The sequence below is a fragment of the Crinia signifera genome, chromosome 2 (assembly GCF_055691185.1).
Source record: "Crinia signifera chromosome 2, ASM5569118v1, whole genome shotgun sequence".
Classification (NCBI taxonomy): domain Eukaryota; kingdom Metazoa; phylum Chordata; class Amphibia; order Anura; family Myobatrachidae; genus Crinia; species Crinia signifera.
In genome coordinates this window covers 341,243,443-341,387,621 of record NC_139218.1, presented here as the reverse complement: position 1 = coordinate 341,387,621, position 144,179 = coordinate 341,243,443, and the positions used below count along the sequence as shown (strand labels likewise).

The window sequence follows — 144,179 nt, the reverse complement described above, 5'->3', positions numbered from 1 at the left end:
ACTGTCTGTTATATGTTATTATGTGATTAGGAGTGGTGTTATTTATTCAGTTTTCTTGTAGGTATTACAGATTATGAAAGGCTCCCTCTGCAGGTGTGGATTTAGGGGTCAGGTCGCCCCTAGGCACAACATTTTTGTCCAGAAGATACATGGGTAAGATAAGGCTCTCACACTTAGGATATCCAATTCAGTGTTGGTCTGCTTAACTGAGTGTCACCTCAAAGACAAAACACAACAAACGCACTCCTCATAGGTCCTTATTCGGGTCCGTTCGCAAGCGCACATTTGTTCGCACAGGGTGATGTTTTTTTGATTGCGGATGTGCATTTCTACGCATGTACATGCGCTGGGTGCATGCGCCCATGGCGAATAGAATGTTCCCTGGGTGCACGCACCCAACCTTTTGGCTGCTGGGCGGCCATATGTTAATGCTAATGCCATATGTTAACGCCCATATGTTAATGCTAATGCAGCTGTGACGGACATGCGGGGGGGGGGGGGGGGGCAGCTGACATCACTAGATGTCAGCTGACCGCCCTCTTCCCCCCCGGTGCGTACACGCGTATGTAACATTGCTCAGAGCAAGCTTACATATGCGTGCACCTTTCCCATCTTTGGATGGTTGGTGACCATGGAAAGATGCAGGAGGGTCCCAGTGGCCTGCGAATGGGTGTTGATGTACCCTATGGAGGCGTTTTTTATTACAAAATTAAACTATATTTGGGGCCTGACCAATTTAACCCTGTAACATAATTTGGTAGGCATTTGACCAATATCAGCAGGTGTGGAACTACATGACCCAGCATCACCAACAATTGCAATTTATGACCATTACATTTACATAAGTTGAACTTGCTGGGATATGTAGTTCCACAGCAGCACTATTGTTATGCAAACATTACAAGAGAGCATTACAGTTATAAAACATTGCAATGAAAATGTGTGAACACTTAACAGCTTGGAGTGGCGTTGGTGGCCTATCAGTGTCGGCAACATGGAGCCCAGGAAGGACCTCTGGTGGGATTATTCTTTTCAGTTGCTTCTCATATGATGTATATGTGACCGGTTGGGTGGTGCGTCCTCCAGTGCAGCTGGCCTCTTTAATTTCGGAGGCCATCTTGGCTTTGAGTAGCCTTTTGATGTCATTAAAGCGCTTTCTGACATTTCTTATGCATCTTTTGTGGCTGCTAACGGCATTGACTGCGCCAGTGATGGCCCTCTTCCGCTGCGCAGTGGTCCTGTTATTGTGCTTCCCCAGCAGCCTGTCAAATACGGGCACTATGGCGTGGACAAGGGCCGCATTTTCCTCGTAAGAGAAACGCACCTTATGGCCACTTTGGGTGCGGGCACTTTCTGGCTCCTCCTCAACCTCCTCTGCGCCCATGTCCCCCTCCTCCTCCAGGGCAACATCACCCTCCACCTCAGGCCAGTGACTAGGGTTGCCACCTCATCCCTTTAAAACTGGAGACATATTAATTACACAGGTTCTGTGGCTGTTTAAAAAAAAACAGTTGAAATTGAGTCTTGAAGTGAGCCAACAGGTTCTGTGGCTGTTTAAAAAAAAAACAGTTGAAATTGAGTCTTGAAGTGAGCCAGCCACAGAACCTGTGTAATTAATATGTCTCCAGTTTTAAAGGGATGAGGTGGCAAGCCAGGGCCAGTCAACCTCAGAGATGTGGCCCTCCTGCAGCTCCTCCTCGGACTGTGTGCTGAACAGGTCCTCCTGTGTGAGGGTATGAAATGGGGAGGCAAGAGGGTCCTCCACCTCCTCCTGCTGTGCCTGCTCCTCCGGGGTCTGCCCTGGCCCAGGCCTTGCTGTGGCCATGCTGGCTGGCACAATGCGGCCTCTCCCTCTCACACTGCTGGCTCTTAGTGTGCCTCTGCTGCCTCTCCCCCTGGCTCCTCTGGTGCAGCTGCTGCCTGTAACTAGCCCACTGCTGCCTCTGCCACCTGCACTCACTGTCACTCCTCTCCTATCCGTTCTCCTCACCTTACTACCTTTCAAAGGTCAAAATGGCGCCTGTGCCCCTTTATAAAGGGGGTGTGATGCATATTGTAGGGCACTTAGGTGGGCCAATAGGTTAGGGGGTTGTTTGGCATGCGGAGGCAGTGCTGTAATTCGCATTCTGGTTGGTCAGAAAATCTCACATGACCTGCGCTGGAAATCGCACATTACTGTGTTATAAATTTGCACCACATCGCATCTCTTCGCACCTCACCACACTTTTGTCACAAGGTGCGATTTTGAAATGTTACTAAAACTCACATCCTATTAAATGTCACCCAGGGTGTCTACCAGACGGAAACGGTAATCTATTAGACCACACTTAGGTTGACAGTCATTAGGTCGACCACGGAAGGTCGACATGGGCCAAGGTCGACAGGGTTAAAGGTCGACATGGGTCAAGGTCGACATGACTTAAGGTCGACATGGGCCAATGTCGACATGGTTTTAGGTCGACAGTCATTAGGTCGACATGAGTTTTTCACTGTTTTTTGAGCCGACATGTGCCAACAGGCGGTATTTCATGCCCTACCATCCACTAGGGCATGGTGGGAGAATAAAAAAGTGTGCCGAGCGCAGCGAGGCACCGTGCCCGAAGCATCGCGAGCAAAGCGAGCGATGCGAGGGGCTGCGGTTCAACTCCAAATGTGTCCATGTCGACTGTGTCAACATTCGGGTAAAAAAACAGTGAAAAACTCATGTCGACCTAATGACTGTCAACCTAAAACATGTCGACCTTGGCCCATGTCGACCTTAAGTCATGTCTGCCTTGACCCATGTCGACCTTTAACCCTGTCGACCTTGGCCCATCTCGACCTTCCGTGGTCGACCTAATGACTGTCGACCTAAGTGTGGTCTAACAGTTGTACCGTAACCTACCAGACATTCCAAGAATGTAAGTAAGTACGGCACTTGTGAGAGGCCTCAATGCATCAGTGAGTATTAGCCTGCCTTTCTAGTGGTGGAACAAAATAAACATGAATTTTGGGACATGTACTCCTCTCTGGGCTGCCCTGTACTTTTCTTATGTTTGAGTAATTATTTGTCCTGAGTCTGGCTGAAAAACATTCCCAGGAAGCCTTCATACAGGCAAAGTAGGTAGTCTAAACATCATTTATTACCACTCTGAGAATAAACCAGCAATGAGTGTCCTGGGAGGATGATTACATTACCTTGTTAACAAGCTAATAGAGAGGAACAATAGATCAGATAATTATCGACACTGCACTGCTGAGGGAATGGAAGATAAAGAGTCAATTTAATATATTTGAACTGTAAATTGCTGATAACACAGTGTGATATGTGTATAGTACCATTTTGTTTATTGTACTGGTCTCATTTAATTTAGTCATGGCAGCTGCTCAGCTAATTGCCCATCAATTAGCCACTGTGATGTGACAGAGCTCAATATGTCCCCACGCAGGCACGATTACTGGGCATCACAATATGCACGTCACACGCTTTGTGCATGCACTTCCTCTCATACAGGTAGTGTAAAGGCAATGGTGCGCACCAAGTCTCCCTTACAATTGGATGTTGATGCCAGTCTGGATCGAAGGACAATGTATGTCGTATTAACAACAGGCAATAATAGCTGCAATGATAAACATATGTAAGCTATAGACATAACTTCCTCTTAAATGGAAAATGTCATCTATTTATAACTAGTTTATTTTAGATTTAATGTAATTTATCAGAAAATTAACAGCTTGGTTAGCATTGCCCCGAGAAAGCGTACTAGGAAAGCACTTTGAAACTTCATTGCTCTTGATTTACTCATCCAGAGGAACCACCTGTTACAAATATTTAAAGGGGTCCAAATTATTTTTATGTATTATTTTTAAGGTGGCACAAGTTCCTCAGTGTTATGCAGGGACAATACAGAAGCAAAGAAAATGGCATAACCTTGTTTTATTGACTAATACTTTGTACTTCGGTGCAGCACAGTGTCAAAAATGATAAACTAGGGATGACACAAACAAAGGCATAGGCAACTAACAGTGACATTGAAGGCACTGGCTGCCGGGCTCCAGCTGTCAGAGGGGCACAAAGAAAGAAAAGGAGAACAGATTTCTTTTCACTCAATTCATAGAAATTTGCTCCAGTCATTGTTGACTTACAAACTCCATTTGCAGGACCTTGAGCTGAATAGTCTCTAAATGTGTGACAACAGATCAAAGTGTGCATATAGCGAGCTACAGCTCTGCTCTTGTGTCTGAAGGTGCCCATACCATGCTGCAGGGTCTCGCAGCAGTGCACAGACACCCGATACCCTCCGAGCTGCCCGGGACCTTCCGGATCACATATGTCCCTGCTCCCCGCCCATCTCAACGCCAGGAGGGATGTCCCAGGACGGGTGATCGGATGGCCAGCTGGTCCAACCACTTGCTCGGGTCCGATGCACATGGGACCGCGCATCGGACCCGATGGCATGTCATGGACAGCAGATTTGGTCCGATTTAACGGGCCAATTGGTCGCATTCGGCAGAAATCTGACCAAATCAGCTCAGTGTAAGGGGGCCTTAATATGATGAAACAAAGGAGAGCATAAGTTGTTTTAAGAAATTGCATTAATTATAATACCACTTTTAGGTTTTTTTTTTATTAAAGATTGGAGAGAGAGAGAGAGAGAGAGAGATACAATTTTGAGAGATAATGAACCAATTCAGTTCTAACTGTCATTTTTCAAACAGCCTGTAAAATGTAAGGCAGAAGCTGATTGGCCGGTACTTTATTTTTCACAATATATATCTCTCTGAGCATTGATTATTAAAACTGCGCTATTTATTATCATTTGCAGCCACTACCTGAAAATACAAATTCCTTGTTGCCACAATTAGCAAGGTGAGTACCTTTCTTTTTTCCGCACACAGTGGACTTTTAAGCAATTAACTTTTTTTATTGCTTACCGCGGTTATCAAAAGCACGCAAAAATGCGGTAAACCAGAATAAGGTGTGAGGTAAGCAAAGAGTGTTAACCTTGCTAAACCTCACTCCCAATTGAATTCATCCCCTAAAACTGTGGCAGGGCATGCTGGGATGTGTAGTATCACATCAGCTGGAGAGCTTCAGGTTTGCCAGGCCTACCAGCTGGGTCTGGGATAGGGATGCCAATCCCGGGGCATTTTTTCAATCCCGGGATTCGGGATTGAAAAATGCTCAATCCCGGGATTCCCGGGATCCCGGGATTGGCCTCCCTAATAAAAAAAAACGGGCAATCCCAGATGTCAATAGAAAGTGCTGCACCCCGCACATCATCCCCGTGCCCATATAATCTGCCTTGTCACTTACGGCGGCAGTGGCGGTGACAGCGCACAGGCAGCATCTATCTCCGGCGGGTGGGCGGAAGGCAGGGGGCATAACAGCGGGCGTCTGTCCGGGTCAGCACGACAGGCAGAGCAGCGGCCGGGCTGCGCAGCGTGACGTGATGTCAGGGGTCACGCTGCGCAGCCTGGGCGCCGTCGGCACAGCACACTGTCCCTCACAACTCCCGACAGCAGCACCGGGGGTAATGAACACTTTGAACAGTCAGCCGGGCAGCGTCTGAGCCATACTCTGGTGCTCAGCGCTGCCCGGCTTTAAGCGAAAACTAATGGGGTTGCTAATCCCGGAATCCCGGGATTGAAATCTTCAATCCCGGGATTCAAATCCCGGCGATTTTAGGCCAAAATCCCGGGATCCCGCCGATCCCGATCCCGGGATTGGCCTCCCTAGTCTGGGATGCTTAACAGCTTTATATATTGCTTACATTATAATAATGTATCTGCAATTCTATAGGGGAAAAGGGATACTGAATAAGAAATGCAGTTTTTCCTGTCACATGAAAAGTCCTCAGAGCACCTAGAGAGCGATTATCGATTGATGCTGTGTGCATGCAAAAACCGTCCATATGAAAACAACTATCGAAGGCTAGCTTTCCCTGGCTGCTCGCAGAATGATTGACACTCTGCGGCCGTTTGGGGGTGGTAACCCTGCGTTTTCTGTGAGTGCCCCAGGAAACACAGGCATTCCCCAGCCGTTGGGAGGGAGGGCCACTGACATCATCAGCCTCCCTCTCCCCACGGCCTTCGCAGCACTGAATAAGTCTAGATTTATTTAGAGCTTGCGAACAGGTGCACTGCAAACTTATTTGCAACCGTGCACATGGGTGAGGTTTCACTTGAGCAAGGTGGCATTTACCTGCTCGACTACTTCTTACTTACAGTATATGGCTGGGTGAACAACATGATACGACCCCTAGGTGGCAACCACAGAAATCTTTTTGGAACTCTACCACATACTGTAGGTCTCTCACCTGTTAAAGCGAACACATATATTCTAATGAGCAAAGCCAAATGCCTGTCATAGATGTAGATGTAGATCAGAATTGCTGGAAAACTGTTTCTCATCACCCAAAACACACTACTTTTGTCAATTGTCACTAAGGCTTGGCAGACATTTGACCACACCCCGAAGTGTGGTAAGCGGCGGCGGAATGCATCCTCCGACCTTTTCATACCCCCACTATCCACGTCGGATATAGTGTGACGAGCGCAGCGAGCCCGAAGTGTGGTGAGGGGACGCGGAATACATGTAAAGTAATACGCGTATGCTCGCCACGCTTCGGGCTCGGTGGCTCGCTGTGCTCGCCACACTATATACAATCAACTCCACGCCAACGTGGATAGTGGGGTATGAAAAGGTCGGAGGACGCGTTCTGCTGCGTTCGCCACGCTTCGGGGTGACGTGGAGAGTGGGGGTGTTTTAGGTGTTTTACCATATGAACTACTGAGATCGCATCTCACGCCACAAAAAAGGGCCATGCGATGCGATGCGATTTCACTCAGGGTGCAGTGAATAAATTAACTAAATTAACTACTGAGATCGCACCGCACATCGCATCGCACGCATCGCAAGGCACAAAAAGCCATGCGATGTGCGATGCGATTTCACTACGCAGAAGAGCCCACTAAGCAAATAGCTTAGTGGGCGTCCTGCTAGGAAACAAGTACCAAAAATATATATATTTTCCCATTACATGAAAAAAGGATTCGTGAAGAATTAGGCTCCTATTTGCCAGAAACAAGTCCTGCTGTATTAATACCGTGTGACAATAATCAGAATAACTTGTATACTCATATATGCAGTGTGGTAATTTGTAGTATAATCATGTAATCAGACCAGTTCACTGGTCTACCTTCGCTACTATTTGCAGCTAAGTACAGGTATAATGCACCAACCTGCTTATGACTAACTGCTGCCTGTACACTTAGGAGAGGTTCACAATGGGGGGATGCTCTAACATCGGCGCCCCCTTACCTCCGCCGGCTACCGCTCACATGATCTATCACATGCGATAATTATGGCAAAGGACAGCTCTTGCGTTAAGATCTGTCCTTTGCGGTGAGAGTCAGCAGGTCCCACCGGGACCTGGCGCCTCTCCCCTCCCTCCCTTACCCAGCACTGCTGCTGCTGCGCTAGGCTCTCCTCATCCCTGCACCCGGAAGAGGATCATAGTGCAGGGTGGAGGAGATCACAGGTCCGGGCAGCACAGCACTGTGCTGCCCAAACACAAGTGAGAGGGAGTCGGTGCGGGGGGGTCGGTGTGGGGCGTTGTTGGGTCGCGTTAGAAGCCCATAGGCTTCAATTCGGCATCGCCAGATTTTTCTGGCGATGCCCTCCGTCGCGGTAACCCGGAAAGGGGATGCTTCAAACATCCCAAAATACGGTAAAACCACGATAACAGGGTTTTTACCGCATTTTTAGTTTAGAGAAACTCCCCCCAATGTCCTCTAATAGGGAGCTGCAGCTGTTTCAGGATATCAATAACAGTACTAATATCAACTCATTACATAGAAACATAGAATTTGATGGCAGATAAGAACCACTTGGTCCATCTAGTCTGCCCCTTTTTTAAACATGTCGCTACCGAACAATTACCAGCACCTGTTATTGTGTGTTTTGTATTTCTTGCACATAACTAATGAGTCAGAGATTGGCACCTTCTGTGAAATACCAATCGGATCGGAGGTCGGACCTGCTACAACTCCAAGCTCTGACGCGACCCATTTCCCGGGAGCGCAAAATTGGATTGCATGTGATACATCACATCCCTTGGGACCGTATGTGATCCCGGCAGCTCAACGGGAATTGGCTGGCCATACACTGCTGCGCCTTCTTGCAGTGGTGTATGGCCACCCATAGTACATCTCCTAGATCCCATTCGCTGTAGGGACCTTTTCCAACATGCCCTGGGAATAGTATGCACAAAGCATGGCAATCGAAGCAATCCCCAGAAGGGTACAGTGCAGCCTAAATAAAACAAAATAATCTACAACAAACCTAGAATGAAGATAAAAAATGCTGTGGGGGTATCAAAAAAAACACCTGACGTCATATCCGGGTCTTCTCCATGAAGGAGATATAAATTCTAATTAGTTGCATAGAGCAGTGGTTCCAAAACTGTGTGCCATGGCACCCTGGGGTGCCGCAGGACCAGTTTAAATTATTAATGGTAAATGTAATAGGCAATACCAGTGCTTGGGGCTTTCAATTCTAAATATGTGGACAAACATAAGAAATCCTGTCCATTGCCATATGACTGAACCAACATATGACAAATAAACACAATTCTGATATTCTAGGGTGCTGCGATTCAAAAAGGTAGGGAACTACTGGAATAGAGACTTCGTACACATGAAAAGGGCCACCCGATTATGTATATGCTTACTATACTATCCCTTTAAACTGGCTCATTAATGAATGACATCAGTTCTGAGGCTCATTAAACCAGGTGAAATGGAGGTTGAAGTCAGCCTGCAATAGAACCTGTGTACGTCATGAATGAAAGATTAATAGATTAAAAGGATAATATGGAAGCCTAGTTATATACAAACATATGGGTATACTCAGAGGCATAACTCTGGGAGGCAATGGAGTCATCTGCTGCCGGGCTCCTGCTCCCAACGGGGGCACCTCTCCTCTCCTCAATATTGCTTCTGTGGATGAGTCCCTATCCTAGACCTGGCTCTCCACCTCTGATTCTGTCTCTCCAGCTGCTCTCTCCCACGGTGGCCTCTCTTTCTCTCACACTCCCAGGCCTGACGGTCGCCAAGGTGGCGGTGTGGGTTTTCTCCTCTCAGCCTCATGCACCCACAGTGTCATTCACCCTGAACCCTCTCTCCTTTTCTCCTCCTTTGAGTATCACTCTATCCGTCTATACTACCCCTACCACCTCCGTGTCGCTGCAATCTACCACCCCCTGGCCCTATCTCCCAATTTCTTGACAACTTCGCCGCCTGGCTTCCACACTTCCTCTCCTCTGACCTGCCATCTGTCATTCTTGGTGACTTTAACATCCCCTTGGATAACCCCGCTGATCCTGGCACCTCCAAACTCCTCTCTCTCTGCTCCTCTCTTGGCCTATCTCAGTGGACTACCTCTCCCACCCACATCCAAGGACACTCCCTCGATCTCGTCTTCTCTCGCTCTTGTTCCCTTACTGACTACACTATCTCGGCTTTTCCTCTTTCTGACCATCACCTCATCTCCTTCTCCCTCACTGCTTCTCTCTCTCCCACCCCCCCTCCCAAGCGCATTGTCTCACGGCATAACGTCAACACACTTGATGTTGCTGCCTTCTCAAACACGCTGTGTCCTCTTCTCGCCCCAATCGCCCTCATGTCCTGCCCGAACCTCGCCGCCTCCCTCTATAATGACACCCTATCTTCGGCATTGGACTCTGCCTGCCCTCCCTCCTCTATCCCCCTTCGATGCTCCAACCCCCAACCGTGGCAATTCCTTAAAAAGTGCTCTTGCACTGCTGAGCGCTTCTGGAAGAAATCTCGCTCCCTTGCGGATTATCTCCATTTCAAATTCATTCTTTCCTCCTTCAGCTCTGCCCTTGCTCTGGCCAAGGAATCCTACTTTAAGTCCCTCATCCTTTCCCAATCATCCAATCCCCGCAGGCTCTTCGCCACCTTCAACTCCTTGCTCTCCCCCCTCCTCCAGCTCTTCCGTCCTCCATCGTAGCCGCTGATTTTGCTACCTACTTTTCAACCAAAATCTCCTCTCTCAGGACTGCCATCACTGCTGCCTTGACCTCACCCTCTCCCTCCTCCCCTCCTACATCTCCACTCCCCTCCTTCCAACCCCTGTCCTCATTTTACCCCACCACTGCTGCTGAAGTCCACTCTATCCTTTAATCCGCTTCTCCCTCCACCTGCCCGCTCGATCCTATCCCCTCCAATATTATCCGTCATCTCAGTCCGTCAGTCTGCTCTCACCTGGCTCACCTCTTTAAGCTTTCCCTATCCTCTGGGATCTTCCCTTCCTCCTTCAAACACGCTCTTGTCTCCCCAATTCTCAAAAAAACAAATCTGGACCCCAACTCTCCATCCAACTACAGGCCCATCTCCCTCCTCCCTTTTGCCTCCAAGCTCCTAGAACGTCTGACCTATAATCGTCTCCTAAGCCACATTACTGCTAACTCCATTCTAGACCCCCTCCAATCCGGGTTCCGCCCTTTACATTCCACTGAAACTGCCCTGACAAAAGTCACTAACGATCTACTATCGGCTAAATCCAAAGGCCTCTTCTCTATCCTCATTCTGCTTGATTTGTCGGCTGCCTTTGACACTGTTGACCACCCTCTCCTGCTCAACACCCTCCGCTCCTTTGGCATCACTGGCACGGTCTTCTCCTGGTTCACCTCATACCTCTCCGATCGCTCCCTCTCCGTCTCCACTCCGAGCTCCTCCTCTCCTACTACCCCCCAGCCAGTCGGTGTTCCCCAAGGGTCAGTCCTTGGCCCTCTCCTCTTCTCCCTCTACACCACCTCTCTGGGCACCCTCATCAGCTCCTATGGTTTTCATTACCACCTTTATGCTGATGATACCCTAATCTATCTTTGCTCCCCCGACTTATCCCCATCACTCCTGTCCAAGGTCTCCGAATGCCTCACGGCCATCTCAGCCTGGATGACCCAACGCTTCCTGAAACTAAACATGGCTAAAACTGAACTTCTAATCTTCCATCCCCCGAACATCCCCTCTTCTCCCACTATCTCCATCAGCATTGGTGAAACCAAGATCACGTCCACCGACCAAACGCGCTGCCTCTGTGTCATCATTGACTCCTCCCTCTCTTTCACCCCCACATTCATGCTCTCTCACAGTCTTGCCGCTTTCACCTACGCAACATCTCACGCATCAGACCATTCCTCTCCACTGACGCGAGCAAAATTCTCATTCACTCTCTTGTCATCTCCCGCCTTGACTACTGCAACATCCTTCTCTCTGGGCTACCTCTCACCCGCCTCGCACCTCTCCAATCCATTCTTAACGCTGCTGCTAGGCTCGTCTTCCTCTCCCGCCGCTCTACCTCCACCTCCCCCCTCTGTCTATCTCTTCACTGGCTCCCCATTCCTGTCCGAGTTCTCTTTAAACTCCTCACCACCACCTACAAGGCTCTCTCCTCCTCCGCTGCTCCTTACCTCTCTTCACTGATCTCTATCCACACTCCCTCCCGTCCTCTTCGCTCCATCGCTGACCGCCGACTGACCTCTCACCTAATCACCTCCTCCCAATCCCGTGTCCAAGACTTCTCTCGCGCTGCCCCCCTGCACTGGAACAACCTCCCGCCACCCATCAGGCTTTCTGATTCCCTTACCTCCTTCAAGCGCTCCCTCAAAACCCACTTTTTTCGACTAGCCTATCCCTCCTCCTAACCTCTTTTGATCCTCCTATCCTGCCTCCGTTCCCCTCCGTTCCTACTTATCCTGTTGTTTTTCGTTCATCCACCCACCTATTTTTAGTATGTTAACTCTTATGAGTAGGGTCCTACTTCCTCATGTACTCACCCTACCCCTTTACCTCACCTGTGCTCCTGTCATGTTCTTCCCTTCCTCTACTTCATCTTCAGTCTCCTCGACAATTTCCACACCTACTTCTGAACTGATGCTGATTTTAGTTCTACCAGCTATACCCCTATTTATACTGTATTTTTCAACACACCCTGTACGTTACCTTGTAATTTGTTTTTTGTTTGCTATGTACGGCGCTGCGGACACTTTGCGGCGCCTTATAAATAAACGTACTACTATTGTGTAAATATTGTGTTTTATTCTGTAAATTTCTCCATTGTGAGACGAATAAAGGAATTCTATCTACTACTACTACTACTACTACTACTATCCTAGCAGGACAATGGACGTCACTTCTTTCTTTATTCCAAACATTGGGTGAGATTTAATAGGATTAGAGATTCAGAAAGTGAGAGATTTGGTAAGAAATCTCCAGTTTTTGTTAAAGCAGCAATCATTTACACATTAAAATCCAATTGGTGTTGCAGTGTAAATGATTGCAGTTTTAAAAAAACTGGAGATTTCTTACCAAATCTCTCACTTTCTGAATCTCTAATCCTATTAAATCTCACCCATAATTTTTGCCAATTGGCACACCCTGTGTTAAACCCCATGAACTGTTCCACTAGAAGCAGATACCTTAAACATACACACAGGCATATATACATTTATATATATATATATAAATATGTATATATATGTATATCTGCTTATGCCACTGGGTATACTTGCCACGCACGGCTAACTAATTGTCTGGTTAGAACTATTCTCTTGTAGTTCATGGTACTGTAGGATGATTATTCACAGCCTAATTAGTACTGAAAACAGTCTAGAGATCATACTTGCCTACTTGTCATATCAGGGATATTGTAACCTACGGGTGTGGGTGTGTCGTGCTTCATCCGAGAGTCATAGAAAATGACTTCCATCCAAATGCAGATGAGCCCCAGAGCAGTTAGTAAGCTCTACTGTACTTCTTGAAGAGAATACACTAATACATGTCGGGGGTTCTTCCTGTTTTATGTTTTATACAGTTATGGGTCATTGGGCCGACATACATTTGGTCAGTGACGTGCGGTGAGGTTAGTGTCAGGTGAGGCATGTGCTATTTGGGACAGTGACAGTGAGAAAGCGAGGACAGTGACAGTGAGGATAGTAACAGCAGGAGATGGGGAGAGTCACAGCAGGGGGTTGGGGACAGTGACAGCGAGGAGAGTAACAGCGGGGCATGGGGGAGAGTGACAGCGGGGAGTGACAGAGGAGGATGAGGGGGAGTGACAGCGGGGAGTGACAGTGGGGGATTGGGGTAGTGACAGTGGGGAGAGTTATAGCGGGAGAGTGACAGTGGGGGATGGGGGAGAGTTATAGCGGGGAGAGTGACAGCGGGGGAAGGGGGAGAGTGATATCGGGGAGAGTGACATTGGGGGAAGGGGGAGAGTGACAGTGAGGACAGTGATATCGGAGAGAGTGACCATGGGGGATGGGGGAGAGTAATAGCAGGGAGAGTGACAGTGGGGGATGGGGGAGAGTGACAGTGGGGGATGGGGGAGAGTGACAGTGGGGGGATATGGGAGAGTGACAGCAGGGGATGGGGAGAGTGATAGTGGGGGATGGGGGAGAGTGAGAGTGGGGGGATATGGGAGAGTGACAGCAGGGGATGGGGAGAGTGATAGTGGGGTGAGTGACAGTGGGGGATGGGGGGCAGTGGGGACATAGGGCTGAAGTATTACTTACTTTTAAAATCTACCAGCAGCATTGGCAGCCCAGTGACCAAGAGGAGGGGACACAGCCGGCCCAGGCTGCAGCATCAGGTGGAGGAAAGCCAGGCCTCCCGGCGGGGTCCAGAAATACAGCCGCTGCACACTGAACTGTATAAACATACAGTGCTGAGCTGCCGCGCCCCCCCCCCCCCCCCTGCTACTGGGGGAAAAGAGCACTGGGGGACTGGGGGAAAAGAGCTGACAGCTCACCTATAAACATACAGCGCTGAGCTGCCGCGCGCCCCCCCCTGCTACTGGGGGAAAAGAGCACTGGGGGACTGGGGGAAAAGAGCTGACAGCTCACCGTGCACCTGACCGGAGAGAGGGAGTTCAGCGCCGGGCTGCGGGCGGCCAAGTCCCGCGGCAAGGTGAGCACTACCCGCCGCTACCACCCCCACGATTATTAGAGCTGCAGCCCCGGCGGTGGCTGGTAGTGGCAACGGCAGTAGCGGTCCTCACTGCCTTTGCCCGCTACTCCTGCCAGCCCCGCTGCTGCGGCTGCCCCTACTCCCACTGCTACTCCTGCCTGCCCCCTGGTTAAATGTAATTTTACACAAAATCAGTGTGTGGGGATACGGGAGCCGACACTGCCACTACGCAGCTCAGGGGCAGCGGGTACAGGCTGTCAGTGAGTGACAGCCTGCTCCGCTGTCCTATCACATCTGTCTCAGTGACAGGGGCGTGCGTCCCTGTTACTGAGGCAGAGGAGTAGATGCCGCTTCCCCATTCAATTTCAATGGGCTTCTCCGCATCTTTTCTCCTCTGCTCGTTATTCCCGCCCCCCACTGCAGGGCAGTTTTCAATTGTCAGCGGGAGGCACAGCTCCCGCTGCCGCCCAGCCTTCCACAGTGTTCCATCTCACAACTATAAAAAAAAAAAATCAAATGAGATATTTATAACACAGCATATGTGTTATAAATATCATCATTTTTTTAATCAGTTATGAGACAGGGGAGGCTCTGCCTCCCCTGACTGCACGTCCCTGCATTTGGTCGACCACTAATGGTCGACAGGGCTCAGAACAACACAGACAAAAGGTAGACATGCCTAAGGTCAACAGGGTATAAAGGTCAACACAAGCATTAGGTCGACATGATGAAGGTTTTTCACATTTTTGTGTCCCTAATGTCAACACAGTCAACATGGTCACCGTATTGGAGCCCTGCGTCCCCTTGCATGGTTCGCTGTGCTCACCATGCTTCACACTATTATATTCTCCCTCCACGCCCTAGTCGTTGGTAGGACATGAAATATTGCCTGTTGGCACATGTCGCTTGTAAAAAAGGTGAAAAACCCATGTAGACCTTTTGACCCTGTCAACCTTCAGTGGTCGGCCCAATGTATGTCGACCTTAGTGGTGTCGAAGTAACAACCGTTTTCCGTTTTATGCGTGGTTCTATAAGAAATCTTATTTATGCATGTAGCCATAGGAGTTATTGGGCCTTATTCTGGTTAGGTCGGTGAAACGTACGTACGGCCTGTCACACCGTACGTTTTACGTACGCTCGCGGTGAGCGAAAGTCCGCCCACAGAACAGCCGCACACGGACAGTCACAAACACCGACAATGGGGAGTGGCGTACACTTGAGCGTACGCCACTGTGTACGGACAGATCTCCCTCTTAGCCACCGATACCTGGCATACATCAGAGCGTACGACAAAGTGCACAGACGGATCTCGTCCGTTTTCACACCGACACCTTCCGAATATCTGAGCGTCCGCCACATTGCAAGTACAAATTGAGTCTAAAAACATAATTGTTGCTCTTAGACGTGGTTTATGTGCCTTTTCCATAAATAAAAACTGGTATGTTTGTGTTACAGTGAAAAAGTTGACACATGTCGACTCCTGTGAATTCAGTGTCCTGCTTTTTAAAGTAGAAAAAAAAACACTTTCTGAATGGGTGTAGATGGTTATAAAATAACTACCTTGACATATATAACCAGGTATTAGAATGAATATTACCTAAAATTAAACCAACTTTTACATGTTGAGAAGTGTAGAAAGATAAGCTTCCAATGTGTTTGAGGCTGTGTGTGGCTTGCAGGTAGTGAAATAATGGTTTTCACTTAATAGCCTGCAGCATTGCTTATTACATTTTTTCGCACGGAGAGACCCGTCCGTGAGCGGTGCGAGGTCGCCGCACATGCGCATTGCGAAAGCTACTCATGCGCAGATGAAAAAAAAGGCCGATCCATCCGCCCGTATACGGTCCCACCGTACCAAACAGAATAAACCCCATTGTGCCTTATAGCCAATGCAGGGAAAGGCCACTGCTGATTCCACGCAAATGTCTATATCTCTGATATTTTTTTCCCCTCCAAAAAATGAACAGATGTATATTATGGGTTAGGTGAAATCAGTAAGATTGCTATAATAGGGAAATTGCTGCTCTTCAGGGAGTCTCCTGCAGAATGCAGTTACTAATTCAAAAGCATTGTTTCATCTGAATATATACAACTTGGAGATAAGAGGGTCATTTGAAGAATATTTTGAGATTGGTGCGGTACTCATCTGTGTATATGTGTGACGGTGTATTACCTGCATACATTGTGCAGTGTGCAGATTTGCTCTGTCAGGCATATTGGTGTGCAGTGTGTATGGCCATCTTATAAACTCTCAAAATCCCCTTTCAGATCAACCCGAATCCCACCCGGGTTGTTGCCAGGTCGACCCGGGTTGGCATTTGGTGTGAAAGGGACTTTCAAATTATAGCAACGTGTGTATAGGCGATCTAGCCTCTGGGAAGCACAAGGGAGATTCCCCTTTGACTATGCAATATGCCTTGAACTCCCCAGAGCCCAGAACCATACAATATTGACTATATTAACTTGAGATTTTGACTATTCTAGAACACTAGACTGTACATAATATAGTCAAAATTTAGCTGCCTGTAACGTAATTTTTCTTGCAATGCTGATCCCACGTGGGCGCACATCGGCATCGCAAGCTGTATACACACTGTGCGATTTGTGCAAACTTTTCTTCCGATTAAGACTATACAGTGCAGTCAAAATCGGAAGCTAAAATTGAACCATTTGTATTACCTTAAGAGGAAAGCTAATGTAATTATTGTAATTGAAATAAGCCGTATTCACTTCCCTGTACTTGTTGTTTTAAGGCACGGGTGTCAAACACAAGGCCCGTGGGCCAAATCCGGCCCGACAGACCTCGTCATGTGGCCCGCGCAGCCGCCGCCAGCCTTCGCATTTTATTCTCTTTTTTGAGAGGTTTTTTTTGCACTGTCGGCGGCCATGTTCCTGTGGTCTTTTAAGACGTCTGCGGCCACAGGATCATGGCCGCCTGCCTCCGCGGCTAGGTGGAGGAGGGCCCGTCAGCCTGTTCCCTCTTATCGATGCAGTGGCAGACGCTGGGTGGGGACGTCATGACGATGACGCCTCCCACCCACGCATCTGCAGAGAGGAAGAAAGGCAGGCCGAGTCGGGGGGGGCGCAGCAGGATAGGCCGCGGCGCAGAGAGTGGAATTGAAATTACTGGAGCCGCAGCAGCAGCAGTAGCAGCAGTAAAGGAGCCTGAGGGATAAAATACAGTAAGTTACATAAAAAAAAACAATATATCTGGTGGTGGTGTCATGGCATTACTTTTATATTATACAGGGGGAGCAGCCTGTGGTGTCATTATTATTGTACAGGGGGAGCAGCCTGTGGTGTCATGGCATTATGCCATGACACCACAGGCTGCTCCCCCTGTATAATAATAATGCCATGACACCACAGGCTGCTCCCCCTGTATAATATAAAAGTAATGCTATGACACCACAGGCTGCTCCCTCTGTATAATAATAATGCAATTACACCACAGGCTGCTCCCCCTGTATAATAAACTATTGTTATATTATACAGCGGAAGCAGCCTGTGCTGTCATTGCATTATTATTATACAGCGGGAGCAGCCTGTGGTGTCATTGCATTATTATTATTATACAGCGGCCCTTTGAGGGTGACCAAACTGCTGATGCGGCCCCCCGATGAATTTGAGTTTGACACCCCTGTTTTAAGGTGCTGTAAAAAACGTGTTTCATGATTGACACTCCATACTGGAATAGGTTTATAAAGCAAGCATAGACACTTTGCCTAATATATATATATATATATATATATATATATATATATATATATATATATATATATATATATAATATATCCCATATAAAAAACCTGCAGGTTTCACAATGACCTTTCAATCCATTGATTTGACAAATGTTATCGGAACAGATTGTATTTATTACGGAATGGTATACCATGCTGACGCAAAGTTCATATGTGATTTACAACTTCATTAAGTAGAGATATTACAAAATGATAACAGCTGGATAGAATTGCCTTAATTAAAATGGACATATATATGAATCCATGCCAAAGATATGTAAATTGTAGTGTGGTTGTTGATAGTTGCAAAGTCCGTAGAGAAACAATAACGTATTACCATCTCCTACAAATACTTACAGAACTCCACATTTGAATATTTAAATTGGACCAATCAGCTGACTTCAGAGAGCAACATTTGTTGTTATTAAAGCATATTTTTCCATTGCTGTTTCTCCGTTGTGTCATAGCAATAAACCGTATGTCCTTTAGGAATTTGGTTTTATCGTTGTCTCTTCCAGTTAATCTGTGCAGCATCAGTGGAAGTAATGTCACTGTCCTTTCAGTCCTTACTACTTGTACTTTTCTACTCAGTGGCGTAACTATAAATTTTGCTCCCCCCTGCCAAAATGTCCCTGTCCTTTCAGTCCTTACTACTTGTACTTTTCTACTCCTTTCATTACTGATCAGTTTTTTTCTTTACCTTAATTTAACCTGAATTAACAATACAATCTGTGAGTCCCAATATTGCCCATACAGGCTGAATGATATCGGCAGCCGATATCGTTCAGTGACGTCACCTGGACACGCTGAACAGGCAGAGCATTGATAACGATATTGAGTGTACACACTATGGGGTTTATTCTAGTTCATTCTTTCTGACAAAATCCTTCTTAGATGGACAAAACCATGTGCACTGCGGGTGGGGCAGATGTAACTTGTGCAGAGAGAATTAGATTTGGGTGGGGATTTTCTTCAAAGTGAGATCTATATTGCAGTGTAAAATAAAGCAGTCAGTATTTTCCCTGCTCAGAAACAAAATAACTCACCCAAATCTAATTCTATCTGCACATGTTACATCTGCCCCCCCTGCAGTGCACATGGTTTTGTCCATCTAAGAAGGATTTTGTCAGAAAGAATGAACTAGAATAACCCCCTATGTATGGGTCTTTAAAGCACATGCTTGGCAATTGGCTGTGCATAAGCTACGTGAGGGGCATACAAAGACCCCATTCCAGAAGAGAAGGTGGCACTGAAGATTATAGGCTGATGTTCTAAGCTACTTGGGTTCATGGTTTGGAATTCTGTTTGACATAACTGAATATTTAGCCTTTACTGAATTGCTGAGATAAAAAAATAACTGTTTCTGAATGATGAAAGGGCAGACTTTCCATAATATGCATTTAATCCTGGGCACCTATGATTTACACAGTTTCTGCAGATGATTAAATCCAGCTGAAATGAATTTAGCCAGCCACAGTACCTGTGTATATCATAGGTTTCCCGGATTAAAGGGATATTATGGCAAGCCTATGGTGTTTGGAGTTGCTGACGAACACATGTGACTGTGATATGTAGTCTGTGCAATACATACAATGGCCCTTATTCAGATCTGATCGCAGTACAAATTTGTTCTTAAAATGGGCAAAGCCATGTGCACTGCAGGTGGGGTAGATGTAACATATATAGAGAGAGTTAGATTTGTGTGAGTTATTTTGTTTCTGTGCAGGGTAAATACTGGCTGCATTATATTTACACTCAATTTAAATTTAATTTTCAACACACCCCACCCAAATTTAACTATCTCTGCACAATTTACGTCTGCCCCACCTGCAGTGCACATGGTTTTGCCCATTTTGAGAACAAATATTTACTGCGATCAGATCTGAATAAGGGCCAATGTGATAATTGACTGAGTTGAATAGGTGCCTGTTTTACATCACCTACAATGTAATACAGTAGCCAATCTGAAGGAAATTGTGTGTCTAAGGGGGATAATGGAGACTCGCTGACCTCCTGTGACATCACATGGGGGTAGGTACTTGTAAGATGTAGATAGTCTTTGCTGCACTGAGTCTATGTGAAAGGGGCCGTTTCACATGTATCTCATGCAAATGCTTCCTATTCTCCTGGAAGTTGTTGGAGACTCATGATGACTTGGGTAGTTCCCTGTAAGAGTGGTCGAATCTCCCGCATCCTGCCCGCTTCCACAAAGTGGGCAGAATGTCGAGAAAACATTGGCTATGTTGCCGAAGTTGACCAGCATGTTCAGCAGATGAGGGTCGTTAATGAAGCACAGGAACACGTATCATTAAAAACACACTAGATGTCAGAAGGGCTCATCTGAACGATATCTTAATTTCTCATCTAGTGTGTATTCCTGATGACAAGAGAACGTGATCTGGTTGCTCCATTCTAATGCTGGGCATACATCAAGGCGATTTGGTCCGATTGCGACCAATCGGCCCGTTAAATCGGACCAAATCGCCTCTCCCTGACATGTAGTCGGGTCTGATGTGCGGTCCCGTGCGCATCGGACCCGACTAGGTGGTCGGACCGGCTGGCCGTCCGACCACCCGTTCTGGGACGGGCGCTAAGCAGTGACGCATGCGATCCATCACAACGGATCACATGTGTCCCTGCCGCCGGAAGGTCCCGGCGGCTTGCAGTCCATTGGATGTCCGTACACTGCTGCGAGATGTCGCAGGCAGTGTATGGGCACCTTTAGAGATATGCAAGATCCACCCAGTGCCCATCTGTTCTCTGCACTGGACAGGAAAGATATGAAGATTTACAAGAATTTAGAACTAAGGGGCAGATTTATTAAGCTCGGTGAAGTGATAAAGTGTCCGGTTTTTATCACCGGCCAATCAGCTCCTAACTGTGAAGTTACAGGCTTGGTTTGAAAAATGACAGGTAGGAGTTGATTGGCCAGTGATAAAAAGCACTTTATCACTTCACCGAGCTTAATAAATCTACCCCTAAATGTGATATTTTTTAATTTGACTCACTTCCAAAAAGCTGCCAACACAACAGCAGTTTTTCACAAGCTGTGAATGTGAGCCGAGTGAGGAGCAGCCGTTGTATTTAATGCTGCATGCACGTTTTCCTACAGTGAATATGAAGCTAGGATAATGCTGCAGACACACTATGCGATAAGGGCAGCTAACAGGTTCCCTTGAGTTTGCTTTACCACTGACCATATGGCGTATGAAAATGTATCTTTATCATTCATACACACTGAACGATATGCACCCAGTCATAAATGACAAAGGAAAAATTGGACTGCATAGGGTGTTGGTAGGTTTTGTGGTCAATGCTTAATGTTGTGGCTGCTGGTCTCCAGGGAGGGAGGCCACCCTCGGGTAGACAATTTAAAAAAAAAAAGGGGGAGAACTGTTGCTGAATAAAGTATGAGTGAATGATAGTTACTAATTATACAGTAGGTGAAAATATCAGATGCTGTTTTAACCAAAAGGGTTTTATTTACTTCATAAGAAAAACAATGTCCAGGGCAAGGGTAGGGGGCTGAGATTTGTGTGGGGCAGGTTGGGATAGGGTAACGTGAATGGGGCACTATGGCTGGGATCAAAGTCACAAAAGTCTTGTCCGGTGATCATGCGACGTGTCGCGGGAGGCTGGCGTCCCATCCCACCTGCTGTACACGCTTACCTGTCTTCCTGCATCCCTCAGGGTGTCCTCTCTCAGCAGTCAGCGCTGTTCTCCCTTCCGGGTCCCCACAGCGCCTCAGGGCTCCTGCGATACCATTTGCTTTATGGCAGCGCCGAAGCCCTGGTAAAAATTTGGGGGCGTGACCTATTCACAGGAGGTGACCACGGCATACCTCTCGGCGGCCCTGGTCATCGCTAAGCAGGGCCAGCCCAACCTATACTAGGTAGTAGTGTCACTAGTAGTCAACATGGATCATAAAGTATGAACAAGTCAGTTCAAGAAAACAATCGTGAAAAACGCATGTGGACTTTTTCATGTGTCGACCATTGTCGTGTCAGCCGTGTGCTTGTGTCAACCTGTTAATGCCAACCTTTTGACCATGTCAACCAATAGTGGTCAGTCTATTGAATGTCAACCTAGACACTGTCCACCTAACAACCGGAAGCAGCTGCAGAGGGATGTGAGTCAAAAGGTCAGCGCTCCTCTGCACAGGGAACCAATCACATTCTGCAGTGCCTTGTGATTTGGAAATCACCTCCAATCTGTCATACTTTCCCTGAAGATACAAAAAAAAACTACTGTGCCTCACTTACCCACACTGTGTTCCTGTGTCCCATTAGTTGGGCTCCAAATTCCATAGAATTTGATATACATCCTTTTTATAGCAATACCCTTTATTTAGAAATGGTCATTGGCTATTACAGGGGTAGTCAACCTGTGGCTCTTGGGCCACATGTAGCTCTTTTCTTAATGAAATTTGGCTCCCGCACCTGCTGCACTGTAACTTGTCTCCTTTGACTGTGCGCTACTTTACTGTGTACTTGACCTGATGTTACATCACAGGAAACGCACAGCATCAGGAAGTGGGAACAGAGACCATGAAGGGGTGAGAGGCTGTGTGCGGAGGCTGGATGCCAGAGCGGGTGCTGAGGCCGGACGCCAGAGCCGGTGCTGAGGCTGGACGCCAGAGCCGGTGCTGAGGCTGGACGCCAGAGCCGGTGCTGAGGCTGGACGCCAGAGCCGGTGCTGAGGCTGGACGCCAGAGCCGGTGCTGAGGCTGGACGCCAGAGCCGGTGCTGAGGCCATCTACTTACTGTACCTTTTGTGAGTTGGTTTGTTCAACAGTAAAATCAAAACATCAATCTGTTCTTACAGACACATGTGAGGGAATTACTGTCAGTAGCTTTGGATACAAGCCAGAATAATAAAAAAAAAAGCTTAAATACAAGGATTGTCAAAAGTCCCACTAATAAAAAAATTACAGCAAAGTGAAATGTTAATAACATTTGTTATATTGGGAAGATTACGTGTGCATTTTCAATGTGCTAGTCTCATTTAAAAATGCGGCGTGGCCTTGTGGGAGCTAGGCCATTCCCATGTTCTGCACGCTAAGGCTCTTTGTCTTACCATAACATATTTTTGGGCTCATTGCCTCTGACAGGTTGGCCACCCCTGGGCTGTTACAACAACTGATGGTCTATAACCATCGGCTAGTAGATTTTCTATCGATGGTAAGTACTTGCACTACTTAATCAATAATGGCTTCAGATATTGCCCGAACATGGTGGTCCAATGGCTGAAGTCTGCACAGCACCCAGTCCTCAGGGCTAAACAATCAATGGTTTTCTGATGACGATGTAGAACTATCAATGGTGTAGTCATCACTACAGATCAGTGCTCAACAAATTTTTATGAATCATGGTGCCCAGTATTTATCTCAAGGTAACCCTAGATCAATGATGGCTAACCTTGACACTACAGCTGTTATTGAACTACACATCCCAGCATTCCCTGCATCAGTTTAGCATGGCGAAATAGCAAAACTGTAGCAGGGCATGCTGGGATGTGTAGTTCAACAACAGCTGGAGTGTCAAGGTTAGCCATCACTGCCCTAGATGATGGGCATCATTACCTTTATTTCATCTACCCATTGAAACATCACAAACATTGTCTGTAGCAGGGAGACACCATGTGGACAAATGTATGCATTACAACTAGTTCGGTTGACTTTTTAGAATTTTGACAAAAGGTCGGCTGTAAAAAAATACCTCTTTTTAACACACAATAATGAGAAAATTATGTGAACAATGCATAACAAATTGTATTATCTTAGTGAAATACTGTGTTTACACGTATGGGACATATTTACAGAGAAGCCCCATTGTCCCTGTGATTCATAACTTCAAAGCTCTATTATGTAAATGTTTTGTGGTAGCCAATAGTAGGCCTTTGTGTTACTTATGGCCTGTTTTGTTCTTTGATGCCTTTTAAATCTGTATGATTTTGCTCTGATGAATAAATTAAATGTACAAAAAAAACCATGTGAACTTTCATGACAGATTCTAATCTAATCTGCCGGCATTATGTTACAAATGCTCGTAGATTATTTGATCCCGAACATGAATTTAAGACAAGAGCAGACAAAGTGCAAGTACGTGCCTGTCTTCTGCTGATGGTGACTATTGTCCTGACACACAAAACAAATACTAGGGATAGGGATTTATCAAATGGGGCGGTTCTCAGAAACTGCTTTTGTGGCAGCTACAAGTGATACTAGTGCAGTATGAGGCCAGCTGTGAGGACAACTTGTCCAAGGATAGTCGTAGGTGTAGTGCAGATGTAGGGAACGTTTTCCAGAGACAGGACAAATAGAACTTTGAATGTATTCACCTGTTTAGCTGTTGGCATTGCACATTATGACCCTTATTCAGATCTGATCGCAGTACAAATTTGTTCTCAAAATGGGCAAAACCATGTGCACTGCAGGTGGGGCAGATGTAACATGTGCAGAGAGAGTTAGATTTGTGTGTTATTTTGTTTCTGCGCAGGGTAAATATTGGCTGCTTTATTTTTACACTGCAATTTAGCAGACATTACTATTAGGAAGTGCTCTCAGCCCAGTTATCATTTTATAGCAGTGGTAGAGACACAAAAGCAGAAGTAAAAGCGCCATGATTACTTTGTACAAAAGATATGGCTGCTAGTAAGACTGCACCTCAATAAACCATTTATCGGATCATGGAGAGGTTGAATAGTTGTGGCTTCAGGGTGCCCCAGAACGTTCAGCAAGAGCTAGGACTGTATCCTAAAGTTGATTCAGCTGTGTCACCAGGGCACCACCAGTGCAGAGCTTGCTCAGGACTTGCAAAGACTTTTGGAGGATGGCCTTGTGTCAAGAAGGGCAGCAAAGAAGCCATTTCCCTCCAGGAAAACATCAGGGACAGGCTGATATTCTGCAAAAGTTATGGACTGCTGAGGACTGGGGCAAAGTCATTTTTACCCCTTTTACACCCAAATCCCGGATCCGACCCAGCATTTGGAACACGGATCCAAGCCAGGTCGGATCTGGGATTTGCACTATTTACACTGCGGTGCCAACCCCAGCCCTCTTCCCCTCCTCCCTGCCTCCGTTGCTGTCTGCAGAGTACAGCAGCGGAGGCTGTGTGAGCCCCCCGCCCAACCTCCATGTTGACCGCAGGACACTGCAGTCCGGAGGTTGGGCTTCCCCCATTGCTGTAAACGGAAGCCCGGTCGGATGACCAGGTGTACCCATTTACACTGCCCTCTACCAAGGTCCTGCCTGAGTTGTACCCTGTAAAGGGACACGGGTTAACCCTTTTAACAACGGGGTATTTCTCTGATGAATCCTCTTTTGGATTGTTTGGTGCATTTGGAAAAAGCTTGTCTGGGCAAGCAAAAGGAGAGTTGTACCATCTGTCCTGTGTCATGCCAACAAGTAAAGCATCTTGAGAACATTCATATGAGAGGTTGAGAATATTGCCTAAAAACACAGCCATGTATAAAGAAAGGCACCAAAACATCTTCCAAGAGCAACTTCTCCTAACCATCTGAGAATTTAATCCAATGCATTTACTATGGTCATGCCACATGTATTCTCTTACACTGACCGTCCACCTTTGCCACTGCTCCGTTCTCTTTTGGCATGAATTAATCTCCATGCACCGAGCGGGAAACAAGCGGCTTTTCCACCTGCTGCCGCCTGCACCATCAGTGTACCTTAGAGGTAGGGAAAGCACATTAGGTTCACAGGCCACTATATCAACTCCAAAAGGAGTTGTAAGAATTGCAGTTACCAAGACTTTTACTGGTACTTATTTCCTAGCACGACCTCGCCACACTATATAGAATCGACTCCACGCCGACGTGGATAGTGGGGGTATGAAAAGGTCGGAGGACGCGTACCGCCGCGCCTCGCGGGCTCACTGCGCTCGCCATGCTTCGGGTTGCCATTCATCGTGGGGTGCCGTTAACAATGGGGGGGGGGGGGGGGGGGGGTCATTTGTCATGTCAAATACCCATAAGGGTGGGTATACAATGAAAAATCGGGTCCATTGGCCCATTTAACCTTGTTCCCTATGTAAAATCGCATCCATCGCATCGGTCGCAACGCATGCCTTAACTTAAGGCATGCGATGGATGCGATTTTTTAATTGTCGGGGAAAAGGCTAAAAATAGCCCTGAAATCGCGTCAGTCACGTCATCTATTCAATGCTGCATGACAGCATTGAAGGCAGTTTCCGACAAAACAGATCCAACTTTTTTTAAAGTCAGATCGGTTTTGTCGGAAAGGGACTGTCGAATTCTCTGCCTTTGCTCGACAATCTGCAGTAATTTTTGCCAAACCTCACACTTTTCCGACATTCGAGTTGCAGTTGAGAGTAGCAAAAATGGCCCAGGATTCCAACTGTTGGGATGTTCCGATAGTCGGAATCCCAGATTGAATACCCCCTACATCTCTGTACCCTATGGCTGCCTGTGCTTGTATAGCTAAACAGGCAAAGCCAGCAGTAGTGTGCAGAGCAGAGGGGAGATCGAAGACCCGGGCCCTCCATCCAGCCCAAGCAGTAAGAGCCTGCTACCCTCTCAGCAGCACAGCGTGTCCCTGCTGTACAAGGCAGTTCAGGGACTTCTAAAGTCATTTAACACTGTAACAGACCTAGTTGAAAAAAATTCACTGAGGCACCTGAATATCAGCCATTTCTCAAATGCCCGGAGTTACACCAACAGAGTAATACCCCTTTCACACCGGCCTATTTTCCCGGGTTGACCAACCTATTTTGCCGGGTATAAAAGCGTCCCGGAGCCAAAATCCCAGGTCCGATGTCCTGGGATTTCAACCCTGCTAGCAAGCTGGTTTGCTCCTGATACCTTCCAGGAATAAAGGCCAGTGTGAAAGCTACTCACCCGGCTTGCCTGTGCTGGAAGAGATCGCCGAAACTGGGGAAGCCACCGGGTCACTACCTGGGGACAGACCTGCTTTGTGTGCACCCCCTCCTGCCGCAGCTCAGTTTGAAGCTGAGGGCTGGGGCTTTCCAACAAGCCCCGCCCCGCTAGCCCTCTGGGAACCGGAGATACCGCCGGGCAAAGCCGAAACGTTTTCCACATAGGATAACATGGGACTCGCTAATTCCAACCCCCACCCGGGTCCGATTGCTGCCATTCCCCCCCCCCCAGCATAATACAAGCTCTGGGCCTTCGATCTGATACCAGGCTGGTCAATTGGTTTCGGAGATATTGCGGGTAAACCAATTTTTTTTCTGAAATATAATTTCATGGCTGTTCATGTTCTTTGAGAGCAGATTTCTCCGGAACCAACAGCCCAGTTTCATTGGTATTATTCGTAGCCCACTCGAAAGTTCTTCAATATGATACTGGTCTCGTGGAAATTGGTTCAGAAAAATGAAGCTGGTTAAATGATATAGCAGGTTAAAGGGGAGGGGAGGGGAGGGGTTCCCTCCCTCCCCCCCCCCCCCCCCCCCACCAGAAAATGCAGGGACTAGGCTGGTGTGAAAGAGACCAATCGCGGAATGTCCCTGCATGATCCCAGGACCGTATTCCCAGGTCAGTCCCTGCATTTTCTGGTGTGAAAGGGGTATTCAAGATATCCGTTAGGAGGGCAGGCCCATGTACAGCTTCAGCCTTTGTCACTGCAGTCATTTTCTTAACACACAGTAACTCTTCACTTCATACAACAATACACATACATCAAACCAGCATAACCTTTACTGTTACTTACTTCTCTTCTTAGGCAAACAAACTGACAGTATACTTGCTGTAACAAGAAAAAACCCAATGTAAACATTATTCAGAATGCATATTACAAAAGAATCAGATCAACTTACAAAGATGGCTGGATGAAGTCTGGCCCAAGGGTAGACTGAAGCGGTTTCACAGCAAAAACAAACTTATCAAGGAAACAGAGAGTTCACCCCGATTCCCCCTTGAGCCACCCAGGCGGCAAGGGTAGATATGATACACCGTATGTGGTCCTTGCAATGTGCACCACATGCGATCCAGTAGCTCTGATGTGATGCGCACGGGACTGTGCATCGCATAGAACTTCATGTCAAATACATGCAATTTAGATGCTTTTTATGCGCTTTATCACCGCAAAAAGAGTGACCAAATCGCATGTACAGATGGGGCGCCTCTCATTCTTGCCCAGGGATCGCCAGAATCTGTCCGCTGGCGGAGAAGTACTCCATCTGACTGGGACCGGCGTCCCAGTTACCCGTCGGCGCGGGGGGGGGGGGGGGGGGAGAATTCTTCCGCCATCCCCTGCAAAGATGACTCCCGCTCCATCTGTGCCTAACATATGTCAATGTTGATTAATATGATATATTTTATAGAGATTACATCTATGTGTTGTTATTGATACATTTTATATCTTATTATAGTGTGACAACTGCGCTCTCTTTTGTTTAAAATTAATTGTGGTCCATCTGTATATCGCCTTAGTGTATGGGCACCCCCAACTCCTCGCTCACACAAATGATTTGTCATGGAGATACCACACGAACTATGCATTACTCCATGGATAAATGAATATAAGATGGTATATTTGACATATGAAACCTTACCATGAGGAAGTGCCGGCAGCCCAGGCAGCTAACACCATCCTTTACATGACTGGGGCACACAAAAGCAGAAGTAACAAATCCATATATAGTAGCACATGTATAACAGGTTTTATATATCACACTACAAGCAAACAAAAACATCCTGCATTGCATTAACAAGGATCTTGTTCTACAAGTAAACACTCTCATAATGCATACTACAAAGGTAACCCAGAGGAACCCAGGCAATTAGCCTCTGGTCACATTAACTGTTCTCCATTTATTAACAATGTGTTGTTGCTTATTTTATTATTTCATTTTGCAGCGTTTTAAAACAAATCCACGCATTAACTGAACCAAAGGCCTAGGGATGGCAAAGCCTCATTAGTGCTCCGTTAGTATTTCATGCACCTCGTGATGCTAACAACAGTTAAGAGACCTCCATCGTCTCTCAATCCATTTAAATCGACAACTGTAGTGAATGCTACACAAGCGTGATTTAGCAGTACAGCTTTGATGATCAGTTGGTTAACAAATCTACCCCATGGCCTTCCATACCCGTTCACAATATATATTATATAATATAATATATAATTCAATACTAAGGTGGAATTGTAGCATTTGAAATAATGTATGTTCTCATTAATTAGCACATGCATGCTACTGAAATGATTTGGTGAATAACTAACAACGGGGAACCTACTAGCAACGGTACTTTAGGTTCGCCAGGGCTATCCTATTAGTCCAGATGACAGCATCCTTGCGAAGCCTAATCCCCGATAAGCAGATGCCGCAATAACATATGGGATCAGGAACTTATGTGACAAGGCCTTAACTAGCAGCATCTCAAGGCACTGAGGGGCAGATTTATTAAGCTCGGTGAAGTGATAAAGTGCCTGGTTTTTATCACCGGCCAATCAGCTTCGAACTGTGATGTTACAGGCTTGGTTTGAAAAATGGTACAGGTAGGAGCTGATTGGTTTTTATCACCGGCCAATCAGCTCCTACCTGTCATTTTTCAAACCAAGCCTGTAACTTCACAGTTCGGAGCTGATTGGCCGGTGATAAAAACCAGGTACTTTATCACTTCACCAAGTTTAATAAATCTACCCGAGAGGGGCTGTTTGACATGTCTGTAGAAATGATGAATCAGAACACATCTGTAAACAATAGAAAATATGTGACAGAAAGTGACCTATTAAAATTTTCCCCTCCAATGACAGCTTGAAGATTTTAAAATAAGGGGTCACATTCCTCACGTACCTCTACTGGCTCCAGAACTGGGTAATAATTTACAGTTCGGAAGAGTTTTCATTTATGATGCAACAAACATAAACCAATCAAATTTGACAAGAATATAATCCCATAATGCAACACCTCAAGCTCTCCTTATCAAAATCGTACCTGAAACACAGGATATCTATAAGGAAAGTATGGGAACCCAATATACATTATTATAGACCAGCACTGATAAACTCCACACTTCCCCATGAAAGTAATAAAGCCAATATACAGATACTTGGTAACAGAGTTTATTGTTACAGGATTAACAAAATAAAAGGCACATAACATTAATTTGGTGTCGACAAGGGTGAAAGGCCTTTATATCACCCACTTCCAGAGTAGATTGCTCTGCAGGTCTCTGGCAGACGGGCGAAGTGGTGCAATGACACCTGCAGCTCCTGGTCACCAGGGGCACATACAGCATTTAATGCGCTTGGGTATAGAGATTAATGCAAGAAATGTACCTGAGTAATATAACAAGGACATATCTCTTAGTCTTCTCAATATAACAGGTCCTCATTGGTGGTTTTGCAGGTTTGCAGTTCTTGAGATAATGGCAGTATATTTGCAAAGTTCCACTTCAGCGAATGGGATGGAGATGCATCAGTCCAAATCACGCTACGGAGATGGCATTTTATTCAGGAGCCGCGCCTGCCTTCCATGGCACACAACTCACACATTGCTCTGATTTGTTTTACTCTTTTACATTTCAAATATTAACAGTCTTCCACAATGGTTGGTTTAAAGCGGTTTGTAACCATAATAAAGAACATTTGCTCTATTCCAGATTCCAAAACACTTAAGGGACATCAGTTCTCTACAGTAGAATGATTTACCGTCGTATTTCGCATTGCACAAAAGCAGCACATGGCTTATATCATAAAATCGCTAGACCATGGAAAATTAAATGTTTATTTTGCACCAGACACTATTTAAAAGACGTTCAGATCAGATCTCCCATGTGCTGTAACCAGAACTGTGTTCCTGGTTCTACATCCTACCAACTTCCCCAACCTAGGAGTCATGGTCAGTATTTCTGTCCCCCGAGCACAGACACTTACAAAGTATTGCTATGGCTGACATTTTGCCTTTTGCTTCAACCATCAGATCATTTCTACATATGAAGAGTAAGAGGACTTGACATTGAAATTTGCTTGACTCCAAATTAATATAATCCAAGAGAATCTTTCATTGTAATCCAAACTATATACGGCAGCTGTTCCCAATGTTGTACTCAAATTGATGGCATTTACAATGATCTGAGCGGGTTTAGGTGTCCACCAGCTACACAGGAGTGCAAAATGGAAAGACTTAATTTTCCATGATAAAATATTATACTTAAACCTCTATATTTTTCATCATTTTATGAAATGGAAATGCATCGTTATAGTATTAAATAATTATATTCACCATTAAAACATAATATAGTATTGTAGTGTACAGATTTTTTCTTTTATTAAACTATTGTTTTTTTGTCTTGAGAGTTTTTAATGTCCTGGAGGGACCTAAGTGCCTCTATAGTATTAAAGTCAGTATATGAGCGCTCCTGAAATTAGGATGAGACATAAGACAGATAAAGGCAACCCGACGAGCACTTCATTAATCTTCCACTTGCCCAGTTGGTGGCACAGCAGTGTGAGGCTACAGTACTGTAGGGTGCATTACTACAGTGTTACAATATGACAAGAATTCTGAATGTTGCGTTACACCTGGCAAAACTTAAAATTGTGACGTCTCCCCTACGGACAGGTGCGTGGTTAAAAATAGCAGTTTCACATATAGAATGGGATTCATTTAAATGTAAAAGGGACATTTCACAGGAGTTACATAAATGGGTGTCACAATAATTATGTACTTTAGCTATAAAAAATGCATGGACCTATTTACTTACTCTTGGACAGAGATAGAGGTGGTATATTCAATGTTTTTTTTGAGCTGTCACAGTATTCAACTGGCTTTTGCAGCGACGGGGAGACGGCGTGTGTGGCCACTAGAACAGCGAGGCTCGCGGCTAAATGCATTAGCTGCAAGCCTTGCTGTTTGGGGGAATCCTCACCGGCCGCATTGAATACAGGCCGCATTGAATACAGGCCAAATGCCAACATTGCTCATTCTGTAATTTTTTAAACCAAGCCTGTAACAGGACAGTTATGAGCGGTTTGGTTGATAGTTTATCACTCTCCAAGGCTTAGCAAATAGATCCCAAACTAATTGGCAGAGGCTAGTTTGGATAATCAGTTTGTTTAGCGAATTATACATATAAATGTATACATGTAAAACTACTTTTTGTCACTTCAATTTTATGGACCAATATATTAGCAAATATTATTTTTGGCTACCACAATCATGTTCAGATAACTGGCGTTCAGATAATCCTCATTCTACTAGAACAACCAGACAGCCAATACGCTGGGGAAGATCCGTGCAAATTCAAATATACATTCTATATGGCTTAAAACCAAGAACAGACGGAGATCCGAACGGAGGAGGGAGGGAGCAGCAGTGTCTGCTGCTGCTGCTGTCACGGAGAAGGGGGGAGGGACACGAAGGGAGCAGCAGCAGAAGGGAATCCTGCCGCTGATCTCCGCTGACCTCTTGCTCAGCGCTGCGGAAAGCCGCTGGTTGCAGGAGCATGCTCCTGCGACCAGCGACCATTAGGGAGTGCACACGGGAGCATGCAGCTGGCGATTTATCGCCAGCAGCACTCAAAATCACTGGCAATATGGTCGCTCAGCGATCATATTTCCAGCGATTTCAGCCAATATCGCCCCGTGTGTACACACCTTAAGTGATTATCCTGGCAAAGAGTCCGACAATGATCATAATACAATGCAACTAATTCTTTGCTTATGTTATATTCTGGTTAGGATAGTACAATATATCACACAATTTATAAGGCACCAAATAGTACAAATAAAAGGCCAATTCCAACTGGGACAAAGAGAAGACATAACATTAGGTAATAAACAGCTCAAGGCATTAATTAAGGTAATAATCCTTACAGACCTTGCATGGTAACCTGAATATCTCTTTTTTTAGGCAACTGTGAAAATATAGATCTGGATTTAAAAATGTGTGTATGTCGGGGGCGGGGGGAGATTTTAAAAAATTTGTTTCGTAGCAAGGTCACTGCAAACTGTTTAAGTAAAAGATAGGCACAATAACTGTCCTGGACATCTATAAAAATGCCACTAAGTGCACTTTACCGATGAGTGACTGAAACCTACATCATTCCATTTGCGTACCATTAAAGAATATATATCCTTTAATGGTACAAGCGAGTTCGGTGTTCTTTTTTTTGCACATCATACAAATCAATCATACATTATAAAACACTCTGAACAATCACTTGAAAACTAAAATAAGAAGCATCTTTGGTGACACAATTTGAAGAAAGTAACTACAGTAACGTACAGATCTCGGTGCTGAATATAAACAGGCACACTGCACCGTTCAACATAAAGCAGTCTTTCCCTGTTGTTTTACTCCTTAGACACTTTGGGGGAAATTTACCTAAAGCTCCTAAAAATGAAAAGAGATAATGTTGCCCATAGCAACCAATCCAGTTCTATAGCATCCTAGAAAATGATAGGCAGAATTGGATAGGTTGCTATAGACATCAGCTCTTCATTTTTTAGAAACTTTAGTTAATAAACCCTTTGTTTCTTTTACTCAAGGTTTTATTTTTGGCTATTGTTGGGCACTAAATAGTTTCAAAAACATGCAGAAAGTCCTCAAAATCTGCATCACACCTCATTTACACCGCACATATTTATGCACTACTGATGTGTACTTCTATGGGATTTCAGGGCCATTAATGACTCATGGTTAATTGTACCATGAATATGATCATATATTAGCATTACCTTATCTGTTGTTAAACCAATTTATCTCAAAACTAGTATAGGATTTGACATTTAGGGGGGTATTCAATCCCGGGTCCCGACTGTCGATCCGTCCCGACAGCCGTGACTCTTGCCCGTTTTGCTCGACAGCATATCGCCAGGCGGGATTCAACATCCCGCTTGGCGATCGGCTAAAAGGGGCGTGTCCGCATAAACGGCCATGGATTGTCGATATTCGGCCGTGATCGCGACAATTCACGGCCGTTAACGACAAAAGGGGCCCGACAGCGTTTAAAGTCGGGCCCGTTCTGGCGATCTGCCTTTTCAATGCTGTCGGGCAAGACAGCATTGAATAGGCGCCCACCGCAATTTCCCCTGTTGAAAATAGCGGCGGGGATTGAATACCGCCCTTAATAGCAGATGTGTCAGAAAATTCTGAATCCGTGAAACCTTGAGTCTGCATTACGTTTATAATCTATAAAACCTAATATTTTACAGGCAGACATTACCGTGTGTAAGTCACATGGGTGAAACCTGCTTGTGCAGGGACTCCTTAATGTGTTAAGTGCTCTAGTTAAAGGATTATACAAACCGCTGCTCTATATGCCAATACCCTCTCCAGCAAACACGCTATTCAGAGGTAATGGAATAAAAGGGGGTAAACACTGTACTTAAAAGAAACCAGATTTTTTAAATCAATAAAAGAATCCGGGGTTAGCGGCTATAAGCAATAAACAATGGTGCTATTGTCGCTCTCCTACAGTGGGTGCAATGCATGCCACGAGCTGAAAGATACACAAGACAAAAATATGAAGACTGTGACTATTCTGATGGGTCCGAATAACAAAATATTCATATTGTCTAATGTATACGTACTACGTCACTGACGATGGGTCGGCAACATCCTCCATCATCTGTACGACAGAAGACATTGCAAGCAAGGCCCGTGCTGCGGAATGCACTTGGCAATGCCGGCTCCCCCGCCACAATGTTTCTGGTGAGATACATTGCGTAGCATGAGGCAGCATTACAATGAGTCCTGTGCGACATTGCCATTATATGAGTCCGGATACAATATTCTAATAGAGGCACCACATGCTTCACCTTCTCCAGAGCCAAATCTTCCCTATTTTAGAATGTGTGGAAAATTCATTGTGGGTCTCGAGATCAGTTAAAAGGTCAACAGTGTCTAGGTTGACAGTCAATAGGTTGACACAAGCAAAAATGTCGGCATGTCAAAGGTTAACACTTGAAAACGTCAACATGCGTTTCTAAAATTAGGGACATGTTCATGCTTTACCATCCCACGTGGGCTCTGACTGGACTCCACGCGAGGTAACGCTGTGCACTGATTTGGAGACCAAGTGATGAAATTGGTGAATTGAAACCATGTCAGTCTTTTCATAAGCCGACCTTTTACCTTGTACATGTCAAACTATTGACTGTTGACCCTTTATACCAGGGGTAGCCAACTCCAGTCCTGGAGAGCTACCAGCAGCGCATGTTTTCCAGGTCTCCTCACAGAATCACAAGTGAAGTATTTAGCTCCACCTGTGGATCTTTTAGAATGTGTCAGTCAGTAATGAGTGCACCTGTGTACCTGCGAGGTGAGCTTGAAAACGTGAACTGTTGGTAGCTCTCGAGGACTGGAGTTGGCTGCCCCTGCTTTATACCATAACTGTAGCTCTCATCCATTCAGCATAACAGTAACATACAGTATTACATCACTTGCCTTTATTTTTTATTGTTCCAGATTAGGCATGCCAATCCAAGGGCATATTTTAAATCCCGGGATTTGGGATTGAAAAATGCTCAATTCCCTTGATTCCCGGGATCCTGGAATTGGCCTCCCCCAAACCGTCCACCCCGCACATTTACTTACATGGTTGGGCGGTGTGGCCAGGAACAGGGCAGATGGCAGTGGTGCCACCTTTGACCACTTAGCACTGCCCGGCATTAGACTGTGCATGTGCAGTCTAAACCAGTGGTTCCCAACCCTGGTCCTCAAGTACCCCCAACAGTGCACGTTTTCCAGGTCACCCGGCAGGTGCACAGATTATTCAGGCACATTTTAAAAGATCCACAGGTGGAGCTAATTATAGCACTTGTGATTCTGTGTGGAGACCTGCAAAACGTGCACTGTTGGGGGTACTTGAAGACCAGGGTTGGGAACCACTGGTCTAAACCCAAAATCCCACAATTGGCAACTGAAATCCCGGCAATTTTAGAAACAAATCCCGGGATCCCGCTCCCGGGATTGGCCCTATTCCTGATCTCCTAATGGTTAATGTTTCCGCAATATATGGAACTTGGTTATCTTAGCAGCTCATTTCCAAAACCTACTCATATCAGCTTTTTAAAGAACCTGGACAATATTGCTTTAATTGTGACATGGATTTATATTAAAAATATCTCATAATGATAAGGACTTTGTAGCATGTTCCAATAGGAATGGTACACTGTGACCTTGTTTAAATATCTGCATTGCGATAGCTAGCTTAGGGTGTCAGCTACTGGAATATGCGTCCAATCACTGAGCCCAATTAGTCTAGTTTGCAGGGTATGCGGTCTTTAGTGCAGCACGGTATACATAATCAATATTTAGCTCTGCCATACACTGCAAACCTGTACATGGAGGAAATTGCTTACATGATACATTTGTTAATGTTGCTTTTGCGAACCTGCAAGTAAACCATAATGTAGTATCCCAAAGTGTTGAAGGGATAAAAGAAAGGGCTCAACAAAGGCCCATGTGATTGCATAGAACAATACCTGAAACAGTTACAAGTAAAAGCAATCAAAGTACTATAGATGATGTAAGAACTGACTCTTTCCATAGAGTGTAGAAAACAAAGTAAGAGGCACATAAAGTCATCCCTCCAATTGAAACGGAGAGGCCTCTTCTGGCATCTCTACAATAGGGTACGTACAGTATCGGGAGGAGAAAAGTCACTCCTATATATATTAGACTTCAATTCTCCTCCATTTATCACACAGCTGATTCTTATAGATCTGTCACGACACAGGCAGGTAATACCCACGGAGGTCACATGTCACCTGTGTCGCAGGAAGGGACTGCTGGAAGACTGTGGCAAGGATCTGGAGGTTATGTCGCTGGTTATATTTAGTGTTGAAATAGGATGCATAAAAACCAAACCTTAAGGTCAAGCAGAAAACATCAAGAGTATTTCATGAGCTGTGGAAGACTTGCAGATGTTTCATTAAAGTACTGTCATCGCTGATCCACTGGAGTAAAACATGAGCACAACTTTGATCACTTGGCCGCTTGGGATCTCTACAAATCATCCCCACTGGTCAGCTCTGCAGTTACAATTACCGTGGTAACTGTTCTTTGTCTCCTCCTCGCATTGGTGGGAGGACCTGCTTGTAGTTTTCCCCTGTACCGTGTCAGAGGATCCGCCAGCACCAGGCTGGCTCCTGCGGTTCATAACTTGTTTCTTGCATTCTTCCTCTGACACAAGAGTCTCAAAGACTGGGAAGCCACTGAGCAATAAGGCCTTTTATGTAATAAATCAATTCGTTTCTAGCAACACTGAAATGCCACGGACAGGTAAAGAGTGGATGGCACAATCTTCTTCAAAAGACTAACGATGACAGAAGGAAAATGATGGAAGCGTTCTTAATTAGGCTGCATTGATGGAACAGGTCAGGGGACAGAGCTCAGACAAGGAGCACCAGGGAGAGTCCCACCCTGCTGGCACTGAAATGGTAAACCTTAGAATTGTATTCTACGTAGGCCACACAGTGTATTGTAGACTGCGTGTTCATTGTCCATTAGTGCTTGAAGCCCTTACCGCTGTATGTGTGTGGATATGTGTTAGTGATTTGACCTGATGAGATCTGAAAGTTAGTGCTTGAATCACTTGGTTCTGTGTACTAAAAAAAAAAAACCTCCCTAAACACCCCTTTACCGAACTTTAAAAACAAATATATATACGTATATATATTTATAATCCGTATCCGCCCGTTCTGTACTGGGGCTTAGTTATTCTGCTCAGTCTTTGGGGCTGAGACATCCCGCTAACTAGTTCTAGGTCCAATGGCTGAGATCCATCATCTGCTGGCTGCCTGCGACTGTGGTGACATGATGACGTGTGATTGGAGAATCTGACTGTGGCCGTCTGTCCTTTGGCTGGCCATCTGTGTGAGCACTGAAGTTGCCATGTGTTCGGCTGGTGATCGCAGACCATTTGGGGAGGCAGAGGACATTGCATTGTGTTGGGTGACTGGGCCTGGAGAGCCTCTCGCATCACAACTGTCCTTGAGGTTTTCTGGAAGAAAAGAGGTTAGAAGAATATTTTACTATTGTCCTTTATTTATAAAGTGCTGACCAGTGCAAGAGCTGTACACAAAGGGTATCATGTAGGTAAAATTATCTATAAATTCAATAAAACATAGTAAATGATGGTCATTGAAGTGGGTTAATGGACAAGCTATTTGGTCTATTTAGGAAGTAGTACAGTTATATTGACAGGAACACCAGGGGCAGTATGTAATAGCCCATCAGGTCAGGAATTTTGGCAAGTTTGCCTGTATTTATAAAGTGGCAATCATTTACAAGTCCAAACTGACCTGGCAGGCTATTACATATTGGGCCTGATTCAGACCTGACCTCACAGCCACGCTCCAGTGAAAACCTGCCTTGCAAATAATGTGTACACTGTGCGAATGGACACAAGCGAGTGAAAATCTCCAAAACCCACTGTAACAGGCTTACCATCGAATTATTTTTACACTGGCCACCACACATCGCAGTCATGGTGTAGCCCAGGACTTACTCGGCAGCTGCGATAAATGCAGGCACATCCGGGCAGCTACCAACACCACCATCCTCCCCTAACAGGCTTCGGCACACCCCCAGCGGTTTTCACTCCCAAAAAAGGTCAGTCTCCACCCCCACAATCCCACTCCCTGTCAATCACCTTGAGAACTGCCAGGAACACACAGATAAGTGCCTCTCTCACTCTTGCAGGGTCTGCCAGGCCCTGTGCAACAGAGCTCCTCGCCGCCTCCCCCTCTTATCCCCATTGCCGCTCCCCCTCCAGCTGCCGAGAGACTGGGACGCACATGCGTGTGAGACGCACGCACATCAATGTCTGACGGAGTCCCTCTCCACCGGCTCTCGCCAGTGGGGAAGTTCTGGCGAGAGCCGAGAAACAATGAGAGGGGCTCATCTGTAAATAGTTGCAGGAGTTCATCGCAGGACGGCCTCACGAATGCGTACTGTGAACCGTACGCATGTGCAGTGTATCGATAATTGGCCTCTGTGCCAATTTGCAGCAGCGCGATCAGGCATGAGTCAGGCTCATTGTCCCCGGTCTAGTCTTTGAAGCCAGTACCTTGCCCATAGATGTTGGGTCACTAAAAGCAGGACCAGCCCCAATGTCCTCTACAGACAACATTTTGTAAGATCGGGATCAGAAATGAACACAGTCATGTTTAACTTTAGAACACAATCAAGTAGTCCCTAAGAATCATTAATACCCTTCCAATGCTCTGCATATAAAAGCCAGGGCTACACACTAGAACAGATAGCACCACTTATTGCTCCAGTCAGCCTAGGCTGCGACTGCTAGAGGTGAATCTGCACTAAAATAGCCACTTATCACTTTCCTGGGTATAAATAGATGCATCTTACATCAAGTGCTAAGATAATAAGGCACTTGTCACATATACACAATCAAAGGAGAGATTGTCTGGGCTGAACCCATATTTAGGAGCGTGGAGTCTGGTGGCACGAGAGACACGAGATGGATGTGGACATGACAAATAAGCATTTTGGTTTCATTGTGTAATTTATTTTATGTAACTAAAGGGACATTAGTGTAACATTTGGGTAAACGGTTACTTCTAGAGTCTGTGGTTAAAGGTTAGTGAAGGTCTCCTGAACTGCGCAGGGAAGCAAATTCTATAGAGTTAGAGCGCTAAAGCTCGACCCCATATGAATGAAGGGAGATTCACTCCATCTACAGATTGCAGTAAGGGAGCAGGGCAGTAAGGGATCAGAAGCTGTTTCAGATACCCTGGATCCTGCTCATGGCTTTAAAGGTCAGTAAGCAAATCTTGACATAGTTACATAGTAGGTGAGGCTGAATAAAGACTTGCGTCCATCTAGTTCAACCTATGTCTATAGTAGCTTATCCCTTGTTGTATAGTATGTTCTGATATTTTAAAGACAGATTTTGTTACTTATTCATACCCATGGATGTTTTTAACCAATAAATGTTTATCCAACCTTATTTTAAACATATTTATAGTGTCTGCCGACACCACTTCTCCAGGAAGAGAGTTCCAAAGTTTGACTGCTCTGACTGTAAAGAAATTTCAATAGCGATTAATTTAATCGCTATTGTATGCGCTAATTTCAGTACCTTTCAGATTATCTAACTGAACAAGTGAGAATTTATTTTTGAAAAGTGGTTTTTGGAACGCATACATTGCTTGTGCGAGTTAGCAGCCAAATTGACTAGACAAAGATTGGACAGATCAACCTTAAACAGATTACTGTTACAGTGTTTATTGCCAGGCCACTCAACAATGTATCCAATTTGTATCATTATGTATTCAAGACTGGATAGACATGTATAGGCCCAGTACAAGGACCACGTATCTCTGCTTATAACCTTCTATCTCGGTTTAACCAGCAAATGTGTTGAAGTGTCTGTTTAATATACCTACAAACTGTCCTTTAATATCTACGCTGTCACAAACTCGTTATTGAATTGTGCTTTGTGTTTTTCCTGACCCATCACGATTTGTGGGAGGGTCTTTTGAACTGGATTAGCATACCTCTCACTTTCTTTATACCCAAGTGCTTAATCGGAAAGCTCTGAATAAATCTGTGTTAAATGTACCGTTTTGTTTGTCAAATGTCTAGTGCTTCAATTTTATAAATAAATCTACGAATAAAGAAATCTTTTAAAATAAATAATTTATCCTAACCCATACATATTTAAATAGTGTGTCACGTACTATTCCAATTACCACACTGTGATTGGGTTTCCCATGTAGTCCTTTTCTTGTCTAAAATCCAAAGGATTATTTACTAATTTTTGTAATTTTTCCAACTAAGAGTGCCCCAACAAAGAGAGAGTCTTTCCCTTCTTCCTCCTAAACACAATCCAAAATTACCGGTATACTGATAGTTTAAATGGCTCCCAAGATAAATGAATTAACCCTAGAGTGAATGTGTGCGCGTGTACATGTGGTAGGGAATATAGATTGAAAGCTCCGCTGGGGTAGGGACTGAAGTGAATGTGCAAATATTCTCTGTACAGCGCTGCTGAATATGTGTGTGCTATATAAATAATTGGTAAAAAATAAAAGAATACCTTTGACATTAACGAATCAATCACTCGTTTGCTAAGACAGATATTTGTTATTTCAAACCGGTCACCAAAGGGAAGTATTAGGGCTGGGGGCAACATTAGAGATTTTTCTTAGTAAAACAGTGTGTGCGAATGTTAGCATGAAACCATTTGCATTTTCTGTATGTAAACCAAACATATTAGCACTCCAGCCTGCAGATATCACTTCTGCTACTGCCAAACATGGATGGGAGTTTGTTCAATGGCTAAAAATGATCCAGGGATCGATAGAATGCAGATTACGGAACGGTCATTTGCTAGTAAAAGGAATCCATTTCCATTGAGTTTAATTCCGCACCACATAAACACTGGATTCATCTGGCAACTGTGAGCAGAAGCAGTCATATGATTCGTTTACTGAGGTATTCATGATGTATAAACCTTATTATCATGACAAATGGCAGGAGACAACGATTTCAACTAATATATAATAAAGCGTCCTGGGTAAGCTGATAGTAGACATAACACAGCGATTGGACATTATTGACGCTGACACTTATGTAGACCTGGCATTACCTTTTATTTTGTAGCACTCACCAAGATAAACCTGGTTTTTCTTTTGCAGGGCAGTTACAGGACAGTCCTTGTGTGCCAGCAGCAACTGCTTTAGCTGTGCTACCTCGTTCCTCAGGAGCGTCACTTCATTCTGCAGGAGGAAACATGATGTGAGCATGGTAGAGCCATACCTGCTGGGTGGGATAGATACCCATTCCAGCACATCCGGTGCCATTGTTACTGACTTACGCTAAGCTGCACATTCTGAGAATTCAGTTCCTCTGCCTTTTTCTCCAAGGAGCACACCCAAACTTTACGCTTCTGGCGACAGCGGGATGCAGCGGCACGGTTTCTCTCTAGGAAGCGCTGGCGTCGCTCATCGGGGTCTTCATCTGTAGCTCTTCGTCGTCTACCCCCAGTACTTGGGGTGGGCTGCGCAGGAGATACCTGTGAAGGAAACAGAAACCTGATGATCCAACCATTTCCATTTACTGTTTCCAACTGAGGGGTAGATGTGTGAAGCAGTGATAAGGGAGGAGTAGTGATAAAGTGGCTGGTACTTTATCACCGGCCAATCAGCTCTCAACTGTTGAGTTACAGGCTGGGTTTAAAGATTGAGAGTCAGGAGCTGATTGGCCAGTTATAAAGTACCACTTCTCCTCCCTTGTCACTGCTTCATATAGCTACCTCCTTAGACTCTTACACATCTATATTATCACTCATCACGTCTCTCCCCAATCTTAATGCCGGATTATGGCTATTGTCATATTTTACAACTGACCTCATTTATTTCGGCCTGCTACAACACTACTGCTTGTGGTCCCTCCTACTATTGTCTCTAGTTGATTTGGGTAATCTACACGGGATATGGTCACTAGATCCACATGCATTGGGTCGACCACTGAAGGTTGACACGGTTTAGGTCAACACCTGAAATATGTGGACATGGCTAAGGTTGACAGGGTTGGAAGGTCGACACAGGCATTCGGTCAACAACTGTAAGATCGACAGTCAACAGGTCAACAAGAGTTTTGAGCCAACATGTGCCGACAGGCGGTATTTCCTGCCCTAGCCTCCACTACGGCGTGGTGGGAGAATATAATAGTGTGCCAAGTGCAGTGAGCCATGTGTGGGGACACTGTACAATTAGACGTTGTTGGTGACAACAACTCATGTGGACCTTCCCATTGTCGACCTAAACTCTGTCGACCTTCAGTGGTCGACCCAATGTATGTCAAACTTCATTGAGTCGACACTTGGACCCATACCCATTTACACACCGAGAGTATCTTTACCTGGTTGTCTGATGTACTGCAATATCCATTTACTGACCTGAGGCTGTGCTGGGGAGGGTGCGTCTGGGTGTTGGACCAATATCTGACCCTGCTCTGGCCGTGATGCGACCATAGCCATCCCTCCATTTAGAGAAGACGGAGCTTGCTGGGTAAGGGAGGCTTTAAGTCTCTGTAAAGAAGAAAAAAGAAAAATTCAAGAAATAAAAAAATAAATAAATAAGAGAAAGATGGCCGAATAATTCTGATTGGCATTTCCTGCAAGTCCATATTTTATGCCACTTACCATTTTGGCTTCTGAATGAGCTGTAAGGCCTGAGGGAGAGATATGTCCTCCACCGCCGATAATTGGTGGCCCAGGAATGCCTGGGATATTGGGCACCATTGACATGGGTCTTGCCAACTGAGCCAAGCAACACAGAAACAAGATGGGTCAGTTAAACCAATGTCGCCTTCCGTTAACACCACAAAAGAGAAGACAAAGGTCTCCTTACCGATATGACAGATGGCATCTGTACATGGGGGCCAGGAAGGAAAGGCACTGAGTGTCCATTTCCCAGGTGCATCATGAGCGGGACAGAACTGCCCGGGGAACTGAAACATAGAGAGGGCATCATTAGTCTGACGGAAGGCGGGGGAGAAACCTATACAGCGTGACACACGTATGCAAATGGGATAAAGGTATGAGAAATACAGGTAGCAAGGAAAGTGAGAACAAAATGAAGATGAAAAAGGACAGGGGTACACTTTGTGGAATTAAGGGGTTAATAAGGATTTGACCATCAGCGCTTAAAAAAAAACACAAAAAGAAAATAACAATAGCTTCCTTACCCTAGCTGTCTGTTGGACGGAGGGGCCTGTGTGATGACAGATGTGGGCGAAGGCAGTGTCGGGTGCAAAGGATCGTATCCCAGATGGACGGGTAGTGAGACTGGACGTACTATCGTAGGAGTGGGTGTAGAGCTGACCTGCGGCTTCGGTGGCACCTTAACCAAAGCAACACAATACAAATCATCACCCAGACTGCTGACTACTGTGCACAGTGCGTACGGTTACTACAATATAGGATTTAAAACAACCAGTAATCTGTAATAAACGTATATGTTACGGCTCACGCCATGCTGTAGGTGACTTCCTAGTAACGCTTTCCTGTGCGTCTGGCTTATTATTAGGTACATTTCTTATCAGCGTCTTACCAACTTTCTTTATGTGTGTAAAGGTACATTCCTGTCTCCGCTACAGGAGCACCGTGCTTCATTACTTAGTAGCTCATCCTTTCTAAATACAGCCTGTTACTTTGGGCTACTTATAACAGACTAAAGCTTCCATTTTTAATACACAGAAGAGAGGTTTAGAAACCTTGATGTAGAAAGTCTATGTATTATATAGTACATTACTAATAATGAAAACTGCAGGCTACGCTATGGGGTTATTTTGGTTCATTCGCTCGGATGCGAGTGAAGCAGTTCCCGCCATGCGAATGGTGGTACGCCGGGCGACCATTCGCAAGTCGCGTGTGTTCGCAATGGCTGTGAATGGATGTTTTACATAAACATCCATTCGCATTCCACTGGGACCGTCCCACATCTTTCAATGGTTGCTGACCATCGAAAGATGTGGAAGGTGCACGCATATGTAAGGTTGCTCTGAGCAACTGTACATATGCTTATATGCTTGGGGGAAGTGGACGGGCAGCATCCCCCCCCCCCCCCCCCATGCCCGTCATGGCCTCATTAACATGAGAATGCTGGGCATTCCCATATGCTAATGGTCCAGCCTGGTGCCCCACGCCCCCCCTCCAACCCGCAAAGATGGGTGTGTGCACCCAGCGAACAGTTTGTTCACCATGGGCATGCACAGTAATGGGCATAGTGCAAACATCACCTGCGAACGGACCCGACTGAGGTCCTATAAATTGTTATACATTTTGACCTTTGCTTTTTCTATCGAGAGAATTTTGCACCACAACATGTTTTACCCGGAATGAGCGCGCTACCTTTTCCTCCGTATAAGATCCAGGGCTGTCTGGCGGGGAAGAGTCCACTTCCACTGGTTCTTCCTCTTTGATTTTAATGTCAGGAGTTGAAGGTAGAGACATATCCAGTGGTCCCGCACTCTGTATAGCCAAGAATACAGAATAAATGTGCGCAGATATCCCACGTACGGAGATGTACGGAGACCATCGAGTGTACGTACATCTCTGACTCTCTATACCAGGCATGTCCAACCTGTGGCCCTCCAGATGTTGTGAAACTACACATCCCAACATGCCTTGCCATAGTTTTGCTATTAGGGAATGCTAAAACTATGGCAAGGCATGCTGGGAAGAGCAGTTTCACAACAGCTGGAGGGCCGCAGGTTGGACATGCCTGCTCTATACAGTACAGAATGCGTCATCGCCCACCTGTTTTCTTTACAAATTTCCCTTCGATGTAATCTGACACAATCATTTTAATTTTGATATTTCTCAAAAATCATAAAGATCCACATTCATGTTAACCATCGGAATTCCCCACCTGCCCCGATGGTCGGGGTTTGCGCATGTACATCTCTGGTACTCGGTAAGCTGTGCCCTTCGCAGATTACCAAGCCAACCAGAATCACCCCATTGTGTCATACAAATCTATTTCTCTTCTATCATTATTCACCTTTTTGTCTTCATCTTCTTCAGCACCTTTCTTGAATTCATGTTCAAAAGAGCTGGCTAGCTCGTTAAATAGACCCACTTCCTCGCAGTTCTTCAGGAAGCGTGTGGGAGTGGGGGTTTGATCTACGTACACAGGAGATGTAGGGCAGAATTATAATGCAGGAATGACATATAGCTAAGAACATACACCTACAGTAAGGGAACAGTTATGACAAAGTAACTGACCATAACATTTTCTGCACTTCCTAGTGGCTATTAAATCTGCACACATGCCCATATTGCCGGACAATGGCATTTTTTTTTAAATAAATACATATTACAATTGCCATTGTAAACAATATTAAATGGACCAGGGGAAACACCTGTGTCCAGGGGCTGCAAGCCTGCAACAACACTGGTCATACAGCGTCTCAGTTACCTGAAGGTGACTGAAGCCAAACAACATTGTGTTAAACAAGGAATAGCAAATATTAACACTTTCTGATACACGTATAAACCCTTTACCACCAAAATCCCAGGTCAATCCAAGATATGGAACACAGTTCAGACCCGGGACAGCCCTCTTTCACACCGTGAAACTCGGGTTATTCTGGGATCTGCAATGTTTACCATGCAAATGGATGAGAGTCTCTCTCTCTTCTGGCGTCGCTTGGAGACTACATTATTTCCAAGCACCAGGAAAATCCAGATCTTCCCAGGATTGGATCAAAACTGGAAACCGCTTAACGTCAGACTTGATCAATGACTTGTAGTGGGCGGGGTGGTGAGGGTGCCTGGAAACTGACATGGAGAGATTACAGCCCTCCAAGCAGGGATGGGTTAAAAACCAGGACTCTCTCTCCCCGGTGACCGCTATCAGACAATTTTTTACCCAATCCCCATGCTGTAAATAGGACCTGAGTCGGATGACGGGTTACCAGTTTACACTCCGCCTAAACCCCATTTTTTAGGGGAAAGTTGCTTCCACTGAGCCATGTCCAGGGTTATCACAGCAATTACCTAGGTTTTAGCAGTAATAGGCAAGGGGTATTTTATTTACTGTAATACATTGTTAACAGGTTACTTTGGGGTAGATGTATGAAGCATTGATAAGGGCAGAGAAGTGATAAAGTGCCTGGTACTTTATCACCGGCCAATCAGCTCCTGACTGTTCAAAGTTACAGGCTGAGTTTAAAAAGGGACAGGTAGGAGCTGATTGACCAGTGATAAAGTACCAGGCACTTTATCACTTCTTCTCCCTTATCACCGCTTCATACATCTACCCCTTTATTCTTTAAGTTTACCTACTTGCAGTAGGCGCTTGGCTAGGTATGCTTACCTTGAATAATCACAGAGTCCGTCCTTGCTGGCCCAAACTTTAGAGTCATCTCATGCTTGTGTTTGTGTACAGACAAATGATCCTCATTTGTAAAACGCTGCATAAAACAAAAGAGGATTAAAAAAGGAAGCATTTGCTTGTATCCACAACTAACAACTGTATAGTAATAACAATTAACATAGTACGGAGAAAGTATACATTTTACATTTTCATATATAATTGTTACATTTTTAAAATTAACAGCTGTATTTATAATTATCTGACTGGATTTCATTTTTAATCATAATAATGGACGCACACTTCTGGATTCGATATAGAGGTGAATATAAGAGGTAGCAGGTACATTCAAATACACAATTCCCCACATCTGCACTTTGGAGTTGTACTGTTTTAACATGGAGTCCAATACAGGATCTACTGCAGCCAATCTGGACAGTTGAAGTGTTTGCCAATACTGAATCACCTTGGGCAGTATTCAAGGAAGAATTCGGGCTGCAGGCCTGGTCACCTGCTGTTACACTTATATTCTAACTTAGTACAAGCGTCAGATGTTATTCCAGCAAATGCTCCATAATAACAACATGCAACACAGTGTGTACTTCTCTGTATACTCATTCTGCTCTGCAACACACCAAGCAACAGGCTGGCTGCCTGACAGCAACCCACTTCTAGCCACATAAAAATACATCACTTGCATCTTAGAACATTAGATAAGGTTTTGTTTAGATTACAGTGCGTTTATAATCTGGTAATATGCTATGCTCTATAATACACATTATTATAATTAACCCTTATTTGTATAGTGCGGACTCATTACGCAGTGCTATATGGAGATAAACCTTATAAACTTACCACTTCCCTATTATGATTAGCATAAAGATATGATTGACATTGTAGACGAGGACATAAAAAAAATTAAATAAAAAAAATTCAAACTACTATAAATGCAATTTCCTAAAGCATTCCAACAACCAAAAGCAAGTCTTGTATTTGGTTAGGGTTTAATGTAATATTCTATAGAATGTGACAGGTGACATTTCTGATTTGTAATCTAGTTAGTGCACAGTAAAGGTTTCCGGTAACTGGACCCAGACGGCCTGTTCTTCATCACCAGATCACCATGCTGTAGGCCGGTGATCCTCCTGGTCGTAGCCTTTGAGTTACTTACTGCAAGGAACCGCAGTGACTGGGGCCTACGATCAAGGAATAATATAATGGAGGCTCTGTTCTCCCACCCCCCCTAGTAGTACAGGCATCAAGGTTATCCATCCTGATAGGCGACTTAATACATCAAGTCACTTTGATTTAACTTTCTTTGCTCAAATAAGGATATTCTTATCAACTGGACTGCTAGGGGGCATATTCTAATGCTATATTAAATGTCATGGAGCATTTCCGAACAAAAGGAACTATACCGCCACCATGGCTTTTCTCATGGTTGCCAGGGTTGCTGGGAGGCATGCCTCACAAAATGTCATGAATTATTATGGAAACGGAAGGCTGCCTGGGAAGTTCCCCTGATGGACGTTTCATGTCCCAATGGGAACAGATTAAGCCAGCAACATGGCAAAACCACATCTCCTTTACAGGTGCTGCGGCACACACTGCACCAACGACAACACTCAAATGTTCAGCGATACAAGTGCAGTAGGTATACCAAGTAATATCACACTTATCACAATATAGATTATTCATCTATTCTCTGCATGGGATACGATCACTGGGTCAAAACTATGATGGTCGACCACTAAAGGCCCAAACACACTGGGCGACTTTGAGCTGAATGCCGCTCAAAACAGCAGGTTTGAGCGGCTTTCAGATCAAAGCCGCCCAGTGTGTATAGACCTTAAAAGGTAGACAAGGCTTACGTCGACACATGAAATAGGTCGACTTGGCTAAGGTCGACAATGAGAAGGTTGACAGTCAAAAGGTCAAAATTAGTTTTTACGTTTTTTTTGAGCCGACGTGCTGACAGGCGGTATTTCATACCCTACCATCCACTACCGTGTGGTGAGAGAATATAATAGTGACACACCGTGCCCGAAGCATGGCGAGCACATGGTGTCCATGTCCACTTACGTCGAAATATGGCACAAATAACGCCGGTCGACCTCTTGACTGACGACCTCATGTTTGTGTTGACCTTTCGTCCCTGTCGACAATATCTGGCTTAGCAGCACATGCTGCCTTAATATGCACAGTAGCATGCATTGGGGCTATGTCGCGCCATTCTAGGTTTTAATTTAAATGGTGTTCACACATTGTTGTAAGTAAATGCAGAGAGATGAGCAATAGGAGACAGTGAAAGCACAGTTATATAAAGAACACATCAGTCTGGGGAGTCATAATGGTAAATGAGGAGAAGGAGGGGGTGAAGCTGAAAAGAGTAAGGGGAGTTCTTTAAACAGCTGAGAGCTGCATTCCAGCAGCCAGGAAAGTGAATAAAGGGCACCGCACCCCTTCATGTCCCGTGCTTTCTGTGCCAAAACAACCTCAGGAAAAATAGGCCCCTGGAAGCCGTGTCCGGGCCTGGCACGCACAGCCTGCAGAAACATGAGAGCGCTGGGATTACTGCACACATACAATCACACAGCCATGCTGCTCCGTTTCCTCTGGGCTGAAGGATAGCATGTGTGTGTGTGTGTGGTGGGGGTGGAGACAGACAGGAGAGGCAGATTGATGCATGTACAAATCACAGAAAAAGAGGAGGAAATGGAAAAAGAAAAGGACAAAGTGCACATTATTTACAGACAGTAGTGTAGAAGCTAGATGTCAGCAATCATGTCGGCAGTCGTAGCGCTGACACATACATGGCAGCAACTGAAGGGGATGGAATACAGGGAATAAAGTGTGCTGAATATGTACAATGCATCAGGTGCCACCATCAGTAGCTCTGAGGCCCAGGAGGCCCTTATTCCTCATTGTAATCTGCCGCTAGCTGTGGTGCACAATCAATATATACGCAAAGAAATACCACAACCTATAGAATGTAAGCTTCTGTGACTCCCCACTTGTGAAGGAGAACACATGCTCTGGGTGGACTGCACACAGGAATAGACGGGATTATTTTGGTGAAATTTAATATAGAACATTCTTGTCTTGAGCAGTACTTCACTGTATAGCCGTCACAGCTGCTGGAGCCTTACGGGTCAATTCAATTAGGCGCGAAGGGGCCAGTTGCTGTAACAACATGGACATACCGCCATCTGATTTCTGTGCAGCTTTTTGGGCTTTTATAAACTGACTTTATCCCAGCATATTGGATTTAGAAATAATTCTAAAAACAGTAAAAAAAGAACCACAATTACCCCATACAGAAGGTGTGCACACTGCCACTCAGAAATGCACAAAATCTAGATGAATAAAAAATAATACAAAATTGACACAGATAGTGATTAAACAGTATCTGTATTCTTTGCATTTGTCATTCAATACGACTCTAGAACATCAGCCCAGGACATAGTTAAAAACCAGGTTAATGAGTGTAGAGCTGTATAAGTATGTGAAATGTGACAGAGGAGTGTGGTTTTGTTGTGATTTAAGAGGGATGTGCAATACGTTTCTGGATGTACAGAAAGTATTATTTGTACAAACAAAGTGCACATTATATTTTTTTTAAGTATTCCCCAGATGAGTCTGTGCAGTGCTGCATGCTCTCAAATTACTTAGTGACGTAGCTCAACCAATCCAAAGCAGGTATGTCTTCTACATGCTGGATGAAAGCCTCCAATGCAGCATCCACTGACTTTTAAATCATAAGTATCTTGCGCCTCATTTGTCGCAACACAAAGAAGTCGCAGTGGGCCAGGTCTGGGCTGTATGGCAGATGACCCAGCTCCTGTATGCGTTCATGGGCCAAAAAATACACCTGGACTTGTGGGTAGGTGCACTGTCCTGATGGAGAAGGGCACCATGAGTGCTGGTTCTTGGACGGCACCTGCAAATGATGTCCAGCACTTGCAGCAGGTATTGGTTGGGGAACTAGTCCCCAGTGACTGAGCGCTGCTGCATGAGTGGTACGGTAGCTACATTACCAGTGTTGGCCACAAAAAACAGCCACCAACTACTTGGCCACACTGTTGGAATTTATTTGGCGACTCACCTCCAACTGGGGTCTACTGTTGTTTGGTCTCGAGTTTGAAACTGTAGATCTAGGATTCATTGTCACTGATGATCTCGCATCGTTTGAGCGACCAACTTTTAAACCTGGCCAGAATGTTGCGGCACTAAGTCACTCAAGCCTCCTATGCCAACTTCCTTCTCTAACTAACTGGGCCATGGTAATTCTGATATAGACCTCAACTACGGCCTGTACGGCAACAAAGTTGTTCTCAGGGATGGTGGACAGAGGTTGGCTGCAGCGCTCATCATCTTCCAGGGACCTTCTTCTGCAACTTAATTCTGAAACTACTCAAACACAGTGATTTAGGCGTTCACTTCCTCCTCAAAAGCAGCTTGCGATCGGTCAAAATACTCCAGCGGCCACAGACCACTCTTGTAGTCGTAGAAGATCATGGCTGTCCAGTGGCCTCTGTTGAGCTCCATAGCGTGTTTGTGAAGTAAGGGAACATACTGACTTCTTCTGTGTGCAGTGTTGCTTATATACGGTTCTGTGCCTTGACATTTCACAAGAACTTCAGAGATTACAGTTCATAACAAGTCAGATTGTGCCAATCTACCTATGCACTGCACACCCAGAAACCTATTGCACGCCCCTCATAAAGTGGAAAAAAGTATACTCTCCAGGAATAAATGTTATTTTATTTACATAAATATATGTATTATATATTATATAGCGCAGCAGATTCCGTTGCGCTTTACAATTGTAGACAGTGATAAAAACAAACTGGGTAACAACAGACAGACTTGGAGGTTGGAGGGCCCTGCTGCAAACTGACAATCTATAGGCACATAGGAGGGAAACCCAAGGACAGGCACCAGTAATAGCATTATAGAAATAAATTTGTTGCTATCAATCTAGCGCTTCCTCTGCTGCGGGTTACTATCAAACAAAATAGTGCTACAATCACTATAAAGAGACGGGTCAGAATTACCTCCTATGGTGAAAGAAACCTTTATGAGCTTTATCTTCATGCTTTTATGTAAGCTTCATGTGAGCATCCTCCAGAGCAACGCTAATATTTTAACTTATATTATATATATTTGTGAATATTGATTACATCCTATCATATCTTTTTTACATGGTAAAACGTGGACTATATGTGAGGATCTGTATAGGATAAGATTACCTCAAAGGAATAGGACTTTATAAAGTTAATTGGAACTTTCTGCGCAGGACTTTGTCATCACTTTTTTCTATACCAGTAATAGCATAGCAGTCCCACCAAGTTACAAGTCCAGAAGGGAAGCTATATAATACATTAGTGCCTCACAAAGTTATGCGTGTGGTACTTAAACATGATAGGCTTGCCTGAAGAGGTGAGTTTTCAGGGAACGCTTGAAAGTTTGGAGGCTAGTGGAGAGTCTTATTGTGCGTGGAAGGGCATTCCATAGGATGGGAGCAGCCCGATGAAAGTCCTGTAATAGTGAATGGGAGCTAGTGATCCGTGCAGAGGACAAGTGATCTTGTGCAGAGCGGAGTGGTCGAGATGGGAGATATTTTATGATAAGTAAACAGATATATGCTGATGCAGCATAGTTAATAGCTTTATATGCGAGTAGAAGTATTTTATATTGAATACGGTAAAATACAGGCAACCAATGGAGGGAAAGGCAGAGCTGATCAGCAGACGATGAGTGTCTTGCGAAGAAGATCAGCCTAGCAGCAGCATTTACAATGGATTTCAGTGGCGAGAGTCTGTTCTTGGGAAGACCAGTTAGAAGACTATTGAAATAGTCAATGCTGGATATAATGAGTGCATGGATAAGAGATTTAGTAGCGTCATGTGTGAGAGGGGGTCGTATTTTGGATATTTTTTTTAGATGTATTTAACATGATTTGGAGACCTATTGAATGTGGGGAACAAAGGACAGTTCAGAGTCGAGGATGACCCCTAGGCAATGAGCTTGTGGGGTAAGGCAGATTGTTGAGTTGTCAACAGTTATGCAGATATCAGGATGGTAACTGTTCTTGGCCGGTGGGAATATAAGTAATTTCGTTTTGGAACTATTGAGTTTGAGGTGGCGAGAAGACATCCTAACAGAAATATACTTTAAAAAAAAAAAAAAAACAGGTAAAAGATGGGAAAATACATGTGAGAGTGGAACAGAGGGGGGAAATGGGTATAGTATATGTAAGAGACAAATGCAACAAAGGGAAACGGAAAAATGCACTATTGTTCCAGTCAGATCCATGGGTCATCTACACAGCCAAAATAATTTCCTATTTCGGAATACATTTTCTGGTATTCTCAGTTTCAAAAGCAGCATTGAAAACAAAAAGATATTTATACTGTATAGAGAAATGTTGTCCTGGAAGTGACAACACAAAAACCATACCTTTTAACAAAAACCATCTACTATGAGAGTCTGCGCCTATTTTAGACATTAAGGGGGCATTTAAGAAGACATTTGCTTTCACTTGTTGAGGATTGTTTGCATGCTGTGAGGTCAATGGCTGGGGAGGAAAAGGTAGTATCAGAGTCAAATTTTTACACCCCCCCCCCCCCCCCCAATGGTTCATGTGGGTATTATGCAAAGGTGCAGCAGTATAACCTGTGTTACCCTAAGGCAGGGACGGCAACAGAAATCTTGGGGCCCTGTACACTGATATTTCTGCCCCCCCCCCCATGTAATCCCAAAATCACACAACTATAAGCTCCTTGACCTTCTCACCTCACCTACACATTTGAGGCTCCAGGGCCCTCGTTCAGTTGGGGACTTAAAAAGTTCACATTCACTTTTCTTCTCCAGACTCCAACTGTGAATGTGTTAGTGTCCCCTACCCCCCGTGACTCAGTCTCCTGCTGCGGGCCTGTGGCGAGAAGGCAGGGCAGGCAGCTGCAGATCGCAGAGAAGATCACCAGGAGGGGTGCCACACATGCGCAGTAAGGCCGTCTGTGCATAGTGCCAGTGCAGGCAGGAGACTGCCGAGCGTTGAGCAGCTGCGGCAGCCTGCACTGCACTGGACACAAATAGGAGAGGCCCGGTGTGCGGCAGTGCGGCACAGAGGGAGGTCTGACGGGCGGGGTGGCAGCACGCACGGTAGACGGCTACGGGGGTCACAGGTGACGGTGATCACACAAAGCTAATACAGCGTACGGGCTGCAACCAGGCTCTGAGGCCCATCAGATCGCTGGGGCCCGTCACACTTGTCCCCCTTGACCCCCCCTGTTGCCGGCCCTGCCCTAAGGATCCAGTGCACAATGTGCAGTATACCCAGTGTTTGACCCCATGGTTTCAGTTATAAATATTGGGGCACAGGTGATGATCTGTCACAACTTCCGGCCCTGACCGCACGTCCCTGGTTTGCAGTTAGTCACTAGCAAGGTTTCGGAACTGTGCATTACAAACAATCCTCAAGCAATACTGATTTATTTATATATTTTACCCTGTGGTGTTGCCTGTAAGTAACAAGTGTGCACAGATTTTATCATAATACAGCGTTAACAATGTAAAACGTTGTTAACGTTTCCTGTTGTAAACGTAATCCTGTTCATTATCCGAGCTGAACAATGGCTGTGGGACATGTGACACTGCTGATGCCATCCTTGGTGTGGTGTAGGTGATGATGGCCATTGAAGTGCTGTCCTGGGACTCTGGACTTTTCTCATTTATAATAAGAAAGCCCTTGGTTAGTGGGGGCCAGCACTTGTGTCTGGTTAGTGGCTGCCTGATATCGATGTCCTTACTGACTCCAGTACCTGTTATAGCTGAGTCAAGCCCATATCTGGGGTTTGAATGAATTACGTACAATATACTATTAGGTTAGTAATACAATACTGGTATGAATTACTGCCAGTGCTAGTTAGAGGAGGGATTCCTACAGTTGTTCTATCTTTATTAGTTTTCCAACACGTGAGTAGTACTTCTCGCTTTTGGCCACACACTTGGGCACTAATAAGCCAGTGCCTCTGCTTATTCTGTTCTTACATAACGGTTATAGGCGAGCACCAGGTTGAGAGAGGGCAAAATTAAGACCATAATATAGAGCTCTCCCTGGCAAGTCAGATAATGAGGACGATGCAGTCTCTGTACCTGAGTCCTAGTTAGAGAATATGTGAGGTTCCGGTCTATGAGTCACAAGTAACTGGAAGCAGAAGGGTGACTATATTCATTCTAATACAGCTGGGAGCACTCTTTTTTCGGAAGACAAATGAGGTACTGGTGATGAATCAGCCAGTTACCAGGGTGACTAGCACCGTGCGGCACACAACTACCCACAGCATGGCTGTGAGTCAGTATCTCTGAAATAAATAATCCACCAGGTAACAAAGTGTATAGGCTGCTGGCATCTAGATCAGCTGCCTACTCTATATATTTATTTATGGGGTTTTCATATAACATCATTTCTCTACCTGTCCCCTACAAGACCTACATTTGTGTGTATTTTACATTCTATATATGTATAACTATATATTGTTTGGCTTTACAGCATGTACAGGATGCCCACTATACAAGATACACAATCTCTCTCTATGGATTATACATATCCAAGGTCATGCCATGCACAGATCATTCACTGGAGAGTATAAATATCCTGTACAGGAAAACTATGACCCTTTTTACTGTGCAGGGGAACTATGTTATGTTGGAGAGTGCAAAACCTATCCTCTGAACAGCGGCATACTGACACCACCACTAATTGCTTTGCTTGTTTTACCACGTAACACAATTAAATGCCAAGCTGCTACTTTTTTACTATATGTGTTTAATACGCAGCTTAAAAGCAAGCATATAGGTTAATATGAACCAAATGGTAACAAATATTTGTATAAAAGAAGAGCGTGCCTAGGTTTGGACAGACAGGACGGGTCTTGCAGTGTGTGATGAGTCATCCCACATGTGTGGAGCTGTTGGGACAGACGTAGGATAAGCTTAAAGGAGAAGGATTGGAAAAGATTTTCAAATGCTCTTTACTGTACATATTATACACAATGCAGGGCAATGCTTTCCACGGAAGGGCTGTTGTTTTTTTCAATCATGTAAATGTATAGCAAAGATTTTTGAATTTACATCAAATATACTGTAAAGAAAAAACAGATGTTCATCACTTAAAAAAAAGCCCAAATGAATAGCATAGCTACATAGCAGCAAAATAGCAAAGACAGGGGAATAAGACATAAATCCAGTGGGTTTAAAAGGAGACAACGCTCATACATACAGTACACTAATACAGAAAAACTGGTAGTCAGGTGACCGGGAAACTCACAAGAGAACAATGGAAGATTTAACAATGGGAGAACTCCAGAACTCATATTCCAGTGTAAACCTAATGCTGTGTTCTCATTGCCGCCCCTGCAAAATCCCAGGTTTTTGTTACCGTGTTTTTGGCGGGGCACAGAGCATCACAACTCTACAGACCCCATTCATACTGCACCTTAGACCTGGGAAATTCCCGTGTCTGCCCCCTTCACACTGCTTCCCCTGGTATGCCTGCCATCAAGTGTGTGGCATCTTAGAGCAGCTTTGATTGGATGTTTAAAAAGTATCTTTGATTGGCTGTTAAAAAAGAAGCTTTGAGCAATGAAATGAACTTGCTTTTTTGCATTTTGTGAGAAAAACCCGGGTCTAGCCTGTTCACACTGCCACACACCCGTGTATTGCCCAGGAAAAACCCTGCAAAAAACCTGTGTGTGTAATTCCCAGGGCATAACACCCAGGAATTTCACAAAGACCCTTTCACACTGAGACAGGACACGGGAAATTACTGCTTGCCCTGGCAAAACCCAGGTTTTTGCGGCAGTGAGAACGGGGTATAAGTAACCTGACTCTATTATATTTCAGAGTACTTATTGTACAATATACAAACCACTGATGAGACACAGTAGAGTTGGCCAAGATTATCCAGTAGGGAGTGGGAGTCTGTCCAAGATCTAGCAATGCATACTTTAGCTAGAGAGAAAATGTTTGTAAATGACGATTTAACTCCTCTGCAAGGCTAAAATCCAATAATACAGTGCCTCTGAGGGAACAATGACATCCTTATTCCAGAATCTGCTGAGTATACTGGTCCAAAAGTAGTAGACAATAGGACAAGGCCAAAGCAAATGTGACAAGCTAGCATCAGACTCATCACATTTACAACTGGAGGTGGAAGCCACCTTCTCATGATCCCCAAAATGCACCAGCATCAAATAAACTCTATGAAAGACATACACCTGAATCTGCTGGAATTGAGTATACTCAAGGAGAGCCTCAAAAAAGGTCAAGCCCTTGCCTGCAAGGGACCAATATAAACTTTTTACTTGGCCTGTAATACTTGTAAACCCCCAGATCCAGGGGAAGCCAACTCCAGTCCTCGAGAGCTACCAACAGTTAACATGCCTCCTCATAGAATAACAAGTGAAGTAATTAGCTCCACCTGTGGATCATTTAAAATGTGTCTGTCAGTAATGAGTGCACCTGTGTACCTGCAAGGTGAGCTGGAAAATGTGAACTGTTGGTAGCTCTTGAGGACTGGAGTTAGCTACCCCTGCCCTGATCCAAAAGCTGACCTTAGGAATATATTGGTGGTAGGAGCAGATAGGGACTAAGCCATAAATTTGATGGGCTTTTAACTAATATATTTTTTGGTACTTGTGTACTTTCACGGCTCCCACGATGTGCAACGTACAGGGAAAAATCGCATGCGATCTGATGCGATGCGATGTCATTTTTCACAGAAATTATGGACATGAGTTGACATCATGTAAAATGCACACCAAATGTCATTTTTCACACTGTACCACCCCCACTATCAACGCCAACCCGAAGCGTGGCGAGCGCAGTGAGCCCGCGAGGGGCGGCGGTACGCGTCCTACGACCTTTTCATACCCCCACTATCCACATCGGTGTGGAGTTGAGAATAGAAAGTGGGGCGAGCGTAGCGAGCCACCGAGCCCGAAGCGTGGCGAGCCCCACGAGGGGACACTGATACCTGTGAAGCCCGCGAGGGGACACGGATACCTGTGAAGGTATCCGCGTCCGATCGCCACGCTTCGGGCTCGCCACACTTTCTGTTCTCAACTCCACGCCGACGTGGATAGTGGGGGTATGAAAAGGTCGTAGGACGCGTACCGCTGCGCTCGCCACGCTTCGGGTTGGCGTTGATAGTGGGGGTGGTACAGTGTGAAAAATGACATTTGGGGTGTATTTTACATGATGTCAACTCATGTCCATAATTTCTGTGAAAAATGACATCGCATCGCATGAGATCGCATGCGATTTTTCCACAAATGCATAAAAACACGGGAAAATCGCATCGCATGCCACTACATATGGCATGCGATGGGAGCCGTGAAAGTACACAAGTACCTATTTTTTTTTTATTTCCTGAAGGGTTGAGTATGGATGTGCTAAAACCGGAATATCCCTCTCTTCTCCATGTGGGTGCCGGACGGGGTCCCGACAGGCATTTACCCGACGTCGGGATCCCAACTGTCAAAACAACGACAGCCGGGTTCCTGACGGCCACCTGCTATTTTCCCTCATGGGGGTCCACGACCCCCATAGAGGGAGAATAGAATAGGTGGCGTAGCGAGCCACCGTGCCCGCAGCATGGCGAGCGCAGCAAGGGGCTTAGTTGTGCTCACCATGATGTCTGGGTCTGGCCAGTCGGGATCCCGACGTCGGGCTAAGGACTGTCGGGATCCGGACTATCAGACCCCTGTACCATACCCCTCCATGCAGAGGGGTAAAGCTCTTGCCACCAAACATGTGCTTTATATTTGGGATAGTCAGTTTGGGGTTGAATATTAAATGATATATAGTTAGTTATATCAGGAGAAATGAGAACACTCAAATACTTAATGGCGTTTTATTTAAGGTCACAAGTTGCTGCAGGCTGGAGGATGTTTTCTTACTATGTTATTACCCAAGCACTGTTCACACAGCAACGGTATGAGACAACAACAAAACAGTAATGCACAGTCAATTCCCATGTTTTAGTGGCACTTTGTTCAACATAATTACATGGATAAATGTAAGCGTATCAGCTTGCTGGTAAATGGTACCAGAGCCAGGAGCATTTTCTGTGTGAATATCATTTAATGAAATGTGAAAACCATGCAAGAATCCTGTCATGTGTATGAGCTGTTCTCACAGTACCAGACTGCACCCCTGCTACAGTCACTGCAAATGTTTAGGACCCATTTAGGAGTTGCTAAGCATACTGAATGGCTTCCATTGTATCAGCTACAGACAGTTTGCCATTCATGGAGTTACAGTATACAGTATGTAGCCATACACCCCCCCCCCCCCCCCCGAATCATGACAGCAGCAGGTACATAGGTGTATGTCGCCTCTACAGGAGCATTACACCTCTGTTACTCAGCTTGATGGGATTAGGGAGATTGGTTTGCCATGTGCTTGCCTTAATGATGTTTGTTGGGAGGGAACAGCATTTAATGTACCTGGCATTTAACAGTTGAAAGGTGTTAATGAGAAGCCCTGGGGAACTAACCAGACTTTCACAAAAGCATCTCAGGCAGCAGCTGTTAGAACAAGCAGTGATTCCTGAGCAAAATTAATCATATGTAAAAAAAAAAAAAAAAAACAGACATTCAGTTACAGAATACACACACAAGCATGAAAATACTTCACACAGTAATACCCCTTTCACACTGCACCTCAGTCCCAGGTCATTGCCAGGTTGCTCACCTCTGCACAAATAACCCGGGTAGGGTGACCAACTCATCCCTTTAATCCGGGACACATATTAATTACACAGGTTCTGTGGCAGCTTAAAACCAGGTGAATGCCAGCCACAGAACCTGTGTAATTAATATGTGTCCCGGATTAAATGGATGAGTTGTCACCCTAAACCCGGGGTTAAAGGAAGGGTTAATCCCGAGTCGGACCCGGGTTGTTGTGAATGGGTAACCCGGGTCCTGTTCACATAATAGGGAGGAGGTAGCGTCAGCTCCATTCGCTGCCTCCTCTCCCAGAATGGCCGGGAGGGTCCCAGAAATCGGGTCCACCTCCCGGCCACCTGGCAAGGGGGGAAAGCCTCCCAGAATCTTTGTCGCCCCCCCCCCATGGTGAATCGTCTCATTGTAGCCCCACCCACAGATTTGCAATGCCTGAAATACCGGCACTGCAAGGCAGGGGGCAGGGCCACGAGGATGCAATTACACTGGCGATGCCGCCAAATTGTCACATTCATCCATAGCTGGACCCCTTTCCCATCCTTTAAGTGGTCCTGACTGTAACTGGCTGCCCTCACCCCTACAGTGGTCTGTGCATGCAGCTCAATCTTGACTATCTACTCAACAACTGCATGTATGGAGCAGGGGCGGGTGACATCACTGACCGATATCGGTCAGTGTGTATGCACTATATCGTGACCCCCGTGGCACTGCTGATATAATGAACAATATCGTCTGATGTCGGGGATCGCGCAGTCTGTACCCAGCATTATACTATCAGACAGAGCATCTTTTATCTCACCTGAGTGAATATGCCCTTTTCAGATCTGTTTGCAGTACATCTGCCCCAACTGCAGTGCACATGGTTTTGCCCATATTGAGAACAAATTTGTACAGCGATCAGATCTGAATAAGGCCTAATAGTAAGGCAGAGGTTTCAAAATGTAAAAGCAACATAAGGAAAAAGCAACATGTTTGCTGCCATGTTGTTTCATCTCTGCCTGATTCCCGGATGCATGCATTTGAGCGCTAGATGAGGCACTACATGTGCAAACTACTGGTCTATGTGAAAGTTCATGTACAGTGTATTGTTGCTTTTTATCCTTTACATACACTTCACTAAGCCATTGGGGTTTTTTTTTTATGAAAAAAGACTGACAGCAAATGGTTGGGACAATGTCTAGAGCTGGGCCTGTCAGAAGCTGACAGATTGCTTAACCACCCTGACTCATAGCTGGGATCCCAGCAGTGAACTTCCTTGTGTCTCCGGGCTGTATGCACAAGCCGCATTACATAGGTGTGTGAGAGCAGTAATCTGACAACAGTAATATGATCGTTTCTCAGAGCCGGAATGTGGGACATGTGAAAAATGTTTATCATACAGCTCTTGTGGTTACACATTTTTTGACTGGGAAATGGGCTGCAAATTATAAAGAAAAATACCACCTCTCACTTTTCTAGTTCTGCATACTCGTGTACTGTACAACTACGGATTTCTATGCCCAATGTAATAAGCGGTAGATGTATTATGGGGCCTACACAGGTAGCGATGTTGTGTCATTTTCTAAGCGATGGGACTTCATTTGACTAGATCACTTAGAAAATGACTACATTGCGTGTAGGGGCCATAGCGATGCGCAGCCCCATGCATGGCTATCACCAGGTGATGTATATCATACATGCATATCTCCCAACTTCTTGTTTGTCCGAGGAGGGACACTTGCGCGCGCCCAAAATTAGGGGGCTTACCTCTGGAGGGGGCGTGGCCTACAATAGTGGCTTATCGCAAGGCCACGCCCCATTTTACGCTGTGGGGGCATGATCCTGAGGCTCTGTGAGCCTCTAGCCAAGCCCCCAGCCCCTCTGGATGCAGGGTATAGACGCTGTGCGCACAGGACATTAGGACTCCCAACTGTCCCCCCCCCTCGCCGCGGGACACTGCCGGTGGCGGGAGGGATGCAGGAACGTCCCCGAAAACCGTGACGTTCCCGCGATTATCGGGACGGTTGGGAGGTATGTACATACATGATAAATCTAGTCAGTTTGCCATTGTTCTCACTGGAGAACACTACTAGCCCTGACAGATCGCTCAGCACACATCGCTGACATACGGCACGGATCATGCTGGTATAACGTTAACTGCTTCTTCTCATTACCAAGCGGAAGCAGTAGCACTGAGATGTATCACCATCTCAGCTGCCGGAGTGAAAACTCCATTAACCAGTGATCTCTGCTGAAGTGCTGCCGGCAGCTGCCACAGCCAGGGACAGCGCTGTCCATGCTGTGGTGACAGGGCAACGGCAACTGTATCTGTTGAAATGGAATTGAAAGCTTCTGTATATACATAGCGTTGAATCTGCCACACATCTTCTCCTTCATACATGGAGAAGAAGAGGTTATCAGCACACAATATTTCAGACGTGTGTATGGACCGTAAACATACATGGACCAGGTTCCCTTCCTTCTAAAATATATTTTATATAGTAATTTTTAAATATAAAACCCATGCTAATGGGCACAGCTTCAGCTTGTGCTGAATATACCCTTTCTGTACATCCTCATCTTTGCGGCCACCGTTACGGCAGTTACGTCAGCCGAGCTATTCTGAAAACAACTGCTGAGGTTTGGTCACCTGTCTCCGACAACGAAAGGTACTTTCACACCACCATCCTGTGTCCACGCCACCATGCATTACCTTTACTAAAGATGTGGCGGGCTAAACAAGCCCGCGAGGGGGCTCATCGTCCAGTACATAAGTTCCGTAGCGTAAGAGGTGGCCGCAAAGGTGAGGAAGTACCTTTATTTCTTTACTGTTTTCTACTGTATTACCATATACTGTTCTATGGTTTGCCCTCCACACAGGCCGGTGTGGCATCATATAAATAAAGATTAATAATAACAATTAGGGATTCCACTTGTATGCTTTAAGATCTTGTGTTTGGTGGCAGGTCAGTACAAGAACTTCACCATCCTGCTTCCCATGCCAGCACAGAAATGCCCTTAGGGTCCACTTAGTAGGGTGCGGAAACAGGGATATTACAAAGATGTGAGCAGGGGGTGGGCTTATGGGAATTCTGTGAGAGCGGCAGAACTGTGAAGAAACCTTGGTGTGATGCTTCCTACGGCAGAGCACCGTGTTTTTAGCCACAGGAAGCAAAGAGGTTGAGTTTCTGCACTGAGTATCATGAAAGTGGTGATACAGGGATGATGAGAGAGGGTTCCAGAGAGAGTGAAAGGGGCGGTAACAAATACAGCAAAATACGAGAGTGTAAATGGTAGTACACTCAAATTTTCCCCTCTCCTCTAGGATTTTGCTCTATGAGCCTTAATCTGATTTGCAAGCAACTTGTCAAAACAATGCTGCACTGAAGGTGCGGGTAATGGAACATGTAGAGAGAATTAGATTTGTGTTGAAACGGAAATAAAAATTTCAGTATACATGCAAAAGCAGCCAGTATTTACCGTGCACAGAAAAAATATAGTTGTATTTGCTCCCCTTGCATGGCAACATGGTTTGTTGCAGACAGAGTTACTTGCTTCTATTGCATCACTTACAAATCAGAATCTAGCCCTGTGTCTACGGATACTTTCACTGATAAAGTAATGAGAAAATATTAGGGGGAATTCAATTGTAGGAGGACATGAGTTACCGTTGCCGCAGCATGTAAATGCCAGCAATGGCAGCCAGATTTGAACCCCTCCCCATAAAAGTGAATAGGGTAGTAAAAACTATTGAGCAAGATGAACTCACAGGACTTCTAGGCTCTGGTTTATTCTTCCAACTTTTTAAAATATATACATTTTATACCTTTAGCGCGCTCTATTTCCATATATTCTAGCTACCCATTCCTCTGCTAACAGGGAGGAATCATAGAGCAGCTTCTGCACTCTCTAGCGCAAACTAAGGTCTACCTCTTTGATATATACAGATATATATATATCTATATTATATACACACACACACACACACACGTAAGCCCGCTCTAAGCAAAAGCTTTGAAAGCTAGTCTGCTACCATCTGTGTTTGTGCATGTGAAAGAAAGAGATGTAGTTTCACTCTCTGCCAGTAGATGGCAGTGTTTTGCAGACTCGCGGACACTAGTTATATATAGATGATATACACTATAGTCTATAAAACCTATTTGGTTAGCAGCATTGTCAACAATTATGTTTAGAACACAGGTTCTCAAAGTCGGTCCTCTCAGAATCATGTGAAATAATTAGCTCCACCTGTGGATCTTTAAAAATGTTTCAGTCAGTAATGAGTGCACCTGTTGGGTGACCTGGAAAACGTGAACTGTGAGGGGTGCTTAGGACCGAGTTGGAGAACCACTGGTTTAGAAAGTAATGCCTCAAATAGAAAAATATAAAAAAATTGTTCTTTATATTATTAATTTTTGTTTTTCTTCAGTATTAGGATAAATTTACCAAGAACCGTTTGTTCCTGCACCTGCAAACTGAGGGGCAGTGGGGCTGTTTGATGGCAGGTATGAAGTCTAATATACAATACTTACGAATGTTCATTTTATTTAAAAAAGAAAATAAAAAATTAAAATGGTGTTGAGCCACATTGATTCGTAAATCCCTTTACCTTCTCGGTTTATAAATGCTTTACAGATTTCCCCCACCCCACCCACTAGTCCAAGTGCTTTATATTAGTCTGGTTATGGAAACATAGAGGGGACTTTAATAAGCACTAGGCTTTACAGGCCAGTGATGGTGGTACCACACCAGAGAGGATAGTCTTGGCACATGGCTGCTATCTATGGGGAAGCGGGTGGAGAGCTCCCATTCATTTCACTGGTAGTGTCGGACAGTGACAGGCTTCCCCTATAGGAGAGGTATTGTGACATCTTACATATTTAATGGTTTTTTTTTGCTAAGTTTGAGTATACCTTCTTTGAGCAGAGGAGGACCTTTCCCAATGGATTTGTAAGTACAAAAAAATAAATAAAAAAATGAAGAGAAGACTCTGGGTGTTTTCCAGTCTGTGTTTGTGTGTACTAATATTTTCCTTAGATGTGACATCAACTGTCAGCAGCACTGTCTGTCAATGCATGCCGATATTTGTAGTATTCTTCAAATGCCAGCATGCTGCGCTATCAACAGGGGGCTGGTTGCTCATGATGATTCCCACTTCCCTCGGGATACCAGTCCTGATAGTGAAAACAAAAGGGGGATCTAGGTTTTACCAAACTCCTAGGGTGGTTAATCTTTTTGGGGAGGATTCTACATCATTTTTATTTTGCGTGAATATTTAACGAACATGGAACCATAGAAGTCAATGGGCTTTTGCACACAAACTTTCTGACAAGACCTCATGACAAATAAACAGAAATCCATGTTGGCATCTTGCTGAGGTTTTGTACATTTTCTTCACTGAGGGGTCAGATGGGAAGTACTGGAAATAGTAGATGTAACACCATCAAAACAAGTCTGAATCCAGCACACAACTGTTGTCCTGCAGAGATCAGTTACACTATAACTGGAAGTTACTGGAAGTGGAATGCTAACATATTATAACCATGTTAAACGTTTTACAAATGATCTAGTTAGTGTCTGGAGCTGTACCTAAAGTGAAGGCTTGGCACTAAACAAATAATTCACCTGAATCAACCTCTGAAAGTTCTATGACACAATCAGACTTTCATTACTAGTAAGCTTTACAGATCAGTGACGACTGTAAGCCCTGGAGGAAGTAGGAGAGTTCAGGACGCCAGTGAGTTATGTCTCGGTGATTAGTTTCCGCCAGGAGCGGAGGCAACAGGACAAGGTCTCACTTACTTTGGGGTTGTTCTTCAGGGCATGAATGGAAATAGGTAGAATTTTACAGCTTCTGACATCATTTCTAAGAGGCCAAACCTTCAGCTGTCTCATTTCTTGTGCTGGCTCCGAGGTGTATTTATGTGTCTCCAGAGAGTATAAATGCGCCGAAATTAAATGTGCTCGTGGTAACTTCTCAATGAGGAAAAAGCAGGTCAGGGGTTTGTAGAAAAATGGTATTTACACTGAGCGAACATCGGGGGTGATTCAGGTTGGATTGCAAAAGCAAACACCTTCTTTAAAGGACAAAACCATGTGCACTGCATGTGGGGCAGAGGTTACATCTGCCCCACCTGCAGTGCATATGGTTTTGTCCATTAAAGGAATTTGCTTCTGCAAACCAACGTGAATTAGGCCCATTGTTCCTTTGGTTTATTTGCACATGTCTTATCATGGTTATCATTAGCAGGTATGTCCTGCAGAGCAACACAACACTCACTACGGGACAAACGTGACAACAAACAGGTGCGTTATTTGTGTCAAACAGGATTTTATTCACCCGACAGCACCAGACATCCGCAACAATTGTTGGTTTTGCAATTTGGCAGAATTAACCATTATCAATAGAGGCGTATTTACACAAGGACAAAGAATGAGTCATTGTGATCCTTTCAGTTGGTCAGATGCATAGGGAGACATGTTATTTATACCAGATGACTAGTTCTAAGGAGGAGGACTTGGGGTAATTGTATAAAGGCTCATTATAGGGGCGAAGGGGTAACAGCACTGTTACCACTTCTCCCCCATGTATGAAGGAGAAGTGTACTATGGGACAGGAGTGCTATGCACCCCTGTCTATATTAGCGCTGCTACCTTTAAGATAGCACGCCGATATTTGGGGGCAATGTATGTTGTATGAATGGTCAGTGACACTAATTGTCCTGACACCTGCAGCTATCAATATCCACATCTGCAGGTGTTGTTGCCCCTCTGAGGTTTACGGCTCTTCTCATTGGCGGACATTATGATGAAGGCATAAGTAGTGCAGGTAACTGTGTAATGAATGACGTAGGGGAGGGTAACATAGAAAACATTTTCTTAACAAAATTAATCCCAGTTTTAAAATTAATTCCTTATATGAACTGCCTCAAATACAGTAGTTACGAAGAGCAAAATGCACATAGGAAATATCTGCATATAAAGACGTTGGTTATATTGTATGCAGGTCACATGTCTTGTGGGCAGAACCAATAAGACAGGCTAGCAATTCTCTAGAAACTAGTAACAGTTCTACCTCCCCTGAGTGCCGACAGCCAATAAATGTTATATTGCAGGCTAGGCAACCCTTGTCACTAGTGCCACTGAAGGATATTTTTAGTGACACCCATATGTTCAATACCTCTCCTACGCGCTGCTTTCCATTACTCTTCCACCTACTTCCCTCACAGACCAGTTTTCAATGCTTCCGATTCACCGTTTTTTTCGGCGAATCGGGCTGTTTTCACTCCTTGCGGTGAATTTTTTTCACTGAAAATATGATTCACCCTATTCAATGTTCACTGTTCGCCGAAAGCGAACAGTGAATGCCGGGCAGGTCTCCCGTTTCATGCTGGCTGCAATTCGCTGGTGTATTTCAATGGGGTTTTCACTGGGATTCACCAAGAGTGTATTCAATGCTCAAATGGAGAACTGCTTTCTCCATTGATTTTCGCCATGATTCTCATGATTCGTTTTACATTCGTTATTTTTTTAGGTGAACTGGAATGTGATCTTTTAAAAAGAAGCGGTTTTTTTTTGTGTGTCAAACAAACCAGATTTTTGCAGCACATGAATATATATATATAAAAAAAAAAAAAAAAATGTAACAATTTTTTTTTTTTTACACATTCGCCAGCAGGGGGCCGGGAGTAGTGTTCCCTCTAAGCTGTGCGCACGTGCGCGCTAACACAACTCGACGAGCGTGCGCACAGACATTACAACTGAGCGCACAAAGCGGCAGTGGTCCCTTTTTGCAGTTGTGGACTCAATTAATGTGTATTTCACCCATTAACTACATTGTGTGCTGTGTTTTGAATGTTTAATATAATTTTGAAGTAAAGGGAACACAAATGCTGGGGATGCAGTTAAAATCCCGGCGGTCGGGATCCCGGCGTTCAGAATCCCGACCGCCGAAATCCCGACACTTTCTCCCTCCGTGGGTGTCCACGACACCCCTGGAGGGAGAATAAATTAGCATGCCGAGCGTAGCGAGGCACCGGGCCCGCTGCGTGGCGAGCGCAGCGAGCCCGCAAGGGGGGGCGATCCACGTCCCCCCCTTGTCGGGATTCCGGCGTCGGGATTCTGAACGCCGGGATCCCGACCGCCGGGATTTCATACTGCTTCCAAATGCTGAACGTCATTTTCCAGTTATATATATAAGTGATGGACAAAAATGTAAATTACCTTCCTAAGTTGCACAGCCAAAATCTTTTGCCGCACACAGCCTTCATAAAATTAGAGAGAACATTGGCCGGGAGCCGCTCATTAATATTCACTGCACTCTGGTCCCGGCTTGTTACGTGCAGGACCAGAGGAGCGGCTCCCTACCCCTGCCCCCCCGTGCCAGCATTCCCAGGGGGCAGTCTCTGCTGCCTGAGCCCCGGGAGCCCTCCCCCATAAATTCTGGGGCACGCAGGGAGGCTTACATCTTCCTGCATGCCTCCATCCCCCGCAGGGGTTAAATTTCGCCAGCAGGGGCAGCGAGCCCCTGCTGCATTGAATAGGGTGGCAGGTATTCAATGCGGCCGGCGAGGGGGTTAAACGGCGAGGATTGCAGAAAACCAGCGATCCTCGCTGTTTAACCCCCTCGCCCTATTCAACGTTCTGGGGAAATCCTCGGCGTTTGAGAAAGAGAGAGTAATCCGCACAGTCACAGGTCGGCGAAAATTCCCCAAAACAGCGAGACCCGTGGCTAATGCAGAAAACTCGCTGTATTTAGCCGCGAGTCTTGCTGCTTCTGGAGCCGCATACGCCAATTCCCCCTCGCTCAAAAAACGGAGCGAGGGGGAATTGGTGTATGAGGGGGGGTGCGTTGAATACTGACAGGTTGAGTGGTGACAGCGAGCAGGAAGGTAGGGATTATAAACTGTGGGCTCTGGATAATGTCTTATATGAGGGGTGGGGAGAATCTATATTATAAAAATGTATATTTGTACTAAACACTGCAAACTGACCTTATGTATCAAAAATGTAACATTCATAGAAAAAAAGTCTCTCCGCTGTGATGCACCTACTCTACATTGTAACAGTTTCTCTAGTTGGTTATACAGCAGGACATCAGCAGGCCGGCCTGTTCTTGGACCGAACGGCACAAATATAGGTCAGTCAAGACTGATTTATATTTGCGAACAATGGAAAAAACATTCGATGGTCGGTCAACATCGAATGATTTTGTACCCGTACGCAAAGCAGTAGGGATGTTCGGACTACGGTAGGGGGAAGGCATTTGCTTACCTGGCGGGCGATGTTAGATGGCTGGCTAAGCAGTGATTTTTTGCTGCTTAGTGAGTCAACCAGAATCTCCCCTCCTAAGTCTCCTGCAGACTAGATGGGCCAAATGGTTCTTATCTGCCGTCAAATTCTATGTTTCTATGTTTAATGTTCTAAGAAACAGGCAAATCTATTAAGATCAAGCTTAGCACAGGTGAAGCCAGAAACTCACCAAATGAGATTACTGCGGTCTACTATCCGAGTTTGTTGTCATGTCAATAGATCCACATTTTACTACTTGTTCTTATACTAATAGGGCCTACACACAGAGGTGATTTGGGGTAATTTTCTAAGCAATCTGACTAGATCTCTTAGAAAATTACCCAAAATGTCTCAGTGTGTAGGGGCCATAGCGATAGGGTGCGAGGCCCCGGGCATCGCCATCACCCATCTAGATTTATATTTCATGAACACTGGCCCTGCCAGATTGCTCAGCACACATCACTGGTGCATCGCTGTGTGCTGAGCGATGGGAGTTGATCTTGCGTCACTCAGATCGTTTGCACACGTTGTGTGTAGGCCCCATAAATTTCACCTCTGTGATAACAAACAACGGAAAAAAAAGATGATTTACACGTGACAAGAGTGTCAGCGGAGGCCTTACAAGAACATGCCCCTTTAATAGCAAAGGGGTTGGCTGAGGTAGGATTGCTTTTAAGATCTCAGCTGTGAGTTAGCTGGTGATCGGAGAGCCAAGTCCAAAAATAACAGCAAGTGGAGACATAGCAACCATAAGATGTTTATATCTCCATTCAATACTCTCCTCTAGGGACAAGCCATCTGAGTGTTCTGGGATAAACCCACTTGTGGATATAGCACTGGCAAATTCCAACATTTTAAAACTGTCTTCAAACCTTTCACAATGGGGCAAATATTTGAAACATAATACTCTGTTCCGTGCTGTCTATTCCATCTCTGTCACCCTGTCCACTCTAATGGTGCATACACACTGGGTGACTTCAGCCCTGTGCTAAGCGATGTAGGTTACATGTGGTAAATCGCATGTAAGCCTGGGGAGCTGCAGGCAGGGGACTGTGCAGAATTGAAAAATCCTATTCAAAAGACTGAGCTTTCTCAACCAATGAGTGGCTGCACAGTCTATTGAATAGGATTTTCCAAATTTAGTTGCTGCACACCAGACCACGCTCCCTGTACACTATCACATGCGATACATGCTTAGCACCCGTGATGTGTCGCTGATGGCTGCACAAAAGACTCATCTTATGTGCAGCCAGTCAGAACTCAGACTCCGATGCGCACGGGACCGTGCATCGGATCCGATCGGATGTCATACACTCACAATTTGGGAGTATATAACCCGATTTCCCGGCCCGATCCGCCGAAATCGGGCCCAAGTCGTGTAGTGGATGGAGGCCTTTAGCGATCGAGTCAGATCACTCAGAAATAGCGCTGGAATCACTCCTAACTTAATCTACCTAACCCTTGGTTTATGCCTCCCTGAATTGTATTTTAATGTTATGATGCAGTAATGTTTATATAATACCATGTACTTGTGCTGCATTGTCCTGTACTGTAAGCAGCCTGTACTGTAACCAGTTTTCTGGGTTTATTTTCTCATTCGTTTATATACTTTTCTATACGCTGCAGATCCATATAATAATAATAAAAATAGGGCAATGTCAGCATAAGAAAACAGCGGTACTTGTGACTTATCTGGGCGCCCGATTTTCTTCATCGCACCTAAAAATCGCATTGCATACAATCAGATTGCATGCGATGCGATTTGACGCGATTTTAATATGTGAAGGCACCCAGATGCCTGTTTCATATGTGAAATGGCCCCCCAGACCCCATTTTTAATTGTATTCCCACCCTGATGGCTAAATGCCCGCCATTGTTAACGCCACCCCACTATCAACGCCAACCCGAAGCGTGGCGAGCGCAGCGGTACGCGTCCTCCGACCTTTTCATCCCCCCACTATCCACGTCGGCGTGGAGTTGATTTTATATAGTGTGGCGAGCGCAGCGAGCCACGGAGCCCGAAGCGTGGCGAGCCCCGCGAGGGGACGCGGATACCTGTGAAGCCCGCGAGGGGACGCATATAGCTGTGAAGGTATCCACGTCCCCTCGCCACGCTTCGGGCTCGGTGGCTCGCTGCGCTCGCCACACTATATAAAATCAACTCCACGCCGACGTGGATTGTGGGGGTATGAAAAGGTCGGAGGACGCGTACCGCCGCCCCTCGCGGACTCGCCACGCTTCGGGTTGGCGTTGATAGTGGGGTGGCTTTAACAATGGGGGTCATTTAGCCATCAGGGTGGGTATACAATTAAAAATGGGATCTGGGGGGCCATTTGACATATGAAACAGGCATCTGGGTGCCTTCACATATTAAAATCGCATCAAATCGCATCACATGCAATACAATAGCATACAATGCAACAGCGATTTTCTCTTCAAGGGAATTTCAAGGGAAATCGCGTCAAATCGCATCAAATCGCATGCTTAGGGTACTGGCATACAATTTCAACATCGGGCGCCCAGATAAGTCACAAGTACCAAAACAGCTTACTAAAATATAATGAACGAGTGGCACAATGAAGTTATGAGTCACAAACAAGTGGAAGGATATAAAAATATTCTGTAAAAGTCTATTCACTGCCGATACTATAAGATTTGACAACATATTAAATTCCAAAATATTACTATTTACTATTTATAGTATTTAAAATGATTGAAAAGAAATTAGTGAGTACACTATAATTATGGTCCCGGTTTTCTCTTCAGACAGAAGAGACAAACCATTGGATGGGTACCAGAAAATAGAACTACACAGCATGCAGTATAGTCTAATGAATTAATGATACATTTGTAGCAAAAGCTTACACGAGGTGACTTCCTGGCCATACAGGAGGCTTCCCCTAACAGAGACGTTCCAATGACGCAATATGGGTTTTGATTTGCTCTGACATATATCATTTTGCTGCCTGGTCAAAGTCTATTAGTGAAATGCTCAACGTTTTGAGGTACAGTTTTGAGAATTTTTCTCTCCTACTGCATTCTAGAAGTATTGTTTACTGTGCTGTTACCTATCCCCATTCCAACTTTTTACTAATAAACTTTAGAAATAGCTCAAGTGAGAAACAAATGGAGATCTATCAGCCTCCGTTTTTGTGGAAAGCACTTTTTAAAGAGAAATATACCAGCACTGTTGCAATGAATCATAGGGCTGATTAAGTCCCCATACATTAGGCCGACTTTTCCCAAGGACAAAATGGACCTAATTTCAGCTCCCCCAGCAGCTGTGGAGGGCAGGAGGTTCGGGCTATGGGTGCAGCAGCACGCGGGGCAGGCAGTCCCCAGTGTCCGGGAAGCCCTGAGCGGTCACTGAAGACAGCGGCGGCAGAACGTCAAATTTTTCCCCAAAAAAATAGGTCTGCCGCTGATTGGCTGAGAGCTCTCTCTCTCAGCCAATCAGCGGTGAGACAGCGAGACCGCTGACTGGCTGAGGGAGTGCACTCTAAGCCAATTAGCGGCAGGCCTATCTTTTGAAGAAAAAAAAACGTTCTGTTGCCGCTGTCCGCAGTGTTTGCTCAGCGCTTCCCGGACACTACAGACTGCCCGCCCCGCGCGACGCTGCACCCACAGCCCAGACCCCATGCTGCCCGCCCCCTTCACATAGGTGATTCACCACTGGCACACACCTCCAGATCGGACAATCCCAACGTGGGTGCTAAAAAGCACCTGGATGTGCCTCTGATGGGTCTGATCCAACAGACTGTACCTGCAGCAGGTTCAATCTGTAGGGTCCGACCCAATGCGCACAGGACCGTGCATCGGGTCGGATGGGGTGTCAATCACATCCGATTTGGGCCGATTTCTCTGCCCGATTAGTCTGACTAGAGATAAATTGGCCCAAATCGCATAAGTGTTCGGGGCCACAGGTAATACATTTTAAATTACAGCATACTATTATATATTTAGTATTAGTTTCCACTTATTTGATAGGAATCAGGCCACCATTACCACTTTTATAGGACAATACATTCAGTTTATAATTATAATAGGACAAGTTACAACACTTGACTTTGTTATTAATTATTACACAGCTAAGGCACTGGTGGGTATGAAAATATCCCCTTTTTACAGCCCCTATAATTTAAATGTTATATGGATTTTTTTTTTTGGGGGGGGGGGGGGGTGTTTCAATAAAACAAAGAAGGTTTTCTGGTGTTCTTTTTTCAATTAATTTAGAACAAACCTAGAAATACAGAAAAAAAAGTGCCTGAAGGGATATTAAATACAATTAGGATCACAAGGCTGGCACAAGGCTACAATCTTCTGATTGCATTGCTGAGAATGTCAACTGCTGTTACTGTATTATGGATGTACGTCCTGCAGTACCGTATACTATACAGGTTGAGTATCCTTTATCCAAAATGCTCGGGACCACGAGCATTTTGGATAAGGGATTTTTACGGTTTTTGGATTTTATTTTTACATACTTAACTGGTACCCCCGATGGTCCCACAGTGGCCTTCAGGACCTTCTTCAGCAGTCTCAGGGGTGAATTGCTTAAGTTTGAAGGCATGCCGGTGACGACATCGGCGCACCTGCGCAATGCACTACTGGGACCGCTGAAGAAGATCCCGAAGGCCGCCGTGGACAAGGTAAGTATGAAAAAAGGGGCAGGGGGAGAAAAAAAAATCTAAAAAAAACCCCCAGTTTTTGGAATATTTTAGATAAGAGATCTCCGGATACGGGAGACTCTACCTGTATCTGAGGTGACAAACCATGCCATGTACATCACTGTTACAGGAACACATCAGTTTGTGCGATGCTGCTTGTAAACATTCCAATAATTTCTCACCTGTCCGCAGCCTGGGGCGGCGCACACGAATGGCCGATCGTCTCCCATCGCTTCCTCTGTAGAAAGAAATAATGACACTTATTACAGACTGCCATATTAGCCTCCAATAAATGGTTATTTTTGTACAGCCATAAAACACCATTTTCTCTATTAACCATATTCTACAGCTGGAAGCATTACACAGAATCCCACAGAACAAAACAATATAAATATGTGTTGCCATACAGAACACATGGAAACCCACTGTGCACAGTGCTTTTTCAGACTACTGCTCTCTGATTTCACCAGTGGGTAGTTTTGAATGTCTTCCAGGCAGAGTTCCAAGTCCTGCCGCTGATAAGCAATGCGCTGCACTCTATGCCCAGCAAACCTGGTTCCGGGCTAGACAGGTGCAACAGATGAAACTATTCACTGGTCTCAAGGAAATCACTGAGCTTTTCATCACCCTCACAGTTGCTTCAAAACTGCATCCAAGCAGTGCAAGCCCATTTATTTACCCATCCTTATTAGCAGATCCCATTTCAGATGCACTTCATTCACTTAGCTCAATCTGCTTTAATTATCACTACAATAACTCATATACTGCCATGTATAAAATGACGGATGTCCTGGTCATACCATTTAATACATCTATGTACACAGACACAAATCAGCAGCTAAGCCCCGTACACACGGGGTGACTAGTGCTGCAGAGTCATCTATAGTTAGCACAGATTGCTCAGTACACAACGCTGACTAGTTAAAGCCCATACACACTGAGCAATGTGTGCTAACCAGTGCTTTCTGTACCGCAGGCAGGCGATCTATCTAGATCTTGGCTGCATTGCTAAAGATCTCAACGTGCGATGGGAACATGCAGTCCTGTCGTGATAGGTCATACACATGGGGCAATGTGTGCTTCATATCTAAGTGATAGACAGATCGCTTAGAAAATAAGGCAAAATGACCCCTTATAGAAGAAGACATTAAGTAGAGCACAGGTTCAGCTATATATAATTCTAAACAGATTTGGTAATATAGAGCAAAATGCCTTGCATACAATATTTTGCCTCTTAGGGTGAACATAATCCTGGCCGATATTTCCAACAGTCGACAATATGGGCCATCAGTATTCAATCAGGACACACCTATGCAGATATCATCTTCATTATCCTGTGTATCAGAATGCCTAATAGGGACTAAGAGGAGGTGCTCAGTAGGGTGCCGGACGCAGTCCCGACAGTCATTTACCCTACCGTCGGGATCCCGACTGTCAAAACCCCGACAGATGGGTGCCCAGCGGCCACTCGCTATTCTCCCTCGTGGGAGGTACACAAACCCCATAGAGGGAAAATAGAATAGGTGGCGAGCATAGCGAGCCACTGTGCCCGCATCGTGGCAAGCGCAGCGTGCCTGCAAGGGGCTTTGTTGCGCTAACCATGCTGTCTGAGTCCGGGCAGTCAGGATCCTGACGTCGGGCTAATGACTATCGGGATCCCAGCTGTCTGTACCCTATACCACACCCGCTCAGTAATCTAGTCTAAACATCCACACACACTGGGCGGTTTTGACCATTGCTGGGCTGAAAAACGCTCAGTGTATACACACTCAGTGATTTTCCCTGGGGTGGATGGCTTTCCATAGCAGGTCACTATGGACAGTTGTCCACTCCCTTACTCATCTGCTGGTAATACCAGCAGATGAGAGGCTGGGAGCATCACCGCTCACCGCTGCCCCATACAAACTGGTCAGTTTTCAAGCTGAAAGTCAACCAGTGTATATGGGGCTTAAGTGTACAACATTCCTGCTTATTACTCTGTAGCTACACTCCTCAGTGTTTGTAGGGGAGATGCTCAGTAATCACGTCTGTGTGTACAATATTCTTCCCCCCTGGGTAGCAGCACATTTTGTGGTGACTGTAGAAGGAGGTGCTCCATGAACACCTCTGTGTATAACATTCCTGCTCATATCACCTATAGATTGTAAGCTTACAAGCAGGGCCCTCCTACCTGTCAGTTTGTATCTACCCAGTTTGTTTCCAACTGTAAAGTGCAACAGAATATGCTGCGCTATATAAGAAACTGTAAATAAATAAAATAATAATAAATAACCCCGGGTAGTAACACACTTTATAGTGGCTGTGGGAGGCCTCAGTGATTAGGTCTGTGTGTATGACATTCCTCCTCCTTACCCATGGATGCAAACGGTCTCATGGTGACTGTAGGAGGAGGCCTCAGTGGCCATGCCTTCTCCTTACCCTGGGTAATATAATGGGGGTAAATTTACTAAAGCTTCTAAAAAGTAAAAAATTGGGATGTTGCCCATAGCAACCAACCAATCAGATTCAAGCTGTCACTTCTCTATTGCATCCTAGAATGTGATAAACTGAATCTGATTGGTTTGCTATGGCCGACATCCCTAACGGGGCCACAATATGGCAATGTTCCAGAGCGAGCACAAACAGCTCCGCACAGCGATGTGTCAGAACACTGGTGACCTGACTAGATGTATTATGGCATGCATGATCTACATCGCCTGTCGATAAGCGGTGCGCGGGGACACTCATAATGAATGTACCCATTTACACATTGCAACCAATCATCATGCAGAACTGAATGGCCCCATAATGCATCTGTATTATGAACATTTGGATACATATTATATAGCACTTACACACTAAAGTCAGCTACAGCACGAGATCTGCACCTTTTAATAGGAGGGTTAAATAACTGCTTGTATAACCAGCTTCACTCCCCAACCATTTCCTGGGAAAGGCCTTTGGACAGTGTGTGTATTCCAAACCCATAAGCTTTGGATGTGTATTTTTTTTATTATTATTATTTGTAAATGAAGCATGAAGGGAAAAAGCCATTCCTCCCTTCAGCAGCCCAGTCTGGGACCTCGTCCAAGTCAGCAGCACTAGGCACAGCGGTTCCCTCGGAAAGCTGTGGTGATCGGAGACTATGAAAACCAGAATCGTCAACAATGGGCCTGAGGCGTAAGGTTTTCCAGCTTTTATTTATTTTAACTGGGTAAATAAAGAATTTAATTGTTGCTGGTGTAGCTTACAAAGCAGGATTGTGACTTACGGCATTAAAGATTTACAGGAGAATCCCAAAACGGTTACTTTCATATAACTCAGTATAGCGATATTTACAAGCAATCTCTAATGAGGTCTTGTCTCCTGTACCGACTTCTAGAGCCACAGTACAGACACAGGGTTTATATCAATTTCATAAGAGACAAAAGCAATGAATGTCACTATCTGTACTTTGGCCACTGGGGTGTCCCCAAGGAAGAAAAATAGGCTCACTTGAAACATAGAAACATAGAATTTGACGGCAGATAAGAACCACTTGGCCCATCTAGTCTGCCCCTTTTTTTAAACATGTTATCTCAAACCATATTTGATCCTTATTTCTTTGTAAGGATATCAATATGCCTATCCCAAGAATGTTTAAATTGTACTACTGTATTTGCCTCTACCACCTCTGATGGGAGGCTATTTCACTTATCTACTACTCTTTCTGTGAAGTAATTCTTCCTCACATTTCCCCTGAATCTTCCTCCCTCTAGTTTCAGTGCATGTCCTCTTGTTCTGTTGCTCCTCTTCCTGTGAAGAATGTCTCCCACCTGTACCTTGTTAAAGCCCTTGATATATTTGAAAGTTTCTATCATGTCCCCCCTTTCCCTTCTCTGCTCTAAAGTATACATATTAAGATATTTTAGGGTACTTGTGAGTTATCCGGGCGCCCGATTTTTGGTCGTATACGCATCGCGTCGCATCGCATGGCATCGTATGTTAACCAAATGGCATGCGATGCGACGCGACGAGATGACCACCCGAACCCGATTTCGCATCGCGTCGCATCGTATGTTAACCAAATGGCATGCGATGCGACGCGACGATATGTCCACCCGAACCCGATTTTACATCGGGTACCATGTAAAGTGATCACGTCGCATCGCATGTTAACCACATGGCATGCGATGCGATGCGATACCACCCGATTTTAGCAGTGTAAAACCCCCAAGAAAGTGTCCCAAAATGTGACACAATGTCAGTCCCATCCCCATTGTTAACGCCACTCCACTATCAACGTGAACCCGAAGCGTGGCGAGCGCAGCGAGCCCGCGAGGGGCGGCGGTACGCGTCCTCCGACCTTTTCATGCCCTACTATCCACTAGGGCGTGGAGTGAGAATATAATAGTGTGGCGAGCGCAGCGAGCCACCGAGCCCGAAGCGTGGCGAGCGCAGCGAGCCCCGCGAGGGGACACGGTTACCTTCACAGGTAAGCGCGTCCCTTCGCGGGCTTCCCAGGTGTCCACGTCGCCATGGACACCTGGGAAGCCCGCAAAGGGACGCGCTTACCTGTGAAGGTATCCGTGTCCCCTCGCGGGGCTCGCTGCGCTCGCCACGCTTCGGGCTCGGTGGCTCGCCACACTATTATATTCTCACTCCACGCCCTAGTGGATAGTAGGGCATGAAAAGGTCGGAGGACGCGTACCGCCGCCCCTCGCGGGCTCGCTGCGCTCGCCACGCTTCGGGTTCACGTTGATAGTGGAGTGGCTGTGAGCATCCAATATCATTCATCAATATCATGCATATCTGACACATTAAGGACAACTGAATTAAAGGGAATAACTGTGTAATTAACATATTAATGAAATAAATTAGAATAACAAACAATCACAAAGCACACAATAATCAATCAACATCATTATTTATCAAGTAACGTGAGCGCATGCAGAATGCGCTCAAATGCGCTGTCTCCCGCCAGGCACTTTCGCCACACGAACTCCTGCATGTAGGAATCAAGATGATGGCGGGCTGTGCCCCGCTGGCGTTTGTTGCGCCATTTTGCACAACCCCACAGTCTCTCAATGTTCTGGGTGTGTGCACCAGTCTCTGGGTCTACAAAATTAAACCGATGATTGACCCGCAAGTGGCTGTAACCAGCCCGCTCAAGTTCAGTAGTTTGGTAGGCGCGCCAGCAATCACTGACGATGGTGCTGCCAGGTGCCACGTGCTCCACAATTGCACCGAGGAGAGTGGGTGCATCTCGCTTGGCAACTGCGACCATGAAACAGTCCCCTGTCTCCCGGCACACTCCTCCGAACACCCACTGCTGTGGGAGTACTCTGCCAACATTGGCTTTGCGCTTCACAAACAGTGTTTCGTCAACCTCCAACAATTTGCCCTGGGCCTCCAATCTGCCGTTGAGGCTGTGCCATCAAGTCACATTGGCATGCCTCCCGCATCAAGGCGTTATAAAAAATGGTGCTTTTGTTGCATAGCTTTAAATTCTTAGCACAGAACTCTATTGACGTCAGTTCATCGCACCAGCACCAGATGAAGCGCAGGATAGTCATGAATGGGAGCCTGCACCCAGGATAGAATAGGGAGGCCCGCAGACTCTGTTTTTTGCTGCAACTTTTAATGTAGCAGCGCCATTTGCGCTCTTTCAGGGACAGGCGCATAGGGTGGCCATTTGGGCATGTGGCAGTCAATGGGAGCAGCCCTTTCTCCTGCAGGAATACGACTGTCTCTTCCTCAGTTTTTGGGAGGCTGAAAATGCCATCAACCAAAGCCATTTTAGGAATAATGGTGTAAGGGCCAAAATGGGGCAGGTGTAAGGGGCCAAATGGGGCAATATTGGGGCAAATGTCCAAAAATTCACCTCACCAATATACACCAACGCTGTAAAACACTATCTCTCTCTGTAAATCACTTGCTCTCTCCTCTGGAAACTACCTCACACTGTTTTTCTGCCAGATGTGCCAGAGGGCGGGTTTAAAAATGGGCGGGAAGTGTTAACATCGCGTCGCGTCGCATCGCATGCCATTATAATAAGGCATACGATGTGACGCGATGGCAAAACGCGTCGCGTCGCATCGTATGCCTTATTATAATGGCATGCGATGACCACATCGGGCGCCCGGATAACTCACAAGTACCTATTTTAGTCTTTCCTGGTACGTTTTGTGATGTAGGCCATGCACCATTTTAGTTTCCCTTCTTTGTACAGTCCCTAATGTATTTATATCTTTCTGGAAATATGGCCTCCAGAACTGAACACAGTACTCTAGCTGAGGTCGTACCAATTACCCAAGGGCGTAACTACCATAAGTGCAAGGGGTGCAGCTTCTATGGGGCCCAGAGCTGAAGGGGGCCCATCTTTGCTGTCTAATATGTTTTACATACATTTATCACCATCAGTTGCTAAATAGGGGGCCCTTACAAACTTTTGCAATGGGGCCTACGAATATCGGGTGTCGGACTGCTCCCCAACAGTCGGGATTCCGAGAGTCATTACTCAGATGTTGGAATCCCGACTGCTCCCTTGTTGGGGTCAACGACCCCCATAGAGGGAGAATAAAATAGGTGGCGAGCGCAGCTCGCCACCATGCCCGCAGCAAGCCTGCAAGGGGCTTCATTGCGCTCCCCCGCTGTGCAGTCGGGATTCCGACGTCGGAGAAATGACTGTCGGAATCCCGACTGTCGGTGTGTCATACCACATTAGGTACGCCTCTGCAATGACCTAGTGGCATTTTTACTTCTTTCTTTCTACTGCTGATACCTCTCCCTATGCAACCAAGCATCTGACTTGCCTTCTTCATTGCTTTGTCACATTGCCTACCTGCCTTTAAGTCCCCAAATATAGTGACAACTAGATCCCTCTCTTCCTTAGTAGTTTACATTATAGTGCCATTCATTTAGTCTTTGGATTTTTTAGATCCAAAATAATGCCTTTTTATAACACAGGCTAAAATTGGCATTAAAGTAAGGATCAGCTTATCTTATTCAAACCAGAGTATTCAGCTGCTGCGGAACTACACATCCCAGCATGCCCTGCTACAGTTTTGGTGCGGCTTTATAGTAAAAATGTGGCAGAGCATGCTGTAAAGTGTAGTTCCACAGCATTTTCACTTTAGCGACCATTGGGGTAGGGGGTGCGATGTGAGTTGCAATAAGAACAGGTAGGATTTATTCCATCATACACTAGGGTGATATCTGACAGGTCATTAATAAAATGTATGATGCAACTATTGAGCACTTATTAATAAGCCTTTAGTGACTAGATATAATGTATCCATGAGTGCCCTCAAATGTTCACTGGCTGCTGATAATAGAAGTAGGTTACAATTTCTAATGTACTGTATTAGGAGATGTTATGATATGAAATAATGCTAACCTCACTTTTAATTACTAATTAATAAAGATAATTGCAGCACTGCATGAATTGGTAACTTCTTGATATGTACACTAAATTATTTACATTCTAATGACTACGTAGTGGACAAGATAGATTGAAATGCTGGGAAAAGACATATTGGAAGTAATGAGTTAATCACGCAAATAACATCCTATGATGGTAGATATATTGTACTGTCCTTGTTGCCTTTAAGTATGGCTATCATGCCTGTAGGAGACCTCTGAGAACTGGCCTTCTGGCTGGAGCTGCAGTGCTCAATTTGTTCATGCTTCACAAGCAATAGGGTATAAAGTATATAAAGCATACACGGGGCGATTTCAGCATGAATCGCTGGGGATATGATCGCTGATGAAAATGAGACACACTGCCAGGGTGACCACTCCCTCGCCTCATGCACAAGGGGATATGGTCGCTCAGAGACCATATCCCTGGCGGCTCATGCTGAAAATCACCCCATGTGAGACCAATCGCTCGGTGTGTATGCAGCTTAAGACAGGCATGGCCGAACTATGGCCCTCCAGCTGTTGTACCATCATGCCTTGCCACAGTTTTGCTATTAGGGAATGCTAAATCTATGGCAACGCATGCTGGGATGTGTCATTCCACAACAACTTGAGGGCCATAGTTTGGCCAATGCCTGGTTGAAGAGGTGATGTCAGCAAGGAACTCCGAGGGAAAAAAACGTCACCAGAAATATGTAACTGTGGTCACAAGCACATACTCCAGGATCTGAATATTAATTGCAAAGTGAAAGAGATTAATAGATTGCCTGCATATTACCGGGAGCACTAAAAGCTACTGTAGTTTCATCAAATCTGCCTGATGTAGGTAAACAAGATCATGGTATTGCATACACTGGTTTGCACACTGGGCACTGCACATTTATGAGCTCAGGGGTGCAAAGGGCACAGGCAATGCACTAATCAGCAGGGAAAGGTTACATAGTAAGATAAATATAGGAAGAGAAACCATCCATTGCCAGTTTTTGATAAACTAGTTAATGTGTGGCCTCAGTCTAAATAATGCTAAATTAGAATACTGCTCACCCTACAGTGGCCTCATTTCCTGACAACATTGGTGTCCTACATGATAACAATGTCCACATCCCCAGATTACGTGTGGTTACCCAATAATCTGATGATCATGATAGGAATGCTATAAGTCACTAGATCTGAATCCAATCAGGCATTTATGGGATATCCTGGAACAGTATATAATCATAATGATGGTACATGTCTTTATTGTTTATATATAGTATCTTCTACAAGCACCATCCAAACAAAAAGAGAGAACTGCCTCAATCGTTCCTTCTGGATGCCCAGCTCCACTGGGGCACGGACTGATGTGACTAAGGGCCTGATTCAGAGAAGTATGCCACAGCTGCCAATGTGCCGAGCCTAGTAACTGCATACAACGACGGTTGCACATCAGTCCATTATCGACCTTCTGAGTAGACCTATGGTCGTACAGCATTGTCGCAGGGAAGAAGATACCGGAGCCATTGCAGCTGCATACGTGATCGCAAGCTAAAGGTGCCCACACACTAGAAAGATCTGTGATCTTAAGATGTGTGCATAAATTAGCCTTCAAATCTTTTGTCTGTCCTGGCCAAAAGATTTCAGGCAAGCGCACATCTTTACCAAAGATTTTTCTTAAGATCCCGTGTGCGTTCCTATGGATCTTTTGTTAAATCTTCTGATCTTTCGTGCAGCACATAAGATCAGAACATTTAGCAAAAGATCCACGGGAGTGCGCATCGGACCGATATCAGCCGATGTTCGATCGATTATCGGTAAACATCAGACGATATATCATCCAATTTATCGGAAATCTGCAAAAAAAATCGTTCTAGTGTGTGGGCACCTAATGGTGTGTACACACTGTGAGATTCCTTTGCTATTCGACGTGCTATACAATCTTTGCTAACTCATGTGCTATTTACATACAATTCTTGCTATCTGCTTTAGATTTGCACTATTTAGTCATTGCTGCCTTGTCTATCTGGGTTTCGATTTGTGCTGTCCTGGGAGCGCGCATCGGGATCGCAAGGCAAAAAACCTGTGCGATCTGCATGCGATTTTGACTATATTGTTAAAATCTCATGCTGGATTGTGCCGTGTGTACACACCATAAGACTTGGCCCATAAACAGTTGCTACACGCCTGCGTTCTTGCTGCTACTCCCCATAATCGCCCCTAACAGTCCGTGGCTATTAATCTATGGGGCATATGAATTAAGCCTTAACAAGAGATAAATGCAAGGGTGATAATGAGAGATAAACATCCAGCCAATCACATCCTAACTGCCATGATACAGGCTGTGTTTGAAAAAAAGTCAGTTAGCAGGTGATTGGTTGGACGTTTATCTCTCTTTATCACCCTTGCATTTATCTCTTGTTAAGGCTTAATACATCTGCCCCACTTTGTGGAAAAAATCCTCTCTTCGACTGCTGTCACAGGAACCCCACAGCACGTGGGCAGGGCAACCTAAACACCAGATTTAAGTCATCGATCTCTGAATTAAGCCCTAAATCTACAAAAAGAAAAAAAGGAAAAGAAAAACAGTTGGTCACATTTGCATCTTAGGGTCAGCAGGGTTCCGCTATGCTGACATGTTATCTGCACAGGTAACCAGCAGAAAGCCCATACTGACACCAGAAACTGATTTGAACAGGATACTATGGTCACATGACCGCAACATAAACCTCTTTGGCCACCTAAGGTGATGTTGAACACATCCATTAGGACACAATTATATTAAATATATAAACTTGTTCCAGCCTGTGCGGCAGCCAGAATTCCACCCCAAAGGTGACTGCACAGACCTTGCTAAAGGTGACGCTTGCAGATTCCTACAGAGCTGAAGTGCTGGCACGAATGGCTCATTCTTTTTCACATTTCCTATTCTGAGGCTGCTGTTAAAATAACAGAGTCCCACCGGCTTGGCTTGCTGCCTGCCTGGGAGAGGCAAAGTAAACCATGGAATGCAAGAGGGGGGAAGAAAAAAAAATAACACAGATTTTTGGGGGTGTGCTTAGATATCCTTAAATTAAAATTTGAGATTCTAGAGCTTGCTGGAAAGGACAGAAGCCTCGAAAAAGACAACAATTTTTGCTTTGGTTCTATAATGAATGGAGCATGCTGTGATACTGCCATGGAAACATAACAAACGACAAATGGTGTAGTTTACTAACATGGCACATGTTAAACTACAGAATATTCCACAAAAATGCACCCAATAAAATTGTAGTTTTCCTTCAGATCACAACCAGCCAAGTTTTGATTGGTTGCCTGAAAGACTTGGGGCTGCATATCTGCAGTTCTTACACTGCTCTTGAAAAACGGGAGAAAACAAAATGATTGGTCAGGAATTGATAGCTCCTCCCACATAAACAATGTCACAAAGAAATCTCAAACAGTACAGTTGTCTAATTTATATTTGGACATCCAGAATAAGCTATGCCTACATGCATACACAGAGTTATTCCCGAATTCTCCATTTAGGTGGTGCTGTAAAGCTTTCCTTTTCCTGTGCAGATGTTTAAGCAGAAAACAAAGCGTTCATACATGTAAATTGAAGGTAAAAGTCCATCAGCTGCTAAATGTTTTGCTAGAGGCCCTGGCGCCTGTACACGGTTTTCATACAGTAATGGCTTACAACAGGAAACGCCAAGCTACACACATGATCACAGCTATACCCAGGTTAGCCTATAAATTGCTACAAGCAGAAGCTGTGGTTAATGGCATAATACATGTTGCACCCTCTCATCTAAGATGTATGGCTACCCAGAGTATAAAACATGCACAGACAATGAGACAGGGAAATAAATAAATATGAGGCGTCTTACATATCTTTAAGCAGTTCTTACCTACTGTCAGTGTGTATATTTGTATGGCTCATATTATTCCTGATATTTTCTGCCCTTCCACCCACATCTGCGGAGGAGAAACTTGTACGGCTGCTGCCCACTCAGTTATGCACTGCTTTGGCTAGACTGTGTGTGTGTGTGTGTGTGTGTGGGAGGGGAGAAACTTACTACAGATCACGCTCAGAAATCACACTCACAGTACACATACAAAGTCGGGCACAAATTGCATGCTTTTCTACTACATGTTGCACTTGTGGATTTTGGCATAAAATGTGTCCAATTCAGTATGTTCCTGAATAGACACAGAGGGTGACATTTAATAGGATGAAAAAGATTCAGAAAGTGAATGTTTGCCACTTAAATAAAAAAATAAAACGTGGAGATTTTCTTACCAAATCTCTCACTTTCTGAATCTCTGATCCTATTAAACCCCCCCCAAGAATATGAAACATTGATACTTCTAAATTGTCGCCACTGCATATATATATCACTAATATATCACATGGCTAGAACAGAGCATGAAGCTCACAGAATTACATCAGCCACTAAGAACTGGCAGATGATGCTGAGGTACATCTCCCATGATGCTTAGCCAGTTACTAGTTTAAGTGAAAGCACAGATCAGATTTACACTTCGTTTAGGAAACACACACGTTTGAGTGGGTATCAATCGTTAGATCGATAGGATTTAGGTAGACAGTCATTACAGAAAACGCCTCCTGCAGCATTAGCATATTTTCGTACATAAGCTACACCCAAAGACACAGGTGCCGTATGAACTGCGTCCATCTCTAAATCACTGCTGCAAGAGATTTTCCTGCTCTATCAACCCTCTACATAAGTATAATTGAATGATATGTGTGTGTGTGTGTGTATGGATGTTCCACAATAACGCTCGAACCCTTTAACTAATCATTTTCAAACTTTGCACGCTACCTTAGCATCTTAAGGGACGATCTAAGTTCGAAGGTGGGTTCAATCGGATGACCCCTTAAGGGTCCATGCTATTACTCTTGTTTTCATGCATTGTGATATGTCGTTGGAAAGCTTACGACTTTCTGAATACAACCGGGGCAGCTAAAAGCCTTGCCATCCCTGTAAAAAGGAGGGGCGCAACACCGTCCCTGTAAAAAAAAATTGCAGAGGCTGCTGCTTCTCTCCCCCACTCAGCACACGGCACTGAGTAGCGTGTGCTGCCCGGTCTCTGAAGCGGGGAAAGGGGGTTGGGTGCGGGACCCGGCCCCAAGTATAAAGTAGCCGCCCTACCCTTCTCTCGAAGGCACAGAATACAACACAATAAACAGACTCCCTTAATGCTGCTTTCACACTGCAAAACCTGCTTTGACCCGGTTTTTGAAATGTTTCTTTAACCGGGTCAGAGCAAGTTGAACCCCTTTCACATTGCATGTTGTAAATGGTAATTCACCAGTAATATACCACCCATTCCCTGGTACCTGGCCTGCGACCCCCCCCTCGGTACCTGACCTGCACCCCACCCCCTTCCCTGGTACCCGGCCTGCACCCCTCCCCTGGTACTTGCCAGCGCGAGGGTAGTGTTCGGCGGGGTCCCTGCTGCAGATGGGAAATAGTAGCGCTACTAGTTCCCATCCGCCGCAGGGACCCCGCCGCACACTGCCCATTCAATGAACAGACCCCGCTGCCTCCCCTTGTTCCCATCCGCTGCATCACATCTACCCTTCCCGGCTCTCCTGGAGCTGAACACAGGGAAATCCTCACTGTTCTTATGGGAGCAGCCCCCGGTGCGGGCTGGTAGCACTGCCAGCACGGATCAGTATGGAGGAGCTTTCACCCGGTATTCAACGAAGAGACCCCGCTGCCCGGATCCCCGCACACTGGCAAGTACCAGGGGAGAAGGGGTGCAGGCCAGGTGCCAGGGGAGGGGGGGCGCAGACCAGGTACCAGGGGAGGGGGAGAACTGGTGTGGGATCCTAAATAATGGTTCAGACCCGTTCACACTGCACACATAACGGGTCTGAACGTGTAGGATCCTTCTTTTTACCGGTGTTGAATTACTTTTCTTGAACCGTTCATTTAAAACTGGTGCTTCAACACTGAAGCTATAACCGTTTTGAAACGGTTAAAAATCTGCAAATTACCGGGTTAAAGCTGCAGTGTGAAAGGGGTATAAGTGGATCCCTTAAATGCCTATAAGGGACAATTAAATGAAAAGCATTTTCACTTTACAAAACTTTTGAGAATTGTATAAGCATAAACTTTTGCCCGTCCGTCGGATGAACCTTAAGACTAGTCTGTAATCAAATGTCCTTCTTTGTTTTACCTTTCAGTCCACACTCCAAAGCCAAATGTGCCCGTTTTCTGAAAATCTTATATTTACTTTATAAATGACTTTTTTAATCGAAGTAGGCTATGCCGAGAAGTTGAGATAATAGAGAAAAATTCCAACATTCATGCATTAGCGTTAAAACCACTATAATATTCTCAAAATGATGCAACGTGTCACAAAACGTCCATTACATTTGCCTCGATCTCCAGCAGTAATCCACTGTCTGGATCTTATTTCACATAAATGGTCAACATAAAGTGTTTATATGTAAAACACCACACCCCAACAAAAGCACCTAGCAGAATGCACAATAAATAACTAATTATTATATTAGCAGCACTAACCCTGTCTCAGGAGTACCAAGACAGGACCAATGTTAGCACTATAACCGGTGGCTGCACAGCTGTTGTGGTATGCAAGTCCCTGCATGATATGCTACAATGTGTAGTTCCACAGCATCTGGGCAGACAAAGGTTTTCAGTTTTAAAGTATGCAGTACTGCATAAGCTGGCATATGTTATCACAGGTGCCAGGAGACTGAACCAATGGGCAATATGAAAACACACCTTGCAAAGATACTGGATGAGTTGGAGAATATTGGTTCGGTAGAAAGATCACCATAATAAGTGGCCAATCACGTCAATCCATAGACATATCCCAGCATGCCTGATAATGATCTTATTCATTTCATTCTGTTAAATAGGAGTCACTGCAGTCTGCCAGACATTGGCTGCGTGTGGCCATCATTAAGCAAAGCTGATTACACTGAGTCACTTTGTAACTACAGATTTTTACTTAATTCTTATCAAATGCTTTTTTGTTTCCCATTGACCGTCCCAACACAGCTGTAATCAAAAGTAAAGAGGGCATTTATTGTAATGGCTTCACAGCAGCCCTGACGTCAGGGCTCACAGCAAAGAGAGATAATCTGCCATATCTAGCTCATGTCACATAGGGGCCCATTTACCATGTAATATTTGTGGCTAATTCTATTAAGGGTACTTGTTTCCTAGCACGGCCACAATCGCGGGCATCGTGTACCTTAAAGTTAAGGTACACGATGCCCGCGATGGACCCGATTTCCTTTGAAATCAGGTCCATTTTGCCGGCAAAGGCGAAATCGCGGGCATCGCGTCGGTCGCGACCATTAACATTGCCCCCGACGCGACCGACGCGATGCCCACGATTTTTCCATAGGCTTCAATGTTAAAATAATTTTTAACATTGAAATCGGGAGCATCGCGTCGGTCTTGTGCCATTATAATGGCACAAGATGAGATGGACTTGATTAAAAGTCCATCTCACATAGGAAACAATGTGAAATGGGCCAATATGATAATAAAGTGTGGCGAGCGCAGCGAGCCCTGCATATACCTGTGAAGTTATACGCGTCCACTCGCCACGCTTCGAGCTCGCCACACTATATATTCTCAACTCCACGCCGACGTGGATAGTAGGGGAATGAAAAGGTCGGAGGACGCGCACCGCCGCCCCTCGCGGGCTCGCTGCGCTCGCCACGCTTCGGGTTGGCGTCCATCGTGGCGTGGGGTTCAGGGTGTAAAATTGGGGTTCTAGGAAAAATGTTACATTGAATCCAATGTAAAATCGGGTCCCAGGGACCCTATTCACATTTGATTCAATTTAAAAATCGGGTTGGTCGCATCGCATGCGATTTGGTCGCATGCGATGGACGCGATTTTTCCAACACGACCACCCCGATGGAAATCGGTGTGGCCGGGCTAGGAAACAAGTACCCTATTAAGTATTGCCAGAATGTACTGTATGTAGGAGGGACCACAGCAGAATCTCTAATTCCTGCTGCGATCCCTCCTCTAACGCTCGTAGCCGCTTCCCCATAGGTTACTATGGGGATGAGATACTGCCCACCATATCAATATCGGGTCCCATTCTGAGTTGGCGGTAGGCCATTGCAGTGCGATTAGCGGTAGGGGGGTGCCAGCTCTGACCACGCACGCGCAGACTCCCCCCCCAGCACCCGGCGATCCTTTTGGAGCCCCTGTCCCTACACCTGCAGGATCATACATACCACCAAAAGATCACATATTGCAATGCGAGCCTGGGCGGTAAATCACGCCCAGATCACTTTGCATATGCGATCACATAGTAAATGGGCCCCATAATGCTTTCAATTCAAGATGATGTCCAAAAATTACAAAAATGTTATCTTTACTATCCTTTTAACACAGAAAAATGATATAGTGCTGGCATTTTGAACCTTCTACCGCCATATGGTTAACTGCAGTTGTTTATTTACACCAGGGATGGGGAACTTTTGACCCTCCAGCTGTTGTTGACCTACACATCCCAGCATGTCCTGCAACAATTTTAGTATGGTAGCAAAACTGTAGCCAATCCCTGATTTACACTGTGATCTTTATTAATGTAATAATTATAGCTTATTTATATTTTTTCATTTGTGCAGTGCCAGTGCCCATAGCAATGAGGAATCGCTACCCATCTCTAATTGGTTTAACACTAGTACATATACTTTATGTGCTGCATATTTTAAATACAGTGTAAAATATATAACTGGGGCAGCACGGACGGTGTAATGGTTAGCATTACTGCCTCACAGCACTAAGGTCATGGGTTAGATTCCCACCATGGCCCTAACTGTGTGGAGTTTGTATATTCTCCCTGTGCTTGCGTGGGTTTCCTCCAGGTGCTCCGGTTTCCTCCCACAATCCAAAAATATACTGATAGGTCAATTGGCTCCCAACTAACCCTAGAATGCCTGTGTGCATGTACATGTGGTAGGGAATATAGATTGTAAGCTCCACTGGGGCAGGGACTGATGTGACTGATGTGAATGTTGAAATATCCTCTGTAAAGCGCTGCGGAATATGTGTGCGCTATATAAGAAACTGTTAATAAATAAAAACAATAAATATAACATCACCCTATATTACCAAGTCTTCTTTGTACTGTGGTGGGTGAGCAACATTTGTTCTAGTTTAGCCTATGCTATGCCCTCTGTTAGCACAGCAGTGTTCAGCTAATGGGAGTTTGTAATCTACCAGCTGGTTAAACTCATCACCATGCTCACCATGATAAGTTCACTTAGCACTGAGGAACAGGTCCTTCCCACTGGTCTTCACTAGTCTAATTTAGATTTATCTTGTTAAGAGATACATATCAGAGATTAAAATAAAAACTTTCCTCCAGACATACCGTTCTTTACAGACCTGAGATCTGAGGTACTATGCTTAGCTTTTTGGGAGATAGTGGTAGTCATCTACATAGGGCAAAACGGCAGCTTCAGCACATGAATATATCTGCTCAGCCCCCCCCCCCCCCCCCAACACAGTGAGAGAACACCCTCAGGCTTATCAGTGTAGGACTGGCATCTCTTTATATGGGGGATGAGGAGTAATGTATATTACATTAAACATTTCACTTTGAGTCCTATTAGGAGAAAAGGGCTATACAGTATAAATAATATTCTTGACTAATCCAAATCCCACAATCCACACAGGTCAGTATGAGTTCCATTGCTAAGCATGCATGTAGCTAGTGGCCTCTGGGAAAAGGTGTACATATTTAGCATTTCACTCCACCAATGCCAGTGCCAGTGCCCAGAACTGGCCAGCAGGAGGCACAACATGGTTGTGGTGTATTTTTCTCTATGTTGCTGGGGCTGGTTGGTGATTTGCAGCAGATTTGTTACAGATTACAGGTATACTGTCTGCTGCTGAGCACTGCTAAATATCCATCACAGATTTCTTCTATCCTGCCAGGTGTTTCATGCAACATGTCCTACTGTCTTGCATTCACATCCATTCAGTGTTCACTGAAACACAGGACAGGCTGAATGTACCATGACTGAAGAAAGGCTGACCATGTGCCAGAGCCTAGTCTGATTTGACTGATGGGCAAGTCGGACACAATTTCCATTGAACTCCCCCGGCAGCTCCACTGTGGGGGGTTCCATACATCTTTGCTCTTGATGTGCCATTTTTTACATGCGATAAATCGATAAATCGCATGTAAAAAGGACTCCAGGGGAGCTGCTGGGGGCAGTCAAAGGAAATAGATGCAACACATTCCAGGTACTGAAAGCATCCACGTTGTGCCACTAATTTGTTTGATTCCGATTTATTCTATGTTCTGCACATACAACCTCCGACTCCAATCTGATGTGCATGGAACGGCACATTGGAACTGATCAGATGTCAAACACCTACGATTTGGACACTTTTCATAAGATTTATCAGGTCAATCCTTCGGAATCGGATGAAAACAGGCCAAATAGGGACCTTAAGGAAGGGGGTGAAAACTAGGTTTACACAATGGGGGTTATTCTGATTCACTCGGAAAGGCACAATCATTCTCTAATGGAAAAAACCATATGCACTGCAGGTGGGGCTGATGTTACATGTGCAGAGAGAGAGAGAGAGTTAGATTTGGGTGGGGTTTTTACTTCAAACTGATAACAATATTGCAGTGTAAAAATAAAGCAGCCAGTATTTACCCTGCACAGAAACAATTAAATAGCCAAATCTAAAGGTGTTGTACACACTTGTAAAATTTAGACTATATTACAATTTAGACTATATATACAATTTAGACTATCTGCATACAATTTAGACTATATTGTGCAGATCTGCACGATATAGTCCTGACAGCCAAGACTTTCTGGCTGCGATATGAGAACGCGCATCGGGATCGCAAGGGTTAAAACCTGTGCGATCTGCATGCGATCCAGATTGTATTAGAAACCTGGAGGGAAATATAAATAAGACAATGCCAATATAATGTGATCTATGTTCATGTTCTGAAGAAAGCAAATTCAATTCCACTAATGTGTCACAAAGGTTCTTCTGAATGCAAAGTCCGAGCACACATTGATGGTTAAGGACACATGCTAAATCCTATCAGCTTTGTTCCCTCCTCCACACTTTTATATCCAGACCGGCGCTCTCAAAATAGAATTCCCACAACTGTTCTTACAGCTCAGCTATTTTCTGTCTGCGTTAAACACATCCTCAGGAAAACCTCTTTTCTTAGTTAGAACACAATATGATATTGATGGCCGTGCTTCTGCCAACATTACACTTATTAAAAGTTCCTATTTGTAGTACGGACACTGAGAACCTCAATGTTGGACGTCAACGCAAGTTTCGGATTCTTTCCCTAGCAACTTGATTTCTTTTCTTCATCATAGCTATGCAAATATAGTATGGCTTTGGTGGCTGTGATATAATAACAATGTTACAGTGAACAGAACAGTATAAAAAATGTAAATAAAAACCTATATATTGTTTGATGTGCATTTCACTTGCTACAACAGACTAAAGAATTTATTATCCTAATTTTCCGGTCATTTAAGAGAACCTGTACGAATAGTGTACCATGTTTTTGGGCATATTTGGTACTCAACCTGAGGCCGCACCTGTCGTATTATTGCTACCTGGGCCGTGTTGGGTGAATCTCACATTTGTGACCAACTCTTCTTAGGAAGAGATTTCCTTTTTCCTGGTAGCATTTTGCTACCGAGCTGGTCTGTATTACCCCCTGAACTTCCAACATAGTTTCATAAAAATGTGGTTTGGCAGACGGTTTATAAACACAACCTACCAATGCCTCTGCCGGAAAGTGTGGCATATATGATGCGGATGTCATAAATACGCAGTGCGCAAAGTATCCCTGGAGAGATTATCCATACCACAAGCTGAGGTTTACAGCATTTGTGTCATTATTGCACAATAAAGTCATTGGTATAATCTCAATTCCGTGGGATACGAACTGCACCAGGAAAAAGACCCCCGAGCTACAAACTAAACAAGTCGCGAGATCCGGCATTCTCCGACATAATAGCGCAGTCAATTAAACCGCTCCGGGAGCTGCTTCCAGACACTACAGATCCCTCGCTGAGTTAAATTGAACTATTGGGCCCTATTCAATTGTTATATTGTGCCCAATCTTTGTCTAAAGCAAAGGGAGATTGCGGGGCGATGTAGTTTCACACTCATCACGCTCATTAAGGTCTGGTTTACCCGCGCATAGTGGCTCAACTGGACCAAACTAATGGGTGTGCAGTCACATGTGACTTTTCTCAGACTTCGGCTTGCCACCCCCTGGGTGCACGAGCAGAAATGCTGGCGCCCTTATCCGCTCAAACGGAGCTACATTTGAATTACTCTGTTGGGCTGCCATTGGCCACTGCTCATTGCCTCTTAGAACTCATCTTTACCTGTTAAAAAAAAAAATCTGTGGACACATACTGTAGATACACCTTTCTAGAACTGTGTAGGTATTACTTTTGTCCCAGCTTCAATTCATTGTGAAGGGATTTAGCAAGGTGCTGAAAACATTTGAGAAAAAGGTTCAGACCAATGATGACGATATGGCATCGCGCAGTTCACATGCTTTGTGACATAAGTAGCCATGCGCAGTAGACTGAGGTCATAAAGGAATGCACATGATCAGCAGTAATACTCAGTAGCCTGTCCTTAGCTGACAGTTGTTGTATTTGGTCTTCTGTAGACAATACACTTCAAGTACTAATGTTCTGTGTGTTGTAATGCACGCATGGTTATACGAGTAATGCCGGGTACACATCAGATGACATGCAAATGATACAATATCACCTCACAATTTCCCTTGAACTCCCACACAAATGATATAGTGCATACGCACGCTGTGCAATCTTGCAAAATCAGTGACCACATCCAGGACAATAGTGGTGGTTGCCAAAATGCTCAGATGGATTCGGTATGAAATCCCGACCGCTGAAATCCCGACAAGGGGGGGACGTGGATCGCCCCCCCTTGCAGGCTCGCTACGCTCGCCACGCTAATTTATTCTCCCTCCAGGGGCGTCGTGGACACCCACAGAGGGAGAAAGTGTCGGGATTTCGGCGGTCGGGATTCTGAACGCCGGGATCCCGACCGCTGGCATTTTAACTGCATCCCGCTCAGATATAGCTGCATGTACAGAGGACAGAATACATAACTAGTGACCAGAGAAGCGCACATTGCTAGCGATATAGTACATATGCAGTGGACAATGGGGGTTATTCTAGTTCACTCGCAAAGGCACAATCACTCTCTAATGGGCAAAACCATATGCAATGCAGGTGGGGCTGATGTAACATGTGCAGAGATAGTTAGATTTGGGTGTTTTATTGTTTCTGTGCAGGATAAATACTGGCTGCTTTATTTTTACACTGCAACATGGATATCAGTTTGAAGTACACCCCCCACCCAAATCTAACTCTCTCTGCACATGTTAGATCAGCCCCACCTGCAGTGCACATGGTTTTGTCCATTAGAGAGTGATTGTGCCTTTGCAAGTGAACTAGAATAACCCCCAATGTTAAGAATTTGCCTTATAATGGTCGTTATTGGCAAATTTGATTAAGATGTCGTCCAATGTGTATCTGGCTTTTCTGTCTCCTCTAATCTGGTAATGCTACTCTCATTAACAATGCGTTTTCTCCCATACAGTACAACAGACAATCCCTTTATGGTTTTTATATGGAGTACTATTTGCTGTGAACACCAGAAACGGTTGTGCTTGGAAATCCCGGGAGATCTGCCGTTTCTGAGGTACTCATACCACCACACCTGGAACCAATTCACCACAGTACAGTCCAGGATTCAGTGTTATCCAGGCTTCAGCATAGATTACTTAATTAGTACCTGAGCTATTGTATTTTACCATGCGCTGAAGCCTGGATATCACTAAAACCTGTATTGTAAAGCTGGGTACACAACTCTGGCTGGGGCCAAACACTGAGGTACAATGGGTCTTGCTTGACACAAAGGGTGAGATTTAATAGGATGAGAGTTTCAGAAAGTGAGAGATTTGGTGAGAAATCTCCAGTTTTTTTTAAAGCGGCAATCATTTACACTTCAAAATCAAACTGGTGTTGCAGTGTAAATGATTGCCGCTTTAAAAAAACTGGAGATTTCTTACCAAATCTCTCACTTTCTAAATCTCTCATCCTATTAAATCTCACCCAAAGGCTCCTATGCAGCCAGGTCCTACTGCAGCATGCTGGGACTGGACAGGAGGGCCGGATTTCTAGGTGAACACCTACATTCAAATGTATGTATCCACACCGTGGGTTCTACTTGAAATCTGGTGGGCAGTGGCCGGATCCTGTTCTGCAGAATCCGGCCACAACGCTGTCTGTGACTCCACACAGCCTCCTTCCAGCCAAGCAACTGTACCGAAACGTGTGGTGCCAGCCTAAAGTTTTAGCTGTCTGGTGGGAACATAAATCAGGTAATGTATGGGACCACATGAGAATAGAACATTTGCTCCCAAGCCCTGGCATACAGACAATGGTCATTCAGACAAACAGGTTAAATCTATTTCATCTAGTCCATTTTCCAGGGTGTGGGAGCAAATGGTTGATCATGAATTGCTTCCATACAATATCAGAATTTTGTTCCAACTAGATTGAGCAGATAAATCTTTAGGTGTGTAACCAGCATGTTAAGTCCATTTCTCCTCCACTGTGCTTTCTAGTATGAACAACACTGATCCTCTTGACCGTGGGGGCTATTCAGACTGGATTGCTGCAGTACCCTGCAACAGCTGCTGCCCAGTCTGAGAGCAATCCCACCCCTGGCCAGCCTGTCGGGGTGGGATCAGCTATAACTACAATCAGCTAAACTCACTCACCATCGAATGATTTTCCCACTGTGTGTAGTCTGTGCGTAGATATGACCTACTCAGCTGGCGCGATAGTTACACGAGGATTGGCAGTATGGCAGCCTATAACTTTGTCACTTTAAGGTCTCCCTCAGACCTTGGATTGTGAATAGAGTAGATTGGTGTGATGTAGTAAACAGGCGCCAAAAATGTGAATTACATGAAAGGTTTTATTGAACAAATGGTTTAAAATAGGTTAAAATAAATGAATAAAAAAATGGAAAATTCTTAACCCTAAGGGTATTTGGAGCCGGCAAGGATGTTAATAAACAGGGATACAGTCCGGACGTGCACCCTGCCCGGGCTTCAAATAGCTTTACACTGGGTAAGTCCAAAGGAGAGGCCCTCAGTCACTGTCAACACGTTTCGAGCATCTAGCGACTGTGCCCAGGAAGAAAAGCACTAGGACCTCTCCTTTGGACTATGAAAAAAAAAAAAAAGGGCTATTTAAAAGCCTAAACAACATATCCTTTTAACTTATCTAGAACACTTTCTGGACCCATAAAATGTAGGAGGGATACAACATATGGCTAGGAGAGGCCGAGGTAAGGTACCAGCAGCCACTGAGCTGAGGATTAAGGCGGCCATACAATGCTGCGACTTCTCACAGCAGTGTATGCCATCCGACACACCTTAAAAGGTGTGTACACACGGCAGGATATGCCGTGAGATGCGAGTCCCGATGCGATCAGATCGTATCGGGACTCGCATCTCACGGCATGCCAGAGGGGCACAATTTACACTATATAGTGCAGATCTGCACTATATAGTGTTGCCTGCCCTCTCTATCTGGCTGCCGATGTGCGCACACATGGGAGCGCGCATCGGGCTCGCAAGCCCTAAAAAAGCATGCGATTTGGCTTCCGATGTTCCCTATATTGGGAACATCGGAAGCCAAAACTTACCGTGTGTACACACTTTAAGCCACCTGGGATACACTGCATGCGCTCCTTTTACATGTGATATATCGCAAGCGAACCCATTCCCCACCGCTGGGAGGGGGTCCGAGTCGGAGGTCGGACATGCAGCAGGTATGACCTCGGACTAAGGTCCGATATGCATGGGATCGCACATCGGATCTTATTGGATCTCAAACGCATCAGATTTGGGCCTATTTCAACCACTCTCTAGGAATCAGGTGAAATCGTCCCAAATCGGACAACAGTATGGTGGCCATTACGTAAAGGTTAAGATTTGCTTTCTATCTTAGCACAAATTATGTCTGAGGTAAGAGAACAAATAAAACCAATCTATCATTGCAAACCATGGCTTATACTAACACGGAAATATTTATTTTAAATAAACAATAGGTGTTCTATATCTATAGGTGTCTATTTTAGTCTGTGCACCAGCTCTGACTGTGACTGTTGCCGCCATTCAGGTTGGGCATGGTTTTGTTCTATTCTTGCATTTCAAGTTTATGCAAATATCTGTCATTTTAAAAAGCAGCCATGTTCTCTCTTGCCTGTCTAATGCGGCCTACACACGGGGAGTTGTGCTGTGTACTCAGCAATGCTCAGCAACATCGCACATCGAAGTTCCAACTATGTGTATTGCACAATCTGTTAGGGCCAGTGTTCTCAAGTGGGAAAACTGGCCCACCACACTCCCATTGTATAAATTTTTCGTGCATGCTGGATAATAATCGCAGGGCAATAGCGATGCACGGGGCCCCTACACACAGAGCACTGTAGGGGCATTTTCTAGGCGATCTATTGAGATTGATTAGAAAATGACCTTAAATCGCCCCTCGTGTGTAGGTTCCATAACACTTCAACATTTTACCATCCTATGATAAAATAAATAAATAAAAATAAATTCTACCTAGACCACCTCACATTATTTAAGATGACCTGTAAAATAAGCTAGGTCATTTTATATTTCAATATTTGCCTCTATTCTCTTTCCACCCATTCTATACTTACAGGGGTGTTTAATAGTGGCCTTTTTCAGCCAGGCTACCCCCCCCCCCCCCCCCCCGATGCAGGTTCAGCTTTGTTTAAAGTCAAATCTGCATCAGTGGAAAATACGCGAAAAACGTCTGAATTTTTGACCAATTCGTCGATTCACGTGTTTTCCAAACGGGACGATTTTTCCGACAGTCAAAAAATCAGCACTTGGATTAAATAGGTCGATTGTAAGTTACACCAAAAACTGTTAAAAAGTGCAGAGTTGCCGACTGTTGAAAAAGTCAGAATGGATTACACTTTGATTTTCTCTTATTTATACCAGTATTTCTTAAATTGGTGAAATTCTGTCACACTACCACTTCAGTAATGATCTCTACAATGGAATATAAAAAATGACATGACGCCTGATCTCTTGAATCTAACTTGTTTATTAAACATCTCTATAAATTCGTGAGATAAATGTATCCTTATAAAATATTTTGTAACTGTGGACTATTATGCAATATTATGAACAACAATTGTTTCTGCTTTACTGTAAATTAATGCAGTTATTTTCTGTACTTTTTGCACTTTGAAATCATCAATAAAACAGTTTATAAAGAAAGTAGACAAACTAAACTGGTCTGGGACATTGTAATAGGTTCCCAATCCAGAAAGGAGATGTTAGGAGACGTCAGTTCCTATATAAAAGATGGTCACATACTGCACCAACGTAGTGTTACAGTCAACAATCATTGTGTATGTAACTTTAGGCAGCATCCCGGGGTAGTAATTATTACTACAGGATGCACGTTTAGATCATTTCCCACTATTTACGAGTTTTGGCAGGTGCATCTGGAAAGTCTGGCTGCTGCTTGTAAGGACCCTAATAATGAGGACACATATATATGTGTGCGTTCCCTCTAAGCTTCTTTTGCAGGGTGTCGCACCCTGCCCATTTTTAAAACCTCAAAATGCACCCTGCCCTTTTTGTGTGTGGCACTGTGCACCCTTACTCTGCCCCCCACCGCACTGACATGCCGCTGAGATCTTTCGGTGTGTGCCATCATGTGTAATGGGTATTACGGTGTATGTCATGATGTGTAATGGGCATTATGGTGTGTGGTATAATGTGTAAGAGGCATTACAGTGTATGCCATAATGTGTAATGGTCATTAAGACAGAATATGTAATGGGAATAGCAGAGTATGACTATGTTTAATGGGCATATTCCTAGTGCAGTGTGCAATTTTTTAAATATGTGGGGTTTTTTTGTAATTATACTGTAGGTGTGCAGATTTAAAACACACTTAAATGGATCCCCATTACTGTGACAGTGTAACGGCAGAAGAAAAGTTAAGGTCCCCATACACGCTGTGATAAGCAGCGTGCAATGCAACGCATTATTGGGCGGATCGCATCGCACGTGTGCATTTTGCATACGATGCGCGGGCAGTACAAAAAGTATGTGCAGCACATACTTTTTGTACTGTGCGATGCGATGCCCGCGGGAGCACGCATTGCACGCTGCTTATCGCAGTGTGTATGGGGACCATTAGGGCTTCAGTTTGCCAAAGAAAAATATTCACAAATACCTTTCTACCAACACTAGTTCTGTTCCAAGCAAAGACAACCCTGTTTAACCCCTTCCCGACATTTGACGTACATGTACGTCATGGCCGGGATGTACTTCCCGACACATGACGTACATGTACGTCATGACTTCAAAGCTACAGACGCGGTGACAGAGGGACGATGTCTGCTGTCCCTGACAGCAGACATCCTCCCTCATTGCCCAGGGGGGGCAGAGATGCCCCCCGTCATGGGCGATCGCTGCGATTGGCTGTTCAAACGTGAACAGCCAAAAACAGCGTTTTAATGTGTGATGTGTAAAATTTAGACTCTGCTGCCCCCTAGTGTCCAAAAAAATTAAAGGAGGTGTAAATAATGATTTAAAAATAAAGTTTAGATATGGTCTATGTTAGTTATTAACTATTTTGAGTGGTATGATTATTTGTCTCACAAGCAGAAAATTTTACATTTTGCAAATAGCAAAATGTTCCATTTTTTTACGACATTTTGGTATTTAAAAAAAAAAAAAAAACTGTATCGACCAAAATTTACCACTAATTTAAAGTACAATGTGTCACGGGAAAACAATCTCAAAATCACTGGGATAAGTAAAAGCAAAAAAAAGTTATCCCCACTTAAGTGATACATGTCAGATTTGAAAAAAAGGCCTCTGTCAGGAAGGCAAAAACATGCTGCGTCGGGAAGGGGTTAAGGAGCTCTTGTTTGAGCACAATATTGTGTTGACAGTGACCAATAGATCGGTGGAAAATGCACATTGGTTCAGAAACTGCAGCTGGTCATGAAAATCATCAGCTTTAATAGAATGTTTTCCACATTTGGTTTGGTGAAGTGAAAACGGAGAAACCGCCTGGGTACTGACAATGTTTATTTTTTAAGGCGTTTAATAAACGTAGTGTGTAGGCTTATTCAGATTTACAAATCAGGCACGGCAATTGCCAAATGCCAACTTATCATAATTGCTGTTCCTTTTTCAGTTTGTGATATGATTTAATATATTTAAATTAAATATATTAAAGTTACAGTATTTTAAAAGAACTTTGTATTATTGTATTTATTTTAAGCAATTTTTTTTATATAAAAAGTAATGATATATATAGATAGATTTATATATAATGCCCCTGGACTTGCTCATTGTAATATGGTATAAAATGAACTGGAGAACAATACAATGTTAAATAGTATGAACTGGGGCACTGTGATGTGGTATAATAGGAAATGGGGGCAGTATACAGATGGAGCAGCTCCTGTCGGAGCGGTTACTGGCGATAGAATTGCCATCCGACAGCCTGCGCCAACCAAAAGAAGGAGGCAGGCTTGCACGACACTTGCCCTGATCTGACAGAGCCGGCCGCCACCTCCCCAGTAGCTGCCCGCACCCCCCCTCTAACCCTGCCCGTCTCCCTGAAGCGGAGACAGGCAGGGATTCCGCTCCCTTGAGCCGTGTGACTGGGATGCGCAAGTGTGCGAGACGCTCGTGCATCCCCGTCGGATGGAGCGCCTCTCTGCCAGCTCAGGGGATCTGGCGATTTCCTGAGCTGGCTGAGAGGCGCTCGACCTGTATGTCACTATTACCCGTTTCACATTGCAAAAATAACCCGGTGGATCCTGGGTTTTTGCCCGACAACCAGGGTCTCTATGCGGTGTGAATGTGCCTTTTCAAATTTCCCAGGACCAGCAACCTGGCAATCTGACATGGGTTAAAAGAAGAGTTAAGCCCCATACAAACTACACGAAAGCAGCTGAAATAGTTAGCTATATCGGCTGCAGGCAGCTGAAATTGCCCGTACACCATGAACGCTATCGGCCACTGATACTGTTCGGTGACATCACCGAGACCTGCTGAACATGCAGGATGTTTGGCTATATTGCCAAACTGACCTGCATGTCCAGTAAATATCACTCATTGTTAACGAAGCATGGGCATGCGCATCGGTAACGATATTGAGTGTCCACACTAGACGATATTGTGAACAATGACCCTTAGAAGCCCCTTTCTGAGCAATATTGGAGCTTTAATACTATTATGATCCAGGTTGCTGTGCAGTGTGAACAAGTAACACGGGTCAAGCGACCTGGTTCCTGATCACACTATGGAGTAGGCAGCGCTTGGAGACAGGGTCAGCTCCAAGCGCTGCCTCCTCCCCCGCACCCAATGATGCACCGTGACCCCGTCCCTCCCTGTCTGACATCAGTGACCCAGGTGCGACCCGTCATTTGCGATGTGAAAGGGGTACTAGTGAATTGGGGATACGTTGTTGCATAGTGTGTACTAGCAGCCCTACAAATGTGATATAATGTGAATTCGGCACTACTATGGTTCTTAAAACGAACTGGGGCTTTAGTATAGGGCATACCATTAACTGCTGCTGTGGAGAGGAGTCCCTCTAGAACACAGGTTCTCAAACTCGGACCCGAAACAGGGCATGTTTTGCAGGTGAGTTAAGGTGCATACACACTGTACAATATTTTTGACCAATTTCGTTCATTTTGGCCCTTCTGAACGATATTGGTCAAAATATATTTTAGCGTGTATGCGACGAACAAGGAATGATGATGTGCATACCCGCCAGTTGTTCATCAAGGTTGCTCGTCAACTGTTCATGCATCTCAATTTGAATATCTTAAAAAAAAAAAAAAAAAAAGCCTACAAAAACTGTAGCTAAATCTTTCATCTTTTGTCAAGATCTTTCATCATCTTTCCTCCAGCACACTGGGTTCAAGGGAAATTGGTCATCAATGTCTTTCAATGAAATAGTCAACAACAAAAAAATTGGACAGTGTGTATGCACCTTTAGCTCCACCTGAGGATCTTTAAAAAATGTGTCAGTGAGTAATGAGTACACCTGTGCTAGGTACCCTGGAAAATGTGAACCGTGTGAGCACATGAGGATCGAGTTTGAGAACCACTGCTCTAGACTGTTTATAGTTAGGAAAATGGGCAGGTCGGTGAGAAGCTACATGTCTGTACCCCACATTAGTCCGCAGAATTCCCTGACACTACTATGGGAGTAGATCTACTAATTACAGGACAGTTTTGACAAAGTTACTTATTTTCATTATAACAAGATGGGCAAACAGCACAACTGCATGTGCATCAAGTTATGAGAACATAAAAACCAAGTGAGGCATAAAAATAAACATATGCAAAATGAAATAGTTTAATCCCAAAATAAAAAGGGTACTCAAGGGGGAAATCCGCAAACTGCAAAAGCATTAGGAATGTTAGCAAGTCCTGTCCTAATGTAAGCTGCTTTGGGACTGGCAAAGCAAGAAAATGTTCCAGTTCATACACAAAAGGTATGATCTTCCCACAGACTCCTAACAACAGTGATGGCTTTTCAACAATAAACGCCTCAGCTACACTTACAAAAACAAGGCACACATATTGGAAGCATTTCAGATGGTAATACTATTCTCCACGACATATGCGGGGGAAGGCAATGTGTGGCAATCCAACTGCTGTGAACTACATATCCCAGCATACCCAATCACGGTTTTGTTGTTAGGTTTTGATAAAACTGTGGCAAGGTATGCTGTGATGTATAGTTATCCAGCGCTGGAGTGCCACACATATTCAAATTATCACGGGCATACTTTATACGGGCATATGTTATATTCAATCCAGGATTCTGGACTTTTCGCCTGCTTCCAACAGTAATTCGACTGTTGGTATTCAATGTACTGAAAGTCTGAAAATTGTCAAAAACGGCCACAAATTGTCGGAGAATGGCCTCACTCGCCACCGTCCCTTACCTCACAGCAACAGCAAGTGATCTCACTAAATGTTACCATTGGACAATCAGAAGGCATAAACATACATTAAGCCACTGTGGTTTCACAACTAAAGTCATTGTGGACATAACTCCTGGGGGTGATTTAATTGTTTTGCAGGACCAATTTCCCATCTAAAGTGACAGGAGATAAGGTGCGACAATTCAATTTTTTTTCCCAATCTCCAAGCGCCGGGACCGCCGATCGCTACAATGGGGGCAAACCCAGCACCAAGTTAAGCTGCTTGGCTTCCTCCAGCCTCTGTGCACCCCTAGCATACCCATTTTAACTGCCCCACAAACCGGGTCAGGGCCTGGGTAGGATTCCCGGGAAAAAGGACCCAGGTTTTTTTTCCCAGGTACCCCATTCACACTGCCGCTGACCCGGGCCAACGAGGTAAAAACCCGGGTTTTTATGGTGGTGTAAAAGGGTTATTAGAACCTTGTGTCTATACCAAATACAAATGAGCTCCCCACCCCCTATAATGTACACCCTGAAAGTTCTGCTACAAGAACAACTAGACCGAGTTACCCATTTTTTTCCACTCAGGCCATCCAATTTGGTCGCCTGAACAAAAAAACAAAAAACAAAAACCATTTACTCCCTTAAACACACAGGTTCATAGAAACCAGTGTTGTCAGCCACCACAGCCCTGTTTTTTCTTAAAAATTGGTCTGATTTTTCGGATCTGGTTTCGCTCGCCTGAGGCAAGTGAAACAAAATCCCCGATAAGCAGCAGCTCACGCCGGCTTATCTGGGCTAATTGGATAGCTACTTGGATAACACCGGCTCAACCATTATCCGCGATCACCAGTAACTGGATACAGCTGAAAGTATGATCTAATAACATGTTTAAATTAACTTATAATGCAAACATTTTTATTCATGTTTCCGCTGCCTTACAGATGGAGGAGAACGCATGCCAAGACTACTGTCTCAGATATTTGACTAATACCTGACTTCTGTAGAATTCTCCAACCTCCCAGACAAGGGATCTGTGCCTCTGGCCATCCTCAACAAGCCAGCTTTTGTCACTACTAGGAATGCTGGCATGCTGCTTTGCTGTGATCTTCAATAGCTAAACTAAAGGAGTTAAAAGGAAAGATCTTTTGTTGGGATAAACAAAAGATGAAGTAACAACCAGAATTCCCAGAAATCACAGTCCTGGCTGCATGCACTCAGTGGCTCCTCAGTGCAGACATCAGGTTACATACATAATGCTAAAATGGGCCGGTGGCCACAGCACATCCCATTGTTGGATTACATCAGAACTGGGCAGGCTTGGATGGGATCGCATGCCATACATTGTATACAAAAGGACTGCACACGCTATATCGCATGCAATCCTCTGGGGCAGCTTCCCCGCTAAGAGAAGTCACCCTCGTATATGGGCTGGGGGGAGGGGGGTTTAAGCCAGGAGTGGTCGTCGGGTGGCAGTTGGCAGGTGTTGTGTGCTGCTGGGAGTGTTGGTCAGGAGGCGGAGGGTTGCGGTGGCGGAGGTGCGGCCTATGAACAAGTCACACTGTGCAGGCACGCCGAGGTCGGGAACAGTTGAGCAGTGGCTGAGTCTAATCCCAAAACCCCGGGATTGGACACGCCAACCCCATGATTGCATACGCCAACGCCGGGATTGAAATCCCGGACATTTTGGGACCAAATTCCGGGATCCCGCCAATCCCGGGATTGGCCACACTAGATGGAGATAAAGGGGTCTACTTAGAAAGTCTTGGGAATAGATGTACTAAGCCTTGAAAAGTGATAAAGTGGAGAGTGATAAAGTACCAGCCATGCTTGAAAAAGGACAGGTAGGTGCTAGTTGAATGGTACTTTTTCACTTTCCACTGTATCACTTTAAAAGGCTTAGTACATCTGACCTTTGGAGAGAGATAAAGCAGTCTGAGATCAAGTACCAACATACCAGGTACATCAGAAAGATAAAGTACCCATTCATACAATCTCAATTGATTGTAAGATGGATTGTATGCACATTGTGTGTACACAATCATACAATCACACAATCTCCCGACCCCGGGAGATTGGAGGGTTGGTCTTCTGATCTGACGTGCTGCACGTAAGATCAATTGGGATTGGGGGCAGATTGCATGTGCTTTTAAGCACATGCAATCTGTCTTTAGATGGCTCATACAACCAGAGTCATGTGACACTCCCTCCCTGACTAGCAGAGAAAAGAGGGCAGCTTCCGGGCGGCCCGTGACAGTGAAGATGCTGGGAGACTCAGAAGTATCCAAGCGTCAGATGGACGGGTGGCTGAAGAGAGCGGTGGATGTCCTTTCGCACAATTCTGTCACTACTCTGAAAACTGTTTTCAGAGGACTGCTGCATTCGGGCTATTTAATCATGTCATAACGCAGCAGTCGTGAGCAGATAGGTAGTTGCTGGCAACCTGTAAATTAAAAAAAAAAATTGATATTTGGTACTCCTATCCTTTTGATCCTAGTAGGCCAGCCCCCTATTAAAATGAAGCTTCAATCATGCAGCAAATGGATTGTATGATGGATTGTATGACAGATTGGGAGTACAAAAACCACCAAGGACTGCCAGGGAGTTGAAGGGAAATTGGACACAATCATGAGCGCAATCGATCTTAAGATCGATCTTTCTGATGTATGGCCACCTTGAGACTGTAAAATGGCAGTTGGAGCCAGGCTTTGTACATCTGGCCAAAAGTACCAGCCATGCTACAGGCTGTTTGAGAAACCACAGGATTGTACCTGGTTGGAAGGTAACTTCTTCCTCCCACGAGGGTTCAGAGTTACCAATATCGCTGTATGGGGATACTAAGGAAGCACTCATTACATTGTAGTAAAGAACAAGCTTCAAATGCTAAAAAAGGACAAATTGGGGAGCTTTCACTACACTATAACATCCCTTTTCAACGATATGATCAGATCGGATCGCAAGGCACATCTGATTTGCATACAATCTTGACTATATAGTGCTGATCTGCACTATATAGTCAAGGCAGCCAAGACTTTCTGGCTTGGGATACGTGAACACGGATCGGATCGGGGTTAAAACCCTTGCGATCTGCATCCGATGCCAATCCAATGTTGACTATATCGTCAACATCGGAAGGCAAATTGTACCGTGTGTACACACTATAAGAGCCTTTGGCAAAGCTACAATGTACAATCTTATAACTACACTGTGAGGCAAACAGAACACCAGTAACTTGCAAATACAATATTTGTGATCATAGTTTTGTGATTTGCTCAACCAATGAGATGAATAGTTCTTTTGTGAAGGCCTAATAATGAACTTGAATAGTTTGAATATACTTGCTCATGGTAATGAGGTCAGCCCTCGGGTGATTCTTTTACAGAATAAAAGCTTGCCTGGCTGTCTGTACTAAATTACTCTGTTCCCATTTCTTCTGTAATTTTATATGTGGAACACACTGTATACTAAAGACACCTTTTTAACTATAGTTTACACCATAAAGCCAATTCCTTCAGATGTTGACAGAAACGTTAATATTTCTAATATATTTGAATGTTTATATATAATAATATAATCCCATCTGCCTACTGTACTTTTGTGAGGCAAATAAGTAAGAGGTATATGTAATCGGATGCGGTTATGATTTTGAGGATTAATCCCATTGCCTTCTAAATTATTGTTGTTTAAATCAACTGGCCTAATCACGTTGGTTCACAGAAAATCACTCTTCTACATACACCCATAAGACATTGATGAATGAGAATTAAGTCAGACGATGCCTGAGGTTTCCATCAAATTAAGTACAAAAAAAATCTATGCACACTATTCAGTTTTAAGCCAATTACATCAGTTTTGTGTTGTATCAAAATGGTCCAATTGTAGAGCGAGGACTGTCTACAGCAGGACCCTGGGGAAGCCAGGCGCTTATTACATATTAAGGGCCCCATACATCAGCAATTAATTGTGACAATTTTCAGATATGGAGATGATTGCCACAATTAATTTTAGATGTGTGGGCTCCCCCTTTTGGCAATCCCAATCAAAATCGCCAATCGATTGCTTAATCAGGTTTTTAAACAGGTTTAATAATCTGGTATTATCTGCAGATCATTTCTATATGTGTGGGCATTCCCAATTCGTCTTCTTCATCTATTTACATTATGAACAGCAATCGATTGGGCAATTTCCAGATATGAAGATGCAATCTTTAGATGGAAAAATCTGCCGATCACTGAAATAAATCTGTAATGTGTGGGCAAAGTCAGATAGATTGTAAAATCCATTTATCTGGCCAAAATATCCCTATATCTGAAAATCCATAAATTGTGATTGCTGATGTATGGGGCCCATTAGAGATTATAGGGCTGATTCGTAGGTGAATGCAAAGTGAATGAGGTTGGGGGCAGCTGTGGAAGTTAGATTCTCTAGTGCAGTGGTTCTCAAACTCAGTCCTCAGGACCCCACACCGTTCACGTTTTCCAGGTCACCCGACAGGTGGACTCATTACTCACTGACATTTTAAAAGAGCCTCAGGTGTAGCTAATTACTTACCTGCAAAACATGCACTGTGTGGGGTCCTGAGGACTGAGTTTGAGAACCTGTGCTCTAGTGCATTGGTAGTCAACTTCAGCCCTCAAGAGCTACCAACAGTTAACAGTTTCCAGGTCTCTTTACAGAACCACAAGCGAAGTAATTAGCTCCACCTGTGGATCTTTTAAAATGTACCAGTGAGTAATGAGTGCACCTGCTGGGTGGGCTGGAAAATGTGAACTGTTGGTAGCTCTCGAGGACTAGAGTTGGCTACCACTGCTCTTGTGTAAATGCTACATTCCCTAAAGCTAATGCAGCAGTCCGTGCATCTGCAAGTGGAAAGCTGCCACACTCACTGTCATTATGCTAATGCCCTAACTGGCACTTGTGCCCGTGCACTAAGATCCACTCGACCCAGAATCAGCCCCTGTATTTGCACAAATACAATCTAAACTAAGAATAATAATGAAACAATTAAATAAAAGTGACAATCATTAAATGTACAAGTATCAACTGTGCACCTATTGCAATTGGATGTTGTACTTGAGGCATGTCGTAACTTCATCCAAAACAAAGTAGGCAATTCAAATGACTTCCCCTGCAGTTGACACTAGGGGGCAAAACAATTCAATTGTTGCTCCATTCGGACACCCGTTAGTTTTGGGAGAGACATTTTTTATGGCTAATCACCATCTATTTGTGTGCCTCAACACAAAACTAACGCAACAATAGAATTGCTCTGATAGGTGCCCAAAGTGGCAATATTTAATTCATCCAATAGAATTGTTACAATTAACCTACAGTTACTTTTCTGATATTATAATTGGTTTGTTGTTCCTGATTAAAATAATCAAAGATAAAGAGGTGATGACTTATTTTATTTAATTGCCCTGTGACTAGGCTCACATTACTTGCAGGTATGCTCAATGGACTGGGACCACTTGCAACATTTCCACGTATGGAAGTAAAACAGAATGAACACCTTTATAACCTCAGGAGCTCAGCTGAAGTGGAATCGACTCTTATTATAAGCAACCTCATTGGGATTTTAACCTAAACTGATTCTCAGAGGCTGCCTTAAATGGGTTTCCTTTCTCAGGACATGCAATGTGTCTCATCCTTTTTTCTCTCTCTTTGTCTCCTTTGCCCTTATTAAATATCTTTATACATATTGATTCCCCGCTAATTAACTCTGCTGGTTTGAAACATTTAACAACGTGTAGGGACTCTTTAGCAAATGCCTAATACCCCGTTCTCACTGCAAGGCAAATTACCGGGTCTAGCATGTCGACCCGGTGATTTGCCTTTTAACGCAGGTTTTTTGCAGTGTGTACTGTCTGCATACTCGGATCTCACACATGGGTAAAACCCTTCTTTTTACCCGTGTTTGCAGACACGGGTTGAACCGTTCACACTGCAATAAAACCTGTGTTAAAACTCAAATTACCGGGTAGAACTGCTTCACTCGGGAATTTGCCGAGCAGTGAGAACGGGAGTCTCCTACATTGCAAGCTCACTGCACACCTCTATGGGTAGGAGGCAAAACGTGTGATTCAGATAGATGTGGCTTAAGGTGCGTACACACGTACAGATTTTTCTGTCTGATCTATTTGGAGGGAACTAAAACCTGGAAACGTATGGGAGCAAATGACAATCAAAAATTTCCACCCAAATGCAGTAAAACAGAAAAAAGTATATGCTTTGAGAAATTTGTTATATCAGAATGATTTACACAATTTGTCTGAGCGATCACTCTCTGTTTTCAAGTGCTATGCGCATAGCACCCGACCCTTTGAGTCGCCCCTGCTGCAGAATCAATGTCTCGGATTGCTTCTGAGCTGGGCCAGCTCGGATTGCATGCGATCCTGCCACCCGGAAAGGTCCCGGGGCGGCTCAAGGGAGAACTGTGTGCCGCTGCAGCATGGCCTTTGTTAACAAGGACCTCCCTCAATCAGACATGCTGGATGCGGGAGGGGGTAGTTAACGACGCGGGAGGGCACACATCGGTAACAACATTAAGTGTACACACTAGAAGATAAAGGAAAGGATATATTGTAGAATGTAGAATAGATATCTTTCACTTTCTCTTCCAATGTGTATGGGGCTTTTGATGCATTGCTGTCTACAGGTTCGGGGGCACTATTACAGAAGCCCCTGATAAACTAACTGATAGACTGTATTAGCAATGTTAGATACCCATATGAGTGCGCACCTGCATTTCTTTTTCATTCTCATAACTTCATGCGATATCTGAAACATCTTAGTAAATGACTGTCATTGTCCTAAAGGCCACCATACACTGGGGTGACTTTTTTGTGCTGAGAAGACACCCGGGACCTTTCACATACGATATATCGCATGCGATCTCAGCCAAGCCTGTGATACCACAGATCGCATCTGCAGCAAGTGCAGCACACATGCTCCGGTGCTATGCGCACAGGACCGTGCATCGCATCTGATGTCAATCACATGCAATTTGGACGCTTTTCATGCAACTGATCACCGCAAGCACATGAGAACAGTCCACATCACATGTATATCACCTAGTGCATGGGTATTTTCTGCCAACAATAAGGTGTCAAAATAATTCAATCACAGATCATGGTCAGCTTCAGTGCCACACAAGCTGGAACCAGCGTTGTCAGACTGCAATAGGAGTTAACCCATTGTGTAAAGTCCTAAGCCACACTGGACTCAGTGCTGGCTGCAGGTACTCCGTTCAATAACCCTCTGTGCTGGATCACTGGGATTCAGCTCTCCCAGTCCTCCAACCCTGAGACAATGGTCCCAGTGGCAGGGACTCTGTTGCAGTGTACTGGGAGTTAATCTAATGCATTGCTGTTGGATCCATCTCAAGAGCTACGACGCATCTATGAAATAAATTATATGTGCACCGAGCCTAGCACTGAACACTCATTTATATATGGCACCGCGGCAGAAGAGTTATCCCCTGTAGTGTCACAGATGCTAACTTGGTCATGTGAGAGGAGTAGGCATCAGGACAGGGACCTGGCCACACCCATCCAAAGGCTAAAAACGGTACCTGATCCACAAGATGTAGCAAATGGACCTAACCACATACAAGTCAGCAGTGAATCAGGGTTTGGTTAACACTGTGCAAAGGTCAGCCATATTGGTTTAAAGTAACCACACAAGCCAGCCAACCAAATGCAGACTTCTGCGGCAAGCTAAAAGCACAAATAAACTGTTTTCCTAGACATAAGCCTGAAACCAGGCAAAGATCTCCAAAAAGCCTTAACTAAAATGATTGCAATAGCCAAATAAAGCTCAATGAATCCAGCCTCTTGACAACTTGATTGTGTGATTAATGATTATCACTTTAAAACCACAAAAGTATCCTGTAAAACTGCAACATACTAATAAAAGAATGCTATGACATAATTACAACACAACACAGGTGTATCCTGACAGGTTGCGAAGTCAGTGATTAGGTTGATCAGCAGATTTTCATTTAGTTTATCTTCAGACAAGAACACAGCAAGTTATAGAAAAGAAAGTAAGCTTCAAATCACGTTAATAACATAATGTATGCCCATGGTGGCAACATGCAGTGAACAATGCATTCTGAAATACAAATGGGGGGGGGGGGGGGGAGCAGGGTCTGGTGCTGCAACCTGCAGGAGCCGGAGGCCCGCACCTCAAACTCTGCCCTGTATGCTGCCTGCCGTCTTCTGTGACCTGACTTCTGCGCCACCCAGCCGTGGCTCACAATATCGGCTGTGAGAGCCACAGCCGGGCGGCGCAGGAGTCAGGACAGAAAGCAGGTCTGTCCGCTGTAATATCCCTTGGCAACAAGCTATTTCAGTCCCTCTTGGCAACAAGCATGAAGCCCCTAGCAATGAGAATGTAGAAAAGTGGCAAATATGTAATGGGCATTACGGCGTGTTATATAGTATGTAATGGGCATCATGTGTGGCCTTATGTGTAATCAGCATTATGGCATGTGGCTTTGTGTGTAATGGGTATTACAAAGTTTGCTAAAATGTGCAATGGGCATAACTGTGTGTGGTATAATGTGTGATGCCACGCCTCGTTTCTATTAGACCATGACCCCTTTTTGCCAAGCAAGGGCCCCGCCTGCTACAAATCGGGGGGCACTGAGCTCACTGTCGGGTAATGAGGATTCCTCTGCACTGTAACCCCCAGGTAACGAGGGTGCAACCCTGTATAACTGACTTTTTTTTAGCAGGGGGGGGAAACATTTCTAGTTACACCTCTGATGGTAATGCTGTCAAAGGCAGGGTTGCAAATATGCTGCTTTACTGAATCCAGGGCAGATTGTACGAAGCTTAGCCCCACCCTCCATCCCTGCTTAGTCTGCGGTCCATGTGCAGCACAAGTGGGGATGTCCATCAATGGATAAAACTATGAATGGTTTTCAAAATGATGATTTCATGCAAACAACGCTAAGCACCAATGGAGACCATCAACCAATAAGCTTCACTTATAATTGGTAGCCATTTATTGTAAACTCCTTCCTTCTTTCCAATATTATCATATACATGCAAAAAGAACAAAGAAACTAACACTCAGGTGTTGGAATAAGTTATCACGTAGGAATCATTTTATTCCAAAACAAAGCGCATAATATCTCAGATGAGGCCTGCCAGTGCTGGAGGTGAGTTGGCACAGATACTCGGGTCTAGATGAGCTTATGAGAGCAGACACAATCAGATCAGGAAGTGCTGGTGAGAGAACGCACAAACACTGGGGACAGGAAACAGGTAACACCGAGCGGGAGAAGGCACTGGAGCCAGTCAATGCAGGGTTGGAGAAGGAACACACACTTGTTAGGCAGCATTGGGTGGGAGTGAACACAGACACTCATCAGGCAGTGCTGGGTGAGAACAGACAAAGACAGTCGCCAAGTCGCATCAAGTTGGAGCAGACAGAAAGAAACAAATTGAGAGAAAAGAAGATATAGGTTACAATAGGCAAAAAAGGGGCAGACTACATGGGCCAAGTAGTTCTTATCTGACGTCAGTTTCTGTGTCTACTCCCGCTCAATGCTACTTGGGACAGATCAAGAAGATAGGGTGTGGTCAGAAGGTCGACATGCAATAGGTCAACACAATGAAAAATGTCAACATGGAAAAAGGTCAACATGAGTGTTTCAGATTTTTGTGTGCCTATGTCGACACTGACACCATATTAGTGTACCGCTGCATTCGCCACACTATTACATTTTCCTTCTATGCTCACTGGGATGGAAAAGTATGTAGGTTTAAAAAAAAAAAAAATGATGATGAAAAACTCATGTCGATCTAATGCATGTCAACCTCTCATGTGTTGACCAATAGTGGTCGACCTATTGACCACATACTAAGAAGATAATCAATGTAGGCAGTAATGTCTGTGTGCAAAAACGCTATGAGCAGGCGACAGTGGAATGGTGCAGACACAGATCAGACAGTTGTGGGAGGGAGCAGACAGACTCAGATACAACAGTTCTGGCAGTTCTGGCAGTGAAAATAGAGAGCTCTGGATCAGACCATGCTGGTAGGGTGACACTCAATTCAGGCAGTAACTAATAAAAGCAGAAAGCTATGGGAGAACGCTGGGAGCAGCAGCCCTCTATGCCCACTTAGCCCAGGCAGTGCGATGCACGAGCAGACACTCAGAAAAGCCAGAAAGCAGTACAGGATGGCTGCAGAAAGATGCAAATACTCAATGTAGGCAGGGTGAGCAGGGGCAGACAGACACTAAGGGCCGTATTCAAATGCTTTAACGCCCAATGGAGCTATTCAAATGTAGCTCCGTTCAGGCACATCTGGGTGGCGGCATTTCAGCCAAGCTAAAACTGTAAAAAGTCACCAGTTTGAGCGCTCAGAGGGAACTTAGCAGCGTGGCTAAACCGACCTTAATGAGCAGGATAAAAGCGATATATGGATAGGGTGCAATATAACAATAGAATCAGGCCAGCAATTCCAGGTGGGAGCAGATCGATGCAAAGATTAGACACTGCTGGAAGAAAGCAGGTAGACACTCAAAGCTACCAGACCATTAGATCAAACATAACTTGCTGGAAGCGAAAGGTAGGAACAGACGCTCAGAGTAGGCAGCGATCGGTGGGAGTAGACCGCAATCAGTGGGAACAGACACTAAGAGCAGGCAGCAATGTCAGGGGTAGCATTACTGCCTCACAGCACTGAGGTCTGATTCCCACATGGCCCTCCCTGTGCTTGAGCAGGGAATTTCCTCCCTCATTCCAAAAAAAAAAAGTTTTTGGGTACCTACCGGTAAATCATTTTCTCGTAGTCCATATGGGATACTGGGTTCAATACTATGGGGTTCACGGCTAGTGGTACCCCACTGACCTGAGTGACCACCTCCTAGATTTGCGTGGACCAAGTATAAATGGCCTTAGACATCCAACAACTGGCCAGTACTGGGCATTGAGAAGCCCCACTAGCCGTGAAAACCATAGTATTGAACCCAGTATCCCATTGGACGGTAGAGAAATATACTGGTAGTCTAATTGGCTTCCAACAAATTAACCCTAAAGTGAATGTGTGTGCATGTGCATGTACATGTAATGGGGGGACCGCAATGGGTGGGAGCAGACACAAGGAGCAGGGTCTAGAAAGATCAGACATACACTAAGTGCAAGGGCAGTGCTAAGGGTTATGGTATGCTAGGTTGACATTCATTAAGTCAACACCGGTGAAAAACTTGTGTCAACCTTTTGACTGTGGACCATTATATTGTGGACCTACAGCTTGTTTCAACCATGAGTATTTGGTCCTTTTAGTGGTGTCGACCATAGCGTGCCAACCTAATAAATGTCGACCTGGGGTCCGGATACCGTGTTACGTGATAACAGACAGGGCTGTATGAGGGTAGACACCACCAAGTGAGGGGGTAGGCACAAGCTGCACTGACCACAGAGTGTGGTGGAAGCAGACACAAACAGCACTGAGTGAGTGTGTGAGCGGGCACAGGCAGCACTGAGTGGGGAGCGGGCACAGGCAGCACTGAGTGGGGAGCGGGCACAGGCAGCACTGAGTGGGGAGCGGGCACAGGCAGCACTGAGTGGGGAGCGGGCACAGGCAGCACTGAGTGGGGAGCGGGCACAGGCAGCACTGAGTAAGGGTGGGAGCAGGCACAGACAGCAGTGTGTGAGGAGGGGGGGAGCAGGCACAGACAGCAGTGATTATAAGGATGAGGTGGCAACCCTAGCAGTGAGTGAGTAGGGGGGGGAGCAGGCACAGATAGCAGTGAGTGAGAAGGGGGGGGGAGAGCAGGCACAGACAGCAGTGAGTGAGGGGGGGCAGGCACAGACAGCAGTGAGTGAGGGGGGGCAGGCACAGACAGCAGTGAGTGAGGTGGGGGGGAGCAGACACAGACAGCAGTGAGTGAGAAGGGGGGGAGCAGGCACAGACAGCATTGAGTGAGGAGGAGGGGAGCAGGCACAGACAGCATTGAGTGAGGAGGAGGGGAGCAGGCACAGACAGCATTGAGTGAGGAGGAGGGGAGCAGGCACAGACAGCATTGAGTGAGGAGGGGGGGGGAGCAGGCACAGACAGCAGTGAGTGAGGAGGGGGGGGAGCAGGCACAGATAGCAGTGAGTGAGGAGGGGCAGGCACAGACAGCAGTGAGTGAGGAGGGGGGGAGCAGGCACAGACAGCAGTGAGTGAGGAGGGGGGGGAGCAGGCAAAGACAGCAGTGAGTGAGGAGGGGGGGAGCAGGCACAGACAGCAGTGAGTGAGGAGGGGGGGGGGGAGCAGGCACAGACAGCAGTGAGTGAGGAGGGGGGGGGGAGCAGGCACAGACAGCAGTGAGTGAGGAGGGGGGGGAGCAGGCACAGACAGCAGTGAGTGAGGAGGGGGGAACAGGCACAGACAGCAGTGAGTGAGTAGGTGGGGGGGAGCAGGCACAGACAGCAGTAAGTGAGTGAGGAGGTGGGGGAGCAGGCACAGACAGGAGTGAGTGGACGGAAGAGGCGCAGACAGTACTAGTGTGTGAGGGGTGAGCAGTCACAGACAGTGACTGAGGAGTGAGCAAGGAAGTTTGGCTGAGAGTAAAGACAGTCTGAGAAAAATGAGTACACTCTGTCCCAGGCCTTTTTCTAATCCCGCCTCCTTGTAAATCCCGATTCGCTGACTATCCTGCCACTTCATCACATATTGCTTCCTATTGGATATCCGCCTCATCTCCCTGATAGGGGGGCGGCTCCCGTGTTTGGGCCCTCTCTGAGTCTCCTGGGTATTTGGGGCGGCATGTCGGTAGGGCAGTTAGTGACAGATAGTGTGTTTGCGATTGGATGCTCATCTCCCAGTCCCCGTGTCTCTCACCGCTTCGTGTCTCCACTTTTTCCGAGTCCCCGAGCCTCTTCTCCGCCAGCAACCGACAGCAGCGCGAGGGCGCCCCAATCCCCAGCTCTCGCGAGAACACCATGGGCGGGGCACACGCCTGCCTCGTGACGTACGACACTGCCAGCTGACTGTCAGCGGAATCGGGCGGGGCCAAACGATGGCAAATCAGTGGGCGGAGCTATGACAGGCCACAACAGCGCGACGGGGCGGGGCTACGAGACGTGACTGACAGATAAGGTCGTGGCTTCGGGAGACCGGTCTTTCATTTGCAGGGATGATAAGCGTGGATGGGAGCAGAGCGCACCCTGCCGTTCATTATACGATACTGCACAGAGGTGTAATCAGGGACCAGATATTTTTTTGCTATTGCGGCTCTCAGCTGTTTGTTGGAAATCAGTGTCATAGTTTTCAGACCCCCTTGGGTCAGTAGCCGTGTCCAGTGGTCCCGTCGCTGCTGATGAGAAGCGAAATCTAAAGGAAACCGTGGCTCATAAATGCGATATTTTAGTTTGATTTATTTATTAGTTTAGTCAGGGATTAAAGTGGTCATGCAGAGGTGGGGGAACTCCTTTATCTATTCCACCGAATTACCTGCCCTATCCTCCCCCCCAATTAGGCAGAACCAGGGCAAGTGATATGGTTTTTGACATTCCCCTGCAAACTAGAATGCTTTTCTGTGAGAATTATACCCCTTTTACACTGCCGCAAAACCCCGGGTCTTCAGCGGGTCAGACCCGGGTCAGCAGCGCTGTAAATGGGACACGACAGTGTTAACCCCTGAGTTTAGTGATATTTTCTGGCTGGCAATGGTAGTGACCTATGCAAGCTTTATTCCAATAGCGGCGCTCTTTTCCTAATGTATAGTGACGTTTTGGAATATGCTGTATCGGTTGCAGAGATGCTTTTCCGATGTGCAAACTATATTGTCCACCGTATTCATGAACATTGATGGCTAACATGGACGTAACCAGTGGTGTAGCCACGGTGCCCGAGCAGGGGCATGTTTGACACATAAGTGCCACTTACCTACATGCTCATTGCTGGGAACTTCATGCTCGATGCCAAAAGGCGTCATGCTTGTTGCCAAGGGGGACTGAAATTGCTCGTTGCCAAGGGGGACTGAAATTGCTCATTGCCAAGGGGAACTAAAATTGCTTGTTGCCAAGGGGGACTGACATTGCTCATTGCAAAGGGGACTGAAATTGCTTGTTGCCAAGGGGGAATTTAGCCTGCTCCCCTGCCCATCCAGCTCTCCAGCTTCCTGCTCCCTGCTGAGCCAATGCTGCTTCTGATTGGCTGCTTGACCGCAAGTGCCTATTGGCTAGCGGTCCAGCGGGTGACTTTAATTGAAAATAGCGGTGGACTCTGACGCTGGGCGGGGGGAGCCTGATGGCAAAGTGCACGGCTCTGACGCCCGGTGACATTTCGGGGCCCGGAGCTCGTGCTCCGCCCTAGCTACACCCCTGGACGTAACTAGAGTCGTGTGACCGGTAGCAGGCTCAAAGTGCTAAGTACTCTGTGGGAAGAACTGGCTGCATCCCCCTGGTATTACCTTTATGCACGCCACTGCCACCAGCTGCAATGTATAGTAGTAGCGTTGTGCCCAGGACAATGCTACAACACACATCAGTGGCGTAAGTTCGTCCCAGTTGCCTGGAGGCAAGATAAATATTGGTGCCCCCTACCTACCCACACAAACACACACACACAACCTTATATACGTTTATATATGCCTGTGTGTATGTATGTAAGTTATCTACTTTTAGTGGTACAGTTCATGGGTTTTATCACAGGGTGTGACACTTGGCAAAAATTATGTTTAGAATAAAGAAAGAATTTATGTCCATTGTCCTGCTAGTATGGGGACTCATCCACAGAAACAATATTGAGGAGAGGTGCCCCCTTGGGAGCAGGAGCCCAGCGACAGATGACTCCATTGCCTCCCAGTTATGCCTCTGATGCACATTGCAGTGGGCAGCACTGCAGCTGCCTGCTACTTTTGGTCCACTGTTTCCCCCTGTCTCCTGCAGTGATGTATGGGACAGGGACATCATAACATCTCTCCCAAATTTCTTGACAACTTGGCTTCTTGGTTCCCTCACTTCCTCTCTTCAGATCTTTCCTCCATTACCTTAGGTGACTTTAATATCCCAATTGATATCCCCACAGAATTTTCTACTTCTAAACTTCTTACCCTCACATCACTTGGTTTTTCCCAGTGGACCTCCTCATCCTCCTGTCATGATACAGAGTCTGAGAAATACGTTCCTACCTTCCAAGTGTTTCTCCAGGCTTAACCTTTGAAAAAGCTGCAGATAGCAGCGAAAAGCGTAAGGTGTTTAATTTTACCACCAGATAGCAGCATCTTGTTCACCCGACCTTTGCCTGGAGGCCTTTCCCATGATCCACCGCTCCAACCCAAGAGAATAAAATGGAGACCTTACACCAACAGGACATTCCTTCAACTCCTGGAATACAATTTCCTTGAAACGTCAGTCTTTGGCCCCACCTTTTCTGTGGCACAGGATTTCCTTGGAGGCACGCCACCTCCTTAAAAGCCTGGATACCACCAGTGGATAAGGACTACAAATCTCCTAAGTAATTCCCTTCACTTCCCCACTAATGGGTGGACTTCAATCAGGTCCTGCTGTGGACTGGCAAATGGAATAAGGGTGACTTTTTTTCACTGTCTTAATATCGATCTGGTTATTTGCTAATAATCATTTTCATTTTTAATAAATACTATTTTTTAATATCTATTTCTGCACACCTGATCACTTATTTTTAGTGTCATTTTTTACTTAGAATTATTTGTAATATCATCTTAATGATGTAATTTTAGCACAGTCTACCCTTTCCTGTTTTTTCTGCTTACTGTATTGGGGTTGACTCCCTCTTTTTTTTTACTGCTGCTGGGCCAGGCACAATCATACTGAAGCGCCTTGCACGATATCTTGATATCTTTTCTCTTGCCGTTTCTCCAGGCTTTCTCTGAAGGGCTTTAAGAGTACTTTGCACAGTCTACAGCACAGGTCTTCAACCTGTGGCCGTCCACATGTTGTGAAACTACATGTCCCAGCATGCCCTGACAGTTTTAGCATGCTCTTATAGGAAAAAATGTGGCAATGCGTGTTGGAACATGTAGTTTCACAACATCTGGAGGGCCACAGGTTAAAGACCCATGGTCTACAGATTAAAGGTGCTCCTGTGTCCGGCCGGCGTGATCCGCTGTCACCCAGCAGCACCCATCCTGTCCTGGCAGTGCTTTACTATGTCCGACTCTATTGCCAAAATTACAGACCGCAGCCACGCTTCCACCATGTCGAGTTTCCCCTTCAGTTTCCAAACAGGGACATCGCTATCTTGCCTGCTGTTACTTGACCCTCAGCGACCAATCTGGAAACTTCACATATGACATCAATTCTCAGCCAATCAGCAACACCTTAACACTATAAGGATGCTGGGAGATTATTTCCAAATGGGCAGTGCAATGGTGTCTACAGCATAGACGTATGCTTGAATCTGTTCCTGTGACATTCTGTTTCCAGACCAGTGCTATTCCATCCACAACACAGGCCGAATTTTGTGGGTGCCCTTGGTGAAAACCTGGGGAAGGGGAGTCATTAGACTCTGAACTACAGTCAATGGCAAAATAAATCCAGGCTTGCCTAAGACAATCAAAGAAAATCTGCTTCAATTATGACACTTTCGGGTATGGTATAATCCTCCAACAGTCAGGATTCCTATGTTGGAGAAAATACAGCTGGATTCCTGACTGTCAGTGAGTCATCCGGCACCTGACACTTGCAAGCTCAAATTTGCAGAATCATTAACTCAAAAGTTATACCATGTGTGCATTGACTTTACCTGAAATGGGGATCTCCTTAATTATTCTGTAACTAGTAATATGGTGTATGTCAAATCATTTTAGCCCACCCCATATCTGCCCTTTCACACCCACTCCCAGCTCTACTTACCACCTGCTGCTGGCACAGTGGCTCTCCTCTCTTGGTGATCTATAATGTTGCAGATTTAGGGGAGTCACACCTATTCTCTCACTGAACATGAACGAGACAGGAAATATCAGTTATTATAAATTGTCCTCTTGTCGTTGAAGTCTTACAGTTGCCAGGGGTTGTTATGAAAGATAATGGACATGGATCCCATATCTCAATAATATTCAACAAAAAGTTTTAGTAATCAATGACAAATTAAAATAAAAGCATATTACTTGCCCGCAAAATGTTAGCAAATATCATCCTTTATATACAGTGGCAGATTTTTCCATAGGTGCTGCAGCATTGCAGTCCCTCAGTAAACCAAGTGATTGCATAGGCTTCATAATTAAAGCACTATCTGCTAATTGCATGCTGGACTGTGATCAATGGCTCCCAAAGTGGATCCTTTCTGCCAGCTCTGTTTTGCTTCCAGGGCTACTGGGTAGTGACAGACAGTCAAATGGTAGGAGGGCCCTGCTCGCAAGCTAAGCTATAGGGAAAAAGGCATTGATACTAGGGTGGCCAATCCCAGGATCGGCGGGATCCCGGGATTTGGCCCCCAAAACGCAGAGTTTCCAAACCCGGCAGTCTAATTCCGGGCAGCGTCTGAGCACTCGCTCAGACGCTGGCCGGCTTCTCCCATACCCGGCAGTGCTGCACTGCGCAGCGTGACAAGGTCAGAGGTCACGCTGCGCAGGGCACAGCCGGCCCACCCAGCCTTCCCGTCTCCCAGCCACCCTGCCTACCAACCCAGCCAGCAGCCCTCCCGCCTGCCCACTCAGCATACCCAGCTGCACCAGGCTCCCAGCCACCCAGCACGGCCGCCCACTCAGCAAATGTAAGTAAATAGTGGGCAGCCAGGGCATTTTTGCTGCTTTTAATGTTTGTGTACAGTAGGCTTGGTACCTGAATATTAGGGATGCCAATCCCGGGATTGAGCATTTTTCAATCCCGAATCCCGGGATTGAAAAAATGCCCCGGGATTAGCATCCCTAATTGATACACAAGGATAGATATTCTGTATTGCATAATGGTCCACGTGTGCATCCAACATTCCATCCCTTTTCTTTTTTTGTATAGACCCAGCAAAGTAAGCCAGAGGTCAGAAGGAAAATAGGAGAGAAAATAAGTGAGCATTTTTGTGCTGTAAAGTAAGGATATAATTGGATGGAAAAGGTTTCTGAAGGTAATGTGGCTGGTTCTGGAATCTGATAAGCTTGCCCGAAGAGGTGAGTTTTCAGGGAACGCTTGAAGACCATAGAACTTAGTCAAGGTTTTTTCCCTCATCCCATGAGACTGTGGCTTGCAGGGCCGGCTCACCTGTTATGCATTGTATGCAGCTGAGTAAGGCGTCAGAATAATAAGGACGCTGACAGCGTCTTCATTGCGGTCAGTGCCCTGATTACTCTGGTGCCTCACTCAGCTGCCGCTCACTTTAAGACAGCCATCAGGTGCACCCAATTTAAAGCCGTGGCAGCTGGGCAGAGAGCGGTGACTAGAGTGACCAACTCATCCCTTTAATCCGGGACACATATTAATTACACAGGTTCTGTGGCTGGCTTTCACCTGGTTTTAAACTGCCACACCTCAAGACTCCATTTCACCTGGTTTTAAACTGCCATGAGTTGGTAACCCTAGTGGTGACCTGCTCGGCTATATACTCAAAGCAGGTCCGTGGCTATTTTGAACTCTCCCGTTGGCCACAAGCCGGTCTGGTAGCCAAATAGGAGCAACAGTGGTGGTCTAATGGAGCAAATGACACAAATTGCGTCATTGTAGCCACGCCCCCCACTGTACAATGCCTGAAATACTGGCATTGCAAGGGGGGGGGGGGGGGGGGTGTCAGGCAATAGCACTGGCCACGCAGGGCAGCCAGAAAGTAGGCAACTATGCAATAAATACAGAGTTTGAAAAGGCACACACTGCATTGTACTAATAATATGTGGAACTTCAGACTTTTTTGTATTGTCATTTTATTATTATTACTTTCTCAGCACTATCTAAACAAACCACCTGGGTGAAATACACAGTGAATGAGAATAGGTGAAGTGATGCTTGTTACGGCTTGTGATTCAGGATTTGAAATCTAACATACAGTTGCTCGTTTTGTAGATATTCACACAGAGTAGTGTGCTCAGGGGACTATCCACTTGATTAACATCCATCCACACATCTCTGAGAAGTGTCCGCTGTTATAAATAAGTATCTTTACCAGTTTTTGACCAGCATGTCAGAAGGACATACTATATACAGAGGAATCAAATACAACTTCATCAAATAGTACTCAATACATAAAAGCAACATATGCACATAAATGTTCATAGAATGCATTTGTTGTGCCATGGACCACACACACATGTATGCTGAATCCATACCCTACCATCTATTCTTTAGCATAATCTGTAAATAGGGAGCAGTGGTTCTATGGCTCTTCTATGTGCATTCAATTTACGTTCTGTCCAACTCCAAATGAGCAGAAAGAATGCAGCCTAGAAAATAGCACCAGTCACTAAAGCGCCTTACATGCTGCAAGACTCGGGAACCTGGACTCTCTATACTGCCAACACTATGATATCATGAACGATATTGTGCATACACACAAGATGATATACTGTAGTCAACAATATCATCCATTTAAGTCATCCATGGCCGCTGAACATGCAGGCTGTTGACTAACCAAGGCCCAAGGTACCTGATGCAGCTTCTGATTCCATACTGTCCCACCTGATTATTGTGATCTGTAGATGAAGAACTTTTAGCAGTACCTAGAATCTCCCCTAATGTATCTGGGGGTCGAGCTTTTAGCAATGCAGCTCTTACTCTATTGCTGGCCATACATCTGAAAGATCGATCTTAAGATTGATTGCGCTCATGATTGTGTCCAATTTCCCTTCAATTCCCCAGCAGTGCTTGGTGGTTGTTGGACACACAACGTGCACACAATCTGCATACAATCCATCTTACAATCAATTGAGATTGTATGATTGGGTACAATATCTCTCTGATGTATGGCCACATTATGGAGCTCACTTCCCCGCACAGGGGAAGGCCCCCACTCTAGAATCCTTGAAAAGACTCAAGACTTTACTGTTTACTCAAGCATTTCCTTAATTCCCTTCATTATTGTTGTACTGTAGTACGTTAATTCCATCTGTTAAGCGCCTTGAGTCCTATAGAAGAAAGAGCACTATATAAATAAAACTATTATTATTATAATTATTATTACATAGCCAAACTTGACCTACATGTTTGGAAGACGGAAGGGTCGTTAACAATGCACGGGAGCCAGTATCATTAATGATATTGAGCGTACATACTACACTTTTTTTTTTAAAGATACCTATTACAACAGTGGTTCTCAACCTCGGTCCTCAAGTACCCCCAACAGTGCACGTTTTACTGGTCAACTGACAGGTGCACTCATTATTCATTGACCCACGGGTGGCAGGGGGTGCTCTATCTTCCACTCAACATGTAGCAGTAACTTCTGCTAATTACTTCTTTACTGCACAGGTGGTGGGAGGGAGAACACAATGTGTGGAAGGGGGCACTGAGCTGAATGAAGGGTCCCTTGTAAATGACTTGCCGGGAGCTAGGGGGTGTTTTATACGCAGGGGAGGGTTGGATAATGGAGTGGGCTTAATATTCGTCATTTTCCGGTGGAAGGGCAGCTTGTTTGACTGCAGATATCGCCATTATCTGGAAATAGATTTCTTAACCTTCAAAATTAAAAACCTAGAGTCCCAACTTTCAGGAGGTGCTGGGGACTTGGGGATCAGAGATCAGGAACCAGAGCAATCCATTGACAAAAATATAAAACTGTACACCAGACGTTTGGAGCTGGAGCAGGGACCGGCTGCTTGAAGGCTGATATCTCTGGTTCTGGGCATGATAGAGACAAGTCGCTAGTATCGACAGAAAGGGGAGAGTCCCAACTTTTGGAATATACTCTCAGAAAAACTCTTAAGGTGCGTACATACGGGGGCGATTTTGTCCAAAATCGCGGGAAATATGGTCGCTGAGCGACCATATTGCCCGCAATGGGAGTGTGCACCGGCGATATATCGCCGGGTGTGCGCTCCCGTTTTTGCCCCTGTGGTGATCGCTGGTCGCAGGAACATGCTCCTGCGACCAGCTGATTACCACTGCCGGGCTCCCCCCGGCAGTTTCTTTTTCATCAGCGACCATCTCTGGTCGCTGATGAACAGGAGAAACTGAGCAATATATTGCTCAGCCATATATTGCTCAGCAATATATGGCTGAGCAATATATCTCCCCCGTGTGTACACAGCATTAGTCAGAGAGAACCTGAGAAATATGACTGGGAATTGCAATTAACAGGTTGGATGTGGACTGCTGTTTTGAAGTTGGATATCTCCAGTTTCCCAGGGCCAATTTTCAAAATTCTGGTATCCCTGGAAAAGGGGATCCTCAACTATCAGCATAGGGCCCCTGGGCAAGTGCCAATTAAGCCCATACGAAAAGACGGCCCTGGTTGGTGGTACTTTAGGACCGAGGTTGAGAACTGCTGTATTAGAAGGCCATTCTGAGCGATATCTTTAAAAAAAAATCAGATACTGTGTACAGGGCTTTAATTGTGATGCTGCATAGTGCAGAAGGTTTGCATTTTTGTATGTGGCAGTAATCTAATGCTTCCGTATGTTGTTATGTTCATTTAGGACCTCACATAGGGCCTTATTCTAGTTCACTCTTTCTGACAAAATCCTTCTTAGATGGACAAAACCATGTGCACTGCAGGGGGGCAGATGTAAAATGTGCAAAGAGAATAAGATTTGGGTGAGTTATTTTGTTTCTGTGAAGGGTAAATACTGGCTGCTTTAAGCCCCGTACACACGGGGGAGATATATTACTCAGTTTCTCTTTTTCATCAGCGACCAGAGATGGTCGCTGATGAAAGGGAACCTCTGCCGGGCGGTGCCGCAGAGGTAATCAGCTGGTCCCAGGAGCAAGCTCCTGCGACCAGTGATTAGAATAGGGCTGAAAACGGGAGCGAGCACCCGGTGATTTATCGCCAGGGCACACTCCCATCACTGGCAATATGGTCACCAGCGACCATATTCCCAGCGATTTCAGCCCCTATCGCCCCCGTGTGTACACAGCTTAATTTTACACTGCAATATAGATCTCACTTTTAAGTAAAACCCCACCCAAATCTAACTCTCTCTGCACAAGTAACATCTGCCCCACTGCAGTGAACACGGTTTTGCCATCTAAGAAGGATTTTGTCAGAAAACGTGAACTAGAATAACCCCCATAGTGTTAGGAGTATAGTAAGTCCAGCTTAGCAAATTGCCAAATACCATGTTGCATTAGAGCAGCAAATGTAAATGTGTGGTAGATTTAAGATTAGGAGGGGTGATCCCCACTGCCAAAATGTTCTTGCTGACATTGTGGGGGAAATGTAATAGGATGAGAGATTCAGAAAGTGAGAGATTTGGTAAGAAATCTCCAGTTTTTTTTAAGCGGCAATCATTTACACTGCAAAACCATTTTGATTTTGATGTGTAAATGATTGCCGCTTTAAAAAAACTGGAGATTTCTTTCTGACTCTCAGTTTCTGAATCTCTCATCCTATTAAATTTCACCCTGAATGTCTCTAATCTAGAAGATCCATACAGAGGAGATCCTATTCTAATGCAATGATTTTGTGACCTGAAAGTTCTGCAGACTTGTTACAACATACACTTTTCAATCTCACATTGCCTGCCCTTATTTCAACTACTGTGACCGCCAATGTTTTGAGCTCTTATTGCTCTGTTGTATTTGAAAAGGGATAGTGCCTAAAAATACCCCTCATGCACTGAACTGTTTCCCACGCGTCTGCTTTGCCTCGTAGAAAATGCAGTGTTTCTAACACACAGAAACAACTGTAATAAACAGTGACGCTGACAATATCATGGCAACACCACAGAAGGCATGCCATCGAGAGCAAGCAGCTGTTCAAGAGCTTCTACGTGTCTCATAACACACTGTTTCTATGTTGACTATTGCTATATAAATGTAGTCCAATATTCTGTGCTGGAATTATGCAACCACCATGGGGTGTTACTGTGGCAACCAATCAGAATCTATTTCTTATTTATTTAGCATCTTTTAGATCAGGCATTCCCAACCACGGTCCTCAAGGCACACCATCAGTACAGGTTTTAGTGATATTCAGGCTTAAGCACAGGTGACTTAATTAGTACCTGAGTGATTCTGATTAAACCATCTGTGCTGAAGCCACACTTATGGTGTGTACACACGGGGGCGATATGCCGTGCTATGCGAGTCCCGATACGATCAGATCGCATCGGGACTCGCATTGCACGGCATGCTAGAGGGGCACAATTTAGACTATAAAGTGCAGATCTGCACTATATAGTCTTGCCTGCCCTCTCTATTTCACTGCCGATTTGCGCCCACACGGGAGCGCGCACCAGCAGCGCATCAGGCTCGCAAGCCCTAAAAAAGCATGCGATATGGCTTCCGATGTTCACTTATCGGCAACATCGGAAGCCATATCTTACTGTCTGCACACACCATAAAACCTGCACTGTTGGTGTGACTTGAGGACCGCGGTTGGGAATGCCTGTTCTAGATGATAATAGATGGTATCTGATTGGTTGTCCATAGCAACATCCCATGTCAACTAGAATTCCCATCTGGTGCTTCACACTGCAATACAAATGTTATAAAACCCCTTTTAAAATGGTATATTGCCGTTTTTCCCCCATTTTAAAACGTTTAAGGCTGCAATGTGAAAGTGCCAAAGTTGATTTACCGGTTAAAGATAACTGGTATTTCAACACGGTTATAAAGCAGAGTCCTACACATTTTAAAGCCGTTTTTTAGGCAGTGTGAATGGCTCTATTTCAATGGCTTGAAACGTGTCCCTTGGGGGTTAAACGGGTTGAATGTTTGAATGGTATTAAATAATTTTTAAAACGGTTTTCACCTGCAATGTGAAAGGTCTCAAGGCTCAGACCCGTTTTAAAGTCCCATTTAAGAATACCTTGTCATTACCCATTTCTGCAATGTGAAAGCAGTATCAGTAATCATGCAGCCTTAAAACCCCAAACTTTGCCATGAGCCACACCTGCGCTTCAGCTGTGCCCTCTTCCAATGTCTGTACAGGAATTGATCAACCCTTTGTTTTCATGTCTGTATTTGTTTCTTTTTCTACCTTGCGTGTTGCTGTTTCACCTGCCTCTTGTTTCAGACATCACACCAACAATAATATAATTATCAAAACAGGATATAATGTAAGTGGCCAGAAATGAACCTCTGAAGTCTGATAAAATAAAACGCATACACATAGGTCCCAGGAATGTATGTGGAATGATTACATCCAGTATTTGTCTGCAAAAAAATAAACTACATGAATCTGACACAGAGGACATCACCATCTTCAGTTGAGTGTGAAAGATCAACATACCTGTGGGAAAAGTTATGCATAGCCTCAATACAGATAATGATTTCTAAATTTTTTATTGTACACACATACCTCCAAACTGTACAGACTTCCCATTCACTGTACCGGCATCCTACCTGCAGGCCACGGTAGGATTGGTAAGTCTCCCTTTCACCTACTGCTCACAATGGATGCACGAAGGAGAGCAACTGGGACAGCCCAGCAGTTCAGGAAGAAAACATGGGGGCATTATGCACATCCCTTCATTGCTAGGCCTGTTATAGTCTGAACAGTTGAGGATTAATATGCCTTCATTTTAAAGTACTTCAGATTAATAGGAGAATCCATGAATTAGTTGTCGTTGAATCGGTTTAAATCAGTGGTTTTCAATCTTTTTTGGGGTGTGAACTACTCGTGGCAAAATAACCCCCCCCCCCCCCCCCGAAGAGCTACTAATATTTAAAAAATAATAATACTCTGCCTAATAACCAAATAATGCCCTTTACACATTATGCCACACACTGTAATGTCCCTGACACATTATTTATGCAACATACCATACTGTGTGCGCGCGCCATAAGGGTGTAGCCGCATGCCATATCTGGTGCATCCAATGAAAATAGGGGTGTGATACACATATGCCCGCAATAGTGGAATCAGTGCTATTTGAGGGCACATGGCGCGTATGTGGACATGTAGAATCCCCACTGGGCATGTACCCTGCCAGGTACTTCTGTTAATTAAAATCTGCTTGCACCCAATGTTTTTTTAACAGATGTACCTGACAGGGTACCTGCACAGTGGGGATACTACATACACACCGTGCCCTGAAATAGCCAGCATAAAAGAAAAAAACAAACATTGGGAGCAAGCAGATTTTAATTAACAAATGTACCTGACCGGGTACCCTGTGCCCTGAAATAGCCAGCATAAAAAAAAAAAAACATTGGGAGCAAGCAGATTTCACCTTGCAGGACCCACAGCCAGCAGGGATCACACACACAGCCAGCGGGGATCACACACAAAGCCAGTACCAGAGGCTAGCTGGGTATAGCTGTCGGAGGCCCAGGGAGATGACCACGGTCCAGGAGTCCGGACGACCACGATGAGCAGCATCTGCAGCAAAAGGTGCAAAATCTCTGAGTGAGTCCCGCTCCACGCCGGCGGAGCAGCAGGAGGTCACTTTTCTGCGGCACCTGCCACCGAGCGAGGAGCATAGTTAGGGAACACAAGCAGTCGAGCTACCACTTCTAACCCAGCGAGCTACCGTTGGCGATCCCGGGTTAAGTTCTTATTGCTAATTAATAATTAATGACTAATGTTTCTTAATCACAAATACATTTATATTTCTACTAAGACCCGGTAGAGAAAAGGATCTCTAAATTATGATTTGGTCTGGTTCAAGGATTTTCCCAAGGTCACTGATCACCAAGATATCTCCCCCCAATGCCAAGATTCTAAAGCTATTGGGCTCATCTTTGCATTCATTTCACATAAAATGTATTCATTGGGCTTATTTTTCACACAAAAAAAAAGGGAAAATATTCCTGGCATAACACTAACCACGCAGACTATCCAGAGACATCGCTATTGGAAAAAAATGTTGACTTTATCAACCAAATGTTTAAATTTATTTTAACCTTCTATCATTACCACTATCATTTGCAAGTGTAGCTATATTAATTACTTGATAACCATTGTCACACACGGTAGCCATAAAAGGAAATCGAGAAATCCACACATATGATCAATGAGATAGACTGTCCTAATGGGTGTTCTTTAATTTGACCATAATGGGTGTTCTTTAATTTGACCAGAGATGCCTTTTCTGAATTGTACAGTGGTTCTATAAGAAATGGGAACCTTATATTAATACTCTCCCACCAATGTCCAGTCTCAAGTTACCAAGGTCTTTGGAATCAACCACAAGGTTCTTGCTGCGCCAAATTGTCAGAGCTACAATTGGCCATGTCCATACCGCTGCAAAGGTACCTAAATGTATTGGTTGTTCCCTATCCTTCACCCTATTGATATTTACAATTATATATAGAATTCCAGAGTTTTATGTGCCCTTCTTATTGAAGATACCCCCCTAAGCAGGGAGCCGGTTCAGGGCGCCTTCCTGTGGAAGTAACACACTGGACACCTGCACTAACTAGAGAATATTAATAAAATAAAAATAACTAGCTACTCTACACAAAAATGGCTGCAGTAAGCACAGCACCCACTCCGGTGGGCACATAAAAGGAACTGAGGAATGCTGGGATGCAGAAGGGAGGAGCCTGCTTCTCAAAGAAGTCAGCATATGTGCCTTGCTCCTGCGGACCCTCCTACATCTCAAGGTTGAGCGGTGTCACCAGGATGGACAAAAGACAAATTGGTATTTTATATTGTCGCAATGTCTGCCGACAATAGGACAATTCAAAGGAAAAAAAATCTGTAATGTACTCATTGGTCATTACATAACTTCAACCATTGTGTATGTTGGGGTGTCCTAAGCCCTGAAACAATGAGAGACAAATACACTACATTATATCTTACACTACATTATATCTTTGTTCTATAAACTTAATAGATGACCGTTTTGGAAAACTTTGACATACGCAATAGTAAATAAAGTGATCATGAACCAAAAAGTGGCACTTTCAGGTATTTAAGTGGAAATGTTTATCCGATGGCAATATAAACTGGAAGTGGTCATGAATGTGGTAGAAAGCATACTGCAATACTCTTCTGCATAAATAATAACATATTGACAAAGACAATACACATAAAAATCAATAAATGAAAAATAATTTAAAATGTCAATGTTGTAATAAATCGGTACAATGACCTTTGTTTGGATAGTCATCCGCTTAACCACCAGTACTGGGGAAGTCCGTCCAAGTTTATAGGTATGGAATGGGATTGCCAAAATCCTAGCGGAATAGAGTTCCTCTCACTATTTTGAAATTGAAGCCGGGTCCTTAGGAGATGGCGTTCCTCCAGAAGATCTGAGCCACGGCGAGTGAATAAAGGAAGATACCTCTGGTGCGATGTTGCCGAGGGTAATAGCCGCTGGATGGGAATAGGCAGTAATTAGATGTGGTGGGTGCTGTATCCAAGTCTTAAAATTGGGGGTGCAAGTGCCTACGTGTTGCACCGCTAAATGTGGATTTTTCAAAATGGAATTACTGCCTATTCCCATCCACCTCCTAAGGACCCGGCTTCAATTTCAATGTAGTGAGAGGAACTCTATTCCGCTAGGATTTTGGCAATCCCACTCCATACCTATACACTTGGACGGACTTCCCCAGTACTGGTGGTTAAGCGGGTGACTATCCAAACAAAGGTCATTGTACCGATTTATTACAACATTGACATTTTAAATTATTTTTCATTTATTATTATTATTATTATTATTATTTTATTTATAAGGCGCCACAAGTGTTTCGCAGTGTATTGTCTTTGTCAATATGTTATTATTTATGCAATATTAAATTCGTTTTTTAATACCTAAACTTATTGTCATACATCTAGCGCAGTTATCCATCTTCCTGTACTTGCTTTTTTTACATTTGGGAGGGACTATCCCCTTTTTTCCTAACTGCTGCTCACAGCAGAGCACACATATCGGAGCGCCCTCCCCTTTGATATCAACCCAACACTGCAATACTCTTCTGCAGGCCAGGCAGCAAATATATCCATGTGTGGCCAGGCTAAGAACACAAATATGGGCAATATAAGTGGACATTCCTCCAATAGATTAGACATGCTACAGATCCATTACATATTACACTTCTGTAAAAACTTAAAGCTACCTTGCCTTCATTTTACTGTATAAAAAGTTTAGCATCTGGAAATCCATATATATTTTCCCAAACATGTTTTACTGTTGAGCATTATTTGGGATTTCCTAGCCCGAGCACCAATTCAGCTATAAACACATTAAATCGTGCTGAAGCCTTTGATATTAATGACTCTGCCAGCTTTAGGTTTGCAGCCATGCGCTGGTAATTAAGATAACAGATGTGTAACTCACTAGGGAAAGTAGAAAACTTGGGCATCACCGAGTCACAGATTGTTTGGGGCACACAACTTTTTTTTTGGTGAAAACTCTGCTGTACAAAAGTACAACTGGACAATTACAGATGCTGAATGGTTTCAGATTTAACCCTTTAGTACTTATCCATCAGGCTTCACGTTTCCAAATGACAGCTGTACTCAGTAAAGTAGACACAAATAGCTGTACGACCCATATCCTGGAGTAATGCTAGGAAGTCTCAATTTAAGCCCCACAAAGATGAAAACCATTTAAAACTTCTACTTGGGGGAAATGCCATCATGCCCTATATTTTATTAAATTAAAGTTTGGGGAAAATGAATACAATTAACCCATATGTATTAAACATCCAATAAGGGGAATAAAGTGTTATCTACTGCTGACCCTTTATGTTGAAGAACCGTGGCCACAGGGGAACCTACTACTAAAAATCATGTACTTGTCTCAAGAAATCCTGGTGTTGGCACAGACTCTTACAATTCCACAATGAAGGTACCTATGACTATAGATCCATGGGTCCTTATCTTGTGTTTCCCCCTGAACCTAAAAATCAAAGCATTTCAAAAACGAATTTCACATATTCTGGCAGCAATGCATCACACTGGAGGCACATTGTTCCATACTCTCCATTCCGTGGTTAACCCTTTGGGGGTCGATCCTATTATTCCCAAAGGGTGTGGATGATTCCCTGAGTGCTAATCATCACGACACCCAGCACACTTTATGGCGGGCCGAATTAGCTGAAAAGTGCTCGCACCTCCATAGGGGTGCAAGCAAATTTCAGTGAATTCGGTCCTGGGAAGGGTGCGAATTAGGGTTAATTCGGGGTGCCATTTTCAGCGTGAAGACTGCACCCGAAAGGCAACTCGCACCTTTTGGGGTTGATAGGATCAACCCCTTTGAGTGCCAAGTGAATGTCAAAACGGATGTAACAATTGCCAAGCAAACATTTTTATTTGTCATAATGACCTGTAAGGTTTGCCTTATATAGGAAATATCCCCTCCCCCCCCCCCCCCCCCCCCCCCCCCAACATTATTTGAACTTCTATAACAAATGTGAGCGACGCTGGCATTTTTTGTGGATATTGTCATCTCTCAGTTTCTAACCCTTTAAGTGCCAACATCTATCTGGCATGTTATATGCATGGAACAAAATACCCTACAAGACAGACTAGCTATTTCCTTACCTTTAAGCCTCATACACACGGGCCAACCAATCTTCTGCGCTGAGCGATGGGCTTGTGTTGCGGTACGCTCGCAGCTGTATGCTGTGCGGGGGATTTGCCAGTTGTTTATAGGCAAAGCCCCCCGATCTAGCAAAAAAGCTAGTGCAAGCACTGTCTTTCTCTGTGGCAATAGTGACGTGCGGGACCGTACATCGCAATAGGGCATACACAAGGAGCCATCCGTGCTCTATTTCTAAGCGAACTAGTCAGATCACTTAGAAATAGGGCTGAAATCACTGTGTGTGTGTGTGTGTGTGTGTGTGTGTGTGTTTATGTCCCTGAAGTCTGTGTACCCTGTCTCTTCCACAATGGACAGAATCACAGATCTTTTTAATAACCCTCCCCCCACCTTGTTTTTTTGTCTCAGAAAATAGTGTATTTATTCACTAAATTGATTGTTACCGTCACTTGTCTCGTTTCACATAAAGAGTCAAACATTGAAAAGGTGACCTCATACAGGACTCCTCTGCAAGGCTATTCTATATACACCAAGAAACAAGAGAATGTGCTTAGTTTTCAATCATAATTTTATTCCCAGAATCCACTGGCAGATCTGGTGGAAAGGGCTCTACCCCCCGGACAGACTCACAGGACGCTTTTGTAGGATAGGACAGATTCATCACATAGCAAACAGGATAAGGAATGCAACCATGAGGCAGAACAGTCCCATTGCCTCAGACAGGGCGAACCCCAGAATGGCATAGGAGAACAGCTGCTGCTTTAGGGATGGGTTCCTGCAGTGGGAGGAAAAACAGAAATAAATCAATATAAAGCAAACTAACTCAATAATACATACAGGAGTTTATAAAGGAGCAAAAAGAGAGATATATAAAATACATACACATGCGGTGCAATTGCGGCACTCAGACTCAAGAAGTAATTGATATACTGACATGAGAAAGCTTGACCTAGTATCTGTGTGGAATTGAGGACTGAACACCTGACAGTGGCCACTGAATAGGGACGATGGATAAATGCAATACAGTAGAGCAGTGGTAGCCAACCCTAGCCCTCGAGAGCTACCAACAGTTCACATTTTCCAGACAACCTAGCTGCTGCACTCATTAATCACCGACACATTTTAAAAGATCCACAGATGGAGCTAATTAGCTCACTTGTGATTCTGTGAGGAGACCTGCAAAACATGCACTGTTGGTAGCTCTCAAGGACTAGGGTTGGCTACCCCAGCAGTAGAGTATAGGAGATTAAAAATGGCTGGTACTTATGTAATATCTGGACTCCCGTTTTTCTTATGAGACCGCGTCCCCTCGCGGGGCTCACCACGCTTCGGGCACGGTGGCTCGCTGCGCTCGCCACACTATATAAAATCCACTCCATGCGTAGTTGGATAGTAGGGGTATGAAAAAATGGGGTGCATTTAACATGAGAGCCCAGATAATACATAAGTACCAAATGGCTTTATTCGGATTTATACTACCTAACTGACTGCTGCATTTTATTGCGTAAAGAGATAAGTGCTTATGAACAAGCCAGCAGGATCTAAAGGGGATTCCTTGTTTAATCTTTTGAGTGTCAACATTGCTATGAGATGCAAAATATCCGCTAATGATACCACCGATTTCTTTCTTAGAATGCAATATTTGACCAAACTTGAATGAATGAACTTCAGATCATTTCCCGGCAATAACTAAAGTGATTCATATTCCACGACTACGGCACTGGCATTTTTAGCGGATATTTTGCACATCTCCCACAGCAACGTTGCAAGGGTTAAATCAACATGTTGATTTAAAAAGAGCAGCTCATTTGGTGTAGTATTGAATAATGATAATATGAATTATCTATGGTGAGATCACACATGCGTAGCTAGGATACATTGACTGAATTGAGCCTTTATTACAAGCAGTAAATGTAACAAGAAATTATGAGTCACCTCAAGTTACATTGTAGTATTCATATCTAATGATATGAATTTATACGGAGAGTCTCATGTTTTAGCATCTATGTATTTATGTGAACATCAGCCATATGTATTTACCATGGTTTTAAAATAAATATGAAATTATATTTTGGGCTAACAGCTCTTTATTTATAATGGGTTTTTTTTCATGCTTTTTTTGTATCTTAGTTCACAAACTGCGTATTAGTGGCCCATTTACCATAGGATAACATATGCTCTGCGATCTGGCCGGGATCTACCACCCAGGATCGCATTGCAATAGGTGATCCTATTGGCAGGATATCCACTCCTAAAGGAGCCCGCCCCTGCAGTCTCCTTCGTCAGGTGCCGAGGCTCGGTGAATGCGAGGTTTACACTAACTCCCGGCTGTCCGCATTGCCCCGCTGGCAGAGGCATCTGTAGCCCATAGGCTACAATGGGATAGCACCACCTAAGAATGGCAGTTGCCCCGGCACCCATAGTGATGCTTCCCAATATTGATACATCAGGCAGAATTGCAGGTACTTGTATACTATCACGGCTCCCATGGCATGCGATGCGATGTTTCCGTGTTTTTTATGAATTTGTTGTTAAAATCGCATGCCATCGTGGCATGCGATTTTGATCACAAATGCATTAAAATTAGTAGCAAACATGTTAAATGCACCCCAAATGTTTTTTTCCCCTGTACCACCCCCACTATCAACGCCGATGGCATGCGATGCGATTTTTTCATATACGATGCACATCGTGGGAGCCGTGATACTACACAAGTACCGAATTGCATTCCCACATATAATCCTAGGAGGGGGGATGCAGCTGTCAGCGGTGCAGGAGGGATCACAGCAGGTATCAGAGATCCTGCTGCAGTCCTTCTGTGATACATGTAGGGGGTAATTAATATGTGTCTAACCCCTGAAAACTGCTGTTTTCATGGAATTAACCACAAATATTCAATAGTAAATGGGGCAGATAATTGTTGCAAAATAATTGTTTAAGTTGCAGATGAAACATGCATGACTGGGGCCACGGCTATCAGACCTGCGTTTTGCCTGTTTAGACTAGATCAGTTCACATTTTTCAGGTCACCCAGCAGGTGCACTCATTACTCATTGACACATTTTAAAAGAGGTGGAGCTAATTATTTCACTTGCGATTCTGTGAGACCAGCAAAACATGCACTGCGTGGGTTCCTCCTAACTGTGAAGTTACAGGCTGGGTTTGAAAAGTGAGAGTTAAGTGCTGACTGGCTGCATCAGTCAGGCAAGGAAAGCTTAAACATGAAAAAGAACTTTGTGTATGTGAAATAGTTGGTAATACATAAAGGGGGTGTGACAAGACAGACCAAACTAAGCAGCTGTGAGAAAACCTTACCTGGCATATCCAATAATGAGGCTCCCGAAAACTGTTCCAATACCAGCACCAGAACCAGCCACCCCTACAGTGGCAGCTCCAGCACCAATAAACTTTGCTGCAGTATCTATATCCCGGCACACAGCGCTGCTCTGGATCCCGCGGGCTGGTACGAGTGCCATCTGCTGAGACAAAGTAGGGTCACATACCCACATCCAAAAAAGTGCCAAACGCTTCATATATGACATTAGGGGATAGCACAATTTTATCCAGACTAGTATGGTTTTCATAATAGCCCTAATCTTAATAAATACCTGATTAAAACATAAATAAAAAAATTCAATAACCATTGCTATTGATTAATATTGTTTGAAACCTACTGATCAATGTTTGTACATTTGTCGAAGAGGAAAACATTTAAAACTCATGCCTGGGATATTCTGCCACTTGTGGTCCCTTTGAGTGGAACCAGATACAATGAATCTGTAGAGACTAATATATTAGACTAGGTTACCTTAATGTAAACCATTTAAATGTGAAACTATGGCTGACAAAAAGGCCAAGAGTAGGACAACCTTGCGTTCTTTCAGCACCACTGCTATTGCCAGGCAACGCTAATCAGTAAGTGGTATATAATCGCTCAGGAGACTAAAGATGGCTATGGCCATTCGACCCCCTTGAGCTGCTCAGGACCTTCCCGGTTGGCAGGGTTGCATGTGTTCCTTTCAAATGCGAAGTATCACATGCAACCTCATTCCCTGCCACCAGGGGGAGAGGGCAGAGTCCAACGTCGGATGGGCAAAAGGTACAATGTCCTTTACTTAATGTAGGGTATTCTAGGGTAAATGTGATAAAAATAATGCTAAGATTGCATCCACCTGGGACATTATATGACGTGTAAAGGACCCCATACACTACTATGATAACATCAGCCAACAAATCCTGTAAGAGTGCCATATCATTATGACATTTACTTCCGATTCCATGAGAGTTCCCATGCGCATTGGAAAGGATCAGGAGATAGTCATGACTGCCACTAGGATACATTATATGGTGGGACAGTGAATGGGATCGCACGATACATTGGGGCAGATGTATTAATCTGCCTATAACGTTTGGAGAATATCGAGTCCCGCTTCTCCAGCATAACGTGGAGAAGCGGGCAAACGTTATAGGCAAATGTATTAAGCAAACAAGGAGAGCTGTTATACCCAGCGTGAATGGCTCTCCTTATCGGCTCCCTCGCCACCCTGCACATGCGCACTCGCGGCCGGCTTTCTGGGGATGCGCGAGATCTCGCTAAAACCGCGAGATCTCCAGCGCAGCCCAAGCCAGACGCAGGGCTAGCGTTGTCCCCACAGCGGGGGATAGGACAACGCTAGCCCTGAGCTGGCATAGCGGCCGGGGCGAATTAACGCCTTGAACGCTGTTAATACATCTCCCCGGCCGTTAATCCCTGGGTGCGCTAGTGATACTTTAGGGAAATCGTAATCCCCCCCCAGTTAACCAGAGTTAAGTGCATTTTTGCACTTAACGCTGGTTCATACATCTGCCCCATTGTGTTCAAAATGCTGGCATACAATGTATCTATCATTTGTGATCCTAACCGCCAGGGAGCCCGGCTGCTCCTCGGCAGGGGGGGTTGCTGAGGTATTGCATGCAATGCTGCATGGAATAAGGGGGTATACTGATTCACTCGGAAAGGCACAATCACTCCCTAATGGACAAAACCATGTGCACTGCAGGTGGGTATTTTTTTTAATACTCCAGCAATGTAACAGACAAATCCTTTTTGACTTTATGAAAGGAGTTGATTTAATCTACAGTGCAATGGGTCAAAGTAGTGACCACCTAAGCAGTTCTGAAAACACTACACCAAATTAGGATCGTTAATGTAACGGGATGCTTTCTTTTCCCTGAAAGGCAGGACTGTATAAAGAGCGGCACCATACCTGATCTGACTTGAGTACAGATGGATTCAACAGTGCAGTAGACAGGGGTCGGCAGAGCAGACAAGCTCCATTCTTCATCTTGGTATACAAATAAAAGAACACGATTCATTAAGGATATTCATCTAAAATGCCTAAACATGATGTCACTTTCCCAAATATATACACCAAGTAAAAATACTATCCACAAACTAAATATAAAATGCATCGACATAAAAATGCTACATGGAAAGAATGTTTTGTACAGAGCACTTACCAGGGATGGGTTGGACATCAGCTTGACACAAGCGTACATGTTGCCGTTAAGAGTGGACACACAAAGGATACAAGAAGTGCTGCTGGAAAATAACAACATTACATTAGTATGATATAAACATATTGTAATCTTACCTTACAACCATACTGTATGCAATAAATTAAGCAACAATTTGCTCATCCCCATATGGTTAAATTAAAATCAAATGATACCAATGGTAACTCAAGACCACACTATAGGGGGAAACTAAAATAAAGGTAAAAAGTGCAAATTACATATGCCGCAGCAGCTTAACACTGGCAACTGCACCGCATCTCCCACCCCAATACACACAAAAGTACTGGTGATGCTACAGAGTAGTGAACAGTGTTGTACAACATTGGACTGCTGTGAACAGCAGCAGCACTGTTTCAACCAGATGACTTCACCTATAATTGAATTGCCCACTATATATTATGGTTGGTCTCAATTTAAGAGTTATAGAAGGGACTTAGGATTTAGTAAAGATCCATATGCTCATATCATATACCCATATCATTTGCTCGACCAAAATTTAGGTGCCTGCGCAAAATGCACGTGATGCGGCCTCCTGGCCGCAGTGTTTTGGGAAGCAGCTGCACCGTTTCAGGGAGGAGACAGGGACAGTGAGATGTGTCACCTATGTTTTGTTGGAGTGCCAATGTCATTGATTGCAGCAGAGAAGTTGCACCGATACTGAGCAACCATAAGATTACTTTGATGGGCAATTATGTGACTGATGGTCGTGATGGGGATCTGATGCAACATATTTGTATGCAGACTTTAGATCTGGGATGATGGCATTGGCCTCCTTTTTACACAAGACACCTCATGCAGCATTAGCAGAATTTCAGTATAAAATGAATAGATAATGAACAATGCAAGCTAAAGCTGTGATACGGGAAGTGGAACAGCAGGTAAGTACCATGTTACACCCGTCAGGCACAGAGCTGGATGTACCTAGCAAGAGCACATCCTGGAAAAGACTAATCTGCAGCAGTAATAAAAGTGGGGGCAGCCTTGTTGCGTTCCAATGTAGGGACAACTGCTGCTTCAGGCAGCCCGTGCATACTACGTGCAGCACTTGACACAGCAGAGGGCGCTATTACACGCAGCATGGGGTAATTAGTGCAGATTCCAGGACTACGCATCTATACATTAAAATTGAAAATAAAGATACATCGTGAATAAGTAGAATACGAGAGAAGACGAGAGAAGACGCAGGCCTGGCGTTCTGGCGTACTCCGGACACCCCTCTAATACCAGGGAGTGGGGCTCCCTACTGCAAGCACCGGATGAGGCAGATGTATGGAGGAAGCATTGCAGAGAGACACACGCACAGCAAGTATAAGCCGCTACATGCAAGGCCAACCGGGCACTGCGGGGACGGGCACAAGGTCATACAGATCCCTCAGCCGTCATGGCGCTAATCACGGCACAGACAACCCTGCAGCACCGCGGTCCGATCTGTGTTATCAGCCTTGTATACCCCCATCCCCGGGTCTCGGCATAGCCGGAGCCGGTTACAGACAGCAGCAGAGCCGGGCCTCACCTTGGCGGGTAGAGAGTAGGAAGGGGGCGAATCTACACTGCGCTTGCGCGGATTAGCCGCAGCTTTGACAGCACGCGTCGCACATGCGCCTCTGGTCTCCCGTTGTGCCAGAGCGGCTTCAAAGGTAGAATATGCGACAGCGCCATCTGCTGGCAGGGAGAAAACTTGAACTTGAGGGGTGAACGTGAAGTGTGTGCATGACTGACCTTCACAGATAATTAGACATGTAGGCAGGATTTTAAATAAGGTAATTATAACTCTTAGCCTTCTATATTTTCTAGTGGCAGTTTTTGACATTTTAATAAATATTTGATATTCCTCTTCTCTCATCTGCTTTTCCTTGTCTTATTTCAACCATCTATGATGTCACCAAATCCCGGGTAAAAACCGGACCAAGACAAGACCGCCGGAACGGACACCAAAATCTGCAGTCCGGAGCTTGTAGCGTCCGGTCCGGGGGGTGTCCTGTCCGGGGAGGAGGGGGAGAATAAAGCCTCTCTGTATGGTCTGGGCATGTAGCAATAACCGGATGGTCCGGACCACACGGGGAGGCTGCAATCTCCACTTCCCCATGTCCCTGATGATAGCTATCACAGGGACCCCCCGGACGGGACACCCCCCGGACCGGACACTACAAGCCCCGGACTGCAGATTTTGATGTCCGGTCCGGCGGTCCTGGGTTTAGTCCGGGTCCGGTTTTTACATAGTCCCACCAAATCCTGTGGTTCTTTGCCACCCTGATACTTAGGAGGCGATTCAGACCCACTGGCTGCAGGACGAATTAGCTCCCCTGACCGATGGTCAGGGCTTGCACATGTGCAAACCCTGGGGACATAATTGCCTACTACCTGACCCTCTCCATGAGGGAGAAAATGCTCTGTTCCTGAACTTCCCTGGTAATGTATGATTGCCATCACCTGTGGTCAGGGCTGGCAACAGAAATCTTGGGGCCCTGATTCTCACTGCTGCAATTGGAACCATTGCAGCTTAAAGGGAATGTTACATGCTGCACTTGTCACACACTTTTACACTGCAAATAATGAACACAACTTAATATTAATAATACTAATACACATGTCACTTCTGCATGTATCAATTAATACAGACATTTGGGGGGCCAAAATAACATTTATTAAAGAAACTTAGAAAATAATTTCGAAACCATCACAACATAAATGGTACCATAACAGGACTAAAAGTAAATAATATATAATAAATAGCCACAGCAGAATCATTAGGAACACATCAGGTGGCTTCACAACAAAAGTAGAGCACCAACACTTCAAGTACAGCACACAGTAATGCTAGCCGAAACAGGGCAACAGGGGAACCAAACATGGCATTTGAACCGCGGGCAAATGTGGTGACCCTCGGCACGGAATTTGACACAGGATGCTGACACACACAGCTCAATGGAAGATTTGGGAAGACATAATGGTGGAGATTAATGGGGACACAAGTTCATTTGCGGGCACGTTTGCCCCTGGCAGGCTCCTTGCCACGTGCAGCAGCTCTTCGGCCTCGCCCACGGCCACAGTCAGATGGTGGGTCACGTGGAGCACATGCTGGGGAGGGGGTGGATCTTCTTCCCCCTCTCTCAGCAGGGAGTGATGATAGTGGTAATGCACCAGAAACGGGTGACATTAGGACCCTATTGGTGGTAACTAGCTACACCATAAGTTCATTATGGCGGAGGAGGAGTTCATTTTGCCGCAGGGCTTGATCAGCCAGCACCTGCAGGCTAGCAGCAATAGATTGCTGGCTGGCACTCATAGCCTGCAGGCTCACAGCAATACTCTGCTGGCTGGTGGTCAAACCCTGCAGCACCTCCTCGGCCCTACGCACCCGCTCTGATGCAGAGTCTCCCTGCTGCACAATACTTTCAAGCACATGCCCCCACGTGGCCAATTCAGCCGCGGACATTGCCGGCTGCTGCTGCACGGGCCTGCTACTGGGGCCAGGTGGCACAGACTCCACAACCTCCTCAAGAGATTGTTGACCAAGCGGTGGGGATGCTGTTGAAGGAGAAAATACCAATTACCACACATTCCATGCAAAATTCAAAACATCTACTTATGGCCTGGCAAATAATTACCTTCAAGCGTAGAAGCCATCACTTCCGCTGGGGACTCGCTGTCTATGGTGCTCACCCCCCGGACCTCCTCCACTGCAATGCAGCACTGTGCCATCTCTTCCAGGGGGGTGAGCTGCAGCATTGATGGCATGGGGCCAGCCCCAGAGGTGTGGCTGAGTTCCCACCGCTGGGTCAATTTCTTTTTGAGGTTCCCTTTGAAGTCGTGCCACCTGCAATCAAAGTTTACATATTAATACATGTCACTCCTCATGTTTGCTGTAGCACCCATTGCAATATGAAACATAATACAACATGTGCCTCCTGACACCAAACTTAGATTATATTCATTTTGAAACACAACCCTTAGAAGATACAATCACAGTCACCCTCCAATAACTATCAATTCAATGACATGGCAAACATGTCTGTGCCTCCAAGCAACGTGACCACCCATTGACCAACTCCATCTAATATTGAATGTAAACATTACTGGACTTGTACTGCTCAAATGTAACACACATGTACTTGCCTCTTCTTAACGTGCTCCGCCTCACGAACTTGTGGAGCCACCGCATTAATCTCCGCCCTTATCTCCTCCCAGATCTTCCATCTCCTTGTGTGTGTCAACTTTACCGGTGGGCACTCTATCAAATCCCGTGCCCGGGTCACCAGGATGTCAAGCTCCTGCGGTTCATATGCCATGTTTCGGGTGGTTGGTTCCTCTGTTGCCCGATTGCGGCCACGGGCACGACCACTGGCACCGCCACTGCCACTGGCACTGCCACGGCCACGGGCACGGCCACCGGTTGCTGTACTTGAAGTGCTGGCCTGGCTACTCTGTTGGGAAGCCACCTGCTGTGTTCCCAATGATTCTGCTGATGCTGAGGATGGGCCAGCTGCCGAATGGCCTGATGTTGATGGCCCATCTGGCTGCTCTGGGTTGAGGGGGACATAGGTGGTGTTGGCCTCCATGCGGGACAAGATGTTCTGCACCACCTGTTCTTCCTCTGACTCTGAGCCAGCCATGTTAGCAACAACTGTGTGCCTTTGTAGCCCAACTTTAAATAATTTTGGTGTAATTGGCGTAAATCAGCTACAAGCTGCGTTCCGTGCGGCAGCGTCACGCACGGCAGCGTACGCCGTGGTGTGTGTGCGGCGCATAGGCCACGCCCATAGTAGCTGTAAGTCGCTTGTACAAAACATGGAGAAACATCAAACTAATATGTAGGTGACCTGTTTAAACATTTGCTATCTGTCAAATGTTCAGTAGTACTGTGTTTGTGTGGAGATTGACCATAAAAAGGAATTTCCACAATCCATTTTCAAATCCGGGCCAGAAGTCATGCAATACTGATCACTGATGTCATGCACAACACATGTGCTAGGCCTATAAATAGTGCATAGCAGCTAGGTGCATTTGTCTCCAGAGCTGTATTGGGCCAGGTTGTAAGGTAAGCATTATGCTGCTCCAGATTGTTGGAACAGCAAAGTCTTGTTAGCATTACAGAAACATGTTAGCTGGCCACCATTTAACTGACAGATGTTAAACGTGTGTGGCACCATATAATGGTGAACTACATGTCCCAGCATTATTGGATTTGTTTGTATTTAGTTATTGAGCAGGTGAGCACACCTGTAATACTTACTTTGTGTTTAGTTGTTACATGTTTACAATAAATGTGTCTTTAACAAGGTGTGTGGTGTGGTAATATTATTGAAACTTCTTTCTAGATTACTATGGATCTGTGGGACTACACTGGGCGCCCCTGTATTGTACGTATAGTTGCATCAAATGTGTCAAATTTTGAAGTATCACCAATCTTGCCATAGGTGTATCCTTATTTTTTAACCTTTTGTTGTAGCTTGCTGAAGCGGTAATGCGCTACATGGCTGAGAGGCTAAGGTCACTTGCGGCTCACCCCACTCGTCGCCCAAGGAGGCCAGGACGTGCTAGAATCTTCCGCACACGGGTGACACTCTTTGGGATGCCCGATGATGAGGTACTTACAAGGTACAGGTTACCCCCACATGTTATTCTAGATATACTCTCTTTAATTGAGAGTGATCTAGAACCTCTTCATGGGATCACGACAGCAATTCCGCCTCACACACAGCTGCTGGCGTTGTTGCATTTCTGCGCCTCAGGATCTTTCCAACAAGTAGTGGCAGTACTTGCTGGAATATCTCAGCCGGCTTTCTGCCGAATCCTGAGGCGTGTGATGTCAGCCATGTATAGGCGCAAGGGGCACTTCGTGGCCATGTCTTTTGCCCAAGAAACCCTTCACGGAAGCCAGCAGGCATTCCATCAAATTGCTGGCTTCCCTAATGTGATAGGGGCTGTGGATGGCACCCATGTACCATTTGTGCCTCCATCTCGAAGTGAGAAGATATATAGGAACCGAAAATTGTTCCACTCACTGAACGTGATGGTGGTATGTGGCCCATCCATGGAAATTCTCTCCTTCAACTCGAAGTTTCCTGGAAGTGCCCATGACTCGCATGTTATCCGACAAACCGGGATTTGGCAAAGACTACAAGAGCTTGAAGGCCGTGATGCGTGGGTTCTGGGTGACTCCAGTTACCCATGTACGCCCTGGCTACTTACGCCGTACAGCTCCCCAGAACCAGGTCCACAGGAGGCATTCAATAGGGCGCATGTTGCCACCAGGCAAGTGGTGGAGCGCTCAATTTGCCTGTTGAAGGGTCGATTTAGAGTGCTCCACCGCACTGGTGGTGACTTACAGTATGCGCCTGAAATGGTGTCGAGGATTGTGGGCCTGTGTGTTTTTTTCCACAACATAGCTGTGCGGCGTGAGATACCCTTTGATGAGTGGGAAGTTCCATCTGAGCCGCAAGACCCGCCCATGCGCCCATCCCGCTCCC

General features: G+C 45.1%; 2 protein-coding genes across 7 annotated transcripts; both read right to left on the bottom strand.

Annotated features, from left to right (window-relative positions):
* Nucleotides 1-29,761: 29,761 nt before the first annotated feature.
* LOC146057831 (cyclic AMP-dependent transcription factor ATF-7-like) lies at nucleotides 29,762-115,646 on the bottom strand. 5 transcript variants are annotated; one of them, XM_083169561.1, is made up of 12 exons: nucleotides 115,494-115,646; nucleotides 73,381-73,436; nucleotides 46,513-46,609; nucleotides 45,196-45,317; nucleotides 44,526-44,663; nucleotides 43,379-43,533; nucleotides 43,042-43,141; nucleotides 42,834-42,950; nucleotides 42,588-42,719; nucleotides 41,505-41,702; nucleotides 41,277-41,406; nucleotides 29,762-37,664 (listed from the first exon to the last, which is right to left on the bottom strand). In XM_083169561.1, exons 1-12 carry the CDS (start codon nucleotides 115,594-115,596, stop codon nucleotides 37,447-37,449), a joined length of 1,566 nt encoding a protein of 521 aa, XP_083025687.1. In that variant the 5' UTR covers nucleotides 115,597-115,646; the 3' UTR covers nucleotides 29,762-37,446. The 5 variants fall into 5 exon arrangements, with proteins under 5 accessions (XP_083025687.1, XP_083025689.1, XP_083025688.1 ...); XM_083169563.1 differs by having other exon boundaries at nucleotides 41,298-41,406; XM_083169562.1 differs by having other exon boundaries at nucleotides 44,544-44,663.
* A 17,057-nt stretch (nucleotides 115,647-132,703) lies between these two features.
* Nucleotides 132,704-138,755, bottom strand: ATP5MC2 (ATP synthase membrane subunit c locus 2). Of its 2 annotated transcripts, none has more exons than XM_083169558.1 (6): nucleotides 138,690-138,755; nucleotides 138,631-138,656; nucleotides 137,653-137,734; nucleotides 137,400-137,477; nucleotides 135,469-135,632; nucleotides 132,704-132,928 (listed from the first exon to the last, which is right to left on the bottom strand). In XM_083169558.1, exons 1-6 carry the CDS (start codon nucleotides 138,738-138,740, stop codon nucleotides 132,814-132,816), a joined length of 516 nt encoding a protein of 171 aa, XP_083025684.1. In that variant the 5' UTR covers nucleotides 138,741-138,755; the 3' UTR covers nucleotides 132,704-132,813. The 2 variants fall into 2 exon arrangements, with proteins under 2 accessions (XP_083025684.1, XP_083025686.1); XM_083169560.1 differs by having other exon boundaries at nucleotides 135,469-135,629.
* Nucleotides 138,756-144,179: the final 5,424 nt, after the last annotated feature.

Bases quoted from the DNA above. Each gene is read 5' to 3' on its own strand.
- ATP5MC2 (XM_083169558.1), bottom strand. From the start codon at position 138,740: ATGCACGGGCTGCCTGAAGCAGCAGTTGTCCCTACATTGGAACGCAAC. The intron at 135,633-137,399 runs GTATGGTGCCGC...ACTTTGTCTCAG, and splicing joins CTGTACTCAAGTCAGATCAG to CAGATGGCACTCGTACCAGC. The intron at 132,929-135,468 runs GTAAGGTTTTCT...CTCCCACTGCAG, and splicing joins CTCATTATTGGATATGCCAG to GAACCCATCCCTAAAGCAGC.
- LOC146057831 (XM_083169561.1), bottom strand. From the start codon at position 115,596: ATGGTGTTCTCGCGAGAGCTGGGGATTGGGGCGCCCTCGCGCTGCTGT. The intron at 41,703-42,587 runs GTCAGTAAATGG...TTTCCTTCACAG, and splicing joins CCTCCCCAGCACAGCCTCAG to GTATCTCCTGCGCAGCCCAC. The intron at 37,665-41,276 runs GTAATGCCAGGT...CTTTTCTTCCAG, and splicing joins TGAGTGCTACAAAATAAAAG to AAAACCTCAAGGACAGTTGT.